The 122,756-nt window shown below is 40.5% G+C and overlaps 1 protein-coding gene across 3 annotated transcripts; it reads left to right on the forward strand.

The window, feature by feature from the left end:
- Positions 1-28,073: 28,073 nt before the first annotated feature.
- Positions 28,074-120,080, forward strand: ap3d1 (adaptor related protein complex 3 subunit delta 1). 3 transcript variants are annotated; one of them, XM_078555911.1, is made up of 34 exons: positions 28,074-28,091; positions 28,303-28,419; positions 50,543-50,638; positions 51,421-51,501; positions 58,942-59,022; positions 59,158-59,265; positions 59,365-59,494; positions 60,144-60,283; positions 61,914-61,987; positions 63,693-63,742; positions 70,094-70,143; positions 70,590-70,638; positions 71,643-71,788; positions 74,941-75,089; positions 75,260-75,490; positions 76,536-76,767; positions 78,425-78,570; positions 81,397-81,541; positions 84,095-84,166; positions 85,303-85,378; positions 91,662-91,858; positions 93,489-93,562; positions 96,501-96,654; positions 98,719-98,847; positions 103,304-103,357; positions 105,959-106,048; positions 107,104-107,244; positions 109,142-109,189; positions 111,071-111,260; positions 112,117-112,205; positions 112,293-112,378; positions 116,017-116,138; positions 117,862-117,941; positions 119,375-120,080. In XM_078555911.1, the coding sequence occupies exons 2-34, from the start codon at positions 28,324-28,326 to the stop codon at positions 119,471-119,473; spliced, it is 3,705 nt and encodes a 1,234-aa protein (XP_078412037.1). In that variant the 5' UTR covers positions 28,074-28,091; positions 28,303-28,323; the 3' UTR covers positions 119,474-120,080. The 3 variants fall into 3 exon arrangements, with proteins under 3 accessions (XP_078412037.1, XP_078412036.1, XP_078412038.1); XM_078555912.1 differs by lacking the exon at positions 28,074-28,091 and adding an exon at positions 45,700-45,794 and having other exon boundaries at positions 28,309-28,419; XM_078555910.1 differs by lacking the exon at positions 28,074-28,091 and having other exon boundaries at positions 28,242-28,419.
- The last annotated feature ends 2,676 nt before the right edge of the window (positions 120,081-122,756 follow it).

Raw genomic sequence — 122,756 nt, forward strand, 5'->3', positions numbered from 1 at the left:
GAGGTTGCGGGTGTTGAAGGTACTAACCTTGGTGATATGCTGCAGTGCACCTGGTAGATGGTACACATTGCTGCCACTGTGCGCTGGTGGTGGAGGGAGCGAATGTTGAAAGGTGGATGGGGTGCCAATCAAGCGGACTGCTTTGCTGGGATGTACAATGGAAGGCTCATTTGAACCTCCACTGTAATCTCTGGACAGTCAGATAAAATCAGGACTCCATGTTTCCCTTTCTCATTCCCTTTCCTGCATGTAGATGGTACTTTCTGCCCAAGTATACTGCAACAGAACTACAAGCATAAACTCTCAGAGATATCTTTTGTGCTTCTCTTTTGCCTTGTTTTTAATCCAGTTGCAATTCCTGAAATGGGCCTACTGTACATCATGTATAGGGTTTGTTTGCTAGGCAGCCCTAAGGGGAAACTCCCCGCCTTTTCTCACCCCCATTGTGACCTTTAATCCTCCCTTGAATTTTCCATGTTTCTTTATATTTTGCTGGCACACAATCTTCTCCTATCCCCTTCCTGGATCTGTGAATAATTATGCAGAGGAACTCACCCAGGAAATTTGAGTGCTGTCAGCACTTTGCCATTCTGGCAGGTGTGGTACCAATTCTTAACCACTTTAGAACTGACTTTTACCAGAAGACAGAACTTATCCGCTCTGTCCATGAGAAAGCAGACAAGGTGTTGTTAGATGTTATAATGGGGAACCTTCCTGACTTTGTATGGAACATGACTTGTGAGTTACAGTTAAGTTTTATAATCTAGTGCATTCTGACGTGTTTCCTGTTAATTCTGTTGCACTACCAACCATTGAATGGGAATGGGTGCTGAGCTGGTCTGTAACTTGCCTGCAGACATCATTACCTGCACATTTCTGAGACAGATCAATGGTTCTTCATAACAAGCACCTGCTGAAACACTAAATTAAGCAGCAATTTTGCGAAACTCCATTGGCACAAAGCAACACACTTCCACTGAAAATACTGCTTCCAATTTCCACATTACAGCAGCACCACCGCGTATAACATATCATTCCCCATGCCACATAGAGCACTTTCCATTAGTCACCATTAGTCTCAGTTAAATTATGTTACTGCAAATTCTTGGAGCAAACCTGATGTATGTTTCGTGATGTGGACCAAAAAGCAATCAGTGATAGTTGCTCTGTGGGTTGGATTATATTCAAATGTGGATGTGATTCATCTTACAGCCAGATTTTAAACACCCCAGCAATAAACAATTCTATTCTCTATGATTACTGAGCCGGGAGGGGAATCCAGTACAGCAGCAAAATTCGGTCTGAGGAAATTTATCAAGGAAATTCATTAACACCTTCATTCACAAGGTGTAAAATCTCACATTTCATTGCAATATCTGAATCAGATGGATGTTGATAAACTCTCATTTTTTTTTAAAAAAGGAAATGGTTGTAATTTGAAAGGAATATCAATAAAAGCTCTTTAAAGAGTTTCTTTTGAACTCCTTGGGAAGACTGGAACGTGGACACTCCACATACTTTATTTTGGCCTTCAGATTCTATTAGGTTACTAACAGTGAAAGCACTCTCTTGTAGCCATTTGTGCGCGTGTGCGTATCAGCAAACCAGAATAAACCGGTTTTAGTGGGGTAATTAAACTCCACGTGCGTGCACCAGTCTCTTTTTGTCCTGTAAAGATATCACAGTCTGGTGATGAGGAGAGGACTACGGATTCACTAGCCAAATAAATTTGGCTGGAGAGGCTTCCAGCAAACCAGCAGAGGAACTGTGAGTTTTTGTTTTGCTGAGAAATAAATTAAAAATCAAATCTTAGGGAAAAGCTGTGTGTACACGTGGGTAGACTGACCTTCGAAGGCGACTGCATCAACAAGTATTATTTGGACAACTGGCAGAGTATAGTCATGACCGAGAGTCTCTCAGTGCATATGTGGAGTGGCTCGAGATGTTTTTCACTGCTAATAAGGTCCTTGAGATCCTGATAATCCAACTGTTAATCAGGCATTGGGGGAAAGGAAAAGTGCGATATTTTTGAAACAGGCCCAGGAGTGTGTGAAATGCTCGAGGATTTGCTCACCCCTGTTAAGCCAAAAGACATGCTGCAGTTGGACATTTTGTCTAACCTTGAGCAGCCCTGCAGTCCCAAGCCGTTGGAGATCGCTGAAAGCTTTTGGGATGGAAGAAGAAATCAGTCACCCACTGACGACATTCCACTGGTGAGTTTATCACGGCTTTGAAAAAGCTGTCCATTCATTGTAATTTTTGAGAACTTCAGGAGAGAGCATTGCGGGACAGATTTGTGTGCGGTTTAAAAAGTGAACACATTTGCAGTGAGTTGCTGACATTGCCAAAGTTAACTTTCCACATAGCTTGCTAAACAACATTGTCCGTGGGCATGGAGGAATATGACTCGAGAGAAGTCAGAGTTAACAACTGCCAGTCATCTGCTGAAGTAGCAAAGGTACTAACAAGTCCTGTTACCGCTGCTTAAGCCAACATCGAGCACAGAATTGTCCATTTGTGAAGGCAGAGTGCTACAACTACAAGAAGAAAGGTCACCTTGCCAAGGCATGTTGTAAGAATGTGAATGATGAAAATGCTGGCTGGAGGAAATGGCAGTCACAGCACATGGTTATCAAACAGCACCAGGTCGATGAGGGGTCAGTTGAGACCCATACAATCCAAAACATAAGGAGATCCAGTAGAAATTTGCAAGGTATCGTAGTCCGAGTAGCGTTGGAAGGAGCTTCGGTAAACATGGAGGTCGACACAGGAGCATAAGTTAGCATGATTCCTGAATCGCTATACCATGAAAAATTGAGTTCAGCTGGAGAAACCATGCATATTATGGAGGAGAGAAAATCTCCATAATTTGAAGTATGTCAGTTCCAGCCATACGCAGGGAGCAATGTGCAAAATTGCCCGTGATTGAAGTGAAGTGATTGTTAGGAAGAAACTGGTTAACAGTAGCTGCGTTAAACTGGAACGAGCTTCTTCGCATGGAAGTGAAATTCACAAACAAGGTGACGTGATCCAAAGTATCCTCAGGTGTTTAGTTAAACAGAAAACCAATTCAAAAATATAAGCCCAACCTGTGAGTTCAGAGGAACACACGGCCAGTTTACTGCCAACTTCATCTAGTGACCTTTACTCTAAGAGAGAAAGTAGAGCAAAAGCTGAAAAAAACGTGAGAACATTATCTCTAAAGTAGAACAGAGTAATTAGGCTAATCCCATAGTGGATACTACCAAAGTCAGATGGTAGGATAAGATATGTGGTGATTGCAAGGTAACTGTAAATCAGGTACTAGATTGTAATCCACCCGATACTTTGCCAAATGTGGATTATCCGTTCACAATGTTGTCAGGAGGCTAGGTTTCTTTCAAAGTTAGATTGTACAAATACCCGTCTAAAACTTGAGTGAGATGATGAGCCTAAGTCATATTTGACTATTGATAGACCGTTACGTGGATGTGTTTTTTATAGAGGCAGATACAATTTCTAACACCTTTTTTTTTCCCTGGCTGGATTTTTAATAAACTGTAATCACACTAAGACAACAAAAAGACTACCAGCCAGTCAAATATACAACTTGCATTGCACATCAAGCCAGATAAAAAGGAACAGACTCTCAGCTCCACACACTAACACCCCCACTCCCACCCCCACTACCGCCCCCCCACCCCACCCCCCCCACCCCCACCCCCGGGAGCGTGAAAGACCCCATCTCCTGTTGAGGTTTACACTATTACTCCTCAAAGGTTTCTGAGATGAGACATCAAAACATGTTCTACAACACAATGGGCAACATTTTCCCCCCGTCCGGTGGGGGGGGGGGGTGGTGGGGGAGGGAGTGTGGGAGTGGGCAGGTTCCCAATCGGCGCCCGCGGTCGGGGGTGCACCACCATTTTACGTGGGTGGGCCAATTAAGGCCCGCTCAGCATGACGTCCGCCAGGAAGTACTATGCACGCCCTGTGTGGGCGGGTGGGATTCCCTCAACCGGGAGTCCGTTCTTTCACGCATGCGCACGAAAGAGTGCACAGATCTCCCTGAGGCAGCAATTTGCATCAGGGAGATCGGCTCAGTTTTGAAACATTAAATAAAGATGAGAAAAAAAATTTCCCTGCCATGTCCCCTCAAGTGACACCGTCACATGAGTTGGGACATGTCCATAACTTTTATTTTAAAATATTCTGAAGTTTTTAATTCCCTCATGAAATCTCATCCCGCCCGTGGATGAGGTTTCATGTTTTTTTCAGAAGCCCGCCAGGGCACCCGGCCTGGTCCATTAATGATTTCAGTTACTTTTTTAATGGCCTTAATAGACTGTTGACAGGCTGGCTGCGTGCCCACCGACCTGAAAATGTAAATGACGTGGGGTGACATCAGGACATTCACCCGATGTCAACCCGCATCATTTTATGCATCGGCAAGTAGGCCCCACCCTCCACTCGCCGACCGGAAGATGCAGCCCAATGACGACAGTAGACATGGTAATCAAATTCCTCTGGAATATACAGCCAGTAAGGCTTTTTAACAACTTATTTTTTATCCTTCTGTCAGGGCAGAGATCAGAAGGATATACTGAAAGGCTGCAGGAGCTGGGTCTCTCTCTCTCTCTTTTGGAAGTATTGTGGATATTGCAGAGTAACCATGCCAAGGAGAGGAATCTACTGCAAACCCAGATCTCTTGGGGATAAAATTTCGAAACCTGCCCCGTACAGCTACACCAGGAAGACAACTGAACAAAACGGCCACAAAGCGGAATCACCACATCAACACCAGCCAGGGGGCAGTTTGTTTCTTTGATTGTTTATCTTCTTCACGAACTGTAAAACTTCTTTAAGCCTATCCTTGTATCCTATCATCTGTACTAGAGTGTGTGTGGGGCCCAGATAATGTGTGTGACGTATAAATGAGGGTTACGATTTACCCAGCATTTTTTTTAATTCAGTAAGTGGGGTCAATAAACTTACCTTGTTCTTTCATTTAAACTCAGAAAATCTGTCTGGCTAATTCTTTATAATCTGAAAGCGTACACAGTGGGACTCCTGCAGTATTGGCCGAGCACATCCTTGCTAACTTCACAATTAAGCCCTGTTACAGCCAGACCTGGAGTGGTAAAAAAAGGGGAGTCAATTTTTACCCCTCCTCACATTTGCCATAACGACACACATGGGTCTATTTCAGCTTGATCGGCTGTTGTTTTGTGTTTCTTCAGCCCCTGGGGTTTTCCGAGGGATAATGGCCAAATTTATTTAGTTCAGGGAATTCAGGGTGTAGTGTGGTGTGGTACTTGTATGACATACATATTTCAGCTCCAAACAGGCAGACCCATGATTACAGTCTGAAAAAGGTGCTCCAATGTTTGGAAAAGCATTGAGTTCAGGCAAAGGCACACAAATGTGAAATGTTTCAAAACTTTGTAGGGCACACTCTGTAGGGCCACAGGTTGGACAACAGTGGGTTACGTCCTACCAAGGGTAAAGTTCAAACAATAAGAAATGCACCACACCCTGAGAATATCTCTGAGTTTAGATCTTTTTAGGATTAGTGAATTACTACGGTAAATTCATATCAAATTTGGCAACCTTATCGCATCCATTGAATAAGCTCTTGAGAAAGGGTGTCCTGTGGAATTGGGGGTGTGTGACAAGGCATTCCAGTTGCGTACAAGTAAATTGGTTGATGTATCCAAAAAGATTAAGCTAGCACGTGCTGTCTCTCCATACGGACTAGGTGCTGTGATCTCTCACGTGTTGCATGGTGATGAGGAGGACCAATTGCATTTCCCTCATGCTAGTGAGTGAAATTACACTCAGATAGAAAGTGAAGCCTTGTCTTTGGTTTTTGGAGTAAGAAGATTTCATAAATATTTGTATGGTCGTAGTTTAACAATTGAAACTTATCACAAGACACTGGCGGCTATTTTGAATCCAAAGTCTCCACTTTGGCTGCAACCCGAATGCTTTGATTTTGCCGGCTTATCAGTATAACATTAAGTACAGACAAACGCAAGATCATTGTAAGGCTGATGCAATGTCTAGATTAGTATCCCCATCAAAGGCCAAGCCTAACAGGGAAGATGTCTTTTCCTTTTCGCACATGGAGAAGTTGCCAGTCACAGCAGATGATAGGACACCTCACAGGAACCCTGTATTGGCAAGGGTATACAACTATGGGCAGAATTTTTCATATGGAGGGCAGGTTGGGCGGGAGCGGGCGCGGAGCCAGTCCACGCCCGCGATCGGCTCCACACCGCCATTTTACGCAGGCGGGCCAATTAAGGCCCACCCAGCGTAATACGCGACCGGTAGAGCTCAGCGCTACTTGTGCGGGTGGGGGGTAGGAGGGAGAGTCGAGGCCAGCGCTCTTTTGCGCATGTGTGCGAATGAGCGCAACAATCTCCCTGAGGCACGGAGCTACCTCAGGGAGATTGAATGGATATTAAAATAATTAAATAAATTATTTAAAAATGTATTTAAACATGACCCCTTATGTGACTGTGTCACATGAGATAGGACATGTTTTTATTTTTATGAAAACTTTTATTTATTCAATAAAAGCTTTAGGAAACCTCATCCCGCTCATGGATGAGGTTCCCTATAAAACGTGAAGGCTGCTTGGGCTTTTCGCCTGCCCACCAATCTTAATTACATGAAGGGCAACAGCTATTCATTGTGATAGATAGTCATTCAAAGTGGGGTGAGGGGTTTCCGATGAATTGAACTAAAACTAGCAAAACTCTATATGTTTTGCATAGGTCGTTTGCTGCTTGAGGATTCCCAGGGAAAAGAGTGTCCGACAACGTACCTCTGCTTTGTTCAGAAGAATTTATAAAGTTCTTGAGAATAAATGGGGTAAAACATATTAGATTTCCACCATATCACCCTGCTTCAAACGGACGTGTCCAATGAAGTGGAAATTTCAGCCGAAGGTCAAAGGAAAAATCAGTCTTTGTTGGAGAAAACTTCTCCTCAGACTCAGGTCCAGGTGGTTCAAAGTTCTTCCTCGAGATCTGAAAGTGTGGGTCAAGCGAGGGGGTATCCTCTTAGGGATAGGAAATCAATGATTACGTTGGATTTGTAAATAATTGAAAAACAAGACATGTATATAAGTTGCATGGGTTTTGAAGTTTGTGGAACTTTTTCTTTAAGGAGGGAGGGGTTTAGTAGCACCCTGTTGTGGCCATTTGTGTGTGTATAAGCAAAGCAGAATAAACTAGTTTTAGTTGGGTACTTGAACTGACTCCATGTGCATGCATCAGTCTCTTTTTGTCCTGCAATGATATCACACAAACCAGAATACTAATTGTTAAAATCTAACTTTATTAGAAACTAACACGACTTTTTTAGATACACTCCTTGGTAGTAAAAATAAAGTGGGAAAACCTAGTAATAGGGCACAGTATAAGAAAGATGCCACGGTAGTGGGATCATGGGAAAATCATATCAAGGTTTATAAAGAGTCTACTTGCAGCAAAGAGCCAAGAGCTTGAGAATTTCTGTGGGAATTGCTTGTACATGTGAAAACACAGAATTGGAACGTCTAGGCCCATCTTGGAGAGAAGACATTGGAGCCTTGAGATAAGAGACAATTAAACACAGATGGATGTGAAAACATTATATAATCATGTGATGCTCACCTGAAAGATACCTGCTTGGTCAAAGGAAGTATGCTCACACTTGGGGCCAAAGGTGAGGGGAGGGTGAATTCAACCTGAGCCAGGGTATCAGATTCTTGCAGTAGAGAAATGTAGAAAACAAGCCAAGAGCAAACAAAAGAAGAGACAAGAGAAAGTGACAGCGAGAAACAGAAAAGAAAAACCAGAAGACCAAAAGCTGCACAAAGAGGAGTCATCGCTTGCTCCCCATCCAGTCATAATAAAGTAAGTATATAGCCCATGTTAAACTGTAAATCACTGCCTGAGTTTATTGCTAGTTTACCTGAAACCTTAATAAGCTTCCTCCAACTTTATCTCATTAAAATAGCCTTGTGACTGACCTTTTTAACCAGTCCACTCCCATAACAGTTAGGGGCTCAAAAACGGGTCTTTTTCCGAATGGCAGGCAGTGACTAGTGGGGTACCGCAGGGATCGGTGCTGGGACCCCAGTTATTCACAATATATATTAATGATTTAGATGAGGGAACTAAATGTAATATCTCCAAATTTGCAGATGACACAAAGCTGGGTGGGAGGGTGAGCAGTGAGGATGATGCAGAGATGCTTCAGTGTGATTTGGACAAGCTGAATGAATGGGCAAATGCATGACAGATGCAGTATAACGTGGATAAATGTGAGGTTATCCACTTTGGTAGCAAAAACAGGAAGACAGATTATTATCTGAATGGCTATAAATTGAGAGAGGGGAATGTGCAACGAGACCTGGGTGTCCTCATACACCAGTCGCTGAAGGTAAGCATGCAGGAGCAGCGGTGGTAAAGAAGGTAAATAGTTTGTTGGCCTTCATAGTGAGAGGATTCGAGTACAGGAGCAGGGATGACTTGCTGCAGTTGTACAGGGCTTGGTGAGACCACACCTGGAATATTGTGTGCAGTTTTTGTCTCCTTATCTGAGGAAGGATGTATTTGTTATAGAGGGAGTGCAGCGAAGGTTTACCAGACTGATTCCTGGGATGGCAGGACTGACATATGAGGAGAGATTGAGTCGATTAGGATTATATTAACTGGAGTTCAGGAGAATGAGGGGGGAATCTCATAGAAACCTATAAAATTGTAACAGGACTAGACAGGGTAGATGTAGGAAGGATGTTCCCGATGGTGGGGGAGTCCAGAACCAGGGGTCACAGTCTGAGGATATGAGGTATGCCATTTAGGACTGAGATGAGGAGAAATTTCTTCACCCAGAGAGCGGTGAGCTGTGGAATTCGCTACCACAGAAAGTAGTTGAGGCCAAAACATTGTATGTTTTCAAGAAGGAGTTAGGTTTGGTTCTTGGGGCGAAAGGGATCAAAGGGTATGGGGAGAAAGCGGGAGCAGGCTATTGAGTTGGATGATCAGCCATGATCATAATGAATGGCAGATCAGGCTCGAAGGGCCGAATGGTCTAATCCTGCTCCTAGTTTCTATGTTTAAATCAACCCTGCAGAAGCTCTCTTTCTTCAGGTTCCATGCCCTAAGAGGGCATTGGTGACCATGGATTTCAATTTGATTTATGTTGGTCCATGATTATGCAATGCTTTGCCATTGCTTTCTGCAGTATGGCTAACTAGGATACTCTCCTGCTCTTATCATCTGCCATATTGGAAGGATTTATAGGTTGATAATCAACCTGTTTGGTCAGGAACATACTATCATCATCAGGAACATGGCTATCAAGTCCTGGGATGGGACTCAAACCCAAAGTTTCTGACTTAGAGGCAGGGATGCTATCCACTGTGCCAAAGACCTCCTTCTGTCAAAGCTCTACTTTTTTTTCTTTCAGGTGCAAAGGAACGCAAGTTCCAACAACTCATCGACACCAACACCCATCCAGGACCCTCCACCCCTGCCTGTCCCTCTGTCCCCACCCCGTCTCCCAATCCCAGCCCCAGCCGTGTATTCACCATTCCCCCTGACCTTCCCCTCTCTGATGCTGAACGTTCAGTGCTCAGCAAAGGACTTAGTTTCATACCCTTACGCCCTCATCTCAATGAATTTCGGGCTCGGCACGATGCTGAACTCTTCTTCCGCCGTCTCCGTCTCTGTGCTCACTTCTTTGGGCAGGAGTCCTCTCCCCGTTCAACGGATCCTTTTACCTGCCTCCAATATTCTCCCTCCACCTGGACCCCTCCCTCTGGATTCTTACCTTCTCTTGATCTTTTCATTGAGAAGAGTCAGCGTGACATCAGTCTTCTCAATTTCTCTGCTCCTCTCACCCACTCTAACCTGTCTCTCTCTGAACTTGCTGCATTCCGTTCTCTCAGGTCCAACCCTGACATTGTCATCAAACCCGCTGACAAGGGTGATGCTGTTGTTGTCTGGCGCACTGACCTCTACCTCGCAGAGGCTGAGCGTCAACTCGCAGACATTTCCTCCTACCTCCCCCTGGACCATGACCCCACCACTGAACATCAAGCCATTGTTTCCAGGGCTGTTACTGACCTCATCTCCTCTGGAGATCTTCCTTCCACAGATTCCAACCTGATAGTCTCCCAAGCTCGGACAGCCCGCTTCTACCTCCTACCCAAAATCCACAAACAGGACTGTCCTGGCAGACCGATTGTGTCAGCCTGTTCCTGCCCCACGGAACTCATTTCTTGCTATCTTGAATCCATTCTCTCTCCCCTTGTCCAGTCCCTTCCCACCTACATCCGTGATTCCTCTGACACCCTACATCACATCAACAATTTCCAGTTCCCTGGCCCCAACCGCCTCCTCTTCACCATGGACGTCCAATCCCTCTACAACTCCATCCCCCACTGGGATGGTCTGATGGCTCTCCGCTTCTTCCTCGAACTGAGGCCCGAACAATCCCCATCTACCACTACTCTCCTCCGTTTGGCTGAACTTGTTCTCACACTGAACAATTTCTCCTTAAACTCCTCTCACTTCCTCCAAATAAAAGGTGTGGCTATGGGTACCCGCATGGGCCCCAGCTATGCCTGTCTCTTTATGGGATATGTGGAACATTCCTTGTTCCAGTCCTACTCCGGCCCCCTCCCACAACTCTTTCTCCGGTACATCGATGATTACTTCGGTGCTGCTTCATGCTCTCGTCTGGACCTGGAAAAATTTATTAATTTTGCTTCCAATTTCCACCCCTCCATCATTTTCACATGGTCCATCTCTGACACTTCCCTTCCCTTCCTTGACCTCTCTGTCTCAATTTCTGGTGATAGACTGTCCACCAATATCCATTACAAGCCTACCGACTCCCACAGCTACCTCGACTACAGCTCCTCACACCCTGCTTCCTGTAAGGACTCCATTCCATTCTCTCAGTTCCTTCACCTCCGTCGCATCTGTTCTGATGATGTCACTTTCAAAAACAGTTCCTCTGACATGGCTTCCTTCTTCCTTAACCAAGGTTTTCCACCCACGGTCGTTGACAGGGCCCTCAACCGTGTCCGGCCCATCTCCCGCGCATCCACCCTCACACCTTCCTCTCCCTCCCAGAAACATGATAGGGTCCCCCTTGTCCTCACTTATCACCCCACCAGCATCCGCATTCAAAGGATCATCCTTCGCCATTTCCACCAACTCCAGCATGATGCCACCGCCAAACACATCTTCCCTTCACCCCCCGGCGGCATTCCGTAGGGATCGTTCCCTCCGGGACACCCCGGTCCACTCCTCCATCACCCCCTACACCTCAACCCCCTCCCACGGCACCTTTCCATGCAACCGCAGAAGGTGCAACACCTGCCCCTTTACTTCCCCTCTCCTCACCGTCCAAGGGCCCAAACACTCCTTTCAAGTGAAACAGCATTTCACTTGCACTTCCCTCAATTTAGTCTACTGCATTCGTTGCTCCCAATGCGGTTTCCTCTACATTGGAGAGATCAAACGCAGACTGGGTGACCGCTTTGCGGAACACCTTCAGTCTGTCTGCAAGCATGACCCAGACCTCCCTGTCACTTGCCATTTCAACACTCCACCCTGCTCTCATGCCCACATGCCCATCCTTGGCCTGCTGCAATGTTCCAGTGAAGCTCAACACAAACTGGAGGAACAGCACCTCATCTTCTGACTAGGCACTTTACAGCCTTCCGGGCTGAACATTGAGTTCAACAACTTTAGATCATGAACTCTCTCCTCCATCCCCAACCCCTTTCCGATCCCCCCCCACCTTTTTTTTCCAATAATTTATATAGATTTTTCTTTTCCCACCTATTTCCATTATTTTTAAATGTATTTCCATCCATTGTTTTATCTCTACCTTTTAGCCTTTTTCGATTCCTTCACCCCACCCCACCCCCACTAGGACTATCTGTACTTTGCTTGTCCTGCTTTCTACCCTTAATTAGCACATTCCTTAGATAATATCACCACCGTCAACATCTGTTTGTCCTTTTGTCTGTGACATCTTTTGGCTATCTCCACCTATCACTGGCCCTCTATCCAGTTCTACCCTCCCCCTCCCTTAAACCAGCTTATATGTCACCTCTTTTCTATTTTTACTTAGTTCTGTTGAAGAGTCATACGGACTTGAAACGTTAACTGTGTTCCTCTCCGTAGATGCTGCCAGACCTGCTGAGTTTTTCCAGGTATTTTTGTTTTTGTTTCTACTTTTTTTTTATTCATTCACAGGATGTGAACGTCACTGGCTGGGCCAGCATTTATTGCCCACCCCTAGTTGCCCTTGAGAAGGCGTAGTGAGCTGGTGTTTTTAAGTTCTTCAGGTTAGATTTATTACCTTCCTTTGCACATTAATGACTAAAATCTCCCAAATATTGGCAAGTAGGATGATGTGTTCTAGAATAATAGAACATTTATGTCACAGAAGGAGCCCATTTGGCCCATTCTCCCCATGCTGGCCAAAAATGAGCTATCCAGCCTAATCTCACTTTCCAGTTCTTGGTCTGTGGCCCTATAGGTTAAGGCACTTCAAATGCATCTCCAAGTTCTGCCTCTACCACCCATACAAGCAGTAGGTTCCAGTTACCCCACCACCCACTGGATGAAAAACTTTTTTCTCAAATCACCTCTAATTCTCCTGCCAATTACTTTAAATCTCTGTGTAGGCTTCTCATAATCATTTACGCCTTAATTAAGTCTCCCCACAGCCTCCTCTGTTCCAAAGGAAACGACCTAGCCTATCCAAACTTTCACCATCATTACAATTTTCTCATTCTGGCAACACCCTCATTAATCTCTTCTATGATCATCTTCCTGTAATGAGGTGACCAGAAATGTACGCAATACTCTAGCTGTGGCCTAACTAGTGTTTTATTCAGCATAACTTCCCTGCTCTCAAATTCTATGGCTTGGCTAATAAAGGAATGTACCCTGTAAGGCTTCTAAACCACCTAATGGAACTGTCCTTCTATCTTCAGAAATCCATAGACACGTACTTCAAAGTCCCTCTGTTCCTCTACACTTCTTGATTTCCTACCATTTATTGTGTAGTCCCTTGCCTTATTTGCCACTCCCAAATGCAATACCCTACACTTCTCCAGCTTGAATTCCATTTGTCACTTTTCTGCCCACCTGACCATCATGTTGCTATCTTCCTGCAATCTACAGTTTTCGTCCTCACTAACAACCACATGGCCATTTCCTGTATCATCTGCTAATTTTATAATCATGCCCTATACTGTTAAATCTAAATCATTGATGTATACTACAAAAAGGGAAGGAACCTAGCACTGAGCCCTGAGTTTGTTTAACTTGCGTGCTAACTTTCTGCATTCCTTATACAAGCACATCCAAATCTTTTTGAATAACGACACTTACAAGTTTCTCACCTTTTAAAAAATATTCTGCTTGTCTATTCTTTCGACCAAAGTGAATAACTTTACACTTCCCTACATGACACTCCATCTGCCATCTTGTTGCCCACTCATTTAACTTGTCTATATCTCTTTGTAGCCTTTCCATGTCCTCACCACAGCTTATCTTTCCACCTAGCTTTGTATCAACAGCAAACTTAGATACATTACTCTCTGTCTCTTCAACTAAGTCATCAATATAGATTGTAAATAGCTGAGGGCACAGCAATGATCCCTGCAGCTCTCCACTATTCAATACCTGCCAACTTGAAAATACTCCGTTTATGCCCACTCTCTGCTTCCTGTCCATTAACCAATCCTGTATCCATGCTAATATATTACCCCAAACTCCATGAGCCATTATTGTGTCTATTAACCTTTTGTGTGGCACCATATCAAATGCCTTTTGGAAATCCAGTTATACTGCACCTACTAGTTCCCTTTATCTACCCTACTCGTTACATGCTTAAAAGACTCTAATAAATTTTCAAACAGGATTTCTCTTTAGTAAAACCATTTCTACTTGTTCTAATCATGTCATACTTTTCTAAATGCATTGTCAAGACTTCCTTAATCATAGATTCTAAGTTTTCCCAATAACTGATGTTAGATTAACTGTTTTCTCTCCCTCATTTCGTGAAAAGCGGTGTAACATTTGCCAACTTCCAATCTGACGGGACTGTTCCCAAATCTAAGGAATTTTGGCAAATCATAGCTAGTGCACCCAGCATCTCCGCAGTTTTATCTTTTAGAACCCTAGGGTTTAGGCTATCAGGTCCCAGGGATTTGTTGGATCTTAGGCCCTTATGTTTCTCCAATACAAAATCTGCTGATATTAACTTCCTTATTTTCATCACTCTTTTTAGCCCCAGGTTACTGTCAATGTTTGGTGTGAAATTTGTGTCTTCTACTGTGAAGACAGACACAAAATATTTGTTCAATACCTCAGCCATTTCCTCATTCCCATGATAACTTCCCTTGCTTCTGCTTCTAAGGGACCAACATTTACTTTAGCCATTCTCCTTTTTATATACGTATATAAGCTCTTACAACCTGTTTTTATATTTCTGGCTAGTTTACTCATATTCTATTTTTTCCCTTTTTATTAACTTTTTCGTGGCCCTCTGCTGGTTTCTAAAATGCTCCCAATCCTCAGACTTGCTACTTCTTTTTGCAAGATTGTAAGCCTCCCTTTTCAGTCTAATACTGTGCCTAACTTCCTGAGTGAGCTATGGGTGGATCTTTCTTGCTGAGATTTTGTTTTTCAATGGAATGTGTTTTTGTTGAACATTTTGAATCATTTCTTTAAATGTCTGCTGCTGTTCATTTACCGCCATACCTTTTAGTCTATTAACCCAATTAACCTTAGCCAGTTCTCCCCTCATACCTATACAATTGGTTTTGTTTAAGTTTAAGATTCTTGTTTGTTATTGGAGAATGTCACTTTCAAATTTAATATAGAATTCAATGATATTATGATCACTATTTCCAAGTGGATCTTTTACTATGAATTACTACTTAACCATGCTTCATTGCACAATATTAGGTTAAAGATATCTTTATCCCTAGTAGGTCCCACAATGTATTGCTCCAAGAAACTGTCATGAAAACACACTACAAACTCATCTTCTGAACCACGCTTGACAATTTGATTGTCCCAGTCTTTATGAAGATTAAAGTCCTCCATAATTATCACATTGCCTTGGATACAAGCTCTGATAATTTCTTGTTTAATGCTCTGTCCAATGGTATAACTACTGTTGGGGGGCTATAAACTACTCCCATCAGTGTTTTCTAACTCTTGCTATTCCTAATTTTCGCTCATACTCATTCTACTTCATGGTCTTCCAAAGTCAGATCCTCTCTCACTAAGTCATCCATTATGGTCAGGGCTATCCCTCCTCCATTGTCATTCCATCTTCCTTTCCAAAATATTGTGTACCCTGGAATTTTCATTTCACAATCTTGATCACCTTGTAACTATGTTTTGGTAATGGCGATTAGATAGAAATCATTCACCTCTATTTGTGCCACTTGTTCATCCATTTAATTGCAGATGCTTCATGCATTCAGATAAAGGACTTTCAATTTCATTTTTTTTACTTCTATTCCTTGCAATGGTCTTATTCACTGTTGTACAAATTTGTTAACTTTCTTTCCCCTCCTGTCGCATCCTGCTTGCCTTTACCCACATGGCTATACCATTCTGATGCCTCGATCTTTCTTTTTGGATGTCTAAGTCTCCCTTCACCCAAACCCTGCCCCTACCATCCTCTAACCTAGCACACTTTGTTAGTTTAAAGCCCTGCCACAGCCCTAGTTATAAAATTGGCCAGGACACTGGTCCCAGCTGGTTTAAGTGAATTCCTTCCCTGCGTACTGATACCAGTGTCCCATGAATCAAAACCCCTTCTTCTGCCACCACTCTTTGGGCTACAGGTTTAATTCTCTAATCTGCTTTACCCTATGCAATTGGCACATGGATCAGGTAACACTCCAGAGATGATTACCTTTGATGTTCTGCATTTTAATTTGGCCCCTAACTCCTCAAATTCTCTCAGCAGAACATCACTCCCAGTTCTACCTATGTCGGTGGTTCCCACATGGACAAAGCAACTAAATCCTCCCCCACCCACTCCAAGTTCCTCTGCAGCCGCAAGAAGATGTCCTTAACCTTGGCACCAACACAGCCTTCGGAGCTATTGATTATGGCTGCAGAGAACAGGTACTACCCCACCCTGACTCTACTGTCTCTTATCACTACTACATTCCTCTATGCTCCTGACACTTGAATGGCATCCTTCCCCAAGGTGCTATGGTCAGTCTGCTCATCCACCTTGCAGTCCTTCTGCTCTTACCTGTTGGACAAAGTCAGAAGCTGACACTCCTCCATCACTACATGCTGATTCCTCATATCTGCCTGACTCACGGTCATACCCTCCTGTCCCTGACTAGTTCTGCCTAAGGGATGTGGCCATAGTGCCTTCACTGCCTGGCTTCATGGAATAGAACAATTAGCAGCAGTTTAGAGTTTAACATATAAAATTATCTGCTATAAACTCGACCTTCATGTACAATATGGAACAATTAATATTTCTTGTGGCTCAGAAGATATTAATATACATTGACATATATACTCTATTGTAACGTATCTAGTCTATCTCTGATCCTCGATAAGTATCTCACTTTGCAAGATGAGTTTAACAGCTAGTTGTAAGCTAGTTGATCAGTCTCACTTGTAAAAATACTTATTCAGTGACAAGGCTGACCGTAATATATTGCTAAAGGGCATCATTTTCATGATGTGTTTGACAAATCTTTTCAGGTGGATCATATTAGAACAATGTTGCTTCAATAGGTGTGTGATGGCACAACATTACAATTTTATTCTTTTAATGTTAGATATTAGCAAGAAATAAGCTGCTCTACTTAGTGTCTGTGTAATGATGATAGCTGCCTTCATCATTCAGATCAGCTGCTGAGGCGTTCAGCTTGTGTGGGTGCTGTCACGGCTCAAGAGGCTGATGCATAACTTACAGCTTAACTCACACGTCATATAGTTGGAGCCAGAGCTGGTTATATTGGTGCAATTGATTTTCTGAGAACTCGTCAACTTTTACACCTTGTGTTCGCTGATTTTTCAAAGTGTTGGATCTTCTGTCACTGAACAACACACTAGTTTTCATGCAATGATTTCCCAGGAGCTTGAGATGCCACAATTCTTAAGGTTTTTTTTCTCTCTGTGTCCTTTTCACATTTACATTGTCCTATCACTTTTCTTTAAACTGGGAATAAGGCACATCCTTGGGTATGCTTCCTCTCTAATGAGAAAGCTTTTATTATTTATTAGTGAAGTAGGAAGGAGAAGGGAAGAAGCAGGTTTGCCAGCAATCACTCATTGGGAGTGACTGACCATTTTTTCCCCCAAAAAGTGTAACCTCTTTTGCTATATGTTATTCTAAGGTACAGAGACAGAAAGACAAATGGAGCAAATGTCTAGGGAGATTATTGAGATTTTCTCAACAGTAGAACCCCAGGAAATAACTGTGCTGCACGGCACACCCATTAAGGATGGAGATTAAAAATTTGACATATTCTTACAATAGTTGAATCAAGGTGGAAAAGTAGTCAACAATCACCAATTAAATTCAATATCTGGAGAGACCAATCCAATTAAAGCAGACGACAGTCCAGTTTCTACATTTTTCTTTCCTGTCTTCATGACATTGACTCCAACATGCTCCCATGGGTACCAGCAGTGCTGCTGTATAACACAGAAATCATAGCTTTTCGTGTGAGAGTCTCAGCACTGAGCATGACAGATTATCTGTCTATGGAAGATTTCACAGCTGAGTCTGATCCTATCCTCACCTGATATCCAAGCAGCAACAACTTGCATTTATGTAGCATCTTTAATGTAGGGGAAAATGCTCTTTTCTACAAGGGTTTCTTAGTAGGAGGTGGAAGAAGAAATCTTGGATGATTATGGTAAATTTTTAGCCATGGCCTGTAGTGTCCAATCGGCATATCTCCATGAGTAAAAATCTTGTTTCTTACAAGGTTGAAGAAGTTTATGTCCTACTTGTCAAGATGCTCATATTATGATGCAGCCGATGGTAAAGGCTGAGTTGTTCAAATCCCAGAGGGAAACTTGAAACAACTGTCATAACCCATTTTTGTAATTTGTATGTTTTGAGATGCAGGCTTTGAATTCAGTAGTAATAAGGCCACCGAGTCTCAAGAGGTTTTTAATAAAATAAAATTCAACATTTATTAATACAAGAAAGATTGTAAACACATACATATGTCTACAAAATTACTACTATAATAACTACAAAAATCCCTACCAAAATTAATCTGACTCTCAGTTAGACCCCTGGTAAGTCAACAGTAAAACACATAGATTTAAACAGATCCCTGGCAAAGCACATCCTGAACAGTTGCATTCAAAATGAGTTTCTTTCATCTCTCGGTTCTTGCAGACAGACTTGAGGCTTATAGGCTGGAGGCTTTAGGTCTTAACCCTCCTTCTTTTACCAACAGCCTTCTCTTCTTTTATATATATTTTCCTCTTTGAATGTAAGTTCTCATTGTCACTAGGTTTTTAAAAAATTTTAAATCTTCTAACAATAAAACGCTTTCATAATACCCACTTTACTAGTGAACTTTTAAAAAAATAAACACATTGTTTCTGAGCTTCACCTGGTTAGGTGTAATATTTCACCCGCTCTTTTGAATGGTCTATTTAAAAATGCAAATTGCCCCCTTTACACCTCACCATCTATTTCCCTATGTCTATCTAATTACCATTTCAAACCTACTTCTCTTCTATACATCAAAGCCTTTAGACCCGCTGGCTTTAATCCAATTAAGACCCACACACACACACACACACACACCATTAAACTCTAATTTTAAATAATTTCCAATAAAATTATAGACATTATTATATCTTCTTGACAGTAAACATACCATTCTCTAAAATTCATCAGTAACAGCCATCATGGGCCTGTTGAGAGAAAACATTAGCATGTGTTTGTGTTTTCTTCCCATTGTGCAACGAGTAGTTCACTGCGATGCTGAGGAAAGGTATCCCAAAACTGCTGCCTTCCTCTGATGTTTGCAATCCATGTCATTCTTGTTGACTGAAGATCAAGGCTGGCAAAAGTGAGGAAATGTTGAGTGAAATTCATGTTAATATAAAAAAACACAGACCCATAAGCTTAATTGTGTTTACTTTTAAGAAGCTATGTTGCCTTTTTAGGCTCTCAGCAGATATTTCTTTTGCACCAAACATGGGAACAACATGGAGAAAAATAACCCTAGGCAGATCCAAATGGTGAGGTTTCTGACATCAAGCAGTCTGAATATTTGAGGAGAACAGAGTCAAGTCCCTACAGGACAATTGAGCATGCCGCAAAAGACAGTAACTTCACCCACAGTGGCTTCATACATAATATTTGCAATCCAACCTGCAAACCAAGATTTGGTTTAGCATCACATATGAGACGACATCAACCTAGATGGTGAAAAATTGGTCTCCTCTGCTGAACATTCATCTGTCAAAGCGACAGGAGAATCCATCATCATCATCATCATCATCATCATCACCAAACATCATTTCCACAAACCAGACTGGGACTTTACAATGTGACACACAATGTGTGTTTTGCAATATTGTGCATGAATTGTACAGAAACCCTTGTTACTGAAAGTGACATGAATCCTTTTGTCTTCAGGTAGCAGGTAATAACTACCCTTCCACACTATATCTCTTAAGCTATAAACAATGAAGCAGCTTTAATAATGGTTAAACAGTAATATAAAATCACCCAGTACACACGATTGAATAATTTCTAACACATTCCTCTTAACATTCATAATGTAATTCATACATCAGCACAGAATTTCCATCATCTATCTTGATAGGCTCTGAAAGATTGGGAAAATCTGCCTAGGATATCTGTCTCATACTCAGTGAAGTCCAAAACTGGGATGAAGGACATTTTAATCTTTGCAAAAGTGATAGCCTGTTGACCTCCTTCTAGATGCTCAACTCAAACCTAGTCGCATGTCCTAACAAATCTGCTACTTAAACTGATTCAGGACAAAGAAATCATTGGTAAAATTTAATGCCTTCCCCCATGGCATGTTTGGTGGCAGGGTTGGGAGGGAGGGTAACAGATGGGTGTAGTATAAGGGTGTTTGGGCAGGGCAAGTGTTATTGTGGGACTGGAGAACATTACTGCTCTCGGTATGATCTAGAGAGGCACATGATAGTGGACTGTGTGTACAATGTAGTCTGGAAGAAGCCAGCATGGAGACAGCAACCATGCAGAGCTGTACCTTGGAGCTGTATATAGTTACCATTAAACAGTTTATGTTCAACTATACAAGCCTCTAGACCTCTTAGTGAGACACCAAACAATTTTACAACTTGGTGGCAGTGAAGGGTGGACCCTGAAATCCCAGAGAAGCTGAAGAAGGAGCACAGGATCTCAAAGCATGAAAAACTGAAGAAAATGAAATCTGACTTGAGCAAAGTGCGCCTAAACTGAAGACACAGTTGGAGGTCACGTAAAAAGAATCACCATTACAGATGTGGAGGTTGAAGGACTCCACCAGGGCATTTGGAGTCCATTGCCAGGCCTGATCTAATGCAGTCAAGGGACCTGGCTAGATCACAAAATGCTGAGCAAAACTCAAAACAGGAAAATAAATGCTGAAAGACAGCTGAAGGATGCACTGTGCAGATGGAAAGCCAGAGCTGAGCGAACGCAGAGGCAAGGGTCTTCGCTAGATCACCAAAAGTCAAAAAAGGAAAAAGGCTGAAAGTCAGAAGGATAATCCACTGTGCAGGTGAAAAGAACCTGAGTGAACAGAGTCAAGGTACCTAGCCAAATCACAAAAACAGCAACCAAAAATATAGTAAAAAGGCAGAAATTATCTTTGAAAATAGGCAACATTAGCATTCCAGAGTGCAACTGGAAGAAAGCTGCAACAAGGGTCCACAGCCGGCACCATAACACTGAACTTGACTGAATGAAAAAAAAGTTGTCAAAATGGTAGGCAGAGCTAAAAAAATTGCCTTCCGTTTGACTCCCAAGCTTAGAAAAGCACGTAGGTGGCCCAAACCTTGTGTTTTGAAGGTTTCCTGCAGAGTTAATGAATTGATTAAAAACAAAACGGCCCCTTCAGTGCAATGGGAGTCCACCAAAACTGAAAAGTGTGGGAAGAACAAAGAGAAGAAAGTAAAGGTTACCGCGCAGCCCTTTTTAAAAGGGCATAAAATTTAAAGCTATACTCCCCTGTGTGGGAAAAACAGCCAAGGATAGCAAAGTAACCAGATCAATTTAGGCTAAGGCAAGAGCAAAACCAGGCCCAAAGTTAGACGTCATGGAGAATAAAATATTTAGATTTCAGGATTAAGTCAGGAATCAGAAAAAATACAAGCTAATGTGCTCGAAACGTTGACTGATTTCTTCTCCACCGATGCTGCCAGACTTGCTGAGTTTTTCCAGGTAATTCTGTTTTTATTGTGTTTTTATACTTGTTTGGTGCATTTGCTGATTAAGTAATCCTAATGCAAGACATTGAGGAATCCTCAGCTAGCTTTGATGGGATATTACGAGGCCTTGACAAATAATTTAATCTCTAAGTTGTGGACAGTGCAGACCTTAAAAAGGTATAAAACACCCCCAATAAAGCACCAAAGGCGCAAGCAGACCCCAGGCCGAAGGCGACAGGTGACCCCAGGCTGAGGGAGGCAATACCTAAATAAACCACAAGATGGTCACAGACCACGTCAGCACAATGAAATGCACAAGCCAAAGAGTTCAGTGCAGAGGAAAAAAGAGGCTGAAAATCAGCTGATAGGCTTCAAAATAGAGCTTTTTGAAAATGCTGACACGTTACCCAAATTGCAACAGCTGGTGGAAGTGCGGGGCAAGCAGATGGCTGTGAATGAAGAAAAGCTATCTAGGGGTAACCCAAAATAAACAAAATCTGCAAAAAGGAAATGAAGCTGTTTCACAGGAACACGTTTGTATCATAGCTGACTTGGAAGAACTCAACCAGAGGTACAGCCAGGCATAGCAGCAGGCAGAAAAGATACTCAAAGAAGTCACTGCCCTGTAAGACTCTTTGAAGAATCAATACGTAGCCCTGGAAAACATAAGGAGCTAAAAAAGGATGTTGAATACCACGTCAGAAAAAGCTGCATTGGAACTATCAGTGGCGACAAAACAATGCACTGAAGCACAGCATGAGTTGGCAAGATGTCAACAAGAAAATGAACAGTTAAAAGAACAGCTAATTGTCCTTCAAGATCAAATGCAAATGAAGTATATAACCTTTAGCAGCATGAAGAAGTGAAAACTAACTTGAACAGCAGAATTGAAGAACAGCAGAACAAAGTCAAAGAGACTCTGTTGAATTACAAGAAACTCAAGACAAAGCAATTGAGCTTCACAAAGGAAAGGAAAACCTGTTGAAGGACCTTCACACGCTACAAGGATCCCTCAAGTCAAAGTTTGTTCCACTGGGAAATTACAAAGTGAAGCAAAATGAATTCAATGTCACTCTGAATGAACTAAAGAATCAGTTGGCAGAGAAGACTCAGCAATGTTCAATATTCCAGGACAAAGCCAAGAGTTACAAAAAAGAGACTGAAGTCCTGAAGAACCAGCTGAATGGGAGAGGCATTGAAAGGAAAAGTCGTAGAATTTTCCAAGCTGTGAGCAGATAATGAAGCCATGAGAAGCACAATTTCTGAACTGAAACAAGTTAAGACGTGGCTGGAGACAGACCTGGCCAACAGTGAAAACAAAATGAAGGACAAGGACAAAACACTGCTGCAGACAGAGAAAGAAACGAAGAGACAGAAATAACAACGGATAAGGTGTAAATCCGATGCCAAAGCTCAAGGAACTAGAAGAAAAATCACTGGATGCCTCAAATGTACAGAGAACCATTGAATTGTTGAAAAATGAAATGACTGAAATGAAACTCAAGGACATATAACTTCAACAAAAAGTTGAACAGTTGCAAAAGAAAATAGAAATTCTCAGAAAGGTGCATGAAGAGTCTCAGAAAAATTAATGAAAGGAAAACTCGGAAATGACGAGATTCAAACTAACACAAACAGCATGAAGTTGATGCTGGAACAGGAAAAGGAATTGTTGATGAATCAGAACAGCTGGTTAAATGCAGAATTAACAACCAAATGATGAAATTCTTGAACTTCAATCCAATCTGAAAAAAAGAAAGATGGGATGTGCCTTATAGAAAAGCAAATCCTGACTTTAAAAACAGATAACTCTGAAACAAAGACAATTGAACTCACCAGCATGATTGCTGAGCCTAATGAAAACATTCATAAACTTGAGTATTGCTGAAAAAGACATTTTTGGCCCTGAAAAGTGCCCACTCTACCTCAGATTACCCTGGAAGGGCAAGGTATCTCAAAAATTTGAGCAACAGGTGAAACTAGCTGTTTCACACTGCTCTTCAAGAAGGAGTTAGATAAAGCTCTTGGGGCGAAAGGGATCAAAGGATATGGGGAGAAAGTGGGAGCAGGCTATTGAGTTGGATGATCAGCCATGATCATAATGAATGGCGGAGCAGGCTCGAAGGGCCGTATGGCCTACTCCTGCTCCTAGTTTCTATGCTTCTATTATGCAGTAGCAACACGAGTGGTATTCACCACTAACAGGATGCTGCTGTCAAACCAAAAAGACGTTCTGCCTATCACACAAATGAGTAATAGAGTGTATGAATTTCAGTACCAGTGTAATGTTAGGCATGTAGGTCATACGTCCCAAAGACTGGTGGATCTTATCAAACAGCATGTCCCAGCCACTGTTCGCAATGGGCAAGGTACAGACTGTACTCAGCTAACCCATGCTTGCAAAACTCAAAGTACAGTGTCCAACATTAGATGTGATTCTGCAATTGAACAACATTTGCTAAATAATCCTCAGTGTGCTAAGAATTAAGCTGACAACCAATTTAAGATTGCCAGTCAGACTTGCAATGTTGCACATTTGCGTGTACTGGAAGTTACATATATTAATACACAGGGCCCCATTCTTTGCAGACAGAAAGAACATGTACACAATTTGTGCCTGTTTCAGCTAAACAAAATAAGTGATAGTCATTCACTGGTTCATTGCTCAGGGCAATGCCTTGCCCAATCAGAATCAAGCTGCCTAGTTTAATTTTCAAACAATGCTTGGCAGTTAACCGTTAGTCACCATTAACTGGTGCATTCTCCATGGCAATGCTTCTACCAATCAGAATCCGTTTGCCAACCAATCAGCACTCTCTTCTCATACAGTATAAATTTTTTGCTTCCCCTGACATTGGTAATCTTGTAATTGTCCTGATGAGTCTTTTTTTCAGCAATACTCAAGTTCGTGCTGCCAAACAAATATTCATAAGCTTGAAAAAGGATTGGAAAATAAGAGAGTAAACAAATATTTGGCTAAAATTGCAAAACAAGTGGAAATGAAGGTTCCATTTTTGAAACGTCAATGTCCAGCAAGATCATGGCAGACCCCATGGAAAAAGAAAATCCAAGCCCACTCTGGGAATGAAGGGAGCGAACATTCCCTTACAGTGTCCAAGCAAAGCAGGTCAGTTGTCCATAAAGAGAAATTCAACTCGAAGGAGTGCAAAAAGCGTGTCAAATGGAGACAACCAAGTGACAGAAACACAGAGTACTACAATTTCAATGCCAAACCAACAAAGTCAACCCAAAGCAACTGAGACTACCATTCCTCAAAGTGACAAGAATGGGATCTGGAAGAATTGCCCAGCCTTCAGACCGTCTGAATTTTTAAAGTCAGAGACTTGAGGGGGGTTGAAGGGGTAGCAAGTAAAGAATTTATTGTAAATAAATTTGGGGGATGTGTAGTATAAGTGTGTTCAGGCATAGCAAGGGTTACTGTGGGACTGGAGGTATGATGTAGAGAGTCACATGATAGTGGTCTGTGTATAGTGCAGTCTGGAAGAAGCCAGCATGGGGACAGCACCCACGCAGAGGATACATTTGAGGCACCCAGTGTTTTTTTTCTAGTTCCTTGAGCTTTGGCGTTGGATTTACATCTTCCAATCTTATTTCTGTCTTTTCTTTCTCTGCCCGCTGCAGAGATTTGTCCTAGTCATTCATTTTGGTTTAACTGTTGGCCAGATCAGTCTCCAGCAAAGTTTTAACTTATTGCAGTTCTGTAATCATGCTACTCGTGACTTCATTATCCTCTCACAGCTTGGAATGCTCCACAGCTTTTCCTTTCGATACCTCCTCTTTTCCATTCAGCTGGTTCTTCAGTTCTTCGGTCTCTTTCTTGTACTTCTTGGCTTCCTCCTGGAATATTGAACATTGTTGAATCTTCTCTGCCAACTGGTTCTTCAGTTCATTCAGAGTGACATTAAATTCATTTTGCTTCACTTTGTAATTTTTCAGAGGAACAAACTTTGACTTGAGGGATCCTTGAATTGTGTGAAGGTGCTTCAACCTTGGAGATGTTTATAATAATGGGCTATGTTAAATGTTTTATGTTCAACCATACAAGCCTCCATACATCTTAGTGAGACACCAAAAATCTTACAACAGTGGGGACCCCACCACCTTCCCGTCCACCCCAATTAAATCAGTGGCAGGATGGCTTATGGATGGCCTTCCCGCCCTGTCACCAATTGAGGCCCTTATGTGGGCAATTAATACCCACTTAAGCCCCTCATCCCACTGCTGCAGGTATTAACCTAGCAGCGGATAACATCTTGCCATGTGGAGAACATGACAAGCAAATCTCTGCATGGTTGCTTGCCAGCTCCCAGGGGAATCTGTCATTGAAAGACATTCAGTACCTGATTGAGGGACCCAGCACCGAGAAGAGGAGTGACCCACTGAGAGCCTCCCCATTGCTCTTGCTGTCAACACCCATAATCCCCCCCACACTCCCCTTGAACACCCTCCCGCCATCACTCACCTGCAGCTGGATTCCTCGGTAATTCTGGGCCTCAGGTGAGTATTGTGCTGGCAGCAGTCACCATCTCCCTGCTGGTACTGCTGAGTACAGAAAGCTGCTGGCCTATGATTGGCTGACAACGTTTGGTGGGTGGAACTTCAAGCCCTGGGGTCCTTGTTCCTGGGGGAAGTCCTGCCACTGGCCTGTCAAGTGCCTGACTGGCACTTAATTCAGCAGGCCTTACCTACAAGAGGCAACACGGGGCCCTCATCGGCTCTCCAGCCAGAGGGCCATCTTCTCCATAAAATCCAGCCCATGTGTCTGGTCAGTAGCTTACACCTGTATTTGCAATCAAAATATATTTGAACGAATGCATTCCCTTCAACTATAGCAATTTAGCAGAGACACACAAGCGCCTGAGAAATTCTCTCCCAGTGTGCAGTACAAGATTTAAAGTCCCTAGCCATATCTTGTAAAAGAACTATTGGCACACTTTGTGGTGAGTGGCAAAATGATGGACAATTGTCACTGACCTCAATGTAAGATGCCCACAAAGATCTAGCAGTTTCTGTGACGTGGGTTTTGATGTTAGTTTGAATCTGACTCCAAGTCAAGGGGATCTCCAGGTGTCTAGCAACAGTGGTGATATCAAGAAAGGTCACCAACCAATCACATTGAAATATTCTCACTGAGAGCAAACCAGGAAATAAAATGCACTGATTTTCCTTCACTTTTTGTAAACTTTTCGGAGAGTGAAATAAATGATTGGGACATACGTGTTAGAAGTTAAAATATCATAAACAAACTTAAATCAATTAAAAACTTGGAATTTTATGGAAACAGTTAATACTAGACAAATTTAAATTAGTTTTCCAAGGCCAGAGGGGTTGTTCAACAATAGTTCACCATTAAAAACTCAGTTACACCTCATCAACAAGGGTAATATATTTTTTGGGGGAGGGGGGGGGGGGGGGGGTGGGTGGTGGTGGTGGAATTTAACAGTAACCATACAGCTTAAAAGAGAAAGATCTTATCTGTTCAGTGATTTCTAATTGCAAGGACTTCAACAGCACACCCTAGCAAAATGCTTAGAATCACTGACAGTAACTTCTGCATTTCCACGTTAAACTCCACATGTACGGATACAAGAGGTTCCTTTTGGTTTCAGAGGCATAATAAGGGCAAACGCTTCTTCACTGTCATTACTCCCACAAAACCTGGGCCGATGAGAAACGCAAGACTTTAAGATTGGAAAATCAGTGTGTGACACACTTGACCGGTTCATCATAAATCTCAGTCCCAGCACATTGATCAACTCTCCCAGCTCAATTTGGAATGTCCCAATTTAGCGCCACAAACCAAGCCCAAGAAAAAGAAAAAGCAGAAAAAAGAACCAACACAGGGACCTCATGTGGCCAAACTTTCTTATGTAAGAAAGGAAGCTTGGAGAAAAAGGAAGATTATGTGTGAGTGTAAGCATAAATAATAATGAAAAAGTGGGTGGGCAATTAACCTCTCAGAGTGCTCTGTGCTGATGGATGAAGGAGTCTGGCCCCGCCCCCTCCCATTCCCCTCCCCCTCCCTGTATCCCATTCTCCTCCCCCTCCCACTCCTCCTTCCAACCCCTCCCACTCCTCCCCTCCCTGTATCCCATTCACCCCCCTCCCTCTCTCCCCTCCCCGTATCTCCCCCCCCTCCCCCTCCCCGTATCTCCTCCCCCTCCCCCTCCCCGTATCCCCTCCCCGTAGCTCCTCCCCTCCCCGTAGCTCCTCCCCTCCCCGTATCTCTTCCCCTCCCTCCTCCCCGTATCCCTCCCCCTCCCCGTATCCCCTCCCCCTCATCCCCTCCCCCTCATCCCCTCCCCCTCCCCCTCATCCCCTCCCCCTCATCCCCTCCCCGTATCCCCTCCCCTCCTCGTATCCCCTCCCCCTCCCCGTATCCCCTCCCCCTCCCCGTATCCCCTCCCCCTCATCCCCTCCCCGTATCCCCTCCCCCTCCCCTCCCCCTCCCCCTCCCCGTATCTCCGCCCCCTCCCCGTATCTCCGCCCCCTCCCCGTATCTCCGCCCCCTCCCTTTCACGGTATCCCCTCCCCCTCTCCCTCTCCCTCCCAGTCCCGCAGTCGGTCACCTGACTCCAGCCCGGCCGCCGCTGCCGCCATTTTCTCTGGTTATCCGGAGCCTGTGAGAAGGTGAAGAGCGGCCCCGGGGGCGCGGGACAGGACAGCGCACGGCCGGCACCGCTCGGCCCGGATCCCCCACCCTTTTTATTTTATACCCCCCTCCCCTCCCAGACACACGGTTATTTAGGAAGAAGCTGGTATGCTCCGCGGCGCCGGCGTTCGGTGAAAGGGAGACGGATTTATAACCACACACACTCTTTATATAAAAAAACAAGGAAAGAAAGGAGGAGGCGGCCCGAACATGGCCCTGAAAATTGTGAAGGGCAGCATTGACCGAATGTTTGACAAGAATTTGCAGGATCTTGTACGTGGCATCAGGAACCACAAGGATGACGAGGTGAGGGGGTTTTTTCTTTCGAGCTTTGCTGCGGCCATCACCGCATCCCCCCCCCCCTCCGGGCCACATCCCCCACCCCCTCCGGGCCACATCCCCCCCCCACCTCCACATCCCCCCCCCCCCCCCCCCTCCGGGCCACATCCCCCCCCCCACCTCCGGGCCACATCCCCCACCCCCTCCGGGCCACATCCCCCCCCCCCCACCTCCGGGCCACATCCCCCCCCACCTCCGGGCCACATCCCCCCCCCCCTCCGGGCCACATCCCCCCCCCACCTCCGGGCCACATCCCCCCCCCACCTCCGGGCCACGTCCCCCCCCCCCCACCTCCGGGCCACATCCCCCCCCCACCTTCCGGGCCACGTTCCCCCCCCCCACCGCGGGCCACATCCCCCCCTCCAATCCTCTCCCCCCTCCGGGCCACATCATTCCCCCCCCCCCCCCCGGGCCACATCATTCCCCCCCCCCCCCCTCGGGCCACATCATCTCTCCCCCCCCGGGCCACATCATCTCTCCCCCCCCCCCCCCCTCGGGCCACATTCTCTCTCCCCCCTCCTCGGGCCACATCCCCCCCCCCATCCCTCTCTCCCCCCCCATCCCTCTCTCCCCCCCCCTCCCTTTGCTCTACCGCCCCCCCACCCACCCCCGGGCCACATCCCTCCCCAGTAATCGCGGCCCCGCAGTCGAGGAGGAGGAGGGAGCGGGGTGGGGGGGCAAAGAAACACCAGAAAAGTCACTACAGATTAAACCCGCATCCAGCCGAGGCCTCGCCGTGACAGCAACGGGGCAAACCGGCCTCTCCCTCCCCTCCCTCCGGGCCCGGGCTCCGGGATAGTTTGTTTCCGCCTGGAAACTGGGCCGGCTGCTGCTGTCAGGGACTCGCAAGAGGGTCTGTACCTGGTCTTTATTCCTCTCCTTATCCTGCTTTCCTTTTGGCTTTGGCATTTACTTTCCTTATGAAAATATAAATTCTCTTTTTTTTAAAAAAATGAAAATGCCCAAGGCGATTGTAAAAAAAATACTCGCCCATTCTCTTCTCTCTCCCTCCCTCCCCGAAAGTAATATTCATTTTTTATATATCAAATTGGCAGCTGACAATTCAGGGTCCAAGTGTGTTTTGGTCTATCAGCTGATGCACTGGGGCGCTTGGTAAGCTGATAGTCAAGGGACATGTGTGTTCAACTTCTGACTTCCCTCCCAGCTCATTGCTCACCCAGTAATGCAAGTGTGTGCTTTGGGTTTACAATACTTTCCATGTGTAAATAGGATGTGGAGAGCATTCAAGTCACGGTGAATTGTTGTAATCTTGAGTTTTTGTGCATGCATTTCAATTTGCTTTTTTTTCTGTTGACAGTGTTGAGTATAATAAAAATGAATACTCTCCAGAATATAGTTCATTTGATAGAGTTGTAAAACCTTTACTGATATCCTGATTACAGACTGGTGGATAAGCATGATATGAGTATTTACTGGTCCCACAAGTGAAATTATTTGAATTGCTCATGTTTATTCCTTGTTTGATAATTCTGGTACTATACCTGCCCCTGTTCTTTTTTGCATTCCTCCGGCCAACAGTCAGATTAATCTGGTTATTCACTTTATACTGCAGCAGACAACGGCATGGCTATTAAAATAAACTTTCTGTACCTGCTTAAAAACACCCACTTCAAACAATGAGCTGCCATTCACCCGAGCTCAATGAAGTAAGTTGAGCACAGCTATACTTGAGCTACCTTGTGCTCACTCTACCATTGCTGAGTTTGTATTTCAGCTTTAGGATCAAATGTTTTGTTGTTTTGAAAATAGTGAATGGAATATTTTAAAATTTTAAGTCTTTGTGCCTTTTGACAAAAGCACACAAATTTCAAGAAAGATTATAATCTATTCACACCCATTGTATGTCGAGTTCAACAATTTTTTTTAAAAATTAGAACAGTGTAGCTATGGTTGAACCTTATCTATTCTTTAAGAAATGCTAGTTGGTTTCAGCCTTTTAGAACAAGTTCCCATAGTTTTCCCATACTTTTTTCTCCCTAGATTGTGTGAGAGGGATGTAGGGGGAGGGGTGGGATGGGTTTAATGGTGTGCATAGTTGCAAGATGTTGGGATTGGACAAGCTTGCTTGCTGGTTTTTTTTTGTCTTGTATATTTATACCGTGCCAGCCATTGTTCAGTTGGTACCTCTCTCAGAAGATGCCTCAGAAGATTCAGGGTTCAAGTCCCACTCCAGAATTTGAGCACAAAAATCAAGGTTGACACTCCATTGTCATACTGAGGGAGTACTGTGCTATTGGAAGCCCCATCTTTCAGATGTGATGTTAAACACAGGTCCCATCTGTCTTCTTGGGTGGCATCAGAAAAGCTGGGAGGGAGGTAGGGGGTAGGTGGGATGTTTACCCCTGGTGCTCTGGCCAATATTTATCCCTCAATCAACATCATAATTGTCTATTCATTGCCACATTGTTTGTGGGAGCTTACTGTGCACAAATTGCCTGTCGCATTTACAATAGTAACAGCACTTCTAAAGTACTTCATTGGCTGTAAAGCACTTTAAAATATCTGGTGGTTGGGCAAGATGCTATAACATTCTGTACTACTGCAAGGAAATCCTATTTGGGAGTTAGGGATTTGTGAATTTAATCAGAGTTTGAGAAAAGATGCGTGAATGCTAAAAAAAAGTGCGCATTTAGCAGCATAGGTAATGAGGTTTGTTGGAAAGTGCAAGAGAAGGAATAGTGGACTTTTGGTCTTTCCAGAGTTGCTGTTTATGTTAATTTATTAAATAGCAGAACAACAGTCATTTGCAGGCAATATAATACAAATTGGATAGCTCAAGTCAGAATACATTAATACAAAATTTTTAGGAAAATCAATATGTTGTAGTCCAAATTAAAATTGAATTGTCAACAATAATTTGGTATATAAATTTCCAATCATAACTCCTGATGAAATTGCTTTGTATTTTGAGTAGTTAAGTTCATCTCAGTGGTTGCATAATCCAAAGGTGTTAAAGTCACCTGCAGCAGGGATATCCAGCTGCAGCTTTTGAGCCTCAAGTCCTGCTTACCCAGCATTAAGTCTAAGCAATTCAATCCTAATAGCACTTACTTGCTGGTGTATCCTGTTTCAAATTTGTGGGCCTGAGGTTTGGAAAAAGCTGCTTTTGGTGTGTTTACCTCATTTTGTGAATATATGCCACAAATTGAAATAGGCAAATTATTGGGACTATGCATTTAAACTTTATAAAGTTCCATGGACCCATGGGTTCTATGAAGCAGAAGGAATTACAAGGATAATGAGGAAGGAAAGGGCCGTGGAATTGGTTTTGGATTGCTCTAGCAAAGCTCAAACTCTGTGGAACTCCACTGGTGAAATTCTGTGGTTCTATGATCCTTTGCAGTCTGCATACCACTAACTGTAACACGAAATTCTACTCTGAGCAGGGAGTGTGCGATTGCATAATCTTACATTATATTGCCAACCATTTAAACTTAATTGACATGACTCCCAGTGTTATCTGCAAGTATTGTTTATTGATATGTTCTAGGGCTGCAGTTATGCTATAGCTTCTGTAGTTGCAAAAGTGGTAATAGCCAGATTGGCGGTCTCATTCATCAAATGCATTTTAAATCTGAGTAGTACAGTTCTTTCCCTTAGATGATTTCATGTCCCCTTTGCTGTGCACCATCTACAGTAATCTGCTACCCTTTGAGTGCAGGACAGCAGGTGTATCCCGAGAACTGTATGCGACTGGTCTGTGTTTTTAAAAAAAAACTGCATTGCAGGTTACTGAGTGATCAGAATCTGTCCCACTTAAGCAGAGGAAACACCTAATGTTGAATGCTGGTTAACTTCAAAATTGAGGCTGAAGAAACTTCTGCTGGTGCATCAAAACCTTAATTGTGATTTGGAATACCTGAAAAACCTGTGGCTGTGAAAACCCATCCCCGTTCATGACAAGATTTTGGAAGGAATTCTGCTTAAAAAGATCTGTTTCGAACTTGTGATCTGCAATTTTAACGCACAAGGCAAAGGAGTTCAGTCACACCTCTCTTATTTAGTTGTTCTGATGTCTGAACGACCAAACTTTCACATTGATGTGATGACCTGATATATTTAGAGTTCAATGTTAGATTTCTAAAGCAAATCCAGTGCCCTTGTGTGCTGAATTTTCATATTTATTACAGATTAACCTCTAAATTTATACTTATGTATGAAGTCTTCTGTGTTTTCTGGTGTGTTCTGTATTTTCTTTGTGGGTAAGGCAATTTATTATTTTGCAATCTAGCTCCAACGCCAGGCCTATTGTGGTTGAGTCTTGCTCCAGAATGACAGTGTGATTTCTGCTGAGCAACTTTCTGAGATTCCATTTTCTGAAACCCAGTGTACTCAAAACTAGGGAAGTAAAACTTGGAAGTAGAAGTGAAAGAAACGGTAGTCAGTTAGCTTTGGGATTCAGCGCTATTTGTGTGTATATGTGTGTGTGTGTGTGTGTGTATATGTATAGTTTTGTTGGACAGAGACTTTTGTTGTGAAAGCTTTTCATTTTGCAAACATCAGGACAATTCGCAAGAATACCAAATGTAAAGGAAAAAGCAATGTATACTGTATGAGAAGAGTGCAGATTGGTTGGCAAGTGGACTCTGATGGGCACGTTGCCATGGAGAATGCACTAATTGATTGTGACTGAAAGTTAACTGCCGAACATTATTTGAAATTTAAACCAGACAGCTTGACTCTGGTTTTTTTCCTCAGGACAGTGCCTTGACCAGCGAAGAGCTGTCACTTATTTTGTTTACCTGAAACAGGCAGTGTGTGTACATACATGTTCTTTCTGTCTGCAAAGAGCTGGGCCCTGTGTATGAATATATGTAGCTTTCAGTACATGTAAATGTGCCACACTGAGCCCACCTGACTATCTTAAATTGGTTATCAGCGTAATTCATGGTACACTGAGGATTAATCAGCAAGTGCTGTCTAATCATAGAATAACATCTAATGTTGGACACTGTTTTGAGCTTTGCAAGCAAAGCCTGGTTGGGTACAGCCTGTACCATGACCATTGTGAACAGCGGAAGAGACATGCTGTTTGATACAATCCCCAGTCTTTGAGATGTACGGCCTACATACCTAGCATCTCACTGGCACTGAAATTCACATACCACATTACTCATTTGTGCGATAGGCAGAACATCTTTTTGGTTTGATGGCAGCATCCTGTTAGTGGTGAATACCACTTGCATTGCTACTGGAAAGTAGCAGTGTGGAACAGCTAGTTTCACCCGTTACTCGGTTTTTGAGATACCTTGCTCTTCCAAAGTAATGAGGTAGACTGGGCATTTTTCAGGGTTGAAAGTGATGGCCTTAGGCCCGTTGATGAGTTTGCGCGGTATACAGTAGGAAATGATCTGATAATGGTAGCTATTATCTCGCAAGATGCCTTTGATGTCCCCTATTCGGCATCAAGCTTGCATGGTGAGCAAATGGCTTGGGTCCTATTTATGAAGTTGCCGAAATAGCCATTTGCTGCCCTGTGTGCAGTTCATATCGCACAAACTCATGAACGGTCCTGAGGCTGTCACTTTCACCCCTGAAGAGTGGCCAGTCTACCTCTGATTACCCTGGAAGGGCAAGGTATCGTGAAAATTTGAGCAACAGATAGCTGTTGCATACTGCTACTACGCAGTAGCAACATGGGTGGTATTCGCCACTAATGGGATGCTGCTGTCAAGCCAAAAAGATGTTCTACCCATCACACAAATGAATAATGCAGTATATGAATTTCAGTGCTAGTGTGATGCTAGGTATGTAGGCCATACAAGCTGCCGCTCTTCGGGATGTATCAAATAGCATGCCCCTTCCACTGTTTGCAACGGGCAAGATACAGACCATACCCAACCAGCCTATGCTTGCAAAACTCAAAACAGTGTCTACAACATTTAGATATGATTCTGCGATTGGACAACACTTGCTAAATAATCCTCAGTGTGCTAAGAATTATGCCGATGACCAATTTAAGATAGTCAATCGGGTTCGCAGTGTTGTGTATTTGTGTACTAGAAGGTACGTACAATACACAGGGCCCTGTTCTTTGGAGACAAAGAACATGTACACACATTGCATCTGTTTCAGCTAAACAAAATAAGTGACAGCCATTTGCTGATAAAGTCATTGCCTTGAGGAATGAGCCAATCAATCAAGTTGCCTGGTTTAAATCTCAAACAATGCCAGGCAGTTAACTGTCAGTCACAATCAACTAGTGTATTTCCATGGCAATGCCTCTACCAATCAGTACTCTGCTCTCATACAGTATAAATTGTTCCCTTTACATTTGGTATTCTTGTGTATTGTCCTGATGAGTGCAAGACAAAAAAATTTGACAAAATACCTCTCTTTGCTCAGCAATACTCAAGTTCTATGCTACCAAATGACTATTTGAATGTACAGTTGCCTAAAATTTAAGTTTTAGCATATTATTTTGAAACAAGTTTTGTATTTTCTGCAATCATGGCATATTTTGTTGGCATAGACATCAAAATATTGATGGTCATTCTAAATAGTGCCATAATAATAGTAACTTGACCATTCTTGCTATTTTCCAGTTGCACTTTGACCTTTTTCTTATTACCGAGTGAGATCGCAGAGACTGGACAGTTGCATCAGGGTTATAAATGCAATACTGTTTTTGATAGTCACTTCAAGTTCAAGTATAGTAATACAGTGTGCATGAAATATTGCACCCAAAATATCTGAACTAGTGTCAACATTTTCACAATGTTGTATGATGTCCATCATGTGCTGTTCATTTTTATTGTAATGTGCAAGCCTTACGGTAAAATACTTGAAGAAATTGTACTCTATTTCTGTAAAGAGAATTAACAACCATTAAAAGCATTTGAAGAATGACTTTTTCTGCAATCATCTGCATGAAGATCAATGGTCAGTGCAGCCTATGGGGAAAAAATAATTTAATCAATTTGTATTTAGTTTGCATTCAGCACTACAACATTTTTTACCTCGTTCAATATTAATGACAAGCCTGCAAGTGGCTGTATATGTGACCAGAAGTTTTTAGAAAAACACACAGAACCAGATATGCCAAATTCCAGAAGTGCATTTCAGTGAGGTGACTCATTATTTTCTGCCAACATGAAAATAGCTACTGCGAGTGCGTTTTACAGGTATTATTGGATGATAAATGTACAACTCTGAATTTTCACATAATTTTCTTAATATGACATAACAGCTGAGATTTTTTTAAAAGCTTTTTTTTAGACTTGGAAATTTCCTGGAAACTTGCGATATCAGGCCTTAACTGATGCAGAGGAATAACATAGTTTTGTCTGATTTTTGTTTAAAGAATTGTGTATGATGGTGTAGACAGCTTAATCTACTTGGATATTTTGGCATTTTAGCACGTCACATTCACTTTCCCCGTCACAGTCAAGATTTGTGTTGCCCAACCACTTTCATGATTGTCTCTCTTCTCTCTCTGAGCCTTAGTCTCACACGTTATCACCTTTTCCCTTCAACTTAGTTTTTTTTAAGTTGAGAACCTGTTAAACATTTCTGGAGACTGTTGAATCGGACAAAAATATGTTGAATAAGGACATACGAGTCGGGGAAGAATTCATTTACTCTGTACCTTTGAGGCCCTTTTCAGTTATAAATGTGAGAAGATTATTGCAAAGTACATTATAAATTCCCAGCTCCATCCTGTGTTGCTGTGACTCAAGCATTAAGTATGTATGGAAATTTCGAAGTTACGACATTAAACGGACTATTTGGTTTCACTAGTTGATGTTGGCATTTACCTTCCACATGAGCAAGTGGTTTTAACAAGTCTCCTGCTGAAAGTTTTTGGTGTGGCATTAAAGGATGTGTGAAAATTTTCTTGGATGCAAGTTAAGCTTGACTTAGACATGAAGCAGTTTTGTACTTTGACCTTTCAATTTCTTTGTAAGGATATAAAAGTTTGTTATATAAATCGGGTGTAGATTTTTCTAATAGTGATAAGGTGTTTCTTGATTAAACTGCTGCAATGTCAATTGTAAATTTGAGCTTTGATATGCAGTAAGAACACAGAGTAACACCAACTCTCTCCCCCCCCCCCCCCCCCCCCCCCCAGGCAAATAAGTAACACTGAGAAACTGAAATTTTTGGGCTACAAATTTACAGATCAGACGTATTGGGTGAAAGAGGAGTAAAACTGAACACTTTATTTGATTAGCTTCTAAAAGCCTCATATAATTTCAGCACCTTGCAAACTGAAAAAGTAAGATAAAAGCAAAAAACTGCAGCTGCTGGAAATCCAAAATAAAAATACCTGGAAAAACTCAGCAGGTCTGGCAGCATCTGCGAAGAGGAACACAGTTAACGTTTCGAGTCTGTATGACTCTTCAACAGAACTAAGGAAAAATAGAAAAGAGGTGAAATATAAGCTGGTTTAAGGTGGGGGGGGGTGGGACAGGTGGAGCTGGATAGAGGTCCAGTGATAGGTGGAGATAACCAAAAGATGTCATAGGCAAAAGGACAAAGAGGTGTTGAAGGTGGTGATATTATCTAAGGAATGTGCTAATTAAGGGTAGAAAGCAGGGCAAGCAAGGTACAGATAGCCCTGGTGGGGTGGGGTGAAGGGAAGGGATCGAAATAGGCTAAAAGGTAGAGATAAAACAATGGATGGAAATACATTTAAAAATAATGGAAATAGGTGGGAAAAGAAAAATCTATATAAATTATTGGAAAAAGGGGGATCGGAAAGGGAGTGGGGATGGAGGAGAGAGTTCATGATCTAAAATTGTTGAACTCAATATTCAGTCCGGAAGGCTGTAAAGTGCCTAGTCGGAAGATGAGGTGCTGTTCCTCCAGTTTGCGTTGAGTTTCACTGAAACAATGCAGCAAGCCAAGGATGGACATGTGGGCAAGAGATCAGGGTGGAGTGTTGAAATGGCAAGCGACAGGGAGGTCTAGGTCATGCTTGCAGGCAGACCGAAGGTGTTCTGCAAAGCGGTCACCCAGTCTGCGTTTGATCTCTCCAACGTAGAGGAAACTGCATTGGGAGCAACGAATGCAGTAGACTAAATTGAGGGAAGTGCAAGTGAAATGCTGTTTCACTTGAAAGGAGTGTTTGGGCCCTTGGAAGGTGAGGAGAGGGGAAGTAAAGGGGCAGGTGTTGCACCTCCTTCGGTTGCATGAGAAGGTGCCGTGAGAAGGGGTTGAGGTGTAGGGATGATGGAGGAGTGGACCAGGGTGTCCCGGAAGGAACAATCCCTGCGGAATGCTGCCGGGCAGGTGAAGGGAAGATGTTTTTGGTGGTGGCATCATACTGGAGTTGGTGGAAATGGCAGAGGATGATCCATTGAATGCGGAGGCTGGTGAGGTGATAAGTGAGGACAAGAGGGACCCTATCATGTTTCTGGGAGGGAGAGGAAGGTGTGAGGGCGGATGCGCAGGAGATGGGCCGGACACTGTTGAGGGCCCTGTCAACCACCGTTGAAAACGGTGAAAAACTAAAAAAGTAAACTGGTAGCAGTGAAAAATGTGCCATCATTCTACCTAGATTGAGTAGCTTCTGACTGTAATGTTATTGCTCAAAATAGTTACAGGCACACAGTTTGACTAGTTTTCCTGATATATTTATAATTGTAGAACAAAGCACATCTTGCTCAAAAATGATAGCTTTCCCCAGTAGAACAGTAATCCTGAATGATGAGCTCTGGCTTATACCCACAGCTCAGTATTCAAATCAACTCAACAGATTTCCCCCAAAAACAGCCTGTCAAACAGTGGCTACAAAATTGACGTGCTATAGACTTATAAGGAGAGTCTCCTTTTTAATATTACTTCATTATGATGCACAATAATCCCTCAGATGACATTAGGTGCTGACAGCTTTGAATTTCATGCCTTTTTAAAGTATTTCAGTATTTTATTCTAATAAAAGCCTAGGATCTACATCATGAGGAAAAACTTGATATCTAAATTACTGCTGCCTTCTATTGTAATACTAGCCACTCCTGATCAAGGGCAGAAGATGAAGTTCAATGGGACCAAATGATGTTATTTAGTAGATTTTTTGAGAAAAATAACAGTTACTATTGTGCATTGTTATGCTAAAATCTAATGCAATAGAAGGATATAATAGCACTGTCCATTAACAAGCTTGACGTAAACTTTCTGGTTTGAATACTAGTCTCTTACTGTGTGGGCCCATTTGTGTGTACTGAAATACCATATTTAAGTGATAAGTTAACAAATCTGATATTGTGTGGGACTGATAATTATAATGGCAAAGAGAGCAAGGCTGTCACAATTATGCACCTTAGATTTTATATATCAGGATAAGTACATCATGGTGTTATCTATTTCCTTTCACTGTTGTGAAGAGTTTCCACGGGGCTTCTGAAGATGATGAGCCTTATTGGTTCAGAGAAGGGCAATTCTTTACTATCCATTATGACTCGTATTATGATTGAAGCTCACATTTTCAAACTAATGGAGAATATTGAACCTAATTTTGAGAAGGTTGAGAGCTAGATACAGCTTAGAGTTAAACTTGGTTCAGTAGTGTCCACTATAGAAAAAAGTTGAAAACATAGAAATGATCTTGCGTTTTGACAACTCAAAATTTAAGCATAAGATCAACTCAAGAGAAATAGTTGATTAGCGAAATTATTTAATGATAAAACCGGCGCATCTTAATTTGTCTTAACTGAATCTTTTTTAGACTGGGAGCTGTTTATCTATCTGTACCTTTTTTGGGGAGTGGTCAGGTAATCAAAGCCACTGAAGTAAGCAAGAAGTGATCTGAACCAAAATGCTGGCAGTCTTGGTGTTAGATCTTTCATTGACCTTATCACAAAACAGCACCTATTTCCACCACCATAACCTCCTCCAAATTCTCTTCACCTGCTATTGAAAGTATCTTTCCATGCTTTTGTCCCCTTCCATGTCAACTACTGGCCTCTGCAAACTCATGTCCTTCCTTGCTCACCAACCTACCCCATCTTCACTGAGCTACATTGTTGACTTCCAGTCTCCCAGCAGCACAAATTTAATATTATCAGCCCTAAGTCGTCGTCGTCGTGCCTCCCCCCCCCCCCCCAACCCCGGTAACATTCTCCAGCACTACAGCCTTGCCTCAATTTTGTATCCCTGATTTTAGACTCTTTTGCAACATGTCTTCCTTTGTGCTATCATTAGTTATCCCTTCAGGTGCCTTGATTCCATAGTCTGGAATTCCATGACTAAACCCCTACACCTCCTTCTACTCTGTTTAACACTTGCCTTAAAACCTCCTTAATTTGCCAAGGCCTAATATTCCCTTTGACCTGGCATCAGTTACATTTCATGAGCCCACTGAAGAACCAGGAGTGTTTTTCTCTGTAGATAGTTGCAATATAAATACTGGTTGTTAAATTGGCTTAAAAAACAATCTGGAGTGATGCAGATGTTGTCACGAACACTTCCCCTTTGATTTTATACATAAGATTTGTGATTTATTGACACTGAAATGCATTTGTAGCAAATAGTAGAGGAGATTTTCCTCAGTTTGGTGAATGAGAGTAGCTTAACAATCTCAGTTTTATTCTAAAGTTTCAAATCTCTTAGTAAAATTCATTTGATTTTTTTTTTGTCCCTTAACTGTTTTATTAAAGACTCCTTTTTATATCGTAAATTCCTGCTCTGCTGATCACGAAACAAAAATTAGCAGAAGATAAAAAAAGCATGTTAACCAAATTGGATAAAATATACAAGGTAAGTATTAAAATTGTAGAGATTTAAGGTACCACCTGTTGTGGTTTTAAGAAAGAGATACCGATCTCTGGGTTTCACGATTGACTCAGTCCCCATTGCATGTTATCATCCATACTGTGCACGGCAAATTTTCTGTTTGAAGTTGAAGCCCAGTATTACACAGCAATTTGGTAATCAGCAATTTCAACCTGACAAAGAATTGAATCCAAAATCTTACCTTGAATCATCTGTTAGACAATATTGAGTTTTTGTTAAATTGAATTGAATAAAGTGAGGTGTGTCAGTGGTGGATGATGACGCATTCATGTCTTAGCATCAAGTGCAGCAGGTATCTTCGTTGAAAATTAAAATCTGCAACAGCGTAGTCACTGGCTTTCTGTTCGTCAAATTTTGTCTTGGGAGGCAGGTATGTCTGTGTGGGTCCTACGCGTGTCTTTTGAGGCAGCAACATCTGGTTATTACCAGCATCATTGATCATTTTTCTTATCTTTCTGTCCTACCCAAGATCTGTGAATTTTCCAGTAAGAATGGGATATATAAACTGCATTGGCTAAGGAAATGAATTTTTATCCTAAAGGTATATTAAAAATGTGTCAGAGTAATATCTGGAGAAAATCTTGTGATCTCATCTGAGGAAATTGAATTCCTGCCTGCTGGTATCACAGTTTACTTTGTTGTAGTTTGACAATACAGTTGGATGAATTCAAACTCATGAGAAAAACCTTGAATTTCTGAGTACACTTTTTTCTTTTAGGGCATTGAGCTAGTAAATCCATCCTAACTGTTTTTGTTAGGAGAAACACAGTTATTGTCTTTGTCTCATTCGTGATACCTTGGATGAATTCCATTTCCTAGCTATTTGTATGGGTAGATACCATAATTGCAGACATCTGTCACACTGCATTGCATCCTTTTTTTTTTGGAGATATGAGGACAGATTCCTGTCTCTCTTGTGACTATTTGATGGCATAATCACAACCAGATTCTTTCCATAGGGGGAATGGTTAGGGTGAACTGACATCCTTTCATACTTGGCACGTTGCCGTTCTGTATATATGCCATGGATCTTTCAAATCATGCAGTGTCAGCACAAACTCAGCTTCCAGAAGAGACAATTGGTGCAAGACCCCAGAAAACTGCTATCAAAATGCAATAAATACAGAAAATGCTGGAAAAACTCAGGTCTGGAAGCATCTGTGGAGAAATAAGCAGAGTTAACATGTCGAGTCAGATATGCCTCATAGAAGTGCAGCACTTCAGGTTCCAAAGGAGAGTCATATTGGACTCAAAGTTAACTTTGTTTCTGTTTCCCATGGATGCTGCTAGACCTCTTTTTCCAGCATTTTCTGTTTTTGTTTCAGATTTCCAGCATCTGCACTATTTTGCTTTTATTTTTATGCTATCATTATGGGTTAGTTGGTTTGTCTTTGATAGGTCTGTGAGATGGAGCTTTTTTACCTGGAGGGGAGAAAAGTAATTGAAGGTATAGGCAAGGTTTAACAATTATTACTTCATTAGGTATAGAGGGAATTTGTGTGGCTTTCATGTTACGTTGAAGAAAAAAATAATTTGCATTGTCTTAACTTTGTCTTGGAGAAAGCAGAAATCAAATGTTTGGTTTTCAAACTTGCAGCATAAAATTAATTTAATTCGTGAAAACCTGTTGCAAGTCTTTGGCTTTATGCCTCTCCCAATTTTTTTGTTAAATGTTGGAATTTTAAACTGAATCAATGACTGACTGTGCAGGAATTATTTAAAAATAGGGCCCTGACAAAATGGAGACTTGGAATAAGCTATGCAACTACATTTTAACTCGAGCATTCATTTGATAAATTTGTACTGTTCAAAGTAGAACTTCAGTAGTGTGAATAAAGCCCCAATGTAGAGGATCCTTTCCTAGCTTATTGGAAACCTGTTGTTGCAGATAATATTTAGTGAAAATAATGTAAAGGCAATGTTAAGATTCAGTGCAAGACTTGAGGGCTCTCTCTGGATTTTATTTAGACCAACAGAGAGATCAATTCTTCAGGGCATTTTTTTTTTGTTTGTCAATGTCCAACAGTGCTGCGCTAGTGCATGTAGGTAAAACAAATGAATATCATTGTGTAGACAATTAGGTTAAAAGATCCATTAGGAAACCTTCGATTGCCATAATTTTCTTCCTGTTTTCTTATTGAAATGCTGCCACTGAAGTGCTTGGTTGAGTTTCTGCTAGAATGAAGTCTGGATGCTCTATTAGATTGCTATAATCCAATTTGAGCACTGGGGTTTACATAGTAATAAAGCACAAGCGGTTTGTGTATTCCTCAAGGATATTTGGCTCTTTTGCATGGTGAATTTTATAAATATTCACTTTGTTACATTGCAGGTCAAGAACTATTCTTAACTTTTTTGTACATTGTTGGTATTGTTTTAAGCAACTTGGGTCATCTAAATCATCCAAATCAAGTCTCTCAACTAGAGAGACCTTTTTAGCTGGCTGCTGAAAAAGTTGCTTTGCTCAGCACCTATCAGTGCTTCCTGACTGCAATGTCCTTTGTATCTCTCACTCTCTACCCAACTAGGAGTTCTTTAGGATAGGAACACTTGGCTGTGTTGCTGTGTAGTACCATTGCGCCTAGAGTTATATAGTTATACATGATTCTTGCTGCACATTCATCTGCAAGTATTACAAAATTTGCAACATAGCATGTACTCTTAATTGTTACAAAATTTGTGTGCCAAAGAACAATAAATAGAAATGATCCTGTTTTTCATTATCAAATGTTTTCTGAATTTTGAAAGGTTAATAATGTTGCCATTGTTTGAGTTGTAATAAATGTCTGAAAGGTGACCTGCCTTACATTTGAAAAGACATGGGTGGCTCACAATATGTCTCTGAATTTCACAGGGGTTTAAATGCCATGGTTACACCTCCATGCAACTGCAACATGAGCTCTTTTGTTGCCTTGGTTCATGCTAATGTTACTGTAGTATCCATTTCATTTCACAGCAATGGTTATGAGAGAGATTTGAAGTAAAGCTGTCGCTTAATTTTGAAAGTTGGCCTCTTGTTTGACCATCCATCAACATAAATGAAAGCTCCATAAGACAGAAGAGGAAAAGAAATGCTTATTTTACTTAACTGGCTTGAGCAGGAGCCAACATTAATGGGTCATTTTATCTTGAAGGATTTCTGCAATTATGCTTTTGTGTTGTGGTTTGATTTGATGAGCTGTTCAGGGTTCAAATATTATGCACAGGCTGAATTCTTGAAACTTGGGCATATCTCACTGTATATCTTTGTGATAGTGGTGTGCTCGGGGACCATGTTTTTAAAAACTTATTTGTAATATATTTTCTCTTGCAATGTAGTTAAATATTTAACTGGAGTAATCAGAACTGAAACTATTTCTAAGACACAAGTTTAGACTCTAATAGTTTTACTTGATTTGCCTTCAGGGAAATGGGGTGCCGAAGTTGTCCACATATAACAATGCGACTTGTATAATTTAAAGGTTCTGACTGAATTGTTCACAGATACACATGGGATGGCAGAAATCTAACACTTGCAATGGAAAAGATCATCATAGTGCTGCATTGCACACAGACTGGTACTTGAAGTGCCTAGGTATCAAGTTTCAGGTGTCGCAACTTATAGCAGGGTGGGTGCTCTTCAAGCTGGCTAGGTGTGCAGCTAGAATTGCTTCAATTTGAGGAAATGCAAAAATGGTTTGTGTAGTGTGTTTAAAGTTGATTATTGCCACCAAGACACATTCTGCTTAAGAGTGCTAAAGGGAAGGATTATTTGTGAACCATTGGCTTCTCCAAGGCCCAGCTTGTCCTAGTGGATTGGAAGAAGGATTAGAAACATAAAGAGCAGGCCATTCAGCCCCTAGACCATGCTCCACCACTCAACTAGGTCATGGCTGATCTATTTCAAAGCCATTTTCCCACACTATCCCCATATCCCCTGATGCTTTTAATATCCAAACATCTGTCTGTTTCTGTCTTGAGCATGACTCAATGACTGAGTCCCCATAGCCTTTTGGGGTAAAGAATTCCACTCTTCCTGAGTGAAGAAATCCCTCTCATTTAAATCCTAAATAGTCTACCCCTTGTTCTGAGACTCTGTTCCCTGGTTCTAGATGCTGCCCCTCCCTCCCCAAAAAAACCCCAAGCCAGGGCAAACGTCCTTCCTGCATTTACCCTGTCGAGCTCTGTAAGAATGTTTGAATGAGATCACATCTTATTCTCTAAACTCGAGAATACAGGCCCATTCTCATAAATCTCTCCTCATAGGACAGTCCTGCCATCCCAGCAATCCGTCTGAACCTTTTGTTGCACTCCCTCTATGGGAAGTCTATCCTTCCTTAGGTAAGGGGACCAAAACTGTACATAATACTCAAGGTGCCATCTCATCAAGGCTCAAATTGTAGCAAGACCTCTCTTTTCATGTACTCAAATCCTCTTGTGAACAAAAGCTTATGTGGTTTAATTTATTTGAGGAAGGTGGGGAGTCAGTAACTATTCGGGACTTTCAATATAGATTTAGGACCTAAGTTCTTGTCTTGCCAGTCAAATGGAATTTTTACTGCAAGGTTCCAGGATGGTGAATGATAACAGCCCTATTGATATATATCTTAAGTTTCACAAAGTCCCTCATAGAAAGCTGTGGGGGGGAAAAGATGGCAAATGGGATTATAGCACTATTATTACCTTGAATAAGGAAGTGGTTTAAAAACTCTTAAGCAGTATGTTATGAGTGAATCTGAGTGGGAGATTTTTGAGTTGTGTTCCATAAGCATCTGTATTAGTGTCATTGTGTACATTAATAGTTTAGATGAGCATATTGTTGATTTCTTTCATAAATTTGCTCATGCCACAAACCTCCAGGTGGGTTTAATGATTCAGACCAAACTAGTAGGTTGTAGGCCTATTTAGTAAGGAAATGGGTTTAAGTAAGGCCAGTGTCTTTGAGGAAAAAAGCAGAATCATGCTGTTGGGGTTAGGAAACTCAAGATGTTTGCTTTGCACAGGTTGCTGATTAAAATTGATGAATCAATAAGTTGTGTAGGGGGAAGCTTACTAAAAGTAGATCAAGGGAAGAGACCAGGTTGACAGTTGATTCCTCCTTTTAAGAGGTGTGAAAGCGGTGGGGTGCATGTATAGAAAGGTAGTGGGATTTGTTATATTCCACCACCATTAAGTTTATAAAAAAAACAAATAACGCTTTTGAGTCCTGTGTTCAGTTTTGGTCCCTGCATGTACGGAAGCGTTGTGTGCAGAGGGCAATAATAATACCTAGTTTTAGATACGATGCTAACCCCAAGGATTAATTTACTTTCAGGAAAGCAAGCTTGGAAGGTATATGATTCGAGGTTTTCAAAATGATGAAACGATTGGATCCATTCTGATTTAATGTCTTATTTGAGACTGGGAATTTTAGGACTTGGACAAACGAATACATTTTTTATTATTTGTTCATGGGATGTGGGTGTTGCTGACCAGGCCAGCATTTATTGTCCATCTCTAATTGCCATTAAGGTGGTGGTGAGCTGCCTTCATGAACCAAGGTAGCCTGTGGTCTGGATGCACCCGCCTTGCTGTTCAGTAGGGAGTTCTGTAGTGAAAGATTCCAGGTCAGTATAGAAAATGCATTCTCTGTCCTGCCAATGCAAGATGGCCACCAATACCTGATTGCACATGCGCAGAAATGCAATGTCACTCCGTTGTGCCATGATAGGTTCCTGAGACGTGATTTCACGTGATAGAAATTCATTTTATCACCTTATTCATCACTTTAAACTGTAAATGTATTAGATTGCTTTCTATGTACAGTTCCACAAATCAAGGTGCGGCACCACTAAAAGCTGTAGCTTTTTTTTGTTACTTCACAAGTTGTAAATCTCTGGCTAACAGCTCAACATCCGCACAAATGTTTCAGTCTTTCTAAAATGTAAATATTTTAAAAGTCATCCTTTACTGTCTCTGACAGCCAATAGGGCTCTACTTTTTTTCCCCCTTTTAGAGAAATTTCTTCCGTTGTTACAGAAATACCTCTAAACCTGTTCAGGTTAGGCCACTGCCTACTCTGTTGCTCGCAGTGACGTAATGGAGTAAAACACTAGAGCTGTGCATGCACAGAGTTGACAACAAATGCTGCCCAGAAGATATTAATTAGTCTGTTGGAAGAATGGAGGATGTTGTGCAGTGGGGTGAGAAATTGTAGTAGTTCAAAGGGAAGTTCCTAAGGTTCCTGAGCAGACAATATTTGATGGTAAACTGAGACCCTGTCTGCCTGCAAGTAGATGTAAAAGATCCTATGGCATTATTTCAGAAGAGCTGGGGAGTTCACTCCAATGTTCTGGCTAATATTTGTCCCTCAATCAACATCTCAAAAGCAATTAATCTGGTCATTGTCATATTGCTGTTTGTGGAAGTTTGCTGTGTGCAAATTGTCTACCATGTTTTCCTGATTACACCAGTGACTACACTTAAATGTACTTCATTGACTGTAAAGCGCTTTGGGATATCCTGTGCAAAGTGCTGTATAATGCAAGTCTGTCTTTTTATTTAACATTATAAAGACCAGTGGAGGATATGATTTATATCAAACACTGGCATGACAATTCAGTTGTGAAAAATCTGAAATTCAAAGATGGCATTTAATTAGCCAAAAATTTTTATTTAGGCAGTGTAAATAACCCATCAAATTGGGAGTTTAATGCTAAATTATTTTAATTAAGTGATTTTGAGGTTTTATTTAAACATAATTAATCTTGTCTCTTAAACCATTAAATTAGTGGCTCTGGATTTTCTTAGCAACATAACTTTCCCCTTGTATTCAGTTATATATTTAAAAGTGTCATGCATAATTCTTGAAGATCACCTGAAGCTGCTGCTTGCTGGGAGGCACAGTTGCAGTTATACAGTGCAAGGACAAATGTCTCCTGTATTTAGTAAATGTTTCAGGTGTGTTTTTGATGGTAGTGGAGATCTAACCAAGGGGAGGTCCTCTGCTGTTTCTCTCCACGCTTTGTGGTTCTTTGCTTTCCTCTTGATTTGCTTGAGAGAGCCTTCCATTTTCAACGCAATGGACAATATGACAAGGGAAAAGAGTACATGAGTTGGTTTCCTGCTGCCTTCCTCATTATGCTTAAAGGAAACGCAAGTTCTCTTCCTGAAAGATCCTCCGTCCATAAGTAGCCATCGTCCCTCAAGGTTCTACTTTTCTGCCATCAGCACTGAAACTTCACTGGTTTCACCATTGGCCATTGCTCATAACCTGATCATGGGACAATTACCTGGGCCTGGGGCAACTTGCAAAAGGGCAGGGCAACACCCATTGAGGCTCAAATGACCCTGCTTGATTCCTTAATCTTTTGCTTCATACACAGTGAATGTGTAAGAAAAGCTTAGTTTTGAATTAATGCTATCAAACTCATTTAACACCTTACAAGAGAGTCAAAATTAATTGGGGTGTTCATTTTCTTTCCTTAAGAAAGAAGACAGCTTATGAAATCACATTCACTGTATGTCAGTTAGGACTTACATAAGAGTGCATTGGGGTGGCTTACAGATGGAAAAGTTGGAATGAGGGAGCTGGGTAATTTCATGAAGGTCCCTTGGTTTGACTGGGTCAGATGTGATCAAAGCAGTTGTAAATTTATGGTAACAGGCCATGTAGGATTAGGAGATTATCTGTTACATCTGTAACATGATTATTTCAGATCAGTTAACACAGCCTCAAAGGATCTTGAGCTTGAGACCCAGGAAGGAAAAGTGGTAAGTATGGAAGCCAAACCATCAAAAGCAGAATGTGCAAGGGCAGCACAAGATAATATTTAAAACCTACTCAACTTCATATTTAGTCCAAACTTGAACAATCCTTTTAAAAAGTTACTGCTTGTTTATATGAATTTGCCTATCTCCCATCATTTATCCAGTGGGCATTTTCTTTCCTTTCAATCTTTTAACATGCCTTTGGCTGGCAGCGATTTGACTGAATTGATCAACTGTCAACATCCTGGGGGTTACCATTGACCAGAAACTGAACTGGACCAGCCATATAATACTGTGGCTACAAGAATAGGTCAAAGACTGGGAATTCTGAGGAGTAACTCAACTCCTGACTCCCCAAAGCCAGTCCACTAGTCAAGACTGTGATGGAGTGCAGCTCCAATGACATGTGAAGCTTGACACATCAGGACAAAGCAGCCCACTCGATTGGCACCCCACCCACCACCTTCAATGTTTACTGCCTCCACCACAAGTGCACAGTGGCAGCACTGTGTACCATCAGGAGGCACTGGACCAACTCACCAAGACTCCTTCAATAGCACCTTCCAAACCCATGACTTCTACCACCTCGAAGGACAAGGACAGCAGATGCATGGGAACGCCAAGTACCCCCCCACCACCCCAAACTGTACACCAACCTGGCTTAGAACTGTATCGCTGTTCATTCGCTATCACTGTTTGATCACAAGAATTTTAGCATGCAGATAGTAAAAATAAAGTGAAAGTCTAATGAGAATTTGCTGTAATGTTCTCAATATAAAAGGTAATGAAACTTGCTTAGTTTGCCGCACAAGTAATTCCCTATATTACCTCCTAGAATTTTCAGGAAACACATATTGCTATATAAATGCATATTATTACTTGAATGTTTATGTATTTTTATGTTCCAAAGAACATAGCTAAATCTGAGGGGGAAAAGATCTATTTGAAACTATTGATTGGTATCCTTGGGTAATTTTTTCTATGTACAAAGAAAAGGCAATAGGGAAGGAGGCAGAACACTAGCTCAAATGAGAATACCTCATTAATCTTAGAATATTGAAGTAATTTTCACTCTGTTGCATTTAACATTCCTAGGATAAAGCTATTCCTTGAAATGATTCATTATTCCCATTGCTATCTAACAAACTTTTTTTTAAACTTGGTGAGTCCTCTTGTACGAGAGGTTATTTTAGGCATGGTGTGCAGCAGTAATGGAGTCATAGCAGTTTTAGATTTTCACCATTAATGAATGGTCCTCACAGTAAAAGTGGATTGAGGATGCTGTGGTACAGATGGCATAAAACAAATCAGGAGGGGAGGGAGTGGTCGGTCTTGTTTTCTTAGTGACTTGTGTATCCTGTAAATTCAAGTTGAACTGATCTTTTAACTGTTGTATCTCAGCAACAATTTGTATTTATATAGTGCTTTTAACAAAATGTCCTAAAGTTGTTCACAGGAGCATTATGAATCAAATTTGAACATCAAGACTCATGGGGTGATACAAGGGCGCTTGGCCAAAGTGATAGATTTTAAGGAGCATCTTAAAGGAGGAAAGAGAGGCGGAGATGTTTAGAGGGAATTCCAGGCCTAGGCAGCTGAAAGCATGGCCACTAATGAAGGAATAATTGAGGCCAGAATTCAATGAGCGCAGATATCTGAGGATTGTAGGACTGGAGATTAGAGGAAGGGAGGCACTTGAAAATAAGGATGGGAATTTTAAAATTGAGTTGTCACTTGATTGAATGCCATTGTAGATCAGTGAGAACCGGGTGACGGGTGAGTGGACTTGGTGTGAGAGAGAACATGGGCAGAAAGTTTTGGATGATATTGACTTGACAGTGGATAGAATGTGGGAGGCCTGCCAGGAGTGCATTAAAGTAGTCAAGTAGAGAGATAAGATCATGGATGAGAGTTTCAGCAACAAATGAGCTGAGGCAGGAACAGAGTCGAGCAATGTTACAAAGGCTGGAATAGGCAACTTTAGTTATGGTGAGATAGTGATTGGTAGCTCATCTCAGGGACAAATATGACTCCAAGGTTGCGAGCAGTCAAGTTCAGCCTCAGACTATTGCCAGGAAGAGGAATTGAGTCAGTAGCTGAGGAGTAGAGTTTGTAGCAGGGATTGAAGACTATGGTATTAGTCTTCCGAGTATTTAGGAGGAAAATTCTGCTCATCCAGTACTGGATGTCAGATAAACAGTCTGATAATTTAGTGACAATGGAAGAAATGACTAAAATAAATTTCACTTGCAGGTGACCTTAAGAGCACTGTTAAACATTATGATAGTGACTTCAGTAACTAGTGGCTGCCATATAATAGTTATTTCATCATGTTTTCCCTCAGTTTTTAAAAAATCTGTTAGTTTGGTCTCCTGTCCCTTTTCAGGGGAGGCAGTTGGGATCTTTGGTTGTGCACTTATATTGCACTAGTAGTATTGGATGGTTTTTGTCACATGATGGCCAATGCAAATAAGTGATTTTATAATCTGCACACTTCAAATAATCACAATTGTTAGCTTTTCCTGGTGAATTTTCAAAATGCTATTCTTTGAGCAGTCAAATAAAGCTGTTAATGCAGTTGCTGATGTTTCTTAATTGCTTTCAGGCCAAATACATTTCACAGTGTATTGATGAAATAAAACAGGAGCTGAAGCAGGATAATATTGCAGTCAAGGCCAATGCAGTCATCAAGCTTGCATATGTAAGTATAATATGTCACACTTGAGAAATGTCCTACTTAAATAAAATTTCATAAATTGTGCAGAGAGCTTGGCAATCTATATTTGTTCAGTTAAACTCTATGCCACTGGAGTAAATGTCCTTCAGTAGGATATACATTTGTGTGCAATTTCTAAGATTATTATATCATAGTTATTTTATGTTCTCTACATCCTTCAATTCTTGTTCTTGAAGTGCAATTAACATGATCCATTAATCATTCCATTAATAATTGAAATTGTTCTCTTAAACCCAATCCCCCACTCGTCAAGTACTAAATATTACCAAAGCAGACCCTGTCATCTTCAGCTTTCATGAAATGTTGGGAATTTTGCTTTGTACCGTCACTGTAATTATAGCATAAATGCACCTTGAACTAGATTTAGGACTTAAATGTGACAATGAAGCAGAGTGGGAGGAGGGAGCCTTGATTTTTTTGCTTTGGAGTCAGTTCAAGCCTTGACACCTAATTTACACTAAACAAGTTTAATTTTGATGCAGAGCTGACACCATCGCTAAGCTTGTAGGGTTAAGTGCATCATAATGAGAGCTAGGAATCTGCACAGGAACCTTGTTGGCAGACTAGTATTTGTTTGGTCTTGTTTTTCTTTTTCAAGAAAAAATTTGGTGGGGAATCTAAAAGAATTGAAATATATTCAAAGTATCCTCTTGTTTCCTCCTTTCATATAATTGTTTTGAATACCTATCATAACTGTACAACAATTACTTTATCTGTGATACTTTTAACTTTTTTCCCCACAACAGCTACAGATGCTGGGTTATGACATCAGCTGGGCTGCCTTCAACATTATAGAAGTAATGAGTTCATCTAAGTTTACATTCAAGGTAGAGATTCTTTTCTAATCTGTATGGTGGTTTGATACATTAATGTGCAATGTATATAATGTAGTAATATAAATTGCCAATTAGACAACTACAAACCACCAGAATATTATATTAGCATGTACTTTTTTTGCTGGGAATTCAGCTGGAGATTTACTGATACTGACAAATAGTGAAATGTATGTACTCTGCCAAATGTATTTTAACTATCCTCTCATGTCTCATTGTACACAACTGGGAAATTAGTTCAGAAAGTTTATTGCCAATTCCTTATTCCTGAAAGTCCAATTGTTTTCCTCTCCATCTGTTAGCATTAATACAGGTGTTGCGTTCCTATTTGGAAGTGTAGTCTAGGTTGTTTCTGTTGTTAAATCACCTTGTAAAGGTTTGCGTTATCCCCATCTTAGTTTGGGTAAGCTTTGAGATTGACCTAAACGCCGAGGTAGTGGATCTCCCCTGTGAACACAATCATCAATTCAGGTGCACATTGCGCTCAACATGGAAGTTTTTCCAAGTGAAGTTAGAGTTCAGATTTCTGCTGAAATGTATTTACGTCCGAGCAGAAAATTTTCCATGAGCTAGCTCAATCAGACAGTATTTTGGAATGTAATTGTTTATTTTTTCCCTTGCATAAAAAAGTTGTTTTTTTGTTTGTTTGGTAACTTGATGCAGTTTTATTATTACAGCTGAAAATGGGTTTATCAGAGTAAAACATTTTTAAAAAGCATCATCCTCCCATGGGTAGCCCAATTTTAAATAACTGAAAATTACTTTAATAATTAGGTAAACGTTTCGAATTTCATTGTATACTGGTTGTTCTTTCATAAATATATTTCAATATTTAAAAACTTTTAAAAGATGACTATTCATGTTCTTGCACTAAAATAATTTTAAGACCCTCTTTGAAGAGCCACAAACCCAATTAGCAGAAGGTTGCCACACTTATCAATTATGGGCATGACCAATTATGTGGTCAGGGCTGGCTTCTAGCACGATTGATTTAAAGAAAACAATGTGAAAGATTACCAAAACTCAACTTGTGCTTGAAATTCCTTCATCTTTTGAACTGGTTTCAGTGAATTGGCACAAGTTGCATTGCTAACCAGCATAGTGGAAACTGTACCTTCACATCTCTAATATATTAAAAGTCTTACCTGTTGCATGCATGTCCTGTACTTAAAGCAAGTAATTGTTCCTGTCGTGTCAATGCTGGCTTTCACCGCATGTATTTTAAATTTCCTGAATTAAATCACCAAAGTAAATGCCGCTCTGCTCCACCAGACTGAGGTTTACTAAACTGGTGACTATTGTTTATTGAAACTCCCTCCAGAGTTACAGGCTGTTCTAAGTTTTAATTAAATTTGTATTTCTTCGCAGTTATTTGAAATTAAGCATACAACATGGTGCCCTAGGCCCTGTCTGCTGTCTTGGCTTGATCAGTGTCTGCCTGTGCTGTTTTGGTGCCTGCAGCCTTGGCTGGATCCCCTCCTACGCCCCAGTGCCAGCTTGCAGCCCAGACCCTCCCTCAACCTAAAGGATCAAAATATAGAAAGAAGTAGAGCAGGAGAGGGAGGAAAGCAGAAGAGGATGAACACTGAAAAGGGGGAGAGAAAGAAAACAATGAGACAGAAGGGAAGGATGTGAGGAAGATAGTGAGACTAGATGGTGACTATGGTAGCTGGTCCAAGGCTGTGGGCAAGATCAAACCTCATTTCCATATGTAACAGAGGATTAAGAGAGCAAAGACGCAGGAAAGGAGTGACAGAACTAGAACTGTTATGACACAGCGGATGGTAAATGCTAAGTTGCTTAAATCCCAGAGGGAAACTTGAAACAATTGTCACAACTGTTTTGCAATTTGTATTTCTATTTCGAGATGTGTGCTTTGAATTCAGTAGTAATAAGTAGTAAAAGGGTTTTTATTAATAAAAGAAACAATTTTAAGCACATACGTCTACAAATTACTACTATAACTCCTAGCTCCCCTAATTAATCTGACTCCTAGTTACACCCCCTGTTAAGGCAACAGCAAAAACAAAATAGATTTTAACGGACCAGACAAAGCACAGGATAACCTGGATAGGGATATTCACAGTGAATTCTCTTAGCTTTGGTTCCTATAGGCAGCAGCTTGGTACATAGAGGCTGGAGGCTTTTCACACCTTGGTAGATCTTAAAATGCCTTCCCCTTACACAACTTCATTTCCTTTATACATGTTTCTCCCTTTTTTAATGTAAATCCCAATGTTTCAATATGCCTTTGGACTTTACCCATCTAATAATACAAATCTTTCATAGTACCAATTTTATCAGTAAGCTTTGGGATAAATAAACACACTGTTTGGCTTCTTCCGGCTAAGTGTAACATTTCACCCTCTCTTTTGAAGTTCAAACCACTCTGGCTTATCTAAAAATGCAAATTTTCTGTTACACCTCACATTTTAAAACTCCAGCCATGTTTACTTATTTAGCATTTCAAACCTAGCTTCTCTTCTGATACATCAAAGCCTTCAGGCCAGCTGTCTTTAATTCGATTAAGTCCCCCATACACAAATAGACTATCCACACACACACACACACTATCCAGACCCCACTATTCCTACTTAACAATAAACCCTAATAACATTATGAAAATTATTATATTTTCATGACACTCCAACCCCCATTGAAAAATGAACCATCATAATTTAAAAAGTTGGCTTCATTTTCTTAACCCATCTTACATTATCTCTTATACTTATTACACTATTACAATACCAGATGCATGCATTAACTTAATATATACAAATCCTTTTTATCAACAGAAATCAGTCCAGACCACTGCCCAGGTTTTAAATATCCAATTTTCCCTTTAAGCTTCAAACTCTTGACAATGCATCTGCAATCAGATTTTCTCATCCAGCCACGTGTATAATCTATAGATTAAATGGTTGCAGTAATAAATTCCATCTGAATAGCCTTGCACTTTTGCCTCAATTTGTCCAGAAACTTTAAAGGACTGTGGTCTGTATAAACAATTGTCTCTGGCGATTGGTTGCAACATAAATCTCAAAGTGCTGCACTGCTAATACCAGACCCAAAGTCTCCTTCTCAATCATTGAATAACTTCTCTGTACATTCAACTTTCGTGAAAAATATCCTATCGGTTTCTCAATTCCAGTGTCGTCGCCTTGTAACAATATGGCCCCAATGCCTTTATCGCTTACGTCAACGGCCAACTTAAATTTCTTGGGATAATTGGGTACTGCCCAATTGGACACTGGTGGTGTAGTTGATACAATTTTTGAACTGTCAAATGGCTTCTGACACTCCAGCATCCATTGAAACTTCTTGTTCTTTTTTAATAGTTCAGTCAATGGAGCAACCACACTACTAAAATTTGGTACAGATTTCAGATAAAACCCATTCATCCCTAGAAATCTCAAAAATTCTCGTTTTGTTGTAGGCACAGGAAAATCCATGATAGCCATGACTGTCACACCTCTTGGAGCCAACTTACCATGTCCAATGGTATGGCCTAGATATGTAACTTGCGCTTTGCAAATTCACTTTTCGCCAAGTTCAGCACCAAATGAGCTTCCTGTAATCAAGAAAATGATCCTTCCACATTTTGACTGAAAACTATCAAGCCGTCAATATAAACAGCACAATTGCTCAGTCCTGCAATTACTTTATTTGCCAGTCTTTGAAATGTTGCAGCTGCATTTTTCATACCAAACGGCATGATTTTAAACTGATATAGTCCATCTGGCAAAGCCAATGTTTCCTTTGCTCTCTCTGGTAAAGGTACTTGCCAATATCCTCTTAGCAATTCAATCTTTGTGATAAATTTTGATTGTCCCACTTTCTCAATGCAATGGTATAGGATATGAATCTGCTTTTGTCACCGCATTTATCTTTCGATAGTCCACAAGCAGTCTTTGTTCCATCCAGTTTCAGTACCAGCACAATGGCGAACTCCAGTTACTGCACATCTAGACTCGATATCATTTTGAAGCATAAATTCAATTTCTTTCTGTACTTGATAACTCTGCTGGACTTAATCTATAAGGATGTTGCCTTATCAAAGATGAAACTTTAAAACACACATCATATGTGTGTGTATGTATATATATATATATATATATATATATATATATATATAGCTAAATTTGTCCTCCCCAGCTTATTCCCACAAATAACTTTGTGACTGCAATAGCTTCTCCAAATCACTTTGACACTTGTCTGGAATAAACCCAATATAACATTTAACATTTTAATGCCCTCATTATCCAATTTGATTAGAGGAAAATCAATTTCAGAATCCTGTACTTATACGTCTTTTACCTACCGCCACTAACACCTCCTTTTGGTCCTCTTCCCTGTCAAAGTACTTTTTAAGCACATTTACATGACACGCCTTCTGCTGCTTTCTTCTGTCTGGAGTATTTATTAAATAATTTACTTCACTCAGTTTCTTTTTAATCCTGTAAGGCTCACTAAACCTTGCCTTTAACAAGTCACCCAGCACTGGTAACAGAACTAGCACATTTTCCCCAGCAATAAAACTACGAGCTGTCTTCACTTTCATCATTTGCTGCGATATTTTTGAATGTCGCCTAGCTAACTCACATGCTCTTTCCAATCTCTCTCTGAAGTTTAGTACATAATCCAGGTGAATAGTTTCTCAATTTAGACCCATCCTTTCTCATGAATCAATTTCAGTGGCCCCTTCACCTCATGACCATAAACTAGTCCAAAAGGACTAAAACCAGTCAATGCATTAGGAGCATCCCTAATAGCAAACAACAAGAATATAATTCCAATGGATGGATCCCAATCCTGTGGATAATCCTGACTATACGGCCTCATCATAGTTTTTAAAGTTTGATGCCATCGTCCCAAGCCCCTTGATGATGATAAGCTGTTGACGTAAACTGTTTTATCCCCAAACTGTTCATTACTTCCTTAAACAGCTGTGACATGAAATTTGAACCCTGATCTGATTGTATTTCTTATATCTTGTAAAGGAAAATTTAGTCAACTCTTCCACAATTCTCTTTGTTGTAATATTTCTCAAAGCTATCACTTCAGGAAACCTTGTAGACACATCCATTATTGTCAGTAAGTACTGATTTCCACTTTTAGTCTTAGGGATGGGTCCTACACAATCAGTCATGACTCTAGTAAGAGGTTCCCCAAATGCTGGAATTGACATTAAAGGCATCGGCTTAACCACTACTTGTGGTTTCCCTATCACCTGACGTGTGACATGTTCTATGGAATTTGACTACATCTCTATGTAATCCAGGCATAGATAAATCCCAATAACATTATGAAAACTATGACAGAACCCCGAGGGGAACAGGGCAGAAAATGGTAGTAATGGATAAAGGTACTGGAGTGACTTGAAGACCAAGCAAGAGAATGTGATCCATTGCAATGTGAATGTCAACCCTGTTTCCAACCCTGATGCATGCTTTCCAATTTGACTAGTCCTTGCCATAAATAGTCACCCCAACCCACAATGTTATTGATTCCTGGTCATCAGCTGTATTTTTCTTTCCCCATCCTACATTACTCTGGCTAGAAAGCAATTTTAAATGCTAAAATAATTTTAAATACTGTACTTTAACAGCATTTCTCCCCATACCACTGCTCTGGGGCTCCTTCCCTGGATACGTCAGACTCTGCTTGTTTGGGAATTTTCCTTTGGTCCATAACCTGAATGTTCCGCTTCCTCCCTCCTGCCAAAAATTAATGATTATAAGGGGAACATGTTATCATTTAAGAATAGCTTAGTTATAAAGTGCAATTAACAAAACACAGTAAAACATCTGAAAGCGTTTTACAGGAGTGCTGTCAAACAAAATTTGACACCCGACCACATGAGACATTAGGTCAGATGACCAAAAATCTCATCAAAGAGTAGGTTTTAAGAAGCCTCCTAAAGCAGTAAAGAGATGAAGAGGTTTAGGGAAGGAATTCGAGAACTTGGGTCCTTGTCAGCTGAAGGTACAGCTGCCAATGGTGGAACAATTAAAATCAGCGATGTTTAAAGGTCAGAATTGATGAGTGCTGAAATCTCAAAGGGCATTGGGCTGGAGGAGGTTAAAGTTAGCGATTGGTGAAGCCATAGATTGGAAAAGAGGATGAGAATTTTAACATTGTTGCTTATCTGAAGGCCAACATAGGTTAGCAAGCACAGGGACGAATGGAACTGGTGTGAGTAAGGACTATGGCTCGTGTAGAGGATAAACACACACAAACTGGTTAATTGAATAGTTTGCTGCTATTTCAGTGTAATGGCCCTGGTAATCACATGTTGTGTTGCATCCACTTTACTCCACCTTCTCCCAGTGTTAACTGAAGAGACACTTGGGTATTTATTTTAAAACACTACTCTCTTCACTCCTGACTTTGTAGAAACTGGGAATTTAACTTATTTGTTCATTTGTTTCTTTCTATATTCAAAGTAAAATTTGCTATTTATCATTCAAGTATTTCTTATTCTATGATATATGATATATCATAGAATAATACATTTTGCATTTCATCAGATATATTCCTCCTGATACAGCAGCATGTATGACTCCTATCGGCAGACCTCAGTCTTGTGCTTGGTTCGAAACCCCGGTAAAATACTTGATATTGCACAAATTAGTATCTCCCCAGTCATGTTAAGCTACTGGTTTGGGCACTTGCTGTCAAGGTGGCAGTGGCTGCTCGACTTAACAGTGGGCAACCTGTGTAATAGGCCTTGGTGCTGCCTTTTATGAGTCATGGTGGAAATGGGACCAGTATCTTATAAGATATGGTCTATTTTTAAATTTGTAGTCTTAAGTTTTCAGTAATTATTAAGCATAAAGATGCAAGTGTTGCTTTGCACTTAAAAAGTTCTGCCCAGTGCCCTTTTTAAGTGGATATTTTTCAATGAGGCTAGAGTTTCCTAGGCATTCATAATTCTGAACAGACTATAAGGTGTGCTGCTTTCTGGCAACTCCGCTTCCCAATTTCAGTTCAACTTGCATCCGTGCCTGTGGTTGCTGTTGTCTCAGCACAGTCAGTACTGGCTCAGTGGTGGGCCTATTGTAGTTACCTGCCAGTTGGACAACATAGCTTGCAGAAGAAATTTAGAGTTATGCAATTTTTTTAAATCTCTAAATGAAAACTACTTTGGTCAGCAGGATTAGCAATATTTTAATAAATTGTCTTATTCTGAGCCTTTATATTGATCTGTATGTTGTTTCTCACTGGATTTCTATTTCAGATTGACTTTTTCTTGGAGGAAATCACGTTCTATGCTGACCTTCTAAACTGATGTAAATAGATGGAGAATGAGTTAGTTGATGATTTGAACATGGGTACACTGAAAAAATACTGACTTATACTGCTGTGAAACACACTGAAATCTTGGCTGATTGTTTGTGATGCTGTTAATTATCTGTTTTTCTATTATTGCAGCGAATAGGATATCTGGCTGCTTCACAGTGTTTTTATGAAGGAACTGATGTAATCATGTTGACAACTAATCAGATTCGTAAGGTAATTTGAGAAATAATTGATATATTTTAAATCAAAACAATAAAAGTTGTGTTTCAATATCAAAAAAAACTATACCGTTTTTATTTGATCATGTCACCTATTAATTGTAACGGAGAGCTTTTACTGTGTACACAGGATCTCAGCAGCCCAAATCAGTATGATACTGGAGTTGCTTTGACTGGTTTATCATGTTTTGTTACCCCAGATCTTGCCAGGGATTTGGCAAATGATATTATGACACTGGTGAGTTGTTTTGGATTTGCTTGCATTTAATAGGAATTCCTTGTTGGATCTCTGTCGTTATACTTGTACACTAACAGCATGCACTACTTTGGTCCACAGATGTCTCATACAAAGCCTTACATTAGAAAGAAAGCTGTGCTTATTATGTACAAGGTATTCCTCAAATACCCAGAATCCCTACGACCCGCCTTCCCACGTCTTAAAGAGAAGCTGGAGGATCCAGATTCTGGTGAGTTTATCATTTTCACAGGAGGCAACACCAAACAGTGCCTCCGAAATTGTGCAAATTATTTGAAGATTTTCCCCTCATGTAGCAATATTTTACATTCCAACAATGTAGATAAAGAAATTAGTAGCAGTACAACTGTACTGTGTAATTTTAAAATTGTTAGAATAGTATTTTAAGACACTATTTTAGCAGCTGCTACTTATCTAACTGTTTCTGAAGGAATGTACTGATTCTATTTTAGTTTAGTTCCAACGTTGACTTCAATTTGGAACAGTAACTTTAGTTCAGCACTTTAAAATTTACTTCAGCCTATTCAAGATGGGAAAAAATTTAAGACATTTGCATTAATTAGCAATACCTCAATTATGCAATTCTTGTAGTAGTCCCAAGTGTTAGTTGGCATATGGAAGTAATTCTTCAGCACAGTTTTAGATATTTTAAATGCCTCCTTAGATACTTCATTATTCCCTTTTTATATTTTAACAAAGGTGAGTGCTGCACAAAGCCACAAACCATTGAGTTAGCCCAGGAATGGAGCATATTCCAAGGGAGAGGTTAAAGGTGATGGAAATCAGAATTGGCAACTGTTGAAGTTGTTGCCTGCAGTGGTCGCTCAGTATACCATTACCTCTGTCTGTCTGTCTTGTAGGTGTTCAGTCTGCTGCCGTGAATGTCATCTGTGAGCTTGCTCGACGCAATCCAAAGAATTATCTTTCCCTTGCTCCATTGTTCTTCAAGTTAATGACATCATCGACTAATAACTGGGTCCTCATTAAAATAATCAAACTGGTAAGTCTCAATGAACTGTTCATCAAAAAAAGTTTTAGGAAATGGATTAGGGGAAGTAGGGAAAACTACAGCCCACTCTTATTCTTAAAGGTTTTCCCATAGGGTGTGATAGACTATTTGCTAGTTGTGATGAAACATGGTTGTTTGACCCTATTTTGGTAGTTAAATAATGGATCTGACACACAAATGTAAACATGGATTGGGACTACTGTATTGAGCTTGTGATTGCATCCTATAATGTACTAGTTCAGTATTTGATGCAGTAAAGTATAATCTATTAATTTATAGTATGAGTCATATTAGGCATATTAATTTTTGTGTATTGTACTTGCCAAACTATTAGAATTAAATGCAGAAATTGTTTTGTTGTAATCAACTATGGTATTTCTTGACTAGGTTGGAATTTTTTTTTTGTGAACTAAATAACATTGAACTTTTAAAAAGTTCATTTGCTGAAAGTTTTAGAAAAACTTTTAAGTTATTGCAATTTAGTTAAATGCAAGATCTAGTTAATCTAGTGAGTTTGAGAATGGTTTCAGATACTAGTAAAATGTAGAGAGGGCATGCGTCTCTGATATTTTACTTCACAGATTGTATACAGCTTCAAGAAAGAAAGACTTGCATTTATGTGGTGTTTTCCACAACCACGGGGCATCTCAAAACACTTTACAGCCAATAAAGCACTTTTTGAAGTACTGTCAGTGTTGCAGTGTAGGAAATGCAGCTGCTTCAAGCAATTTATGACTATTTTCTGTTCGTTTAAAAGCAGTTGAGATTGAGATGTTAAAGTTGTAATTTATGATTGTGGCAACTGTAGCATTTGGCTCACCTTTGGGATTTACTGAAGCAGGGATAACTTGGATAGTTAGGAGCATTGCCCCCCAAAAAAATGACTTGTCGCACAATTCTGGATGAACTTTTTTCAAAAAGTGGGGAATGTCAGCTTGCTGTAGAAAATATTTCCTGTCCAGGTTTCTGAATTCAACTTCACATTCTGAAAACGTGAAGTTGAAAATACTATTTAGTCGCAGATGGGTTCCTGAGTTGAAACCCAGGTCGGTGTCATACTGATTACACGGTAATTCCATTTGGGGAATGTGTAGGGAGGCTCTGGATCAGTCAACTATGATGCAGCAGGATCTGTAGGTTAAATTGGAATGCTGCAGTAAAAACTGCTGCCGTTCATGCAGCTCCTGGAAGGTCTCTTGTGGCAAAATATGAATAAGATAGACTTCCTCAACTAGAGGGCACCTGATGGCATCAAATGGTCAAAATATCAGTAATTGGAGAAAATACCAGCAAATCAGATTCTGCAAGGCAAGTTGAAAATAATTTCGAAGGAATTATGCTGACTCTTTAGTTCCTTCAGCAATCACATCCTAATTCGCCAGATTTTAAAATTTTGTATGCAATAATTTATGGACTGTTAACTCTTTGGGTTGGTTATATTGGTAATACTCAGTTTTGTGGAAATTAAACCAACTGGACTATATACTTTTAATATTTGCTTAAGGCAGCACCTAGCACAAGATTTTGTTAGATGCTCAAATTGTTTCTGATTTTAAGCGACATTTTGCTGATTATATATACATGAGCTTGTCACTTGTGCTAACACCTACTTTTCTGTTAGTTCGGAGCCCTTACCCCGCTTGAGCCACGGCTGGGGAAAAAGCTTATCGAACCACTGACAAATTTAATACACAGGTTAGTAGTTGCATTTCTGGTCACCTTTTTTGTTCCATTTTGGTGGTTAAGTATCCACCCAATAGTGTGTACGGATAAGTTGCATGCTTATTTTAAGTCTCATGATAAACAGAAGACTAAAGTGGCATTGTTCAGCCTGCTTGCCAAATTTGCTCTATATTAATTATTAACTTGAGTTCAGCAAGATCAAGTCTTGCAGTAATACATGGATTACCAAAATCTTGAGTATAATTTATAAACATCAAATTTTTGTTTGTGGTGAGTGCTGAATTCTAAAATAACATTGTATTGCAATTGGATCTCTGGAGATTTTCTGAAGGAATTCTTTCCAGAAAGGACAGTGCAGCCTGAAGTTGACAAGATTGCTTAAATGCCATGCCTATCTTTCAGAATTAGATTTAGTCATGTGATTTTGGAAAACCACCATAATAAAAAGCTAGTTGTACTGTACAAATGCAGCTTAATTCGAGGATAAGATTTGCACAAAATATTCAACTTTTTGATAGTTGTAATTTTCTGGTTTCGACAACTTATTTTTGCATAAAAGCTCTATTCCAAATACTTCCTTCTACTTCTTTATTTGAAGCATTTTGTTATCTTAGTAATGTTTGTCATACATCAGTAACATGGCCACAAGCTTGTGTTTATTACGTAGCATTTTACCTTAATCTGATTCAGAACTTCATTCACCTTCCCCTCCCCAGCAGAAAATGTTGTTGCTTTCTTGACTTGAAAATTGTTTTTGGTTTAATGGGAGCAAATCTTAAGTTACTGGTTGCTTGGTTTCCTCGAGTGAATTTTATTTTTATTATGGCTAGTGAAGAGATATCGTTTCATATAGACATGATTAGTTATTGCTACTTCCAGTGTTATCACATTTGGGAATTACTGCAAAACATTGCTGATTCATGGCTGGCAAGGTGTAATATTAATCTGGTTATTAAAAATAACTTTATATAAGGAGGAGCACTTGCTCTCCATTTTGAAGGTGAAATCTGTAGTTCTCTTTCAACAACAGCTTTCTAAATTTACTTCACCTTGTATTATAACCCAGAAGATGGATGGAAGAACTGGTATGTGGTGGGACAGGCAGAGTGGGGCCTGGAAAGGGATGAAAGTAAATAAAGAAATTTTGAAAATTTGAGTGGCCTGTTACAAATATCCATTTGTGCGTGAATTCTCCTGATATCCACCCATTGTGTGCAATGTCATTTAATTGTTTCAACTTGACACAGCACTTAGGTGGTGGCGCAGCACTTGGCTGAGGAGAGAACAGTGGCCGGGGTTGGGGGCGGTGGTGTAACATCCAGCCAGTCTGAAACTGTGACAGGAGGAAGGAAGGACTGAAATTGAAAGGTTGGATTGTAGAAGTAGTAATATGAAACTTGTAAGAGGGCCATCTATGACGAGGAAATTGGAGAGGACAAATAGTACCAACTTGGAACTTGAAAATAAGGGGCAGCAACTTGCCAAATCATTAAAAGAATAAACCTGCACTGTCTCAAACCCGTGGTCTTAAGTTTGGGCTTCAGGCTGTATGATGCGAAATTGAGTTCATGAAGGAAAAAACTTCAGACACCTCGTTGTAGTTGATATTACATTGTAAATGCAACAAAAATGCGTAATGATCCTACTTGTATGAACTCCAAACTGATGTCAAGTCTTCCATATATTAAGTGAAGAAAATAATTTCCTTTCTTTGCAGCACCTCAGCCATGTCCCTTTTGTACGAATGTGTGAACACCGTGATAGCAGGTAATAAATACATTCTCTACTGACCTGGAGTGCTTTAGCTTTGCAGTGTCAAATGTTGTTACATAAGCAATTTTGATGGTGATCCAATAATAAATCAAATGGCTACATCTATATTTAGTTGTCACGCCATAAGCATTTATGTAGCCTAATTTCATTTTGTACCTATTTCCACTTTGAACTTAGAAAGTACAATGCTCTATCCTTTTTAAATAGTGAAAAGCTAGAAACAGTATAGTCCAAAGAGGTTTGAGGGGGCCCCAAGTACATTTATCATTAAAATATCATGGACAGGTACAAAAATAATTGGTTGAAAAGGCTAATAGAATGCTGGTCCTTAGACCTAGAGGGCCACACCTATAGTACTGTGCTCTACTGGACACCACACCTTCAGGAGGAATTTGTTGGCCTTAGAGGGCGTGCACTTACATTTGCCAGAATGAAACCTTGACTCCAAGCCTTAAGAGGAGAATTATACAAACTAGGGTTGTATTCCCTGGAACAAGGTATGGGGTGATTTGATCAAAGTTTTCAAGATAATAAGCGGGAACAGGTAGCAGAAATAGGGTACATGGAATCTGTTTGGGGAGCCTGGAGCTGGGGGGGGGCTTAGTGTATTTTTAAAAAATTAGAACCTCCCCTTTTAGGAGTGAAATTGGGAAACACTTCTACAAACAACAGGCGGTGGAAAATTGTAACTCGATTCCGCAAACTGAAGATGATTACTTGAATTTTAGACTGACGTTTATAGATTTTTGTTATCCAAAGGTACCAAGAGATATGGAGTTAGTTAGCAGACCAGCCATGATGTCACTGAATGGTGAGAACAGGCTCAAAGGGCTCAATGACTTATGTATGAGATTTTTTAAGCTTTTAATGTATTTTGAAATGCTGCATCATGGTCAAAACACTGAGCCATGGAGAGACACCCTGTAAGTTAAGAAAGCAAATGTATACTGGAAAATGAGGAACTTTAACATTTATGAAGAAGGCATAAAAACTTAGGGAGAATTGTACTAAACAGAAAATACACTAAACAAAAATACATATGGAGAAAGTTAGATGAGTCAAATTTAAGAATTAAGACAAACACATCATGGTGTAACAGGTTGAAAAGTGTGTTATTTCAAAAAGATCGTTGCTCTAGTTTGTTTTAAATTTGTGGAAGTCCCTTATTTAGTTGACTTTGTTATGATTTAGCTTAAACAGATGAATGTAGATTTAAGGTATATGGTTACAGCTGTGGAGTACTTTAGCAGAAGTGGGAAGGCATTTTGCAGAACTCCATATTAGCTTGGTCCAGTGTTTGCTGCATCTCTGAGGCCCTGTATTGAGGTCCAACTCCAGGGCTTAAGCACACTTAAATCATTGCAACCCTAGTCACTTCATTAGAAGTGCTGTCTTTTGTGTATGGTGTTAAATCAAGACCCTTTCCACCTGTTGGGATGGACTCAGACGATCTCATGGCATTATTTGAAGAGTAGCAGGGGAGTTCTCCTGACTAGCAAGTATTCCTCATCCAACACCACCAAAACACATTCTGTTCATTTATCTCATTGCTGTTCATGGGACCTTGCTGCATACAAATTGGCTGCCTTGTTTGCCTACATAAATGATCAGTCATTGAACCTCAAGGGCATAAAAAATTGGTTATTTTCTCCTCTACCAACCATCTTAGTTTTCCTTGACTCCTCAAATCCAGCAAGTGTGCCGAACTCACGGACTTCATCGGCATTAAGATGAAGACCATCTCTTTAGCTGCCTGTGCTGCATCTCCACCTTCCCCTTGCCTCCTAGGTCAACCACCTCCAAGCAATTCCCTGCCCTTTTCTTGAATCAGTCTTTCTCTAATTTCACTTCTGTCTTTGTGGGCTTTTCAAGCTCTTGCACAAGAAACCTGCTCTCTTGATTCCATTCCTTCTAAATTGCTGACCATATGACCACCTTCCCTGACCCTTATTCCAGCTAACAGTGTAATGATTCCATCTCCTTGGATTGATCCCTATTCTTTTCAAAACCACCGTTATCACCCCTATCCAGAAAAATCCACCCTGAATCCTCTGTCCTTAAACCACCACCCATCTCCAACCTTTTGTTGCCAAGGTTCTTGGACTTGGGAAATGGCAAAATGTTCATGTCTACCAATCCTGTAACACTGTATAAGTCTGTCCAATCAGCTTTCAGCCAGCTCCACAGCACTAAAGTCACAATTGATGTCATTTGGCATTGGTGAGACCACATCTCCAATACTGTGTGCAGTTTTGGTCTCTTAAGGAGGGATGTAAGTGCATTGGAGGCAGTTCAGAAGAGGTTTTTTTTTGTTACTAGATTGATACCTGGAATGAGCAGGTTGTCATAGGAGGACAGGCTGGGCTTGTTTCCACTGGATTTTAGAAAATAGGAGCAGGAGTAGGCCTTTCAGCCCTTAGAGCCTGATCCGCCATTCAATATGATCATGGCTGATCATCCAACTCAATAGCCTGCTCCCACTTTCTCCCCATACCCTTTGATCCCTTTCGCCCCAAGAGCTATATCCAAGTCCTCCTTCTTGAAAACATACAATGTTTTGGTCTCAACTACTTTCTGTGGTAGCAAATTCCACAGGCTCACCACTCTCTGGGTGAAGAAATTTCTCCTCATCTCAGTCCTAAATGGTCTACCCCATATCCTCAGACTGTGACCCCTGGTTCTGGACTCCCCCACCATCAGGAACATCCTTCTTGCATCTACCCTGTCTAGTCCTGTTACAATTTTATAGGTTTCTATGAGATTCCCCCCTCATTCTCCTGAACTCCAGTTAATATAATCCTAATCGACTCAATCTCTCCTCATATGTCAGTCCTGCCATCCCAGGAATCAGTCTGGTAAACCTTCGCTGCACTCCCTCTATAGCAAATACATCCTTCCTCAGATAAGGAGACCAAAACTGCACACAATATTCCAGGTGTGGTCTCACCAAGCCCTGTACAACTGCAGCAAGACATCCCTGCTCCTGTACTCGAACCCTCTCGCTATGAAGGCCAACAAACCATTTGCCTTCTTTACCACCGCTGCACCTGCATGCTTACCTTCAGCGACTGGTGTATGAGGACACCCAGGTCTCGTTGCACATTCCCCTCTCTCAATTTATAGCCATTCAGATAATCTACCTTCCTGTTTTTGCTACCAAAGTGGATAACCTCACATTTATCCACATTATGCTGCATCTGCCATGCATTTGCCCACTCACTCAGCTTGTCCAAATCACATTGAAGCATCTCTGCATCCTCCTCACAGCTCACCCTCCCACCCAGCTTTGTGTCATCTGCAAATTTGGAGATATTACATTTAGTTCCCTCATCTAAATCATTAATATATATTGTGAATAACTGGGGTCCCAGCACCGATCCCTGCGGTACCCCACTAGTCACTGCCTGCCATTCGGAAAAAGACCTGTTTATCCCTACTCTTTGTTTCATGTCTGCCAACCGGTTTTCTATACATCTCAATACACTACCCCCAATCCCATGCGCTTTATTTTTACACGCCAATCTCTTATGTGGGACTTTGTCAAAAGCCTTCTGAAAGTCCAAATAAACCACATCCATGGCTCCCCTGCATCAACTCTACTAGTTACATCCTCGAAAAATTCCAGTAGATTTGTCAAGCATGATTTCCCTTTCGTAAATCCATGCTGACTGTCCGATTCTGCCACTGTTTTCCACGCGCTCAGCTATTAAATCTTTTGTAATGAACTCTAGGATTTTCCCCACTACCAACATCAGGCTGACTGGCCTATAATTCCCTGTTTTCTCTCTGCCTCCCTTTTTAAATAGTGGGGTTACATTAGCTACCCTCCAATCTGTAGGAACTGTTCCAGAGTCTATAGAATCTCAGAAGATGACCACCACTGCATCCACTATTTCTAGGGCCACTTCCTTAAGTACTCCAGGATGTAGATTATCAGGCCCTGGGGATTTATCGGCCTTTAATCCCATCAATTTCCCCAACACCATTTCCCTACTAATACTGATTTCTTTCAGTCCCTCCCTCTCACTAAACCCTGTGTTCCCCAACATTTCTGGTATGTTTTAAGTGTCCTTCCTTGTGAAGACAGAATCAAAGTATGTATCTAGTGGGTCAGCCATTTCTTTGTTCCCCATTACAAATTCCCCTGTTTCTGAATAAGGGACCTACATTTGTCTTCACCAATCTTTTTCCCTTCACGTACCTATAGAAACTTATACAGTCAGTTTTTATGTTCCCTGCAAGCTTACTGTTGTACTCTATTTTCCCCTTCTTAATCAATCCCTTGGTCCTCCTTTGCTGAATTCTAAAGTGCTCCCAATCCTCAGGTCTGGGTTTTTTTTTTCTGGCCAATTTGTTTGCCCCCTCCTTGCATCTAATACTATCTCTAATTTCCCTTGTAAGCCATGGTTTGGCCACCTTTCCTGTTTTACTTTTGCACCAGACAGGAATAAACAATTGTTGCAGTTCACCCATGCGCTCTTTAAATGTTTGCCATTGCCTATCCACCGTCATCCCTTTAAGTAATATTTCCCAATCCATCATAGCCAACTTGCACCTAATACCATCGTAGTTTCCTTTAGTAAGATTCAGGACCCAAGTCTCAGAATCAACTATGTCACTCTCCATCTTGATGAAGAAGAGTGAGTGGTGATTTGATTTGAAGTATGCAAGATCCTAAACAGTATCGACAAGGTGGATATGGAAAGGGTGTTTCCTGTTGTGGGTGAGTGTAGAACTCGGGGGCACTGTTTTAAAATTAGAGATCGCCCTTTTAGGTCAGAGGTGAGGAGAAAATTTTTGTGTTGTGCAACTTTGGAACTCTGCCTCAGTGGTGGAGGTGTGGCCATTGAATATTTTTAAGGCGAAGTTAGATTCTTGTTAGGCCAGGGAATTGACGGTTATCGGGGATGGATGGGAATGTGAAATTTGAAACCGGTCAGTCATGATCTTATTGAATGATAGAACAGACTTAAGGGGCCGAATGGCCTACTCCTATTTTGTATGTTTGTTTGTATGTATATGTACGTATGTCCTTGTTACTGATACAGCATATTACCTTTCTGCATCCATTAACCTGGTGAACAATACCATCCTCCTATAACTCAGCTTAGTGGTGTTGTACTCAGTTCCACTATTAGCTTCCCAATTACAGCAGAGCATCTCCAGCAATGGCTTCTCTTTCTATGCCTCTACCACCACCACCAGGATTCCACTAACCTTGGCCTCTCCTCCTCGGTAACATTATCCAAAGATCATCATCCATATGCATATGATAACAGCAAGGTCTACATTTCCACTACCTCTTTCAACCCTTATCTTTTGCGACATTACTTGTCCAACATCCAGTCCTGAATCGGCAACAATTTTCTCCAGTCAAAAACAGGGGCAATCAAAGCCCCATTTTGGCCACCGCCATAAACTGCATAACTTTGCCAATGATTCCATTCTTCTATTTACTGTCTGGGGTTGAGCCAGACTGTTCATAAACCTCACTTCTTATTTGACCACTGAGCTTCTAATCTGTATTCTGTCCATCACCATGATCGCCTGCCTCCACCACCCCATGGAATCATATAAGATCTTCTGTTTTATAAATTGAGTGAAAGTAAAGAAGCAGTGCCAAACATAGATCATTGATCAGGCCACAGGTAGATTGGTGCCCAGATTTGGACACTTGAAGGGTATCAAAACTATGGCAAGCTGATGATTATCAGAGGCATTAAATATGAAGAGGCTGAAGAAACTGGGGCTTTTTTCATTGAAACAGGGATAATTAAGAGGATAAATGGTATCCTTGTTTTAAAAAAAAAAGGAAGAACTGTTCCCACTAGTCAACAAGTCTATAACTGCAGGGCACAAGTTCTAAAGAATTAACAAAAGAATGTGGGGTAAAGGTTAGAAAAGTGTAACTATCTGTACACATTGTTGTTAGGGTATGGAATGCATAATCTGTTATAGTTTTTGAGGGAAATGGATAAATATATGAAAAGAGAATTCAAAGGAGTGTGGGGAAAAGGCAGTCGGAAGAGGTAGCAGGTCGCTCTGTCATTGGGCCAGCTGAACTTCTGTGGTATAGAACTTTCCATTTCACAACGCTTTTGGCACCCCGAGGTTCATGATTCATATTTGGCCTGAATTGAGACAGTCTCGTCTTTCATTCTAATGCTTTATTCTCAATTGTGTAATCAGTACCTGTACAAATAATTCACACCATTTGAAGCAGGTGTCTTGGCTCATCGTTTTCTCCTATGTAAAGCATTAAAAATAACTCCATTGGGCTGTTGAACTTTTTTTATGGAAAAAATGTTTGCCAGATTCAGGCTTCTATTTTATTTCTTTTCATAGTTCTCATCTCTCTATCTACTGGAATGCCGAATCACAGTGCAAGCATCCAGGTAATAACTTCTATCAAAACATCCTCTGTCAAATACATACTTTTGTGTATGCACATGTATGTAATTCTTAAACCAGTAATTTATTCATTCTATAATTTTTAATTTAAAGCTTGTTTTTCTAGGTGCCATTTGACTTGGTGCATTTAAGATCAGAGGTTGAATTACAATTCAATAAATTAGTTTCACTTTCCTTTGTGATTTTACATTGAAACAATACCAGTTAGCATTTAAATGTTGAAGTTCTTGCAAAATTTTAAAGACATTAACTTTCTATAGAGAAATTTAAATAAATAAAATGTGCTGCTGATCGGATTACAATGCGTTATAGCAAACTTAATATTGTAGGTTCTGGGTTTTTTTTTGCTGCATCATTCTATTTGACAGTTCCAGATTACTGATTGTATGCCTCTTATTACTGTCAACTTGACACACTTTTTTCTGTTCAGCTTTGTGTGCAGAAATTGCGAATTCTCATTGAAGATTCTGACCAAAACTGTGAGTGGGTATATTGTACCATTATATTTTGTTTCTTTATTTGGATTTTCAAATATTCCATCTTTTGAATCCTTGTCGATCTGTGTCCTTCAGCTGAGCTGAAAAGGCTGCTGAAACTACACACCTCTCAGACCATAGGCTTCACCACCACTGCTGCCAAGCCATGGTTGGGCACCATTCAAGTTACTTTGGTGTTGACACATTTTCAGTGGAGCTGACCTTTGCAGTGGAGATTAGATGCTTTGCCATCAATGTGCTCCTGCCTCCTGGTCCAGGCTTGAATTGGCAGATGTAACCCATAGCAGATGATGAATTTTAAATTATGGTCAAGGCTTGGTTCTGAGATTTGGTCACTTAAGACAGTGGTCTGCAAACTTTTTTGGTAAAGGAGGCCTTTTCAAACAGATTAGTTATCAAGGGCTCAAAGTGGAAATGCTTTTTATGTAAATAGTGGTTTACTTATACTTTTGAGAAAACAGTGCTCCAAGTAGCAATTTGTGGACTGTTTCACTGATGTTGAGATGAGCCAGTTTGCAGAAGCCAGAGATAAAGGGTAAATGCTGCCCTCGCAATCTAGTGATGCCAACTGAACTGCTGTAATGTGATTAAAGAATTCCCTTTATTGGCACACGTACCCAATCAATTTACATATCACATCTGGTGCAAACTGCTAATGGCCAAATCAGTAACAAGTCTTTCACCCCGGCTCAAAACTGGTTATTTTAATTTTTTTTTAAGTCTCCCATAAACATAGTAGAAATGGAGTGAAGGAAATTCTTGAGTGCTCACGCCTGCTGGAGAGACTATTTCACAGACCTCAGTTTGAGAACTGCTACCTTGCCAGAAACCTAATGCTCTTTAGATAAAGCTTCAGATCCTGGACTTGAGTAACTGTTTAAAAACTTCTTGTTATTATCGGTAACATTTAACTTTTTTTCCCCTAAGTATCTATTTATATGGTAATGACTGTATCCAGTTGTCATGGATTCTGAACTGTCTTGCAGTAAAGTACCTGGGTTTGCTGGCCATGTCGAAAATTTTGAAGACTCACCCTAAGTCTGTACAATCCCACAAGGATCTTATTTTACAGTGCTTGGATGACAAAGACGAATCTATACGACTCCGAGCTTTAGATCTTCTGTATGGAATGGTAATTTAATATCATCCTTTACTGATCAGATGTGTTACTGTCGAGCTTTTAATGAACCAGATGGAAATGTCCGTGATAAAAAACCAAAATACTGCAGAAGCTGAAATAAAAAAGAAAATGCTTGAAATCATTACAGGTTAGGTAGCATCAGTGGAGCAAGGAACATAATTAACGTTCAGGTTGATGACCTTTCATCAGAACTGAATAATGTGTAGAGATGTAGCTGATTTTAAGCCTGTGCAGGGAGGTAGGGTGGGGGAAGAATAACTAAAGGGAAGGCCTGTGATGAGATAGAAGGCAAGAGCGATTAAATGATGAAAAGATTGATGGTACAAAACAAAAGAAAATGGTAATGGAACAAGTAAAGAAACATAAGATAGGTTTAGAGGAGGTGTAAATGGGAATAGCACAATCATTAACAGATATTGCCTGAAAAAATTTGGGCAGAATTTAAAATCTGAAATTGTTGAATTCATGTCACTTTAAGAGTTATTTTACATACAACATTTTCATATTAGTATGATGTAGTGGTATATTTTAAATGGGGCAGTTCTGTGATTACGAATTCATATGGAAAAGGGTCCTTCACCAAAAAAAAAGACACAGAACCACTATGTTCAGTGAGGTGCCCCTGGGCCATCTGGGTTGGGGATGGAGGTACAGATGGATTGGGGGTTTGTGGGGAATAAGAAGATGGTTAGGGTCTGACAACGTAAGAGGCGGAGGGTGTTGGATGAGTTGTGGATGTAAGTGGGAAGAGACAAGGGAAGAGAAAATAAGCTGAGATGGGAAGAGATTAGTGGGATGAGACCAGGTTGGTTCACAGAGCAGTCCTCTCTGTAGATCTTGGAAGGGAGATGGAAGTGGGCTTTATGGGATAACGGAACTGAAACTGGAGAGATGGTCTCCAGAAGACATGAGGTCTGTGACAGTCTTGAAAATAGCTTGATGTTTGATCGTGGGGTCATAGTTCAAGTGGATGTAGAAGTAGGTGTTCAACTCTACAAGGTAGTGGTCGGTTCATCAAGTAATGACAACGTCACCCTTGTCAGCAGGTTTTGTGACCATGTTAGGGCTGAACCGAATGCAAGTTCAGAGAGGAGTAGGTCAGGATGAGTGAGTAGAGCAGAGAAATTGAGATGGCCAATATTACAGCAGTTCACACTGAAAAGATCTAGAGAGGGTAAGAGGCCAGAGTGAAGCATCCAGATGAAATAAGAATTCTGAAGATGGGAGAAAGGGTCCGTTGTATGAGGGTAAAACTCCTGACCAAACAGGTGGGTGTGGAGGTGAAGCTGACTGAAGAAGAAATAAAATCAAAGTGCTGGAAAAATTCAGATCTGGCAGCATCTGTGGAGGGAGAAACAGTTAACGTTTTGAGTCCAATCTGACTCTTCTCAAAATATTAACTCTCTCTTTCTCCACAGATGCTGCCAGATTTATGTCAGACCTCCAGACACTGCAGTATTTTGCTTTTATTATCTGACTGAAGAAGAGCTCAGCATTGTGCCAGGCTCAGCTCTTTGGGATGGGGGGCATAAGGAGATGAAGCTGAGGTTTGAGGGCAGAGGAGATTGTAAAAACGAAGCAAAGGATGAGATTGGAAGAATGAATAGGTTCAGAAGGGGAAGAAAGATCCAGAGGGGCATTGGCATCCAAGGTTGTTGAAGCCTGTTAATGTGTTTGACCTTGTTAGTAGTAAGTTTGTTGATTTTTAAAATATTCATATTGATTGAGCTTAAAATCTGTAAGACAGTCATACAATCATAGTTCAATACTCCATCCAGGCACACATTGTAGGCTCACAAATGAAACATGGCCACTTGTATGATGTATTAGGAAGTCCCAACACCTGTTGAACTGTATGGCAGCACAAATTGGAACTTTCAAGAGGAGAGCAAACCAGAGGCAATTGGGACTTAAAATAATTGTTGGGGCAAGGTGTAGTTGGAACGTGTTGAATTGTATTTTCCTAGAATCCCAAGTGTTACGTGGGGAAATATCTACATATTTCATGATGCACTTCAGTCACCTTGTAATGGCTTCATGCTTACGTGCAGGTGATTGAAGGCAACCTTGCGTGCAGACTTGTGGAACACTGCTTTAGCTCCCATCCTGTGGGGGTGGGCAACTTGTGAATACTGCATACAGCCAGTTGGAGTAATGGAAGGTTTTCATCCTCGATTCCTTGCTGAAATATATTTGCAGGTTGAATGATATTTCAGAGTTGTTCGTCACAGGGATAGTGTGCAGTTATTCACTTCAATCAGGCTTACTTGCAACCCACACAGCAATGGACTCTCCTACACCTAATATATTTGTTGAAAATAATGTGAATTAAATTATCATTTCTTGTTTTCCAATTGTTGAATACCATAGCTGTTTTTCATATCTAATCCAGTAAAAGTTTATTCAGTGTGTTTTTTTAAAAGAAAATCTCTGTATTCCTCTATAAATATTGCAGGTACATCATTTAAAACCAACATTTTATACCTCTAACTTTATTTTAAGCTGTACAAATGTACAAGTATGATTCTATATTTGCATGCCAGTTGTTTTCAGTAGTGGCTCTTCAAAATCATACCATGCATATTAAATTTATTAATTTCAGCTGCAGACAGTATAACTTTGAATACCCCATTTACTGAAGACATTAATCAACCTCTACACCTATCATTCCTTAATTTCAGGACTGCCATCTGTAATCAGTTATGGATATAGGCAAATCATTGAAAATTACTCTCTGTAATTCGAGAAAAACTAATGTTGGCTGACTCGAGCCTTTAATTGTATTTTCTGTTTAATAATCTTTCAGTTATTAATCTTGGATGTGCTAAATTAATTTTAGCACAATTTTTAACAAGCAACAGGTCAAGCGTGTCTTTTTTTTCCTTCTAAATTGCAAATTTATAATTTTTTAATAGCTAGTTTTAGGTGAGGAAGCAGGTTTAGCATAGAAGAAAAGTAAAAATCAGACTTTGGACTTAATCAGTTCTGGATTAGAAATGAAAATGGAATGTAGTTTTCATTTCAAAACATTTTATTTTGGTACCACATTGTTCACCACTGGGTCTATATTGTGATTAAAAATTGTGAAGCACTCAATGATTTCTAATTTGTTTGCACTTTCTTATTGACTCAAATATTGGTAGGTTTCCAAGAAGAACTTGATGGAAATAGTTAAGAAATTAATGATTCACGTAGATAAAGCAGAGGGCACAACATACAGGGATGAACTCCTCACAAAAATCATAGACATTTGCAGCCAGTCCAACTATCAGTACATCACCAATTTTGAATGGTGAGTTCTCTAAAAAGACTATTTACATTGCTGATCTCTAAGTAGAATATCCTTAAGTTTGATCCATTTTCTTAAACTGCCGTAAGGTTCTGTAAATGTTGATCAAGTTATTGAACCAAGTTTTTCTCTAAAATAACTTTTTGACGTGATTCATATTTTTTAAAACACAGGTATATCAGCATCCTGGTGGAATTGACTCGGCTGGAAGGAACACGACATGGCCACCTAATTGCCGCACAGATGCTTGATGTAGCTATCCGCGTGAAGGCTATCAGGGCATTTGCAGTGTCACAGATGGCAATGCTGTTAGATAATGGCCACCTGCTTGCTGGCAATATGCAAAGAAATGGTATCTGTGAAGTTCTGTATGCTGCTGCCTGGATCTGTGGTGAATTCTCAGAGTATGTACTGCCTAAAATACCACTTCTTAAAAAGCAAATTTCAAGGCTGGTTTACCATAGTTCAGTTTATTTCTGTTCCCCTTGAAGGATTTTGGTACTGGAAATTGGAGCACTTTGCATTTCAGGCCCTTCATAATCCATGTTGTGCATTCCAAGATCAGGTTGCACAAACCAGCCCAAGTTTCTTTGTGTTGTGCAGCAACAAAATTCTTCAGTTCCAACATTAGGGTCCACTGCACCAGTCAGATATTTTGATTGAAACATATAAGATCATGAGGGGACTTTGACAGGGTGGATTTAGAAAGAATGTTTTCTCTTGTGGGAGAATCTAGAACTCTGGGTCACTGTTTAAAGATAAGGGGCTGCCTATTTAAGACAGGGATGAGGAAACATTTATTCTGCGGGTTGAGAGACTTTGCAATTCTCTTCCTCAAAAGGTGGTTGAAGTAGAGCCTTTGGATACTTTTAAGGCAAAGGTAAATAGATTCTTGATAGGCAAAGGGGTGAAAGATTATTGGGGGTAGATGGGAATGTGAATTTAACATTGAAATTAGATCAGCCATGATATTATTGCATTGTGGAGCAGGCTCGAGGGACCAAATGGCCTACTCATTCGTATGTTTGCATTTTAGCATTTTCCACACGAGCCATCGTTAGGCCTGTCTCATGGCATTGCTGATTTTTGGGCTAGTTTTGTCCTATAAGCCCACGACCCTTAGGAACTGCACGTAGTCAACTCATTAAAGTTGTGCAAGATTTTAGAATTGGAATCTGGTTGACTTTGTAAACTGAAAACTTTGGAAGAGTTGCCTTAACCAGAACTGTGTCACAAACTGGAGTAGGCTATCCAGCCACTTGAGCTTGTTCCACCATTCAGTTTGATCTTCACCGATCCGCCTTTGTTCCATATCGTTCGATACCTTTACCTAACAATCTTTGACCTCGTTCAGAAAACATTCCTTTTAACACTACTGTCTATCCAACCAATTAACAACCAGTTTCAGAAATTAAGTGTACATACAGTTCTAACTTGTGTTTTTTCCAGATATCTTCAAGAGCCTAATCAAACATTAGAAGCTATGCTTAAACCCAAAGTCACAACACTGCCAGGACATATCCAGGCAGTTTATGTGCAGAATGCTGGAAAGTTGTATGCATCAGTATTGCAACAAAATGAGCAAGCTGGTGACAAGGAAGCTGCTCAGGAAATAACACAAATGTTGATTGACAAGCTACCCCAATTTGTTCAGAATGCAGACCTTGAAGTGCAGGAGCGGGTACGTGAACAGCCTTTACTTTCACCACAGATGATGTAATAATTTCACTTGGTCCACATCATTATGTTGTCTTTGATATATTCTTCCCTTACTATTGTAAGTTTGCTTTGAAAGTTATAGCTTTGCATGGGTTGTTTTCCCCCAACCCAGAAGCAAAATGCCAATCCAATAAATACATGTACATTCTTTTCTCTTGTCAGTTTTACCCATTTATTTTGAAAATATTGATCCGAGTTGGATTTGTGGGAACTAGTCATCATCTGGTATACTGCTTGAACTCATATTCCCGTATGATTCTTAACCAATTAACCATGATTGTTGAGAGACTATTCAGTCAATGTTGACACTATAGCCAAGCATTACTTTCTTCCTCTTGACACCCACACTTACCTGCAGCAAAGGTTGCTGGTCAGTTGAAATCCTGGATGAAATTTTCTCAATTAATTGAGGCATTGTTATTATGTGTAGCATCCCTATCATTCGCTTGGCTAACTGGACACTGAACCTCAGACTTTCTGATGGCTAGCTGCGTTTGGTTTAGTGATTAATCTTCACTATTTGTTCACTCATCCGGAACGTAACCATGGTAGGGTAGACAATCTTGCAGAAAATCACTGGGACAGTTGCTTTTTTGAAGAAGCTGTTGTACTTCATCCTGTGGATTTGGTATTTGATTGTAAAAATTCTGTTTCTATTCTTTCTAATAGCACTGATAAAATCTCTGTTTTGCATGGCTGAAATGTATTCTTGATTATTTTAATAAAGTATGAATGTATCTTTAGCTTTAAGAATTAAATATTTAAGTTCTTCAGCAAACAGCTATTAGTTCTTCTGCTACAGGGGCATGCATATTCTTGAAGCTGCTGTATATATTTAATCAACTGCAGAATATAGGAAGATTAGATTATAGCCATTCCACCGTGTCCTGTCCAAAAGCCCATTCTCTTTTCTCTCCTGCCACTCCCCTGTCACGAATTATCTGTCCCTGTCAAGGTTAACCAGGTTCCTGCATTGGATGGATGAGATCTTTAATCCATGATTTTAAATCCCTCTTGGGCCTTGCCCCATCCACCATGTCTGATTGTACTCAATGAATCTGATTGTAGTCAATGAATCAATGTAATTCATGTCTTAATTAAAGGAATAATTTCCCATTTATGGAGCTTTTATGTTTCAAGACACTGGCTCAGCACATAACATGAAAAATTCATGAAATTAGCTGCCTGTTCCTAACAGTAATGCACTTGATAGTTTCAGAAATGCACACTGCTAAATCAATAGATTTTAACATGTATTTCACCTGAATGGTAGTGAAGTCATTTTTGTTTCTGGTAGGAACTCAGGCAGACTTGTGAAGCTGTTTATGACAGCTCTTGCCTTTGACCTGAAAACTTAGTTATTTTGAGCTATGTTCTTTTTAGAGAGACGCACTTTATATTTGTCTGGCTGTGCTTCACAAGTAGCAGTCTCTGCTCTGGTACCTTACTGTTAGTTGCCAGACAACACTCAAATCTATTTGCTTGTGAATTCCCCACAACTGGTGGTTCAAATCTTTCGTCTTGCATATGCAAGTTATTTGATGAATGAACATGAATCAAAAGGCATCTGTCACACAAATATCCTCCTAAGTCTCATATGTTTGACTTTTATTTTCCAGGCTTCCTGTATTCTTCAGCTGATAAAATACATACAAAAGCTTCAAGCTAAAGATGTCCCTGTAGCGGAAGAAGTGCTGGCTTTGTTTGCTGGAGAACTTAACCCTGTTGCTCCTAAAGCACAGAAGAAAGTCCCATTGCCAGATGGGTGAGACCTTCTATTTCCAGCATTTCAAGTGCATTTAATGGTGTCATTGCAAATTTAACGAACTGAGCATTTTATAGTTATGATCTTTCCTGTGACCTAAACAAATAGCTGCCCAAAGTTGAAGAACTAAACTTAATTATAATTGGGAAAAAAATATTGCTATGTTACTTACTAAGTAAGGAAAGCATGAATGTTTTCACTTCCTGGTTCATCCTATTGTCTTGGTGCCCTACTAATTTCCAAATATAGAATGTTAAATAATTGAGTTTTATAGTTTTTCATTGTTAAATACTGTAGTTGCTCTCCAGACCCAGTGGATCAAGACCAGTAAAATGGTAAACCAAACATGTTAGCAAATTTCTAGGTTCAATTTTTAGTCTCCACTGAGTTAACTGATTTCATTCAGGATAGTGATTGGAGCATTCCTGTGCTATGAGGGAAAGAGTTAAACTTTTGCTAACTGTTTGTGACTCCTATTAAAGAGAATGCACATTTGGGCATAAGTGACTGTAGACTGTTCTTAGCTTTGATATCCCCATAGTTAAATAGCAGATGACGCCGTCCACATCTAGGCTTATACATGAGAAATGGTCTCTTGGGTGAAAGGACTGGAGATGGCCAGTGTCCACAGAACTGTAACCCAGCATCTTAAGAGGAGAAAATGTATTTGTGGTTAGAGTGGGGATAAGCCTTCTGTATATAATGGCAATTACATTTGGACCCCTTCATTTATTTTAGTTGTCCAATGAACTGACATTAATACTCGCTGATTATAGATGGTTACTTTGGTACAAACAAAATTTTCCCCTCCATTTAAAAACTGCCGTAGTTGCCTCCCTCCTCCAAAAGGCAGGCTTGACTAAGCTTTCTTTCAAACAAAGCTCTCTTACCTCAATTTTTTCTTAAAGGTCCTTAGTTTGACTTTTGACCACCTAACTCTCCTTGTCTGCAGATTGGTAAAAGAGAGTAATTAAACAAGTTTTTCTGCCCCTTCCCAGAGCAAGGAGCTTAATGTGGTATGCATTAGTTAAGTCTCCCTAATGCATTCATATGTGAAGCGACCATTAGATGTCAGAACGTGGCAATGATTCACCAGTTGTCCAACCTGTTGATACTATTACATTCCATGCCTGACCCATTAACTTCCCAAGTATACCAACTTCTTCTTGCTCTTTCCTGCTTTCCTCGATCAAATAAAGAAAAGGATGATTAACCTTAAAGAATTATATTCTAGAATCCTAAATCTGACATTTAGATTATAAACATAAAACTTAAATCAAAAAAATATTTCTGAGCCAAATTGATGAAAATCCCTAACATGACAGATGGTATTCAATTTGGGGTAATTCAAGAGACTTCTAGATGGGTTGTCAGTATGCAGAGAGACATGAGTGTAAAGTCCTGAGACTGGGAAGAGTAGAATGAGCAAAGTTGTGTTGATGTCTTCAAAGTTTATGTAGGTGTTGGTCCAGCAAAATTTTTCTTTTGGCACAGCATTCTATGACCAAGGTACACAGTTTATCATTAGGAATATCAAAAGAAAATAGGAAATTTAGGCAATTATTTTAGTAAAAGGATGAGAAGATTGAAGTTTACTGGCAAGGGTGGTTTTTAAAACAGATGGAGGGTTGAATTTGCATTAGGAAAGATGATATGGTGTGATCAGCTATAGAATCACTAAAAAGACTGATTGTAGATGGCCAATATGCAGAAGGTTTGCTTGAATTTGGTCAGTTCTTTTTTAGATAAAAGATGGAAAATGACTACCTGAAAGGCAGATTTGGAGGCAGTCTTGCTTTTTCTCAAATTGAGATCCATGCATCTTGTATCAGGGACTGAGCTGGGAGAGAAGTTGTGCTTGACTCTTAACTGCTCTCAAGGGCAATTAGGGATGGGCAACAAATGTGGCCTAGCCAGTGAAGCCCACATCACATGAATGAATTTTTTAAAAGTAGCACTAAATCTGGGGTCAGTTCCAAGGCCACAGTTAGTCTGAAAAGTCTATGGCCTGAAGAAACTATTGTATTGCACAAGTGCAGCCAAATCATGATCCTCGTTATCGTCATTGTCCTCCAGTGTTGCTAGGCAAAGATGTCAATGGTTGCTGCAGGTGGCCTTGTGAGCATCCCTGGATTTTGACTTGGAGACTTTAGAATAAAACACATTAAATTCACCCTTACTTTTCAGGTGAGTAGATCAACCATTCCTTGAATTCACCACAGGAATGTTGCCAGTATTTTGTTTCCTCAAGGGGTAGTCAGAAGATGCCTTTGTTAACTTGCATTCTCCCAGTTTACTTGCATTCTCCCAGTCTAGAATTTCTATGCACTTGGGTTCTTTTTACAGGAGAGATTAAAAGCGAGTCCATTTTATATAGTGCCTCCTACAGGGCATGTAGAACCTCAAATCCGATGAGCCTTGTGACCAGATTGAAGTTGAGAAATCTTCTTTCAGTTGCTTTTCAGAAGCCAAAGCCTCCTTCCTTACTGGAAAAAAATATTAGCATCTTGAACAATTCTTGACGAAGCAAGGTCCTAGGGATATGTATGTACTCCAGGGAAATTTCTAAGGAGCTCCACATCATACAGAGCACCCACAGAATAACATGAAGGGTGGTAGATGTTCAAGCTAATTCAGAACTTGAAAGTTCATTGTGGTAGTATTTACATGAATTACAGTGGTCTTCCAAATTGAAGTAAGCCTCCAAGATGCCAATTATGTATACCTATCAGACAAGGATGGCTTATAAAACAAAGCCAAAACATGGATTTTATACATGTACTGGAACTAGATGAAAATGAGTTTTATTTCACCTCTCTCCTTCAGGCTGGATCTTGATGCCTGGATCAATGATGCACCTTCAGAAAGCTCTTCAGATGATGAGACGCCTAAGAAAATGATCTTCCATGAGGAGGAGCAAAGAAATGCCAGGCGTAGACAGCCAGAAATGGATGAAGATGAGCTTGCTAGGGTAACTTCTGCATTTGCATTATTCCAAAAAGAAAACAGAAACCTTTGATCTCTCTGTCCTGTCCAACTGCGCACTATCTCAACCTTTCCTGCTTCGCAAATCTTGGAAAGCATCGGTGCCCGTTTAGTATCCCTCACTCCCATCAATCTGGACTCTGCCCCACCCACAATACTGTGAATTCGTGGTCAAGAGCAGCAATGACATTCTTTTGCATCACCAACAGACAGTGGTAATCCTTGACCTTAATCGATTATTCAGCCCTTTCCAGCATTTCTCGTTTTATGGTCTACTTCTGTGACACCTAACTCCTTTACTTGTCTCCTTAGCACCTTCCAAATCCATGTCCATTACCATCTAGAAGGACAAGGGCAGCAGACACATGGGAACACCACCACCTGGAAGTTCCCATCCAAGTCACTCACCATCCTGATTTGGAAATATATCGCTGTTCCTTCACTGTCGCTGGGTCAAAATCCTGGAACTCCCTCCCTAACAGTGCTCTGGGTGTACCTACACCACATGGACTGCAGCGGTCAAGAAGGCAGCTCACCACCACCTCCTTGAGGGCAATTAGGGATGGGCAATAAATGCTGGCCAAGCCAGCGAAGCGCGCACCCCGTGAATGAATAAAGTTAAAATGTTGCCTTGGCACCTTTTACACATATGCTGACGACACTCATACTTACTTACCTGCTACTGCTGTTTACCCCTGAACCATCAATATATGTTGAACTGTCTAGCAATTATCAAGTCCAAAATAAGCACGAATTTATTTCAGCACCACACTTACAAACCAAAAGCCATCTAAATGCCACACCTTGCCACCTGATTTCTTAATTTTCTGATAGTTTCTTCAGACCAGTCCCCTTGGTGGTTAATCTTGGTGTCTGTTTGACCTTGAACCAAGATTGCCTATGCCTACCACTGCCTTTACCTCGGTGTGCATCGCCTCTAGCCTCAATTATTTTAATACTCTCCTTATCGGCCTCCTGAGTTTTGCCCTTTCTCAAATGGCAGCTTCAACATAAGTCGTGCACTAAGGCATGTTATCTTCTACTCTTCAAAGGCTATCTGCTGATGTCAATTTCTCAATTCTTCTATCTGCAGATCCCCTCAAAGCTTGTCCCTCCATTTTTCTGCAACCTCATTTGGCCCTGTGTTTGTTGACAAACCTTCTGTTGTTCCAACACTAACCTCCTTTTGAAGTTTCCTTTTTTAATCACCCCATTGCACTTTCAAGGGCAGAGCATTAAGCCAATTAGACCCCTATTTGGAATACTGTAACCAGACCTTGCCACCACAGTCACCCTCTTCCCTCTGTCAAAATCTACTTTGAGCACCAGAGCTATCCTCTCCCACCTTCTTGGTTCTGATTGTTTTCACCTCTGTAAATTGCTATCAGATATTTAATGTTAAGCTGCCATATATGAAGTCTAAATTGTTTTTTGGAAATCCGCTTTGACTGAAAAGTTCATTGTTATCCCCTTGACCCAAGTTGTGTATTTTCCTTAGTTGCTGTTTTTAGATCCAGTGCTAGCATATCCACAATCTGTTTTTAAAAAGCACATAATCAGTCTGAAGACAGTTTTACCAATACTGTAAATTAAATTGCCAGAAGCGGGGAAAGAATTTAATGTTGTGTACATTTGTTTACTTTTGCACCTTATCAAGTTATTTAATTGTGATTTTATTTATACTTTCAAGTTTAATTTCTAAAGAAAAATGTTCCATAAATGGTCTATTTTTGTCCCTGTGTGTTACATGTTTTCTGCTGAAACACTCATTTGAGTGTTTCCGATCCAAGCTTGACTTCTCCAGAGTTGTTCTTTGCAGCCTCTTGAACTCCACATCCAAATCATCCAAAACTATGTTACGCGCAATCCTATTCCATGCCAGTTTCAACTTGCCTATCATCTGCCCCATTCTTGTTGACCTTGATTTGATTTTCCATCCCCCCACATTGACTTCAAAATGCTCATTCTCATTTAAAAACCCATCATAGCATTGCCCAACCCAGCATCCAAGTTCACACCCTCATTTTCCAAGTCTAATTTACTACCCCTCACCCTTCCTTTGGCACACTACTAGTTGAATATTTTTAATCATCACATTGTACTATCTGAACTACTCACCTAAACCCCTCAGCCCGGTTGGATCTTTTTTTCCCACCATAATTTCTTAAAGGTCACGCTTTAACCAAGTAATGCTTATTCTGTTTTAACACAGCTTGGTGTTTGACCCCTCCACTTTTTTGCCTTATAAACACGCAGCACGCTGTATTGAATAGTATGTTTTAGATTAAGCTCTTAATATGTTAAGTACTTTGTCTCTTCTGCTTTTTTTTCTTCTTGTGTATATATGCCTTGTTATGTGAGTGTCTTTTTCATATTGACCTTTTGGGGTATCAGGCGATTCCCCTTCCCTCATATTCCTCCAGACTACTTTGCTGTGCTTAATCACTTTCGTGGGAATTATAAATTTAGATCCTTTAAGTTGATGTCAAGCTTCAAGTGAAATGTAATTTAGCATGTCTAAAATTTGTTCGCTTCCTAGCGGCGAGAAGTAAGAAAACAAGAACAGGCAAACAATCCATTTTACATCAAGAGTTCTCCATCTCCTCAGAAGGTGGGTTGGCCTCATGTAATTTTATACCTGATTCTTGTTGTATTTTCTCATTTCAGTATTGTGATATCCTGATCCCTTCCTTGGTTGAAGGGATATGTGGTGAAGAGGATGCCGCCTTTAAATTCAGACTGGGCATGGTATATGTGACTTGCTCAAGTGTTTGACTTGGCTGACCAGCAAAAAATGTGAGAGCTTGTAGATAAAACAAGAGTCTTTCCCTAATGTCTTGATAGGATGCAACATGGTCAAGTGTTAGCCTAAGCCATATAGATTTGAAGCCTCAAAGATTCCTTGGCTCATCTCAGCTAGAGCAACATTTTGGGGCATCACAGTTGACATTGCTGTCTTTGAGCTAAAAGGGAGGGTAGAAATCAGCCAGGATTTCCACTCCCAATTTCTTTTAATGAGTAGATGGAAAATGCACAAATACGATTGTTGGCTATGAACTTGCACATGCATCTTCAATAATGACTGACATGCACAGCTGCTAACAATTGCTACCTGGCCTCTGACTTGAAGAATATGAACCTGGACAAGTTGCTGAAGGCTTACCAGTACCTGCGGAGTCATTCCTCAACAAGCATCAATGTCTGTAGGAGGAAAGGGTAGAAAGTTGGAATAGGGGATAGTAGGATACAAGGGGATAGGGGATACTAAGATAGTAAATGCAGACATTTTGTTTTAGTCCTGCACAATGTTTGGTTTCAAAAGGAAATTGGACACTTCAGGGAAATAAACTTGTAGGGCTACAGAGATAGTGGAAAAATGAAACTAACTGGATTACCCTACAGAGAGCCGGAATAGGCTCGATAGACTGGCCGCCTCCTCTGTCACAATGACTCTGATTCTAAATATTTTCAACAGTAAGTCAATGAAGTATTGATACTTGTTTTCAGCTATTGGAAATAAATTCTTAGTTACAAAGGATAAAGATACCAACTGTGCTTTAATTAGTAAAACTTGTTCTTGAAGCAATTCGAGTAATAACTATATGGGTTAAACTGAGAAATATGTTACATTTGATGGGCATGTGAAGCTTTTCCATTAATGCTAGTATTTTAAAAGACAGCAACTAATTCTAAACCAAGAATGAGTGGATTCATTTGATGAACAGCCACTATTTTATTTAATTCCAGAATTACCAAGATGCTAGTGGCGTCGATCACATACCTGTGGTGCAAATCGATCTTACAGTACCATTGAGAGTACCAGGTAATTGAGGCAACTACTGCAGTTCTCTCACTTCCATTTATTGCATGTAAAAATTATTTGCTATGCAGTACCCTGATCCTTTTTTTAACCCAAATATGTTGGCCACACAAAGCCAAAATGGAAGAGTCCCAGTGAAGCTGTTTTCCCTTAAGTCTAGTTTTCCACAATAAATAAGCAATGAGCCGACATTGCTAATGTGATGTGCTGACCAAATTTATTTACCAGAGAAAAACATTGTTGTTTTGACTCTGCCACAAAACTACTCTGCACTGCCAGGTATAAATAATGGTGTCAGAGCTTGCCGCCACCAAATAAGAAAGGCACTTTTAAAGCGCACGGTCAGTGAGTGAGACAAAGACCGAATGAATATATTTGGGAATTTGGTTCAAAGTGGGAATTCGGTACATAGGGGAAAGAGGTGCTTTAGGTAAGGTTTACTGCAGGAAGTAAAGTGTGCTGATTGGGGAGTTCAGTGAAGCACTGGGAGAAAGTGCTTTTTTTCTATTTTTCAGCCCCCAGTATTTTATTTCCACTTCGCAGCAGAAGGAGCAGGTAAAACTGGTGTTATTAGTTTTGTCAGTATTGTAAGTACTGTATTGTTTTATCAGTGTTGTAAAGTGGGGGCAGCTCGGTGGCACTGTGGCTAGCTCCAAGGACCTGGGTCCAATCCTGACCTCGTGTCTGTGTGGAGTTTGCATGTTCTACCCATGTCTGCGTGGGTTTCCTTCAGGTGCTCTGATTTCCTCCCACTGCCCAAAGATATGCTGGTTAGGTGGATTGGCCCCAACTGTGTGCCCTGTGATGGATTGACATACCGTCCTGGGTGTACCGCGCCTAGTGCCCATTGCCTGTCGGGATAGACTCCAACCCGTTGTGACCCTGAATTGGATGTAGCGGTTCTGGAAACATGAGTGAGTATTGTAAAGTTTACTCGCAGTGCCAAGAGATGTAGGCTATTTTAGCAATCAATGGGCAGGTGACGTGCTACAATTGCAAGATGTGGGAGCTTTTGGATACTAATGTGATCTAGGGCACAAGCATCTGCAATAAGTGTTTGCGGCTGCAGGAACTTCGCCTCCGAGCTATTGAGCTGGATGCCGAGCTGCAGACACTGCGGAGGGGGATGGTTACCTGGACACTTTATTCCAGGAGGTGGCCACATCCCTTAGGCTAGGATCTTCTGATTGGTCAGTGTCAGGGACAGGCGGGTGTGACTGCAAGTGAGGCAGGTAAGGGGACCCAAAGTGCAGGAGCCTGCACCCTTGCAATTGTCCGACAGGTTTGAGGTTTTTTTTAGCTTGTTTGGATGAGTGGGGGCTACTGGGTGGATGAGCCGACTCGGCATGGCACCGTGGTACTGGAAGTCATTCAGGGGGCGGGGAGTTATAAGGAATGTACTGGTAGTAGGGGATAGTATAATAAGGGGGATTGACACTGTTCTCTGTAACAAAAGCGAGAGTTCAGGCAGCTTTGTTGCCTGCCCGGTGCCAGGGCTCAGGACATCTCAAGGCTGGAGAGGAACTTACAGTAGGAGAGGGAGGACCCAGTTATCATCATCCATGTTGGTACCAACGACATAGATAAGACAAAGAAGGAGGTTCTGCTTTCAGCCTGAGGAGCTTGGCACCAAATTAAGAAGCAGAACTTCAAAGTTCATAATCTCTGGGTTATTTCCTGAGCCATGTGCAAATTGGCATTGGACAAATAAGATTAGAGAGATGAATGTGTGGCTCAAAGACTGGTGTGGGAGAAGTGGGTTTTGGTTCGTGGGGCACTGGCACCAGTACTGGGGAAAGTGGGATCTGTACCGATGGGACGGTCTACACTGGAACCGTGCTGGACTGGTGTTCTTGTGAACACTGATATAACTAGCGAAGCAGAGAGGGTTTTAAACTAAGTAGTGGGCACAAGGGATCAAATTTGGGAAGATGTGGTAAACCAAAGAGCAGAGACAAGGCAAAAGAGAGGTATTTTTACAGGAAATGAAAAACAGACCGTGACAAGAAGGGATAGAATAAAAATCTAACAAATCAACAGATGAGACGAGAGGTTTTAAAAAGAATAAAAGGATAAAACTAAAGGCTCTACGAGAATTTCAAAATTCCATTCGAATCAAAGCAGATGAACTGAGAGTACATGTAGTAATAAATAAACACAATTTAACAGCCATTACAGAGACATGGCTAAAGGAGGACATGGATTGGGTCCTGAATATTAAAGGGTACAGGACATTTAGGAAGGACAGGAAGTGAGGAAAAGGTTGAGAGGGGGATGACTCTGTTAGCTAATGATAGGTCGTCCCCCTCTATTGTGCTAATTCTAAGTTCAGGAAACCAGGATGTGGAAACGGTTTGGGTAGAGATGAGAAATGCTAAAGGCAAGAAGTCACTTGTGGGAGTCGTGTATAAACACCCTAACAGTAATCACACGGTAGGGCGAAGCATAAAGGAAGAAATAATAGGAGCTTGTCAAAAGGCACTGCAATAATCATAGGAGATTTTAATCTACATGTAGACTGGAAACGTCAGATGGTCAAAGATAGCCTGGATGAGTTCACAATGTTTCCGGGATAGTTTCTTAGAACAGCATGTTCTGGAGCCAGCTGGAGAACAGGCTATACTAGACCTGGTATTATGCAATGAGATGGGATTAATTAATGATCGCATAGCGAGGGCACCCCTAGATAACAGCAACCATAATATGATTGAGTTTTACATTGTATTTGAGGGAGAGAGGAGTGGGGGTCCAAGACTGTTTTTAAACTTAAAGGAGGACAATTGTGAGGGCATGAAAGCAGAGCTGGCTAAAGTGAATTGGCAAATTATGTTAAGGGATAGGTCAATAGAGATGCAATGGCAAACATTTAAGGGGATATTTCAGAATACACTATATATATATATATATATATATATATATATATATATATATATATATAGCAACGAAAAAGGGCCGGGCACACCATCCGTGGTTAACTAATAAGGTTAAAGATAGTATCACACTTAAAGAAAAAGCATATAATTGTGTGAAGATCGGTGAAAGGTTGGACAGAATATAAATAACAGCAAAGGATGACTAAAAGATTAATGAAGGGGGGGAAATTAGAGTACAGGATAAAGCTAGCCAGAAGTATTAAAAACAGTTTCTATAAATATTTTAAAAAGAAACAAGTTAACAAAGTGAGTGTTGAGCCTCTAGAAAGTAAGTCTTGGGAATTAATAATGGAAAATAAGGAGATGGCAGATGAATTGGACAGTTATTTAGCATCGGCATTCACTATAGAGGATACAAGTAACATCTCAGCAGCTATAAATCAGGAAATAGAAGAGAGGGAGGAACTCAGGAAAATTACAATCACCAGAGAAGTGGCACTGAGTAAATTATTGGAACTGTGGGCTGACAAGTGCTCAGGTCCTGATGGGCTTCATTCTAGGGCCTTAAAAGAAGTGGCTAGTGAGATAGTTGATGCATTGATTTTAATTTTCCAAAACTCCCTAGATTCGGGGAAGGTCCCATTAGATTGGGAGATAGGAAATGTAACTCCATTATTCAAAAAGGGAGGGAGACAGAAAGCGGGAAACTACAGGCCAGTTAGCTTAACATCTGTCACAGGGAAAATGTTAGCTATTGTTGAAGCAGCTAAAGCAGGGTACATACATAAGTTCAATAAGGTAATCAGGCAGAGTCAACATGGTTTTGTGAAAGGGAAATCCTGTTTAACCAACTTATTGGAGTTCTTTGAGGAAGTAACATGTGCTGTGGATAAAGGGGAACCGGTGGATGTATTGTACTTAGATTTCCAGAGAGCATTTGATAAAATTCCACACGAAATGTTATTGCATAAAATAAAAGCTCATGGTATAGGGGGGTAACACGTTGGCATGGATAGAAGATTGGCTGTGTAACAGGAAGCAGAGAGTAGGCATAAATAGGTCTTTTTCAGGTTGATGTAATGAGTGACATGCCACAGGGATCAATGCTGGGACCTCAACTGTTTACAATTTATATAAATGACTTGGTGAAGGAATGGATGGGATGATTGCCAATTTTGCTGATGACACAAAGATAGGTAGGAAAGTAAGTTGTGAAGAGGACAAAAGGAGGCTACAAAAAGATATACATTAAGTGAGTGAGCAAAGACCTGGCAAATGGAGTATAATGATGGGGAAATGTGATATAGTCCATTTTGGCAGGAAGAATGAAAGATAAATGGTGAGAGATTGCAGAGCTTTGAAATACAGAGGGTCTTAGTGCATGAATCGCAAAAGGCTAGTATGCAGGTACAGCAAGTAATCAGGAAAGCTAATAGAATGTTATTATTGCGAGGGGAATGAATACATAAGTAGGAAGGTTATGCAGAGCACTCGTGATGTGCTGTGTTCAGGATTGGTCATCTTATTTAAGGCAGAATGTGAATGCGTTGGAAGAAGTTCAAAGAAGGTTTACCCGACTAAATGTAGAATGGGAGGGTTGCTTCATGAGAAAATGTTGGACAGGCTAGGCATCTATCTGCTGAGTTTAGAAGAGTAAAGAGGCGACTTGATTGAAACATAGATCCTGAGGGGTCTTGACAGGGTGGATGTGAAGAGGATGTTTCCTCTTGTGGGAGAATCTAGAACAAGGGATCAGTGTTTAAAAATAAAGGGTCACAGAAATGAGGCGAGATTTTTTCTGAGGGTCGTGAGTCATTGGAACACTCTTCCTGAAAAGGTGGTGGAAGCAGAGTCTTTGAATATTTTTAAGGCAGAGGTGGATAGATCTTGATAAGCAAGGGGGTGATAGGTTATCGGGGGTAGGTGGGATGCAGATTTCAGGTTAATTTCAGATCAGCCATAATATTAAATGGTGAAATAGGCTCGAGGAGCTGAATGGACTACTCCACTTGTTCATATGTAGAAAAATGTGTGCAAAATCACAAGGATTCTTGGGGAGGGCAGTGACAGCAGAGAATGGGGGTGATGAATCTTCAGCTGTTGACCAGAATATTATGTATTATATATTAACTCAACCAATCATCCATATACTATTTAGGAGTTTTGGAGAAAATGATTAGCTGCTCCCAAAATCTTTCAAATGGGGTGCATTAAAGCTGGCAATTTTCTGATTTACAAAATTGTGGGCTAATTCCTCAAAAATTGAATTTTCTTCAATCTTGATTACAGCTGAGTTTTTTAAATTCAGCCTAGTGCCAAGATCTCACCTAGATGACTAATGAGTGTGAAATGGCTTAAAAACTGTCATGGTGCAGAGAATTTATGCAGTTGCCCTTTTTGCTAAGTTTCTCTAAATGTTTATAGTCATGTGTAATGTTACGATATGGCAGGTGGCATTTGCCAGGCTGACCAAATTCCAAAGGGAAACTTGGCCACGCTATCAAAACAATTCTGCAATTTTTATTTATTACGAGAAGGTTTGTGCACTGAAGTCAGAAGTAATGAGCCCACTACCACTTTAAGAGATTTTAAAGATTAAAACTTTTATTAACAAAAGAAAAAGTTAAACACACCCACGATTATAGTCACACTGTTATTTAGTCTTAACAGTTCCCAAAATTTTTGCTTAACTGGACTCTCAACTACACACTCCTTTCAGGCAACAGTCCAAAATAGATTCTTAATCTATAAAACATCCAGCACAATTACCACAAGCACACACTGTTTCTATAAGGGAGGTATTTCAGTTTCTTTCTCCCCCTCACTCAACAATGAAACTCCAAAGGGTTTTAACACAACCTTGGTTACTGGAACAGCGAACTTCCCCAGAGTGGCTAGAGGCTGCTTTTCACAGTGCACCTTTCAAGATCTCACATGACCACCCCTTCCATCCTTTAAATATTTTTCTTCCTTTTTGATCTGTAAGTTCCATTATTTCAACCTGCCTTTGGAAGTCAGTTTTCCCAGAATATAAAAATCTTTCATGTTGTCATTAGGGTCAGCACTTTTGGGGAAAAATAAAAGTAATAACTTTACAACTGGCAAGATTATTAAGGCAAACATTTTACCATGGCCCTTTTGAAAAGCCAACAACCTCTCCCTTATCTAAAAACACAAATTCCATTTTATTTAGCTTTTCTATTAGCATTTCAAATACCTGTGTTTTACATTTAACCCCTTTGATGATTCAAACCTTGCAGTCTAACAGTCTGTGGTTTACTTAAATTATTCTCACACACAAACATAAGCATAAGCCTGCTTTAAAGTATCCCACAGTAATATCAGGAAAAATATGATATTCCTTTACAGTAGGTTGTTCCAATGCAGTGATCTATATAGTATTGGTTACACAGGAATGCCTTTGTCAGATCAGTATCTTAAGCTGGAAGAAGAACGCAGGCAACAGCAGAAGCAGGACAGACAGAAAAAGAAGAAAAAACAAAAGAAAGACAAGAAAGGCAAACGTCGTCATGATTCACTTCATACTGAAAGTGATGAAGACATTGCTCCAGTTCATCATGTTGATATTATCACAGAAGAAATGCCTGAGGTTAGTAGCTAATTTCGCCTTTATCATCCTGTGGTACTAAAATCAAATTAATTTGTGATTGAAGATCGATTTAACAGATGATTGGGAAAAAAATTTGAGTTATGCGCATTAGATAGGTCTTTAAAACTCCCCACTAAAAGCAATTTGAATGCCATTGAAAGTTCACACATCATAACCCTGGATGTATCTGATAATATTGATATGGTTTAAGCAAATTGACAGGGCACATAGGGTGATTATAGGCAACCCATGATCACTATTAATTCCAGTTTTGCATGCCGGAGGGATCAAGTTACTGCAGCTTTGAGGAAGTATTGCACTACTCCATCTTTGGATAAGATGTTAATCCAAGGTAGCCTCTGCAAGCTGATGTGTAAGATCACATTCTCCTTTTCAAAGAGTAAGGAGTTTGTGTGTTCCAGCAAGAGAGATTTTGACTGTAAAAATAGTCATTTATTGCAGTTGTATTTGGGAGAATCTTGATGTACAGATTAGTTACCTTAAGTCCACTGCATATCAGCAAACTTTTGGATGAAGTATATTGACTCAAATTTCTCAAAATGATATATGAAGGCAGGACTTTTTTTTTCTCTCAGGCACTCTTGCTCTCACTTTTGACCTGGATTTCCCATCACTTTTTTTCCTTTTTTGCCTTCTTGCTATATCTCAATTTCTAGATCTCATCATCACAAGTGCACTCTGTCAAGTGTGCATTCGCTCTTGCATGTACTCTCTGGTTCTCTTTCATTGTCATGTGTATGCACTTTTTTCTCTCAGGTTCTATCCTTTATGTTCTCTCGTGCTTATGGTGTTGTGCTCGTGCTCTCTCAATGTGAAATTTAGCAATGTTTAAGGAAGCATTTTACAATTTCCAAATTGCCTTTTCTAAATACCAAAAAATTAGCATTTTTGGTTAGTCTTCGTTCAAAGTCAACATGTATTTTACAGTGTGAATTCTCTCGACTAGAATGCTGAAGAAGTACTGGATAAATACAGGTCCACGCTGATCCAGACAAATGTTTTGTAAACTATGGCGTGCATCTTTTTCTCACTTTATTAATGTACTCAAAAGTATTTCCATAACTTGCATAAATAGTAACTCCTTAGGTTGAGGTTATTACCTTAATTCTTGCAGATCCCCCCCCCTAGGTTTCATTATAATGGATTTTTTCACAGTGGATGCCAAATTAATGAACACAACATTTCAAAATTATGCCTCAGTCTCTTTTAACTGGTAACTTCTCTGGTACTGTCATCATCAACAGAACATTTTCAAAATTTCCTCTACTGAATTCCATCTCCCTTTTATTTCTCTGTCTAATGACTACCTTCATATCACATCTGTAAATTAATTTGTGTTGTTTTAACATAATATTTGGTTAGACCCCAACTAGTACACTGATACTCATGTTGAAGTGAAATGAATAGTTGTGGAGGAGAGTGGAATTAGTGGAAAAAATGATTGGTGAAGAGGTATGTTTTTTTTTAAAACGCTTATTGATAATGCAGCCACTACAATGGTTTCTTCATCACGAGTGAAAGGTGACCCTTAACGCTGCACTTCTTTTAATAAGGCTTTTCACACTGATCTTTACCAACACGCTATTCATTGTTTTTGGGTTTTGTTCAGAATGCCTTACCTAGTGATGATGATGATAAAGATCCAAATGATCCATACAAAGCACTGGATATTGACTTGGATAAGTAAGTATACATTTGTTTGTCACAATTGTCACAAAGTCAAGAAGCTACTTTTTAAAATAACTATTAGCATTTATTCTGTTTGCAGCTGACATTTACAAAAGGTGCTTATAACAAAGTATTATTGGTTCTGGTAAACGTTCAAGTGATTTCTAAAGCAGTGAGCTGTGGCTCAGTCAGCACTCTTGCATCTAAGTTAAAGATTTTGGGTACAAGTCTCACTCCAAGACTTGAGCACAAAAATCAAGAATGACGGTCCATTGCCAGGCTTACGGAGTGCCACAGTGTTGGTGGTGCCATCTTTTGGCTGAGACATTAAATCTTGGCCACATTTGCTCCTCAGCAGCATGTAACAGATCCCTTTTCACTATTTTGAAGAATAACAGAGATTATCCCCCATATCCTTTAGCAAAGACAAAGATTATCTGGTCATTATCACATTGCTGTTTGTGGAGTTTGCTGTGTGCAAATTAGCAGCCACGCTTCATACTTTGCACTCCAAAAAGCATTTTGTTGGCCCTAAAGCGCTTTGAGATGCCCTGCAGCCATGTAAGACACTGGATAATTGCAGTCTTTCTTTTACGTATATGATCGCAAGGATTATTCTCTCATACTGGTGCTCACTATTGTTTAGTTTTCTAGAATAAACATTTTGTGTGTTAACAATGTTTAATCAGTTTTTGTACATTCTGATTAATAATTACACCAGTTTTTTTTCGCAGATAATCTGAGTCTTTCCCCTGTGTTTATGCACTTTTAAACAAATGATTGGAATTTGTACTTTCATTTAGTATATCAAGTTTGGATGCTTCAGGAAAAGCTATAATTTTAGATCTATTCCTCCTATTTATTTGAGTACCTTCTGCCCCTCTTTAGATTTAGTTATCTTTCTCTTCCTTTCCTTGCCATTTTATCACTTCCAATAGAATATTGACTGGTCATGTTTGCCCCCAGAGCTTTATGTCTGGCTTGCATTAACTGAGCCACGTGAGCTGACTCTCTCTTTTCGTTTTGTCTTCTCTTGTTGCCCTCACCCCCCAATCTCTTGCACTGCATCTCCCTCGGTAGCCCAGTCATGATCAAATGTTTGCCATATGGGAAATTGCAAAGCACACAAACAGTGGGAAGTGGCATAACTATATCAAGTCCTCACCAATTAAACAGATTCTAATTGACAAAAAGAACGGCAAAATTATTAAATGGGTATAAGATTGCATATACAAACAGCATATAATTCAGCCAACTAAAGATTTTTTTAAGGGTGTGGTTGTGTTTTTAAATGCATAATATTGAATGAATTACTGTACTTTTGAACAGGAGTAAAGTTAACATATATGCACATACAGGATTTGAGAGAGACACTAAACTTCCACTCTACCTGCCAACCCCATCTTATTACAAAATCACAATTGGAGTAATATTACATCTCTGGACACACAACTCCATGAAAACTTTTGATTCCAGATGTAACTACAGAAGTAGTAAAATTTGTCATGCTAACACAGCTAATTTTAATATCAATGCTTAGTGAATTTTTATAATTGCTCCAAAATGAATATCACTAATCTCGGGCTGTTTAATTAGTTCTGTGACTCTTTCTCTTTTTCTTTCCTTCCACACTTAATATGCCACTCCATTTTTTTTTTCTGTCGTTCTTTCTTTTCTGTCTTTCTTTCTACTGCTCGCACAACCATCATCTTTGTGTCCCAACAAAAGTCTAAATCCCATGAAAAAAGCAAGGTATGTAAAGTGTAATGCTTTATTTTTAAAATATACTTGTGATCTTCTATAAATTTGACTTGGAGATGGGTATGTGTTTGTTTTTAAGGATTTAACCCTTTGATATCCACTCATTAAACTACATTTTTATAAATATGATAAAATTTTGTGCAACTTAGTATTTTGTATTTAAATTTGCAATTTCAGTCATCAAAGGGTTAAACTCTGTCATAAACCATACAGTCACTGGTGTTTAGTAAAAACCGCATCAATGAGTTACATTAGAAAACTGTGGAAAGGTTGAAATTCTGCTTTTGATGAGTCTCCCAATATCACAAAATAGGCAGTTTATTGTGATTATATCTATTAACCCCAAGTCATGACTTGCCTTACATTTGTTGTTGGGATACTTGATAAAGGCTTCTTCACTTGCAATTCTGTTCTTTGTCAAATTGGTATGATATTCTGAGTGTGTTTCTCAAATACCCACTTGTTTACGGACTAAATCAGTGCGCTCGGATTTTCTGTTTGGTAAACTTCCCTTGGCATTCTGACCTTTTGAAATTTATAAATGCTTTGCACAGTTTGTTTGATTGTGTGCATTAACTAGCTGCCTGTTGCTTTCTGATCTTAACCAGCTTTTTCATGTTCTGAAGTTTCTCACAAAAACTGGCCATTCATTAAAATACCTGTCAGTAATTTTAAAATGCTTTATCCCTTCCCTTCATCCTCCAATGTTTCCTAATAACTACACCCAGAAGCACCAGTGTTCCATTTTATGATTGACCAATGATTCAAATTGAGCAAATCTATTTTTAAATTACCTGATTTCAGAATTTTGGATTGTTCTTAAAAATAGAGAGTTGGAATTCTGTGTTGACTAGGAAAACATTCAATTCTCGCTGTCAAAATTACATATATTGGTCAGACTTGATCAGTAACATGTTTTCAGCAGGTTCAAGATTTCTTCCAAATGTGGACGTGCTGAGAACTGTGTATCAGACTGTCTTGCGAGTGTTACCTAGGATTTTCCTAGTTGTGTTCACCTCAATCCACCTGGGCTGTTCTGTGTATGAATTGTAGAAACATTGTTTTAATGTACTGATTTGGTGAAACTAAAATTATGGAGCACTGAATGGAATCCAAAACTTGTCCTCACCATAATTTTATTGAACCTAATAGCCACTTAATTGTACGATTTTATTTCTGTGCTATTTTAAAGGCCTTTGGCAGATAATGAAAAACTGCCTGTCAGGACACACCGAGTAATTGAAAAGAAATCACCGGAAGTTGAAGCTGCCCCAGAAGAGGAAAAAAGCAAAAAAATTAAGAAAGCAAAGAAAGAAAAAGACAAAAAGAAGGACAAAGAGAAAAGGGTAAACTAAACCAGTTTGAATTTTTAATAGTTTGTGGAATTGTGTTGGCCCCTGGTGCTGTTTAAGGTAGCTTAATTTAGAACAATGCGGACTATTACCTAAATGGTGGATAAATAAGGTCTAAACGTTGGATGGCATCTCATGTCAAAGTCACCAAATATTCTCTAAATATTAGGGATCCGTTTCCAACCCAGCCTGGACTACTTGGTGCATGTGTGGCAGTAAAATACCTCAAACTAGTCCTAATTGAGTGCAAAACTATAACACAAACTTAACAGAACTTAATTACGATGAACTGTCCATTTGATTCTCATTGGCTGAAATAGTTGATATCCAAATTACATTGTTGTGGTGGGATGTTGTTCTGAAGTTGAAGTTCAGGCACATTGTTGGAGGAGTACAGTAGGGAAGACCTTTACTCAACACCTAGCCTGTTAATGACCTGAATTTATATTTGGTGAATGAATAATGTGAAATCGTCAGCAAAATTACAGCCTATTTTAAAGCTATGTTCCAGCATAAAATTGTTTCAGTTATTACACAATATGATTATTTGCTGAAGACTGGATGTATCATTTCAGTTATTTCAAAAGCAGTTACAGATCTTGAACATGTAAATGAATTATAATGGTTTCAGTGGGCATTCCTGGTTGCTGTGTTAGTCATTAACTAAGCTTAATAAAGCATGAGATGCAGTAATGTGCTCTTAAAATGCTCAATGTTCACATTTCCTTTTATCCATGTTGGAGAACTCATTATTGTTGATGCGTGTTATCATTAGAACAGTAAGATTCTATTCTTAGTTTTTAAACTGTTAGTCTAATTATTACCCCTTTTAATACCATGTGTCGTAAGAATGTGTTACTATTCAAGAGCTGTTCATCCTTGCTATTTCACTTCTTGAAAGCTTGGTGCATCTCTTTCCTTGTGTTGCTTTGGTGAAAGTTGTTGTACCAAGGGAAATGTTTTTCTATCATGAGGGAATCTAACCATCTGCTCCTGACATTCAGCAGTATTGCTATTGCTGAATCTCCCAGTAACAACATCCTGGGGGTTACCATTGATCAGAAACTTAACTGGATTAGCCATATAAATACTGTGGCTGAGAGCTGGTCAGAGACTGGGCATTTTGCGACAAGTAACTTCCCCAAAGCCTGTCCACCATCTGCAAGGCGCAATGTAGGTGTTGAAGCACTCTCCACTTGCTTGGATGAGTGCAGCTCCAACAACACTCAAGAAGCCCAACAGCATCCAGGACAAAGCAGCTACTTGATTGGCACCCCATCCACCACCTTAAACATTCACTCCCTCCGACACCAGTGCATAGTGGCAACAGTGTGTACCATATACAAGATGTATTGCAGCAAATTAGCAAAGCCTCCTTCAACAGCACCTTCCAAACCCACACAAACGGCCACCTTGAAGGACAAGACAGCAGACAAATGGGGACACCACCACCTGCAAGTTCTCCTCCAAGTCACATCATCCTGACCTGGAACTATATCGCTCTTCCTTCACTCTCTCTTGTTAGGTCAAACACCTGGAACTCCTTCCCTAACAGTACTATAGGTGTACCAACACCAGATGGACTGTAGCAGTTCAAAAGGTGGCTCATCACTACCTTCAAGGGTGATTAGAGATGGACAACAAATGCTGGCCTTGCCAATGGCGCACTCATCCCATGAAGGAAAAAATTATTGGCAGCACACTTAATTTTCTAAGTGCCATAATTTGCAATAACTACCTTTGACATGCACTGGTGAATTAGTTATTTTTAGATTTTTAAAAAATAAATGATTGGAATATATTTACTATCTGGAAGTCACCAGCTTTTGTTGAGTAAGTTTCTCTTGATTAAATACTTATGTTTGATTCTGTAGCGCTGTAACTATCCAATTCTTGCAGTAGGCACGATAGGCCAGACTGTTCACTGTGCAAGAGGGCACTTCTTGCTAAGTTGGAATCATGTTGGCAGCCCTTGCCTGCTGTCTGAGGAGAATTAAGTTATATTCTTCACAAATGTGATTGCTTTATGTTTCTGTGCTATCTGTTCTCTTGGTACAGAAAAGTAAGGAAAAAGCTAGCAAAAAGCATAAGAAGTCTTCTGAAAATGCAGAGAACGAACACGCTGCACCTGAAGAAATGATTACACCTACATCCAAAGAGGAAGAAAATGAAAAGCCCACAGGAGAGGTCTGTACTGTATATTTGACAAAAAAATCCCTCCTTTAATAATTAAGTAAATTGTTGGTCGAAGATGGTCATTATCGAAGGTGGTCATTTCTTGAGTGCAATGAGTCATCTGCTGTGCATTCTAATGTGGAGCCCAATTGCAGACCTGCATGGCTTTCCACAGTGCAAGCAAGGATAAATTGTCTGATTTTTGTTCGGACTGCCCAGTCTTTCTTGCTTGCCTTTTGTCCTTTGCTGTTTCTATTTTCTCACCCGCAATATACTGTAATGTGGGGGTGAATACTGAAGGAGTGCATTTCTGGATATAATGAGAAGTGTGTGGAGTCGTAAAGTGTGCACACAAGAAACACTTGCCCGTGAGTTGATTGCACTGGAGACGGGATCACGCTTGGCCAGCCCTCCACACATGGTCTTGGACAAGTTAAGAGGACTGGAGATGTGGTTTGCTGGAAATGTGGTTGACTGAAGATGATCAGAGGCATCTTCTGTGCTAATGCTGATGAACGTTACAGGTGTCCACATAGCTGTGTTGCCAAGCTTTCAGTACCAATAAAGGAATACCATTTCCTCTGCTCCATCCATCAAGGCAGCTTTTTTTTCTTTTGTGCACATGAGAAAGGGTGAAGGAGATGGGCATTTTCCATCGTATGTAGAGAACTGCATGCATGCAACCCTCACTTGGTTTGGCTTGTGAACCGACACATTTACCAGGATGTGGCTACTGCCGTGCACAGGCAGCTATGTGGAGCCGCAGGTGAGAGCTAGGCTTATGTTGAGGACCAGGTTCATCCAGCTATAAAGTAGGATGCAGTTGATTGTGCAATATTCTGTCAGTACCATTCACCACAACCCCGACCCTAAAGCAGTCCATGTCCTTGTGCAGCAAGACCTGAACAGCATTCAGGTTAGGGCTAATAAGTGGCAAGTGAAATTCGCATCACAAAATGTGTCACGCAATGCACATCTCCAACAAGAGAATCTAACCATCTCCCCATGGCATTCAATGGCATCATCATTGCTGAATCCCCCATTATCAGCATCCTCGTGGTGGTGGGGGGGTGGTGGTTACCATTGGCCTAAAACTGAATTGGACCAGTCATATAAACTCTGTTGCTACAACAGTAGGTCAGAGGCTGGGGATTTTGAGGCAAGTAACTCACCACCTGGCCTAAAGCTCTCTGCAAGCTGCACTTCTATGTGGCTGTGCACCAGTCCGTCAAGTGCTGCACACTTGATTAATGCCTTAGAGTGGCATGGCTCGCCGCCTCTCCCACTTGCTGGTTCCCTTCCAAACCATTCTAGTCACTGCCTCTCCCACCTTGCTGTTGTCACAGACTCTCCTGCTAGCCACTTCCCTTTCCCCACCTCACCGCCTCTCCATGCTCATCGCCTCCCTCCTGAACCCTCTGAAATTCAGTGCCTACCGCAAGCTTGCCTTCACTGGTCAATATTTGCGTTGGTAGTCGTACAGCTCCACACACTGTAAGATTGGCCTTCTGAGAAATCTTGTCAACAAGGCCTGAGTTGTTTGCTCACTTTGTGCAAGCTTGACGCAGAGATAGAATGCATCAAAGCTATCCTGCGGGACAATGACTACCCTGACCATGGAAAATAGGAGCAGGAGTTGGCCATTCGGCCCTTCGAGCCTGCTCCCGCTTTCTCCCCATATCCTTTGATCCTTTTCACCCCAAGAGCTATATCTAACTCCTTCATGAAAACACAATGTTTTGGCCTCAACTACTTTCTGTGGTAATGAATTCTACAGGCTCACCACTCCTCTGGGTGAAGAAATTTCTCCTCATCTCAGTCCTAAATGGTCTATCCTGTATTCTCAGACTGCAACCCCTGGTTCTGGACTCCCCCACCATTGGGAACATCCTTCCTGCATCTTCCTGTTAAGTCCTGTTAGAATTTTATAGGTTTCTATGAGATCCCCCCGCCCCCCCTCATTCTTCTGAACTCCAGCAAATATAATCCTAACCGACTCGATCTCTCCTCATATGTCAGTCCCGCCATCCCAGGAATCAGTCTGGTAAACCTTCGCTGCACTCCCTCTATAGCAAGAACATCCTTCCTCAGATAAAGAGACCAAAACTGCACACAATATTCCAGGTGTGGTCACACCAAGGCCCTGTATGATTGCAGCCAGGTATCCCTGTTCCTGTACTCGAATCCTCTCGCTATGAAGGCAACATACCATTTGCCGCCTTTACCGCCTGCTTACCTTCAGCGACTGGTGTACGAGGACACCCAGGTCTCGTTGCACATTCCCCCCCTCTCAATTTAAAGCTATTCAGATAAACTGCCTTCCTGTTTTTGCTACCAAAAGTGGATTGGCTCATACTTATCCACATTATACTGCATCTGCCATGCATTTGCCCACTCACTCAGCTTGTCCAAATCACGTTGAAGCACCAGGGAGGCAACATACCATCCTGGAGTCTCGTTTGTGGCCACAGAAGCACCTATCTATTCCCCTTAGAATTGAATCCCTTATAACTATTGTATTCCCACACTTTTTACTCCTCCCCTGTGCAGCAGAGGCAACTGTGGTGCAACAAATTTGGCTGTTGCTGCTTTCCCCTGAGGGGCCATTCCCCTCAACAGTATCCAAAGTGGTATATCTGTTTTGCAGAGGAATAGCCACAGGAGATTCCTGCACTGCCTGCCTAGTCCTCTTGCTCTGCCTGGTGGTCACCCATTCCCTTCCTGCCACTAAAAGCACCATTGACTAAACATTATCTTTGTAGGCAACTTATCACAGAATCACAGTACAGAAGAGGCCCTTCGGCCCATGGAGTCTGCACCGACATGTGACAGACACCTGACCTACCTACCTAATCCCATTTACCAGCACTTGGCCCATAGCCTTGAATGTTATGACGTGCCAAGTGCTCATCCAGGTACTTTTTAAAGGATGTGAGGCAACCCGCCTCCACCACCCTCCCAGGCAGTGCATTCCAAACCGTCACCACCCTCTGGGTAAAAAAGTTTTTCCTCACATCCCCCCCTAAACCTCCTGCCCCTCACCTTGAACTTATGCCCCTTTGTGACTGACCCTTCAACTAAGGGGAACAGCTGCTCCCTATCCACCCTGTCCACGCCCCTCATAATCTTGTACACCTCGATCAGGGCGCCCCTCAGTTTTCTCTGCTCCAATGAAAACAACCCAAGTCTATCCAACCTCTCTTCATAACTGAAATGTTTCATCCCAGGCAACATCCTGGTGAATCTCCTCTGCACCCCCTCCAGTGCAATCACATCCTTCCTGCTGATTCTGGGATCCCAACTTTCTCATCTCGGAAGTAAATGGACAGTTTAAAGCACAGCTGTTTATAACCCCACATTCTAGACACTTTTTTCTGGGACTTTGGAGACTTGCAGTCCATCCACTGTTAGCACTGGCTGCTGCCATTGTCGTCAATTGTAAATATCTTGCATCACCTTCCATGTAAAACAATCTGGCCCTCCTTTAATCTCTAGCAATCAGATCACCCAGTCTGCTGTTAGGCAGACTTCAGAACAGCACATTCATTTTATCTTAAAGAGACAATCCCAAAATGTCACCATTGAGATTTAAAAGACTATTATAAGTGGAAGTGAGCAAGGTATAGATGAGGGTTTCAGCACCTGAGATGGGGCTGGGGCCAGGTTATGTTATGCAAGTGGAAGTAGGCAGTCAGTATAATGGAGAGGATGTGGAGTCAAAAACTCAGCTCCGGTCTAATAAGATGCCAAAGCTGCAAACAGTGTGTTTCAGCCTGAAACAGTGACTTGGGAAAGGGATGGAATGGGTGCTGAAGTTATGGAGTTGGTGGGAGGGGTCAAAGATCATAGTTTTGGTCACCAATGTTTAGCGAAGTGAAATTACAGGACTGGACGAGAAGTCTCAAAATAGAGGTACTGGAGCAGTAATGGACAGGGAAAGCTGGGTGCCTTTAGCATACATGTGGAAGCTGATCTCATGTTTGCCTCTGACTCTGGGGGCCAACATGTACATGAGGAAGAGGGAAGATCAAATATTGATCCTTGGGCAGTTGTGGAGGTAATGGAAGTAAGGAATTGAGGAAAGTTGCGTTGAAGCCATTACTGGAGATGCTGTGGCTGTGATTGGATATTTAAGTAAAAGTAAGCAAAGACAATACCACTGAGCTGGACAGCATAAGAGAGATGTTGGTGCAGGATGAAGTAGTCCACCTTGTCAAAGGCTACAGATGCGTCAAGGTGGAAAAATTATTTGCGCCCACAGCCACAAAGCAGTTCATTTGTGAATTTGATTAGGTTGTATGTGCTGTGGCAGAGACAGAAAACTGATTCAAACAGCAATTTGCATCAAAGTCCCTCAGTCTATTTGTCTTTTTTATTCTCTACATCTTTGTGTAATTTTTACTCTATGTTCCATAATCAGAAATTTTGTATGTAATCTTGCTGGAATTTTTTTGTTTTTCTTGTTCAGGTATCAGATTTAGACTTCTGGTTATCTAATGCTCCAGTACAAAGCAAAGCACAGGTCGGTATACTTGGAGGTCCATTCACCCATTATCAGCTACTTATTTTAGATCGTGCTCCCTAAGCTGGATAGTTTGTAAAGGATTCCATGCAGCTTACAAACAATTTCTCAAAAACAGCTAGCCTTTTTTTTTAATTTATAGAAATTTCAGGAATGGAAATAGTGGTGTGTGTGGTGCTTATTATACAATGTTTGAAGTTCTTGAGAGAACAATATTTAAATATACTGACAATGCCAAATACAGCCAGTGCAAATTGTAATGTGAAAGGCTGCAGAAGAAGACAGGCTAGCAGAATGGACAGACAAGTGGCAGACACAATTCAAAGTAGAAACATATTAAGTAATTGCATTTTGAAAATAAGAATCGAGCAAGGAAATTCGCTTTTCATTTAAAATCTTACAATTTAGTGAGGGAATGGAAGAACATTAATGGATCAATAAAACACTTATCCTCAATAAATATGGCTATAAAAAAGGCAAGGGAAGCCATTATTTTGTAACTAGAATATGTAAATAGATGGTTAGAGCTTAATTAGGCTGAAGTTAAGAGTATTCTCCGTAGGGAATTTGATTAATAGGAAGACATAAAACAATGAACAATAATTCACTAACTTTGCTAGGAATGAGGAGTTACAAATTTGTAAAGATGCCTTAGAAGTTGGGGATTGCTTTCCGCTAGAGCTGGAAGGTTTAGAGAAACTTGATAGAGGTATTCAAATTTATGCAACTTTGGTATGGTAAATAACGATGGAATGTTCCCACTTTTCGTCAAGTAATAAGGGCATAAATTTTAAGATAATCGCACGGGCATAAATGTTAAGATAACAGCAAAAATCCATTGAAGTGAAGGTTAAAAGTATTTCTCCGCATAAATGGTAGTAGGAATCTGCAATAAACCATTAGAGCCGAATTCCTGTCAAAATGAATCAATTTCTGGAAAAGCTATGAAAGGATGGGCAGCAAACAAGATAGCACAATTAGATTATGTGGCTAATGGAGAGGAACAGTGCAGGGGCAGGGACTTGACGGATATCTCTTTGAGCTATAGGGCCCTAACTTCCTCGGGGTGGCAATCAATGTTGGATTGCCACTCCGTGCCCACTTAGCTATGCCAGATTTATTCGGTGCCTGTCTCACCTGGCTTTCCGGCTCAGGCCGGATGCGATCCAGACAGCGCAGCTGTCTCCAAAGCCCATTGCCGCAGTCCAGCAGAGTCAGATAAATGCAGGACAAGCCCCCTTTTTTTACAGCACTAGCTGCCGTAAATCAGCTATGTTTAAAGGTCTGATTGAAATTGACAGACCAGGGAGAAGGTAAGTGTCTACGGTAATTGGGGGGGGAATGGGGGGATCGGAGGCCAGGTGGGGGGAGGAATCTGACATCGGTGGGTGTGAGTCGGACATTCGGAGGGTGGTGGTGGGGGGGATGGGGTCAGGTGGGAGGGTGGTCGGGGTCAGGGAGTGAGAGTTGAGCCCATGTTGGCGGGGGGGTGAGGAGTCTTGTGAGAGTTGGGAGGAATCCCGTGGGGGGAGTCCCTTTGGGGAGTTGAGGGCAGGGGGGAGAGGAGAGGAGTCCCATGTGGGGGGATCGCTCTGGGTCTTTACAATAGTTACCCAGAAGTTGAGGTTTTAATTCTTATTTTTTCCTAAGTAACAATTGGGTGTAACCCTGTCGGAACCATCCGAAGTTTGCGATTTAAATCGTGTTTTCGGATGGTTCACAGCACAAGGTAATTGCCCAAAGGATGTTTGCACTTCCAGGCAATTGCTGTGCAAATGATTAACTGTGAAGTTCCGAGAGGGATTCCCCAGTGCACCTTTGGGGTGTACCCCCCCCTTTTCCAGCAATCTGCCGCTGGGGAGCTCGGAAGTTACAGCCCAAGTTTGGCTAATCCTTCCAAATGTAGGTAGTAAGAATGACAATTTGCCTATTACTACTTGTATTTTTTGAAGTACAAAGTTAGTGACTCCTTTGAATTTTTTATATGTTTATATAATAAATGAAAAATATAGCCAAGAATTTTGCTGCCAGTATTTTGGCGAAGTTTGCTAGCCTTTGCTGATTGATCTATGCTGAAGTACCTGTGTCAGAACTGCTAATACATTGAACTTCCTTGTGCTTCTTAAATTATGTAAGTGCATGCAAGTGGAGGATTTATACTCTGGAATTAACATTTCTGGTGCAGCATGCAGTGGTGTATTAGTTGTGGTACTGAACTAGCAGCTCTGAGATTGAGAGTTGTGAAATTGAATTCTATAAATCAAACAGCTATTCTAATGTCAGGGGAAAAAAATACCATGAAAGCTGTCTGGTTGTGGCAACAGCCCAAATTATTTAATCCTGTCCTTCAAGGGCAGGATCCTACCAGCCTAGCAAGCAATAGCAGGGGCATCCAAGGATGGGCAATAGATGTAGCTTTGCAGGTATCTCCCACAATCTGAGAGCAAATATCTTAGTACTGTGCTGGCATTAATAATATGATGATATAGTTGGTAGTTTGCCGTTGTACTGGTTGATTTTCAGTGAGAAATGAAATCAAGTGAAGAAAATTCTTGTCATGTGGATGGCATTCAGTTGAAAAATGTGATTTTTTTTTTGCAGCCAGAAGCACCTAGGAATGAAGTGGCTTCTGAACCAGTGGCTTCTGAACCAGAAGAGACGTTAAAAGACAAGGATAAGGAAGAGGATGCAGTAAGTTCCCATTCTACAGAGACTGATTTAGCAACTAGCTGTTCCCTTAAGCAATATTACACTAAAACACAAGTAACAAGTGCAATGTAAAAAAAAAAGTTTAAGCACAAAATTTCCATGAGGGAATCCTACATTTTCATTCTACTCATTCAAGTTTGAATACTTGCTGCATAAGTTAAATACTTCATCCAATTCATCAAACTTGGTTAACAGCCACCCTTTTGATAACGTTGAGGTTTGTCATTCTGTCCTCAAAGGTTGTTTAAGTGAAAATTATTGTTTTTCACATGAGGTTACATTTTGTTATCAGGTTTTGTTCCTTTTGAAAATCATTTCTTGGAAATGGTTGTTGCTGAAGGTGTAAACTCTTTATTATTAATTAACTTGAAGTATTAAAACACAATTAGAAATTAGTGTGTGTGCAATATTAAATTCAACATAACACTTGCATTGCTGTGAGGTTTTTCAAAAAATGCTAAATATTATGAAATGTGAATGATTAATTATTGGAGAATTTTTGAATAAGTACATGTTGGTCATGAATATATGGCATCCTAGCTTTATTGTAGAAGATCAAGAGGGAGAATTCAGTGATAACCAATGTTCCCTCTAATGTACCTTCACTGTGTGCAGGCCCATTATTTGCACTGCTTTAGTTCCTTATAAGATTGTTGCGTGTGTGCACATCTTAAATGGACTATTGTTTGTTCCCTATCCAGCACGTTCCTGATTGCTATGTGGCCATGCAGCAATGCAGTTTACGGGGTAAGCTGGTCATAAACCATCCATGTTTTGGTAATTAAACAAGCACAAACAACTTGTGATGCTTTTTACAAGCACAAGGTGCTTTATGGAGGCTTGACCAGAAAATTAAAGCTGAAATCAAAGAAGATAATAGCATTGACCAAAGGTTTAGTTTAGAATGGTGATATAGTTCTCAGCCAAACTTTGCAAGTAGATTATGGCTGTCACTTTTGTACAATAAACATAAACCTTATCATTAAGCATGGGACCTAAATTAAGATTTTTTGATTGCTGTGCCACTACTGCTTTAGAAATCATCAAAGCACAAGAAGAAGAAACATAAGAAAGATAAGACAAAAGAAGAAAAGAAATCAAAGAAAAAGAAACACCACAGTGACGAAGAGGCTCAGGAATCTGTTCAGAATGGTAGCTTGGACGAAGAGCCCTTACCGGTATGTGAATTTGTACACTAACAGGTTCTGACGTTCAGGATGATGGTGATCCCTTTACATAGAGGTATCAAAATAAATACGATTGAATCAGTATTGTGGATATTCATGTTATGTTTTTGTTATTCCCATGCTGTGAAGTCTTGCGATACTCATTTCTGTAAGGAAATGAGTAATTAGGAAACAGTTCTTAAAATATTTAAATTTGCAGGCCATAATGAGTAACAGTTGAATTGTCAAGCAACATTGTAATAAATATTGCAAGTACCCTTCAGGTTCATAAGCTAATTTTTTAAGTTATTTTTAGGCCTACCCCTCTTTCCTGCTTATTGTGTCTGTTTGAAACAAACGCACTTTCGCGTGCGTGCATGCGCACACACACACATACACACACTTGAGAAGTTGGGAGTGATAACTCATTCTCTTGCATTCTTTACTTGCCATTAAGTCTGGGCTACTAATGATTTTTCAACCTATTTAATGTCTGACTTGAGCCACAAAATATGTATATGTGGGACGTGTGAAAGAATAAACAATAGCCTGTTTAAATCTAGCAAACCTAACCCAAGAAAAAGAGAAACCATCTTTATCATTTTAAGGCACAGTTCTGTTATTGTTACATCATATTCCCACGCAGCTATTTGTGCTTGTAGCCCACCAATCTTATTCATCACACTTGGTTCATTCGCCATGCATTTATTCTAAACTTATCTTTGTGTTCCTCATAGTTCTTCTTCTTAGTCTGTTCCATCTAATATGGCACTACTTCCCTTTCTATTACTATCCAACACACTCACTTTATGCACTTTATTCCACTCTTCTACTTCTATATGCTAGTGCCGACCTCCTTGCCAATTTAGTTCTGGTGAACCATTATTAAAATCTTCCCACTGAAATCTAATTTGTAAGGTGTACAGCAACCAGATTTCAAACATATATGGCTAAGTTGAATATTTTGTTCTGAGTATGCTTTGAAATTTGGCAATTGTATATAATTCCCAGAAATAGTAATTTTTTAAAAAAGAAAATACTGCAGATGTTGGAAATCTGAAATAAAAACAAAATGCTGGAAACTTAGCAGGTCAGGAAGCATCTGTGCCAAGAGAGTTATTGTTTCAAGTCGATGACTTGTTGCCAGAACTAGAAAAAAGTTTGAGATGTAACAGATTCTAAACAAGAATGGGAATTGAGGGAGGAGAAGAATAACAAAAGGGAAGGTATGGAGTGCAAGGCAGGAGAGATTAAATGACAAAAAGGATAATGGTGCAAGGCAAAAGGAGTTGATATAGGACAAGTATAGAAATGAAAGATAGATCTGGAGGAGGCCTAAACAAATAGAATCAGTACTGACAAAAGCTGTACAAGTAACTGGATCTCTATACTTGGAAACGTGCAGATGTAAGGGTGATTAAATTGAGATATATAAAATAGTGGAGGGTCTAGATTGTGCTGATGTAATCCTGTTATTTCAACAGAGGTCAAGCTTATGAGTTATGTAAGGCAGAAGTAGGTTGGATATTAGGCAGTTCTTTTTCTCAGAATAGTGCGCCAGTGAAATAGGTTGCCAGCTTGTGCCAGGAATGGTGGATTACTGTGTTCCTTCAAGTGAGACCTGGGACTCACTTGTGGGGGCTAGATATCCTGTAATGTAAAGGAGAGTCATTGTGAACTCCAGGACTTTCTTCAATTACCTAAGGCAGGTGAAGTGGAATTTTGCTGTTTCTGTCCTCCGCCCAATCCCATTGCTCCCAAATTGGCATGTGTTTTCAACCCCCCTTCCTGGAGATTGCAGAACTGAACATTTCAACTGTGTTGGACAGGCCGGATGGACTAATGGGCCTTTACCTGCCTGTCATTTTGTATTTTTGTAAGTTCCATTGATGTTTTTAATATTTTGCAGCCGATGTCCAACTACTGCCTCCTAGCAGAAGATTCTTATGTTAAGATGGTGAGTACAATAATACTTCGGTCTATATTGTTTTACAAGTTGCATTTTATATGAAGCATTTTACATATTTTGAAATAGCTCTAGAATAATATTTCTTCATTTTTTCCTACATTATTTCATCCCTCATACCTGTTTGTGCTTCCTGCACCTTCCTGCAGGTGACATAACTGCATAGTTTGGGCTGTGGCTTGTTCTGCACATCTGTGATCAGATTTCATTCAACTGCAACTAGCAGATTACTTTTTTAAATGCACATGATCCTATTATAATCTTTCAGAGTATAACACACACGCAAAGGATTGTGATGCACTGTAATACAAACTGGCCCAATAGTTTAGAGTTACACAGGTGATTATAGCTAGGATGTATATGACCATCTATTTGCAAACAATGTACAATTGATTTTTGTACCACCCCAGAATTATTATTGCAGAGGCATATAAATCAACAATGCCAAACATACATGAAAGATTCCTAAAGCTAGAGAGCATCATGTCTAGATGTACTTGTATGTCTCTTTATATAGTGCACATTGAGAAGGAGCCATAGCAGAGAAAAAGGTTGCATCATAGATTTGAGCCCTTTTGATTGGAGTACAAGAATGTCAGGCAAAGGATTTGTTCCTCAACTGCATAGCAAGACAAAACAGGCCCTTAGTCATTCACTTCTGATTTATTTTCCCTTGAACCACAGCATGTTTTGTCAGTCACCAACTGTCCAAGATGTTTGTTCAGGGAAATTATTAATGATTTTGAAAGGGAGCTTTTTATACTCTTAGCTTGATAGATAAATTCACATTTATTCATTCATTTTGTGTATTTTTTTAAAGTGCTGACAGCTACCTATAGTGCCAGTTGTGCCTATAGGTGGCGCTGTGATGGCCTTTTTCAGCATTAAATGCCTGTCCTATAATGTCAGGAGCGTTTGGTTTTGGCAGTGAAACTTGCTACATAGCTCCATAACAAAGAACAGCATTTTCAAGAGTGCTGTGCTTTATGCAGTCCTACGTCAATCAGTCTGTTCCAGTGGGGCTGACCAGTTTGAAAGAGCTCTTTTTGCTAATGTGCCAGATCAGAAAACCCCTGTACTCTTTACCTGAGAAAGCAAGGTCCAAACTTATTACTGGAATTTTAAATGTGTCGTATTCATCATCACTCTCAGCCCTTGCTGCCCCATTCGCAAAAACTCCCGTTGATGGAAAGTTCTAAAGTTCGACTAACAGAACCTCAAATTTTACCAGCATTCATAGGCAAGCTAGACACTTCTGCCACCCACCCCCCACATGCACCACCAAACACCCCTGGGACATGTAGAAAACTCAACTCCAAAGGACAAGTCCAGAGGCCTAATTAGAATAGCAAATTATTCTTACCCATTGATTGGGAAGTTCAGTAATTTCCTTTTCCCACCCTATCCGAAGCAGCACAAAGTCATCCCTCTGGAAATTCAATAAGCCTAATGCAAATTCCGCACACTTAAATTAAAACCGTGATCAGCACTATGTAATACTGAGTTGGAGAGTCGAATGAAGCTTATGCAAGGTTTCCAACATTAATCTGAAAGAGGTTCAAAGGCTGACAACTCTCCTTTGCCACCTACCCCCGGCCCGACCACCTGTCGAGAAACTACATGCTTAGCAATGACTATTCGAAGAATGTTTGCTACTGCTGCTTTTCTCTGTCCTGCCCTGTCTTAATTTCTTTCCCTTTCCTCTCCCACTGTTCTTCCCTGCACTGCTCCTCCTTGAACCACATACTCTACTTGGCCTTTATTCTCCTTGTGCAATACCATGGGAGATTGACTATTGTACTAAGTATGTTGAATGTTTTTGTAACAAAATGATTATTTAAATAAGTTTATCTTTTTTGAACTATTCACTAGATGTATGATATTCAAGGAAATCTTCAGGATGGAAGTCAAGTTGTTGTATCGGTTATCTTTGAAAATCAAAGTAGTGGTTACCTGAAATCAATGGAGTTCAATGTTTTAGACTCTCTCAACACTAAATTGGTTCGACCAGAAGGGTCCTCTATACACGATGGTATATCAGTTCCTTTCCAGCTCCCACCAGGTGAGACATTTCATTGATATGGTGTGATCAGTAATTTTAGTTGCTTCTAGGATTATACTTTGAGATAACTCCTAACTATTTGAACAGTGCTCCAGAAATTGGTTTTAAACTTCTTGCTGTACAACAAGTTATAAGCCTGAAGAATGAACACAATGATATACAACTAAAAAAAAACTGTAGTTGCCAGAAATCTGAGATAAAAACAAAAAGTTGACGACGAGCCGGCCTAGCCAGCATCAGTGAAAGAGAAAGGGCAACTTAATGTTTTGGGTCGTTAGGGAGGACCTCCTAGCTTAATGGATTTTGACTGTCCTGTGCATTTCTCCCATCTTCTGGTTTCATTTTACAATATCCCAACAGAGTTGTGCATGTGGCCTGTCACCATTTAGTATTGTCATGCTTGTTTTGTTCTCTGAAATATCAGTGGAGGAGTCTATACACAGGAGAAAAGGGAGAGCATTTCTTACAACCACTAACAGTGGAATTATGTGCATGCTGGAAGGTTGCAACACAGCCATTTTTTTCTTCTTTGTTCATAGGATGTGGGTGCCATTTATTTCCCATCCCTAGTTTTCCTTGAGGCAGTGGTGGTGAACCACTGTCTTGAACTGCTCTAGTCTGTGTGGTGTAAGGGAGCTGTTAAGGGGTTCCAGGATTTTGACCAAACGACGGTGAAGGAACAGCAATATATTTCCAATTTGATGGGGAACTTGCAGGATTCTTGGGGTGTGATGAAAATCCGAAACCATTTGAGCATTGTACATTTCTTTGTCCATCAATTCATGGCTAATGACTTATGTTTAACTGCCATGTTTCTTAGAAAACTGACCTGCTGAATTGCATTTTATTTCTCTAGAAGTTTCCAATGAAGCTCGGTTTGTGTTTACTATGGAAAGTATAGTCATGCCACAGAAGCTGAAAGGAACCCTTACATTTATAGTAAAAGTAAGTTCAAGCTTTGGCTATGTTTTCTGTTAATGTATTTTCCTTGCATTGTATTCAGCCTTTCATAATCCTATTTTTTTTCCCCAGACAGATGATGGATCTTCTCATGAAAAACTTGATTTTAAGTTGCACTTCACTTGCACTTCGTACATGATCACGACGCCTTGTTATAGGTTTGTTTTCAAGTTCTTCTGTTTTACTAGGAAAGTTCTGCTTTATGAAAACATCAGCGGATCCCAAAACACTTCAAATAAAAAATGATACTTCATTACATAATCATGAAGTCACTGAAATAAGAATAGAAAAGTCAACTGTATGATCAGGCTTGCAGTACTTTGCATTACACGCTAACCTGATTTTTAAAATATATTCATTCGTGGGATGTAGGCTTTGCTGACTAGCCTGGCATTTATTGCCCATCCCTAATTGTCCTTGAGAAGGTGGTGGTGAGTTGTCGCCTTAACTGTTGCAGTCCATCTGATATAGGTACACCCACAGTGTTATTAGGGATGGAGTTCCAGGATTTTGACCCAGCAGTAGTGAAGGAATGGTGATATATTTCCAAGGCAGGATGGTGGTGGTGTTCCTATGCGTCTGCTGCCCTTGTCCTTCTAGATGCTAGTGGTTATGGGTTTGGGATTGTTCGATGGTCTTGGGTAAATGTGCATTTATTCTGTTCCCAGTTATTTGTAACAGTGTATTTAAACAATTGAATATGCACACTCCATCTTTAAATCCTGTGGTGGACAGCATGATGATACTTCAGTTTTACTGGTAAATGAATGAAGCAGCCAGTGGTTTTTTGTTCATTTGTAGGAAGCTATGCTTTTGAAGTCCACAATCCTTCATTTGGGACATGTTGTTCTTCCTCACTCCTATCTTTTCAGTTTTAATCCCTGGCATTTGTATCTGGAATAATAGCTCAACATTGTAATGATATTGGCTTGGGGTGTCTGCAGCAATAGGATAGCTCCAACATTTGTTGTACGGAGCCACCTCAGTGTTTGAGAGATGTTGCAAGTTTTTTTTAATATATTGGACAACCCTGATTAATTTTGCAGGAATTAAAAGGTCTTGCTAAAAGTCTGTTAATTGAAAACTGAAGAAACAGGGTCTTGCAATGCCAACCTCGATCAGAATCTCCTGTTTTAGTCCTGGAGTAATACTTTTGACACAACACTAATATGACTAATAATATAAACCTGCTTTTCCCTCCTTTCTGAAACCTATAAACAGGACTGCCCTGGTTGACCCATCATTTCAGTATTTTCCTGCCCCTCTGAACTAACTTCCTATCTTCACTCTTTTTCCTCTCCTTGTCCAATCTTTTCCCATCTATACCTGTGACTTTTCCGTCATTTCAACAATTTTCAGTTTCCTGGCCCTATCAGTCTCCTCTTTACTATGGACTTCCAATCTCTCTACCAGCCCTGACCAGGATAGCCTGAGGGCTTTCCACTTCTTCCTTGAACAGAGGCTCAACAAGTCCCCATCCACCACCACTTTCTATCTGCCTGGCTGAACTTGTTCTCTCATTGAGCAATTTCTCCTTTATCTTGATTCACTCCCTCCAAATAAAAGGAAGTAGCTTTGGATACCAGCATGGGTCCTGATTATGCCTGTATTTTTATAGGATTTGTGGAACATTGCTTGTTTCAGTCCCACTCAAGCTCCCTCCCTCAACTTTTTTTCTGGTACGTTGATGACTATTGGTACTGTTTCCTGCTCTCGCCCGGAACTGGAAACTACTTCAACTTGCTTCCAATTTCCATCCTTTTCTCACCCTTACATGGTCCAACTCTAACACTTCCCTTCCTCAACTTTTCTACCTCCATTTCTAAGGATAATCTGTCTACTAATGTTCATAAGCCCACCAACTCCCACAGGTACCTTGACTACACTTCCTCAAACGCTGCCTCCTGTGAGGACTCCATTCCATTCCATTCTCCCAGTTTCTCTTGTCACATGTTCTGACGATGCAACCTTCCACAACAGTGCTTCTGATGTGTCTTCCTTTTCCTTCAATTGAGAATTCCCCCCCAATGTGGTTGACAGGATCCTCAACTGTATCTGACCCATTTCCTGCACTCAGCCCTTCCTTCCCTCCCCGAACACCTGTAGGGTCACCCTTGTCCTCACTTTCCACCCCACCAGCCTCCACATTCAAATGATCATCCTCCACCATTTTCGCCACCTCCTAGCATGATGCCATCACCAAACACATTTTCCCCCCTCCTGTCAGCATTCTGAAGGGACGGTTCCCTCCATGATACCATGGTCCACTCCTCAATCACCCCCAATACCTCAACACCTTCCCCTGCAATCACAGGGAATGTAACACCTGCTATTTCACCTTCTCTCTCTTCCCATTCAGGCCCCAAACACACTTTCCAGATGAAACAGCAATTTACTTGTGCTGCTTTCCATTCAGTATACTGTATTTACTGCTCACAATGCTGTTTCCTCTACTTTGGGGAAACCAAACACAGATTGGGTGACCGCTTTGTGTACCATCTCCACGCAGTCTGCCGCTATGACCCCAAACATCCAGTTTCTTGTCATCTTAATTCACCACCTTGCACTCATGCCCACTGTTGCCTTCAGCCTACTGTTGTGTTCCAGTGAAGCTGAATGCAGGCTCTAGGAACAGCACCTCATCTTCCATTTAGGCACTTTACAGCCTCTGGACTCAACATTGCGTTCAACAATTTCCGACCATGAACTCTGTCCCCATTTTGACACTTTTTTTTGCAGTGTGCCAGTCTTAATCTTGTTTTTCATGTTCTTGCTTTTGGACAGAGTTCCTATTCTGCCATTCGCATTCACTCTGGATGAATGCTTTGTTTCTTTATTGCAACCATTGCCACTCTCTTTACTTTCTTTGTCATCTAATCCCTCCTGCCCTCTCCTGCCCTCTAATCTATCCCACATCTTTCCTTTTGTTTTTCTTCCCCCTCCCACCTTTCAACAGCATAAACCCATCGCATTTCCATTTTCCTTCAGTTCTGTTGATTCAAGATGTTAACTCTGTTTTTCTCTCCATAGGTGCTGCCATACCTGCTGAGTATTTCCAGCACTTTGTTTCTATTTAATACAAATCTCGTAACTTGCTGAACTTAAGTCCAGTAAAAGCAGATGTGATGTATACTAACTGGGGTATGCAAGCCAATGCAGCATTATAATTTAATGGTTATGATACTGGGCATGCACCCTCTGACAAGTTGTAACTTCAATAAATTTGTTAATTTGTGGACAGACAAGTGAAGAAAGTTGCATGAAAGCTTTTTTTTTTAAACCCAACTGCTTCGCTAAAATCCTTATGGAAGGGAACCTGATGACTCTTTTCTGGCCTGGCCTACATGTGACTCCAGTTGCGCTACATATTTAACTCTTCCTGGCCAATTAATTGGCTTGCAGGCTTCTCGGTTGTTAACTATTACTTCTTGAAAATGACCACTATCTTAGGGAACTAAGGATGGAGGGGATAAACGTGGCCTTGCCAACTACTGAGAAAACAGCTGTAACTGTTTCATGTTTGTGTTCTTCTGGTGCATGGCAAGAATTCACTGGCTACAAATGTATGGGATAGGTAATGGCAAATTGATAAGTACAGGTAAACTTTTAAAAGAAAAGTTTTCTCCCACTGAGGCTAGTTTTGGGGAATTTTATTCACTCTCTGTGTAAACTCAAGTTGTGCTGCTTTTTTGATGTATTGGCATTCTCTGCCTTACAGATTTAGCCCTTTCTTCCTTTTACTCTAATGAAGGACCTTTCAATTTCATTTCTAAATGCTTCCTCTTTATTTTTGCAGTGACGCATTTGCAAAATTGCTAGAATCTGGTGAACTAAAGATGTGTTCAATAAAAGTAGATGGAATAAGCATTTCTTTCCAGCTTCTTCTGGCAAAGATTTGCTTTCATCACCACTTCTCAGGTACTTCTTTCTATACACAGACAATTGTTTTGCTGTATTCACACTGATTCCTTTGAATGTTGATGGCCTGTATACAGCTGACATTGTACTTTAAGAGTTGGTTGTAAATAGACTGGAAATCACAGCTCTACAAAGTGCCAGTTGATCAATTCAGAGCCATTGTGGAACGTTCAAAGCCCATAGAAAATGTACTTGGTCTTTCACATGTGAGCGTTATAGCGGAAGCTGAAAATAATAAGTATAATAGTGGCTGAATGCAGTTTTCTGCCATCAGCTTGTTTCATGTAGACAAAATGTTCTGGAATACCAATGGCACCAACTGTTTTTTGTCCACCGCAAAGTATCCTTACTGGCAATTTGTCTTCAACAATGCATGTTTACTTGACACATTCAATTTCCTACGTATGCAATGTTTGTACGTACTTCTTCCAAACTCTGGCTCCCTCTGAAACTGGCTGAATCCAGCACATCTTTTGTGTAGTATGCTTGACACTAGCACTAATTTTCCGTGCACATGATGCATTCCCAACAGAACCTGGCGATTACCACGTAGAGAGTTAACCTCACACTAAGCAATTGTAACCGTCACAGTAGCGTTCCCTGTACAGTGAATTAAGGATTGTTGGCTCCTGTTTGCCTGAGACTGATGCACTGCACATCTGTGCAATTGAGGGGTCATTCTTGCCAAAATAGAAGCGAGAAGCTGCCGTGCCAGTTTGAATGATAGTGATGCATTTACAATCAGCAATGTGCATGCACTACTAATATGCATTAAATATATCCAGCATGCAGGCGACCAGTATTATGTTCAATCCATTCAATTTATATGATGTGTGCGCTCCATTTGCATTAGTTACCCTGACATTTTTGTTTTTTTAAACAAAACTATGGACCAGTTTTTAAGTTCTCATTGACTTTAAAGGCTGCCTCAAAATTCTGATTAGAACATGCTTCATTCTGGCACAGTTACACAAATCAGACCTGAAGTAGGTTATTACTTTTGGGCTGGGTACAAAATTAACTCTTGTCTTCTGAACCTGACTCCCAAATGCACGTAGGTTAAGAGATCCATCATTCAGTGAAAGGGATAACAGGCCTTCTGCTGGAACTTGATCTTCAACACTCAAACTTTGGCCATTCCATCTGTGCTTCTCAGCCTACACTGTTAAACTAATGCTTTTGTCAATTATCAGCATATCAAATAAGGGGGTTCCTAGAAAATGCAAGTGCTAATATCAACATATGCTAATTTGACAAAAGTATTGTAGGAAAAGAGACCAATTGGAGTAGATCATATGTCTTCAGACAACCAAAAAGCCTGTAATAAAATCTTTTATTTTCCTGGTTGGTGCCCTCTTATCTACTAATGCAAAGAGTCTCCTGAAGAATGCAGCATTTTGATTGAAGCTCTATTTGTGAAAGTTTAGATTATTATGTGAAAATAGCCTTTTCTCTCCTAGTCCCAATCTAGGAATATTCATTCCTGAGTGCTTTCTCAGCACCTTGTGCTTTGTTAGAAAACTCTACAAAAAAGTTTCTTAACATTTATGGATCTTTTACTTTAAACTTTTAGTACTGTCCATATCTTGTAAGCCTTTTTAAAACAAGTGCAGTGATTGAAACTACATTTTAAAAAAATGTAAAATTTTGCTTCTCTAGAAAATGTCATGTTAGTGATTTTGAAATTATACATTGTGACAGTGTATTCTTTCTATCCTCTCAGTTGTGGAACGAATTAATTCATGTGCATCTATGTATAGCCGTTCTATCCAGGGTCATCACATGTGTCTTTTGGTGAAAATGGTGAGTTTAAGAGTATTAAGTAGAATGTTGCGATGTATCCTTGTCAGAATCCTTTACTTGCGTATTATCCTGGACCTCCCATCAGCTTCTGAAAGCCAGGACGTGACTCCATTAGTTTAAACCCATCAATAGAATTTGGTCAAGTATTGTAAGTTGACTTGTCTGATCAGACTATTAATATTAAGACCTGGAAATGGTTGAAGCTGTCTGTACATCCTTTTTGTGTGCATCGTTTATCACACACACTTCTTGTTTGGTTGACTTCTGCAGAATGCAGCATGATCTTCATTGCTTCTTTGAAAGGGAGGAATCTGAAGATTTATTCTGGTTCTAAAGTTGCTGCAGAGTAAAATCTAAGCTAACGTTTCTTCAGAAACCCTGTAGCACTATATATAACTGTTAATGGTTTAAAATGGGCTGGTTTGTTTTAGGATCAAGAGGACAGAGTAAACTAAGTAGAATTAATGCATTCAGTAACCAAATTGATTTGAAAATTTTCAGTCGCCTGGAAATGACAGTTTTAAGGGTGCTCAGTCTATGTTTATGGAAGTCTGGAGTACCCAATTCAAATCCTAAATTTGAAGTTTGTGTAATACTTTGTAAGTATTCTTTCATATGTTCCATTGCAATTGATCTATATGTTCATTCTGCTATTGGCAGATATCACCATCTTGCCCATGACTGGAATCTGTAAGAGACTAGCAGGACGTTGGGCCTCGTATTCATGAGAGCTATCCTGTAAATGTAGGCAATGAGCTTGCCAGTAAGAGGCTTTATTATGAGAGCAAGGATCAGTGTTCCAATGCCAATCCTATTCCCACTATTATGTAATTTTTCTGATATTCTCCCCTCTTCTGAATCATACTGGCACAAAGTTCCAAAAATGTCAGCAGCCCAATTGGGTATCATTATAAGACTAGACAGTTGAATTTTACGAATTTCGATCACTAAAGACATTACAGCTGAAAAAATACATCAGTCTGTAGTGCTGGGGCTGGCTGTAGTACCCTGCCATTGCCGCAGCACAAATGATAAACCAAAACAAAAACAAAAATACCTGGAAAAACTCAGCAGGTCTGACAGCATCTGCGGAGAGGGATACAGTTAACGTTTCGAGTTCGTATGACTCTTCACTAGAACTGCTGTCAGACCTGAGTTTTTCCAGGTATTTTTGTTTTTGTTTCAGATTTTCAGCATCCGCAGTTTTTTTGCTTTTATACAAATGATAAACCTTTTGTCTTAATGCCCAGTGTGACCCTGAGCTATTGCACTTGCCAACTTAATTGGGGAGCTCAAGATTTCACCATGTTTTTCAAACTAAAATATTGAATATGAAGGTAAACTTTGTCAAGTTAGAGCTTATCTTAGGAAGTGTGAACTGACCTCTCTGTATTTACACTAAGTGTGAAGCATTACAATTTTATTTTAAATAGGGTGATAGCTCCGTCTCTGTGGATGGGAAATGCAGCGATTCTACCCTTCTTGGGAATCTACTTGATGAATTAAAGCAGACATTGACAGAGAAGTGCTGAACCGTTGTAAATCGCACTAGAACTGTATTATGTTTTCCCCTGAAAGCATGAGCTACTTAACACAAGGCATGTGAATTATTTATCTTCACAGTCATTTGCAGTTAGACATCCTAATCTCGTGTTCAAGTTTTTTTTTGTTTTCTTTGGCCGCCACTCCACGTACCGTTTCACCACAATCTCATAATGCAACCATGTGTATTATACTGGTTACTGAGACCAGCAGCCGTTCAAATATCCAGACTCTTAGAGTATATTGAACTGGTTTGTGTATTTCAAATTGATACTGCATTCCTGAAGAATTGAACTGTAGTGATGCTGTGCAAGCAGCTGTGAACCCAAAGTAGTCTGCCACTGTCAGAGACTGAACATTTACTTTAAATTTGTCTTAATTAAATGTTTATTCCAAAAATAGTGGTGTTTTGTTTGATGGTCAAAACTGTCAATTTAGCATGTAGAGTTCTCTCATAGAATCCTGTGTGTTAATTCTAGGATTTTGAACAATGTGTTTAAAATTATTTACTATCAACATTCCCTCTTGGAGGTTAAAAAAAAATAATGACAAGCTGCTGTATCTTGTGTCGATAAATCAATAAAAATGTAAAACCTTCTGTTGACTTGCTCTCTTAAAAGAAACACCTTTCCCCCAGTTATTTTTCACCCTATTGCAGCAGGTGCTTTCTATCTCACCTCATTTGTCATACAATCAAGCAAATGTTTTTGAGTTTTTCGCATAATTTCTCAGCATACACACACTGTCCATTGGATTCCAGGAGCACCTCGCTTTTTTTCCCTTTCATATGAAACAGTTAACTGAAGTTGAAAGACCACACAGGATTTATTTGATTATCTACTTAGTGTAGAATACACACTTCCTTACTACGAATCTCGGGTCTTTTTGTCACTGATAAATTTGCTGTGTGTCGGTCACTATGTGACCACTAAGTTCTGTGGTGTAAATTTCTGAAGTAACTGGACTCTTGCCATTGTATATATTTTTTTTTTAAAAAGCATAGCTTCATAAATTCATGGGCAGCATCACTGATAGATTATTTGTGTCAGGAGTTATTCCCAATACATAAGAATTATTTCAAATTCAACACTTGGAAAGAATGGAACAAAAGTTGGCCAAATTGGAAGCATTCAAAAAGGGAAAAGTGGAATAGAAAAATGCAGGGAACGGCAAGTAATTGAATTGGAAAAGATGAGTTAGAATTACACACATTTTATATAGCATCTTGTACTGTAATAGCACACTTCTCACACACACACACACAATTATTTTTAAAGCCCAGTAACTTGTGTGGGCAACCAAAGCAATCATTCTGTGGCAGCAACATCTCATAAGCAGCTGTGAAATCAAAGACCGGTTAAATCTTTTTAACATTTGCCTGGGATGCCAGGAGAAATCCATGCACCTCTTCAAATAGTGCCTTGAAATCCACTGAGGGGTGCAGATGGCACCTGAGTTTAAAGTGTCCTGACAATGTAGCACTCCTTTAGAACTGAATTGGGAATGTCAGCCCATGTTATGTGCTGAAGGCAGTGTTTTCTTTGTTCATGAGCAGTGTCAATAGGAGAGTGACTGACTGCAATGGTTTTTAAACTTTTCTGTGGGGCGTGCTATGCAAATATTGACACAGTTCCAGAGGCCCCATATCCTGCATTTCAGAAGAGCCTGTCCTCTAACCGAAGGAAGGTTGTCATCTTTGCAGCAAATGCTTTAACGTACAATAAGACCATAAGACATAGGAGCAGAAATTAGGCCATTCGGCCCATCGAGTCTGCTCCGCCATTCAATCATGGCTGATAAGTTTCTCAACCCCATTCTCCCGTCTTCTCCCCATAACCTTTGATCCCCTTACCAATCAAGAACCTATCTATCTCGGTCTTAAATACACTCAATGACCTGGCCTCCACAACCTTCTGTGGCAATGAATTCCATAGATTCACCACTCTCTGGCTAAAGAAGTTTCTCCTCATCTCTGTTCTAAAAGGTCTTCCCTTTACTCTGAGGCTGTGCCCTCAGGTCCTAGTCTCTCCTACTAATGGAAACATCTTCCCCACGTCCACTCTATCCAGGCCTTTCAGTATTCTGTAAGTTTCAATCAGATCCCCCCTCATCCTTCTAAACTCCATCGAGTATAGACCCAGAGTCCTCATAAGTTAAGCCTTTCATTCCTGGGATTGTTCTCGTGAACCTCCTCTGGACCCTCTCCAGGGCCAGCACATCCTTCCTGAGATAGGGGGCCCAAAATTGCTCACAATATTCTAAATGTGGTCTGAACAGATCCTTTTAAAGCCTCAGCAGCACATCCCTGCTTTTATATTCTAGTTCTCTGGAAATAAATGCCAACATTGCATTTGCCTTCCTAACTACCGACTCAACCTTCAAGTTAACCTTAAGAGACTCCCAAGTCCCTTTGCACTCCAGATTTCTGAATTCTCTCCTCATTTAGAAAATAGTCTATGCCTCTATTCTTCCTACCAAAGTGCGTGACCTCACACTTGCCCACGTTGTATTCCATCTGCCACTTCTTTGCCCATTCTCCTAACCTGTCCAAACCCTTCTGCAGTCTCCCCGCCTCCTCAATACTACCTGTCCCTCCACCTTTCTTTGTGTTATCTGCAAACTTAGCCAGGATGCCCTCAGTTCCTCCATCTAGATCATTAATGTATAAAGTGAAAAGTTGTGGTCCCAACACTGACCCCTGTGGAACTCCACTAGTCACCGGCCGCCATCCTGAGAAGGACCCCCTTATCCCCACTCTCTGCCTCCTGCCAGACAGCCAGTCTTCTATCCATGCTAGTACCTTGCCTGTAACACCATGGGCTCTTATCTTACTGAGCAGCCTCCTGTGCAGCACCTTGTCAAAGGCCTTCTGGAAGTCCAAGTAGATAACATCCATTGGCTCTCTTATGTCTAACCTTCTCGTTACCTCAAAGAATTCTAACAGATTTGTCAGGCATGACCTCCCCTTGATGGAAGCAATGCGCTAGTAAATAGAAAGCATAGAAATGCTATGGCTTCAAGGAGCCACTAGGGTCTGATGTCCCCATTTTATAACATGATGGTACTCAATGAATAATATTAGAAAGACCAGAAATAAGATAGGATCAAATCTTTTGGGAGGTATCCAGCTTCAATTCTCTCTATCTATGTAGAAACAGGAGTAAACGGTTCAGTCCGAGGTCACCACTGATTTGTACCTTGACTTCATTTACCTGCTTCTGATCAATTTACCTTGCTACTCTTACCTTAATCTCTAGAACCTTCTTGGAAAAT

Source organism: Cetorhinus maximus, chromosome 13 (genome assembly GCF_964194155.1).
Source record: "Cetorhinus maximus chromosome 13, sCetMax3.hap1.1, whole genome shotgun sequence".
In the NCBI taxonomy this organism is placed as follows: domain Eukaryota; kingdom Metazoa; phylum Chordata; class Chondrichthyes; order Lamniformes; family Cetorhinidae; genus Cetorhinus; species Cetorhinus maximus.

Bases quoted from the DNA above. Each gene is read 5' to 3' on its own strand.
- ap3d1 (XM_078555911.1), top strand. From the start codon at position 28,324: ATGGCCCTGAAAATTGTGAAGGGCAGCATTGACCGAATGTTTGACAAG. The intron at 60,284-61,913 runs GTAAGTCTCAAT...CTTTTCTGTTAG, and splicing joins TCATTAAAATAATCAAACTG to TTCGGAGCCCTTACCCCGCT. The intron at 103,358-105,958 runs GTCGGTATACTT...TTTTTTTTGCAG, and splicing joins CAGTACAAAGCAAAGCACAG to CCAGAAGCACCTAGGAATGA.